We start from the raw sequence: 128,077 nt of genomic DNA, 5'->3' as shown, positions 1-128,077 counted from the left end.
AAAAAAAATGTGAAAATCAAATTGAAAATATAAAAAGCTGCAGATGCTGGAAATTCGAAATAAAGCCAGAAAATCCCAGAAACACTCATCAGTCGGGCAGCATCCGTGGGTCTGTGATGAAGACCCTTCATCCAAACTGGGAAATTGAGGAAACAAATCAGAGGGAAGGGACAGACAGACACAGGGAACGTCTGATTGGCTGAGGCCAGGGCCACTGTGATGATTCCGATGTTTATGGAGCTGTCTGATTACTATATTAATGAATGGAAAGAAAACAAATAAAGAGACACTTTAAAGCTGTGAAACTACACTGGAGATACCAAACAGAGATTTATGAAGCACCACTGTTCAAATCTACGAGGGCCACCCTAAGCTTTTTGTTGCCTGTCACTTTAATTCTCCATCTCACTCCCACTCTGACCTGTCAGACTATAACCTGCACTATTACTACAAGGCCACATACAAGCTTGAGGAAGTGCACCTCATCTGTCTGGACACGTTGCAGCTTTCAAGTCTCGATTTCAAATCCCACAATTTCACATAACTGACTTCTCCTGTTTGGATCAGAACTGGCCAGTTTTGCTCGAAGTCCCCCACCCACAATATCCACTGTCTCTCTCTCCACAGACACTGCCTGATCTGCTGGATATTACTGCTGGTTTCAGTTCTCAGCAACAGCTTCAACCTGTCTCTCAGGGCTTTACCACATCCCTTTGCCTTGTCTAATTGCCCTCATTCATCTATCAAGCTCTCTAAACATCAAGATCAACTGGACAACCTTGGCCTTATCCTGCCAGAGATATCCCCTCTGTCCTTTCCAATCCTCCCCACATTCACTGTACAAAATTCTCTTGTTTCCTCACTTTCCCAGTTCGTACGACAGGTCTTTGATCTGTAACGTTAAATGTTCCTCTCTCCACAGATGCTGCCTGACCTGTTGAGCATTTCCAGTGGTTTCTATATCCAATTTAATCTGGTGTCATGTTTGAAATTTCAGCTTTCTCCCATTTCCTCTCTGACTTTAAGGTATAAGTATCAAAATATTAGAAGTTTAGCTTGGTGGAGCAGAACTTCTGTCATGAGATCCATCAGCATTTCCCATACTGGAGACACGGACAAAGTGCAGGCAGGGACTGGCCCGGTGGTCTGGCCTGGAGACCCTGACCCATGAAGGTTAACCCGTTGGATGATCCTGTGAGTTAAACACAAAAAGAGAAATCTCTGGGGTGAAAAACTAAATTGTGTTTCCACTGCACACTTTCATTGATTCAGTATCTGCGAAGGAGGTGGTTGGTCTGACCAGCAAAATTAATACAGTGGGCAGCAAGAAGGCAGCTGTGGAATGTGTTTGGCTCGGAGAATAGGGCAGTGGTGGGTGTGGGGGCTGGCAGCAAGTAGCTGTGTGTGAAAGCTCCACCCAGCTAGGGTTGGCAGCCCCAATGAACGGCCAGAACATGGGTAGTGCAGTGGGATCTTCCTGGCTCTCTCATCCACGTGGAGGCTTTCTCTGTGCCCTGATTGTAGACCGCACGGTGTGCAATGTGCCGGTAGTCCACTTGCTTCAAAGCTGAAATAGAATGTGGGAAACAAAGGTGTTTTGCCGACAATGGAGGGTAATTGTTCAAAAGTTTCCTTTCTCAATGCACCAGCTGTGTTAGGGGTTGTTTTCCACAGGTGATTCACCCTCCAGTACATCCTCAAATTAATTCTATCACAGAATGGTTACAACAGGGAAAGAGGCCATTCAGCCCATCGTCTCTACTGGCTTAAGGTAAGCACAATTCAAATGGTGATTCTCCCCTACTCTCTCCCAAAGCTCTGCAAATTCTTTCCATTTAAATACTGACCCAGCTCCCTTTGAGCACCACAGTGGGCTCTACCTGCCAGTGGATTCCTGACTCCAAACACTCACTGTGCAAAAAAAATCCCTTGTGTCACTTTTGGTTCTCTTATTAAACATCTTCAATCCACTTCCCTTCATCCTTGACCCCTTTGCCAGTGGGGACAGTTTTCCTTTATCTATAAGCTTCACGATTTACGACACATCTTTCAAAGCTATCAAATTATCATTTAGACCCACCTGGTCCGACAGGGAGGAAATCTGCCACCCTTCCTGATCTGGCCCGTATGTGACCCCAGATCTCCTACTTGGTAATCCTTGCAATACACTATGAAACAGACCAGCAAACCAGTCAGTTGTTTCATTACGGCTGAAACAAGGAAGAATAAAACCTGACACATCACCAGTACAGATCTAAGGCACCCAACCCAAATATGGCAGAGCCTCTCCACAAAAATCTGAGTGTCTAAATCAGTGGAGCAACAGCCCAACACTGTTGTGCTGACAGAATCAGACTTTATGAGGTGCCAGACCCCTCCATCACAATCCCTGGGGACATCCTGTCCCACCGGCAGCACAGACCCAGCTGTGGGTATTCAGGTGAGGGGTAGCAGCCCTGAGTGTCCAAACCTCAAAGTTTCCGAGCATTGATTCAAACACGGCTAAAGGAACCTCCTCCTGATTCCCAGCTCCTGTCCTCCCTCAGTGGATGAATCAGCGCTCCGCCATGTTAAACCACACCTGGCAGAAGCCCACAGTCAGCCAGGATGCCGGGCGGATGCTCTACCTCAGCTTCGCCTGAGACCTGCACCACCACAGAATCCAGTCTTCAGCCAATTAAATTGGCTGGTAGTGGACAGAGCTGCTGCCTCACAGATCCAACAACCCAGGTTCCATCCTGCCCTCTGGTGGAGTTTACACATTCTCCATATGATTGTATGTATTTCTTCTGGGTGCTCAGATTTTCTCCCACATCCCAAAGACATGCAGGTGAAAGGTCAGTTGGCCGAGGTAAATTGCTCCCCATGCTTTGGTGAGTGATCAAATCTGGGAGGAGTTGACAACGTGGGGACAATAAAATGAAATTAATGTAAATGTGTGCTTGATGGTCAGCCCAGACCTGATGGGCTGAAGGGCCTGCTAGTGTGTGCTATGACTGTCTACAAATCACTCCACATATCAAGGAGACCACTGAATACAGCAAAGGCTCGAGACCTGACAGTGGTGCTGTTCTGAAACAGTTACAACACTGACATCTACCCAACAATGTGGGAAATTGCTCAGGTTCTCAAATCCAATTCAGCTACGTAGCCAGTCTACACTCAATCATCACAAAGCAATGGAACATGTTATTCAAGGGCTATTGAATAGCACACCAATATCCTGCTCACTGAGGCCCCTTTATCTGCCACCGACCTGCCCACTCCAGCAGACACCTCCCTCCAGTCCAAAAAAACCAACTGTTTCCTGTTACTTACCCAATTTTGTATCCATGGTGCTCTAGCCCCTATTATTCCATGGCCGCCGATCTCGATGGCCTTATTAAATAGCTTTTGGGAGTCCATATATACATCAAGCTCATTTTCTCTTATCAGGTCCTCTATTACTTGAACAGAACATTCTCTGGTTAGTTAGACAATTTGCCTTTAACAAAGGCATGTGCCTTTTCCTAATCAATCCACACTTCTCCAATTCCACGCCTGATTATCATTTCCAGAACTTTTCCAGGACTCAGTTACTGCTTGCGATACCTACATCCTTTCTCAAGTGTAGCATTTACAATTTTTCAGTCTGTGGGTACCACCCCTGAATCAGTGGGTGTTGGGACTATGCCCTGGGCCTCTGCATAGAGTCACACAGCATGGAAACAGGCCCTTCGGCCCAAATGGTCCATGCCGACCAAGATGCCCCTTCCAAGCTAGTCCCATTTGCCAGTGTTTGGCCTGTAACCTTATAAACGTTTCCATGTACCTGTCCAACTGTCCTTTAAAAGTCGTTATTGTACCTGCCTCACCCACTTCCTCTGGCAGCTGATTCCACACAGGTACCCTTTGTGTAAAAAAAAAGTTGCCCCTCAAGTTCCTCTTAAATCTTTCCCCTCTCACCTTAAACCTGTGCCCTCTAGTTCTTGATACTCCAAACCTGGGAAAAAGACTGAGTGCATTCACCGTCTATGCCCGTAATGATTTTATACAGCTCTACAAGATCACCTCTCAGTCTCCTGCACTTGAAGGAATAAAGTCCCAGCATGTCCAACCTCTCCCTATAACTCAGTCCCTCAAGTCCTGGCAGCATCCTGGTAAATCCTTTCTGCACTCTTTCCAGTTTAATAACATCTTTCCTATAGCAAGGTGACCAAAACTGAACACAATACTCCAAGTGCGGCCTCACCAGCATCCTGTACAACCGCACCATGACCTCCCAACTTTTATACTCAATGCCCTGACTTACAAAGGCCAGCATGCCAAAGCCTTCTTCACCACCCTGTCTACCTGTGACTCCACTTTCAATGAACCATGTACCTGTACTCCAAGATCCTACTGTTCTACAACACTCCCCAGGGCCCCGCCATTAACTGTGTAAGTCCTACCTGGACTGACTTTCCAAAATGCAACACCTCACTCTTATCTGAATTAAACTCCATTTGCCATTCCTCAGCCCACTTCCCCAGCTGATCAATACCCACCGCTCTGTAATTTTTGATAACCTTCTTCATTGGCCACCATACCATCTATTTTAGTGTCATCTGCAAACTTATGAACCATGCCTTGTACATTCTTATCCAGATCATTGATATCGATGGGCCCAGCACCAACCCCTGAGACACACCACTGGTCAAAGGCCTCCAGTCCAAAAGAAACAACCTTCCACCATTACCCTCTGCTTTCTACCATCAAGCCAATTGTGTATCCAGTTAGCCAGCTCTCCCTGGGCCTCCCGCAATTTCCTCCCTGATTTCCTTTAGCAACCTACGACACATCCAATCAGGACCAGCTGAAGTACACAACAGGAGGCCACTCAAACCTACTCTGTCATTCATTAAGGTCACGTTTGATCCAGTCTTGGACTCAACCCCACCTTCCCCCTCTCTCCCTGTACTCTGAACACCTTTGATCTCTACCTTGAATATATTTGATTACTTCACCTCCACAGATCTCTGGGGAAGAGAATGCCAGAACAATGACTCTCAGAGGAGAAACTCCTCATCTTATTTTTAAATGGGTGACCCCTTCCTTAACAATGCCCCAGGCTATAGATACCCCCAGCAACACACAAGATGCTGGAGGAACTTAAAAGGGTCAGGCAGCACCAAAGGACAGTCAATATTTAGGGTCAAGACCCGAAATTGGGACTGAAAGACAGAGGGGAGATGGCCGGTATCAAGAGGTGGAGGGAAGGGGTGGAGCAAGAGCTGGCAGGTGAGGAGGGGTGACGGACAGATGGGGGAGGGGAGAGTGGGATGGGATAGGTGGAAATGTCAAAGGGCTGAAGATGATGCAGCCTTGCCTCCCGATTCCAGGCTCCACTCCCCTCTATCACATTCCAGAACTACCATAGAACAGTACAGCACAATACAGGCCCTTCGGCCCACCATGTTGTGCCGACCTTTAAACCTCGCCTAACACTACCTGACCCCTTCCTCCCACATATCCCTCTATTTTAAATTCCTCCATATGCTTACCTAGTAATCTCTTGAATTTGACCAATGTACCTGCCTCCACCACCGCCCCAGGCAGCATGTTCCATGCCCCAACCACTATCTGGGTAAAAAAAACCTTCCTCTGATATCTCCCTTGAACTTCCCACCCATTACTTTAAAGCCATGCCCTCTTGTATTGAGCATTGGTGCCCTGGGAAAGAGGCGCTGGCTGTCCACTCTATCTATTCTCTTAATATTTTGTATACCTCTATCATGTCTCCTCTCATCCTCCTCCTCTCCAAAGAGTAAAGCCCTAGTTCCCTTAGACTCTCCTCATAATCCATACTCTCCAAACCAGGCAGCATCCCGGTAAATCTCCTCTGCACCATTTCCAACGCTTCCACATCCCTCCTATAATGAGGCGACCAGAACTGTACTCCAAGTGTGGTCTAACCAGAGTTTTGTAGAGCTGCATCATTACCTTGCAGCTCTTAAACTCGATCCCACGACTTATGAAAAGCCAACATCCTATAAGCCTTCTTAACTACCCTATCCACCTGAGGCAACTTTTAGTGATCTGTGGATATGAACCTCCAGATCCCTCTGCTCCTCCACACTACCCAGAATCCTGGCATTAACCTTGTACTCCGCCTTGGAGTCTGTCCTTCCAAAGTGTACCACCTCACACTTCTCCAGATTGAACTCCAACTGCTACTTCTCAGCCCAGCTCTGCATCCTATCAATATCCCTCTGCAATCTTCGACAGTCCCCCACACTATCCACAACACCACCGACCTTTGTGTCACCTGCAAACTTGCCAACCCACCCTTCTACCCCCTCATCCAAGTCATTAATAAATATCACGAAAAGTAGAGGTCCCAGAACTGATCCTTGTGGGACACCACTAGTCACAGCTCTCCAATCTGAATGCACTCCCTCCACCACAACCCTCTGCTTTCTACAGGCAAGCCAATTTTGAATCCACACGGCCAAGCCTCCCTGGATCCCACGCCCTCTGACCTTCTGAAGAACCTACCATGTGGAACCTTGTCAACGCCTTACTAAAATCCATGTAGACCACATCTACTGCACTACCCTCAATCTTCCTGGTCACCTCCTCAAAGAATCCTGTCAGGCTTGTGAGACATGATCTTCCCTTCACAAAGCTATGCTGGCTGTCCCTAATCAGTCCATAATTCTCTAAATGCTCATAGATCCTCTCTCTAAGAATCTTTTCTAACAGCTTGCCCACCACAGATGTAAGGCGCACTGGTCTGTAATTCCCTGGACTATCCCTACTACCTTTTTTGAATAAGGGGACAACATTTGCCACCCTCCAATCCTCCGGTACCATTCCCGTGGACAATGAGGACTCAAAGATTCTAGCCAACGGTTCAGCAATCTCCTCCCTCACCTTGCGGAGCAGCCTGAGGAATATTCTGTCAGGCCCCGGGGACTTATCTGTCCTACTATTTTCTAACAGCTCCAACACATCCTCTCTCTTGATATCAAGATGCTCTAGAACATTAACCTTACCAACACTGTCCTCTGCGTCATCAAGGCCCATCTGCTTGGTGAATACTGAAGAGAAGTATTCATCGAGAACCTCACCCACTTCCACAGCTTCCAGGCACATCTTCCCACCTTTCTCTCTAATTGGTCCTACCTTTACTCTCATCATCCTTCTGCTCTTCACATAAGTGGAAAAAAGCCTTGGGAATTTCCTTAACCCTACTCGCCAAGGCCTTTTCATGTCCCCTTCTTGCTCTCCTCAGCTCCTTCTTAAGTTCCTTCCTTGCTACCCTATATTCCTCATGAGCCCTATCTGATCCTTGCTGCCTACACCTTATATATGCTGCCTTCTTCCTCCTAACTAGTTGTTCCATCTCTCTCGTCACCCACGGTTCCTTCACCCTGCCATTCTTTCTCTGCCTCACTGGGACAAATTTATCCCTAACATCCTGCAAGAGATCCCTGAACAACAACCATATCCCCATAGTACATTTCCCTTCAAAAATGTCATCCAATTTACTCTTGCAAGTTCTAGCCTTATAGCCTCATAATTTGCCCTTCCCCAATTAAATATCTTCCTGCCCTCTCTGCTCCTATCCTCATCCATGACAATGCTAAAGGTTATGGGGCAGTGGTCACTGTCCCCCAAATGCTCACCCACCGATAGATCTGTCACCTGACCCGGTTCATTACCTAACACACGATCAGTCAGCTGACCCGGTTCATTACCTAACACACGATCAGTCAGCTGACCCGGTTCATTACCTAACACACGATCAGTCAGCTGACCCGGTTCATTACCTAACACACGATCAGTCAGCTGACCCGGTTCATTACCTAACACACGATCAGTCAGCTGACCCGGTTCATTACCTAACACACGATCAGTCAGCTGACCCGGTTCATTACCTAACACACGATCAGTCAGCTGACCCGGTTCATTATCTAACACACGATCAGTCAGCTGACCCGGTTCATTATCTAACACTAATAACAGCTGCAGCTGCTCCATGATATCCTTAACGCTGGCACCAGGGGGCAATGTACATCCTGGAATCAGATCTACAACCAAAGACAGCCTGTTGCAGCTGTGCTCTCTTGGCTTTTCTCTGTCCTTCCTGTACACTCGAGTCACCTATGGTGTCACAACTAGGGAAACCACTTCCCTCATCAGTGGTAAGCTATAGGTATCGATATGGGACTGGAGTTACATACTGACCCACACTGGAGAAGGGCAGCAAGGTTTGTTCCCTGAAAGTCAGTAGTGAACAAGATGAATTTCTTAAATGTCATCATTTCATAATCAGTTTTACAGGTCAACTTTTTATTCCCATTTTTTAAAAAGGTGAATTCCCTAAACTTGTATTGTTTCTCAGCAATCACTACACCTTATCTAAAAGGGAGATTACCTCATACAACATGCATTCATTTAGGCACAAGGTCTGAAAACTTTTTAAAAAAGGCAGTTTATTTCAACCATATTTTTAAAAATTAAAAATTCCTCATTAAAACATCAGCAATAGCAAAACAGGACACTATTTCCTTATGAAGTATTTTAGCAAGAATACTTTGCTAATCTCCAGACTTCATAGTTTAAATAATGTCTACAGTTGAAAAAATAATTGTAACCTTCCAGAAAATATGCCAACTGGGCATTCCATAAGGGACAGTCTGCAGAGAGAACAAAAATTCCACAGACTTGTGGTGCCAGATCAGTTTGTATCCCATTGAACACTTACATTTTATGGTACACATGCAAAATTTAGTAACACAAATGCATAGTGAAACTATTGCAGAAGGCTGCTGGGTATGGTGAATGCTGTAGAGTAACTGGTGTTGTTGAGCATGGGGGGGGGTGCGGGTTGGTGAAACAGGCGAGGGGGGGAGAGGGGAGTGGTTGGAAGGGAAAGAATGGAGATAAAGTGCCTACACACTTCTCAGAGGTGTTGAGAAAGAGCAAAGCACGTCCTTTCACAATATTGTTCATAATTTTCTTAATCTTAACATCCACAGAAAACATTTGTAAATCTCAAGCAGTATAGTAATGAAAAAGCAAAAAACTTCAAATGCTAGTCATCTTAAATAAAAACCAGGAACTACTGTAAATACTCAGCAGGTCAGGCAGTATCTACAGAGTAACAGAGTTACTGTTTCAAATCAAACAGCTCTCATCAGAACTGCTCCACAGATGTTGCCTGACTTGGTGAGCACGTCCAGCATTCTGTATATTTGTGCGTGTGTGCAGTAATGGAACTGTCCAGAGCTAACGGTGTACAGAGGGAGCAATTCTGTGCTTTCATGAATCCTGCCATTGAAACCTCCATGGGGGTCAGGTTCTGCTGATGGGGAGAGAAGAGGTTGTACTTTTACACTCCAAACTACTCAACAAACTACTTATATCAGACTGTTCGAGCCTAGGATGCTCACGGGCTCTGTCTCCAACAGACTGCATCATTACAAGCTGCATTGGGAACTGCAAGCTGGACCACCTGCCTCATATTCCCAATCCAAAATGCCTGGGAGTGACATTCTAATATAGTTCTGCTCAGGTACAGCTGTTCTCTCAAGTGTATGGCACTGAGTGAAACCCTTCTCCATTTGGTGGTACTTTTATTCCCCATTTTTCCAAGCTCCAGAGAACACAGTCACTGTTGCAATTTATAGTTTGGAATTTAGTGCGTTACTTGTTATTTAATCAGCGGCGTGGCATTTTTTTTTCCCCCACACTAAACATCAAACTCTCAAAGAACCGTTCTTCTGACATGGCAAGATTCCTACTCTACCTTTACAGTGACAGTGGTGGCCCTCCATTCTGCACAGAACTCCAACTATCCAATTAATGCATTGTCCATGAACACGTGAAGTCGTCCACTTGAGTTTCCACCAACCAAGATATTTTTTGTTGGGTGCATCACATTAATGGAGCACACAGACCCGAGCCATTCAGCATCCTTGAATTCATGTATCTTTGTCCCTGTACTGTGGAACACGTCGATCTGTCTGGGCTTGACCATACTACCCACAACAAAGCAATCTTCCTTTTTAGGATCCCACACAGCTCGGAATTTGGTCAGCCAAATTCCAGTGTTATTGTTATGGCTATTTAAAACAAAAATAAGAGGTTAATGATCCAATTATGAACAATTACAGTACAGAAAGAGACTACCTGCTTCAGTAGGCCTGGTGTTCATGCTCCACTCCATTATTCTCTCGCCCCACCACCATATCCTTTCACTCCTTTCTCCATACTCAGCTTACTCTGCTGTGCTCTAGCTAACTACCATAGAATCATAGAAAGTACAGCACAGTACAGGCCCTTCGGCCCACAATGTTGTGCTGACCTTTAAACCTCACCTAAAAACTATCTAACCCCTTCCTCCCACATATCCCTCTATTTTAAATTCCTCCATATTCTATTCTATTATCCAGCAATCTCTTAAATTTGACCAATGTACCTGCCTCCACCACCGCCCCAGGCAGTACATTCCACGCCCCAACCACTCTCTGGGTAAAAAACCTTCCTCTGATATCTCCCTTGAACTTCCCACCCATTACTTTAAAGCCATGCCCTCTTGTATCGAGCATTGGTGCCCTGGGAAAGAGGCACTGACTGTCCACTCTATCTATTCTCTTAATATTTTGTATACCTCTATCATGTCTCCTCTCATCCTCCTTCTCTCCAAAGAGTAAAGCCCTAGTTCCCTTAGACTCTCCTCATAATGCATACTATCTAAACCAGGCAGCATCCTGGTAAATCTCCTCTGTACCCTTTCCAATGCTTCCACATCCTTCCTATAATGAGGCGACTAGAACTGGACACGGTACTCCAAGTGTGGTCTAACTATTTGCATATGCAATCAAAATGCAATGACATTGAACAGGATCGAAAAGAAACTATCAGGAGTTTACTATTAGAACAGGATCCCTTCACCATCAGGCCTAGGTGCATTGCTCCAATCTCCACAGATGGGTAGATGGGTACACCCTTCCCCTGAAGTTTTGGAAGCTGGATAGATGGACTCCCAGTTCCTGACTCACCCCATCAATTTGCTCTGGGAGGAGACAGCATGAGCCTCCACCAAAGAATTTCACGCCCCTCCAGTGACACAGCCCATTTATCTAGCTCTCTGAGCTCCCACCTTGTCCACACCAGCTTCCCAGGAGAATTGTCCCTTGTTCTGATCCTGGTTAACTCTGTCCCTCTTTTCCCTCCCCCACAATTAGTTGTTTGCTTCCCTAGGATAACTCCAGTGCAGCCAGTTTTAAATAATAAAAAGAATGGCTTTAGCAAATTAGCCTTTGGCTTTTGAAACGCAAGGTACATGGAAGAGAGGGGGCAAGAGGAGGGGGGGGCACAGAGGTGAGCGGGCAAGAGCAAGTTGCAGAGCAAAGGATAGCGAGGAGAAAGAGCAACCAAAGGCTGCAGAGTGCAGAGGGATAGAAATCCAAGAGCTAACAGATGGTGGGAAGACATGGGGAAGATGCTCACCAGGAAGGGGATCAATGAAGAAAACAGGATAGAGAATACTGACATCCACCTAATTTGTAAAGCCCACTTAACAGAGTAAAACATCCCAAGGTCCTTCATGGCAGTGTCACCGGATAAGGCAGCGCAAAGGCACAGCTAATAGGGCCGCTGCCTCATGGCGCCAGAGACCCAGGTTCAATCCTGACCTCCAGTGCCGTCTGCGTGGCATTTGCATGTTCTCCCAGGTGCTCTGGTTTCATCCCACATCCCAAAGATGTGCAGCTTGGTGGGTTAATTGGCCACTGTAAATTGCCTCTAGTGTTTGGGTGAGTGGTAGAGGCTGGGGGGAGTTGAAGAGAATGTGATGAGAATAATACATGGAATTAATATAAATGGGTAGTTGATGGTCTGTGTGGACTTGATGGGCCAAAGGGCCTGTTTCCATGCAGTATCTTTCTATGACCCCAAGAAGATATCAGGGCAAGTGACTGAGGACTTGATCATAGAGGTAGTTATAAGAAATAGCTAAAATAAAGCGAGACGGGGGGGTGGGGTGAACAGGGGGGAGGTATTGCACTGTCAAAGATTGCATTACTTCAATATTCAGGCAGGATATCCTGGAAGGTCATATGGGTAAAGAATAGAAACAAAAAGGGTGTCATTACTTTGCTGGGGGTGTTTTACAGCCCTCCCAACAGTCGACAGGAGACAGAGGCACAGGTATCATACTGGGGGATTTCAACTTCTCACATATTAACTGGGATTACCTTAGCACGTGTTTGATGAAGTATATAGATAGGCCAATGAGGGAAGGAGCATTATGGACTTTACCGTGGGGAATGTAGCTGGTAAAGTGGAGGGAGTGTCAGTGGAGGAGCATTTTGGAGATACTGACCATAACTCCATATATTTTAAAGTGGTTATGGAAAAGGATACGGATGGACCAGTAATGAAGGTCTTAAAATTGGTGTGGCCGGTGGGGTTGGGGGGGGGGGGTGCAGCAGAGAAGGGGGTCAGCCAACTTCATTAATGTGAGAAGGAGCATCTACTTGTAGGCGAGTCCACATCTGCACAGCGAGAAGCATTCAAAGTGGAAGTAACAAGATTTCAGGACCAACATGATCCTGCAAGGGTAAAAGCCAAGGGTAGCAAGTACCTGGAACCCTGGATGTTGAGGCATAACAAGAGAAAATAAACATATGATAAGTATAGGTAACTAACAGGGGACGTCTGTCAAGAGTATAAGTGTAGGGAGGTGCTTAAAAAGGAAAAAAGGCAGCAAAGCAGGTTATGAGAAATCACTGGATTAAGCTAAACCCAAAGGTGTACTATGATTAAGAGCAAAAGAATAACCAGGGAGAAGAAGGGCCCATTAGGGACAACAGAAGTCACAGAGTAATACAGCACAGAAATAGGCCCTTCAGCCCAGCTTGTCCATGCCGACCAAAGGTCCAGAAAGTATAGGTGAGGTCCTAATTGAATACTTTTCATTGGTATTCATAAAGGTAGCTCCCTACTCCAACACTGTCAGTGTTGGAGTAGGGAGCTGAGGCTGTGGCTCAAGCGGTTTTGGTGTAAAAAGGTGGAGTAGGTGAGTGGAGGCTTTTGGTAGGTTCTCTTTCTTTCTTTGTATAGAACAGTGAGAGTGGCAGTCAGGACAGGAGTCTGCTCCTCCTGTAGGATGTGGAAAGTCAGGGAGACCTCCAGTGTCCCTGAGGACTACACCTGCAGGAAGTGTGTCCAGCTGCAGCTCCTTACAGACCACATTAGGAAGCTGGAGCTGCAGCTGGACGAACTCCGGATCATTCGGGAAACTGAAGAGATGATAGATAGGAGTTACCAGGAGGCAGTTACATCTAGGGTGCAGGATGTAGGTAGTTGGGTGACCACTGGGGGAGAGAAAAGGAATAGGCAGTTGGTACAAGATACCCTGGTGACAGTTTCTCTTGATAAAAAGTATATAGTTTTGGATGCTGTTGGGGCAACGAATCACTGTTGGAGAGCCAGAGCAGCTAGGTCTCTGGCACAGAGTCTGGCTCTGTGGTTCAGGAAGGGGGAGTGGGTAGGAGAAAGAGGAGTGCGATAGTGATAGGGGATTTGTTGGTTAGGGGAACAGACAGGAGGTTCTATGGACAAGAATGAGTTTTGTGGATGGGTTGTTGTCTCCCAGGTGCCAGGATCAGGGACATCCTGGATTGAGTGCACAGCGTTCTTGCAGGGGAGGGTGAGCAGCCAGAAGTCGTGGTGCACATCGGCACCAATGACATCAGTAAAATAAGGGATAAGGTCCTGAAGAGCCAGTTTTGGGAGTAAGGAAGGAGGCTAAAAAAGCAGGACCTGAAGGGTAGTGATCTCTGGATTGTTGCCTGTGCCATGTGACAGGGAGGGAAAGAATAGGAAGATACAGGAGACTAATGAGTGGGTGAGGAGTTGGTGCAGAGGGCAGGAGTTCAGATTGGTAGATCATTGGGATCACTTCTGGGGTAGGCATAACCTGTACAAAAGGGATGGGTTACATCTGAACTCGAGGGACCAATGTCCTCGTGGGCAGGTTTGCTAGAGCTGTTGGAGGGTTGAAAGGGAACTGGAGTGTTAAATTAGTTGATGGATCAGTTGGTGTAGAAGTAGATGCGACGTGTACAGAGGAGGTGAGGAAGAGTAGGCAGGGATGGGGCATAAATGCAATTTACTTTAATGCAAGAAGTGTTAAGAATAGGGGCAATTAACAGAGCACGGATCAGTACATGGAATTACAATGTTGTGGCCTTTAGAGACTTGGCTGTCACAAGGGCAGGAGTGGCTGCTTGAGCTTCCGGTGTTTAGATGTTTCGAAAGGGTTGGGGGGAGGGAGGTAGGAGGGGTGGGGAGGGAGGCATTGCTAATCAGGGATAGTATCACAGCTGTAGGAAGGGAGGACATCATAGAGGGATCGTCTATTGAGTCAGTGTGGGTGGAAGTCAGAAACGGGAAGGGAGCAATCAACCTATTGGGAGTATTCTATGGCCCCCTAATAGCCACCAGGAACAATGAGGAGCAGATAAGGGAGGCAGATTTTGGAAGGGTGCAAAAATAACAGGGTTGTTGTCATGGGTGACTTCAACTTCCCTAATTGATTGACACCTCCTTAGTGCAAAAGCTTTACATGGGGCAGAATTTGTTAGGCGTGTAGGCGTGTACGGGAAGAATTCCTGACACTGTATGTGGACAGGCTGACTAGAGGAGAGGCCATGCTGGATCTGGTACGAGGCAATGACCCTGGTCAGGTGACAGACCTCTCCATAGGCGAGCATTTCAGGGATAGTGACCACAACTCCCTGACCCTTGGCACATAGAAGCAGACATTATGGGAAAGTACTTAACTGGGGGAGGGCAAATTACAATGGTATTAGGCAGGAACTTGGGAATGTAAATTGGGAGTGGATGTTCTCTGGTAAATGCACTGCAGAAATGTGGAGGATGTTTAGGAACCACTTACTTGGGCTTCTAGATAGATCTGTCCTGCTGAGACAAGGAAAGGATGGTAGGGTGAAGGAACCATGGTTAACAAGAGAAGTGGAAGGTTTAGTAGAGAGGAAGGAGGAAGTATATTTAAGGTTTAGGAAGCAAAAATCAGACAGGGCTCTTGAGAATTATAAGGTAGCCAGGAAGGAGCTTAAGGGGGGACTTAGGAGAGCTAGAAGGGGACATGAGAAGGCCTTGGCAAGTAGGATTAAGGAAAACCCTAAGGTGTTCTACATGTATGTCAGGAACAAGAGGATGACTAGGATGAGGAATAAGGGGGGAAAATGTGTCTTAAGGCAAAGCATGTATGGGAAGGTCCTGAATGAATAGTTTGCTTCAGTGCTCACCAGGGAGAGGGACTTAGACGAATGTGAGGCTAGTGTAGAACAGGCAAATGTGTTGGAGCACAGAGGTTAAGAAAGCAGTGTTGGAGCTGCTAAAAAGCATTAGAATAAGTCCCCTGGGTCGGATAAGATATACCCCAGGTTACTATGAGAAGCAAGGGAAGAGATTGCTAGAGTGTTAACAATGATCTCTGAATCCTCCCTGGCCACAGGAGGGTACCAGAGGATTGGAGGGTGGCAAACATTGTTCCATTTTTCAAAAAAGGTGAAAGGGATAATTCTGGGAATTATAGAGCAGTGAGTCTTGTGTCAGTGGTGGGCAAACTTTGAGAGGATTCTTAGGGACAGGATTTGAGCATTTGGAAAGCATAGTCCTATTAGGGATAGCCAAAATGGCTTTGTGAAGGGCAGGTTGTGCCTCATGAGCCTAATGGAGTTTTTTTGAGGAAATGACAAGACAAATTGAAGAAGGTAGTGCAGTGGATGTGGTATATATGGATTTTAGCAAGGCATTTGACAAGGTTCCTCATGGTAGGCTCATCCAGAAAATTGAGGAATGGGATTCATGGAAAATTGGCTGGCCCACAGAAGGTGGCTGTAGAAGGGGAGTATTTGACGTGGAGGTGGTGTTCTGCAGGGATCTGTGCTGGGACCCCTGCTCTTTGTGATTTTTATAAATGACTTGGATGGAGAAACAGAAGGGTGGGTAGGCAAGTTTGCAGATGACACCAAGGTTGGTGGTGTAGTAGCTAGTGCAGAAGGTTGTCGTAGGTTGCAATGGAATTTAGACAGGACGTAGAGCTGGGCAAAGAAGTGGCAAATGGAGTTCAATCTGTTGAAATGATACACTTTGGAAGATTGAACTTGAAGGCTGAGTACATAGTTAATGGCAGGATTCTGAGCAGTGTGGAGGAACAGATCTTGGGGTCCAAGTCCATAGATCCCTCAAAGTTGCTAAGGTGGTTAAGGGGGCGTTTGGTGTGCTGGCCTTCATTAGTGGGGGATTGAGTTCAAGAGCAAAGAGGTAATGTTGCAGCTCTAAGACTCTGATTAGACCACACTTGGAATACTGTGTTCAGTTCTGGTTGTATCATGATAGGAAGAATGTGGAAGCTTGAGAGAGGGTGCAGAGGAGATTTACAAGGATGCTGCCTGGGCTGGAGAACATGTCTTACAAGGAAAGGTTGAGCAAGTTAGGGCTTTTCTCTTTGGAGCAACAGAGGACGAGAGGTGACTTGATGGAGGTGTACAAGATTGAGAGGCATAGACAGAGTGGACAGTCAGCATCTTTTCCCCAGGGTGGCAATGGCCAACACTAGAGGTCACCTGTTTAAGGTGCATGGAGGAAAGTTCAGGGGAGATGTCAGAGGTAGGTTTTTCTTTTACCACGAGTGGTGGGTGCCTGTAATGCAATGCTGGAGGTGGCGGTAGGGGCCAATACAATCGGGTCATTTAAGAGTCTCTTTAAAAAAATGAGAGATGAAGTAGAGCATGGGATAGGTTGAGTGTGGATAATGTTTATATAGGTTGGCACATCATGGGCTGAAGGGCCTGTTCTGTGCTGTTCTATGCCTCAGTAGGCTTAAAGGTAGACAAATCCCCAGGGCTGGATGGGATTTATCCCAGACTGCTACGGGAGGCAAAGGAAGAGATTGTCGGGGCTCTGGCTGAGATTTTTAAATCTTTGGTGGACACATGTTGAGGTACCAGATAACTGGAGGACAGCAAACATGGTCCATCTTTTCAAGAAAGGCAGCAGGGATAACGATGGGAACTATATACTTGAGCCTGTGAGCCTAACATTAGTGTAGGGAAGATGATTGAAAAAATTCTGAGGAAGAGGATTAATGATCAGTTGGAAAGGCTGGCACTAATCTGAGAAAGCCACCATGACAAATCTGGTTGAATTCTTTGATGCATATTGATGAGGACAAGGCAGCAGATGCGAGTTACAGACTCTAGTAAAGCCTTTGACAAGGTCCAACATCGGAGACTGGTTCAAAACGTTAGGGCCCCATAGGATCTGGTGCAAAGTGACAAACTGGATCCAAAATTGGTTTGGCAATAGGAGATGGAGGATGATGGTAGAGGGACATTGTTATGGTTGGATGCCTGTGACTAGTTGTGTCCTACGAAGATTGGGTGTTGGGATCCTTGCTGTACGTGAATGACTTGGACATGGGAGGCATGATCAGTAAGTTCAGAAATAATATGAACATTGGCAGAGTTGTTGATAGTGTGGAAGGTAATGTTAGGTTGCAGAGAAATGTCGATGTGTTGAAATGACTGAAAAATGGCAGATTTAATCCAGACAAATGTGAGGCATTGCACTTTGGGAGCACTAATGAGGCTGGGACATACACCATGAATGATAGGGTCTTAGGAGTACAGAGGAACAGAGAGAGTACCTCCACAGGTCCTTGAAGGTCACAATACAGGTAGATAACATGGTTAGGAAGGCATATGGGATACTAGTCATTAATCAAGGCATTACATACAGAAGTGGGGACTTTATAAAACATTGCTCAGACCTCAGCTGCAGTACTGCATGCAGTTCTGGTCACCAAAATATAGAAAGATTTGATCCCACTAGAGGGGGTGCAGAACAAATTCACTAGCCAGTGGCCTGGGATAGAGTATTTCAGTTATGGGGAGAGAATGGAGAAGCTGTCTGTTCTCCCTGGAGCAGAGGAGAGACATAATTGAGGTATATAAAATTAAGAGGGGCATAGAAAGAGTAGGCCACAGTGCTTACACTCGGGACACACAGGATGCTAGAATTTCAGGACCATGGTGAATTCAGAAAGACTAGCGAGATCTCAGACGTGGATAACTGAAGCTGTCAAACTGCAATTTAGGACTAATTTTACTTACGTTATTGACGTCACACAAGGGATCTCAGAAATTATGGCACTTGTATCAAATACTCTGCAACAAACCATTTAAAGTCAGTTATGAGGATCTGGCTAACTGCATCATTAAAACCTATACACCTAACTTAAAACCTATACACATAACTCATTCAACTTTCTTATTTAAAACAGCACATCACCATACTATCCTAGAATAACACAGGGTCAGTGGGCTGGGAATCATCTTCCAACAGAGAAACTGCCTGTGCTCAGTCACCTTCCTCAGGCTACACACCTTCTTGCTGGCTTCCATTAAAACTCTGCACCCCCACCTGACTGACTGACTGACTAGAGGGGCCCAGCACACCACAGGCCCTGGAATGGCTTTGAAGGGCATCAAGGCCCTGCTCCCTGCTTTGTGGATCATAAAGCCATAATTTAAAATTTAATGATTGAAGATCAAAGACTTCCACATCAGTCAAATCAACCCACAAGCACTTAAAAAAAATTGAAAAGGGAAGAAATTAAAATCACAGCATGGCAATGGCACACCTGCAAGGGGATGGGAGATAACGTTGATGTATTGGGTTGGTGGTGCTGGGTGACATTACACAAAACAAAACTGAATGAAGGGAACTTCATTATACTTATTCAATTCCAGAACTGGTCCACTGGGGCAGGCTGACAATTAGTAAAATCTCTCACATAAGCTACAAACTTTAGCTGTTGCAACTTTTTAAATAGTCTACTGCTTCTCCTGACTGCACAATTTAACTTTTGCACAACTCGTATGCAATTGTGAAGCTTGTTACCTGATCCTATCATCCATACTGGTGGTCACCACTCTGTTCCCAGTAACCGGTGAAAAGTAAGCTGAGTTTACACGCCTCATTTGGGTGTTCAGATACGCCAGAGGCTTGTTGGATGATGCTTTTAGATTTCGGATATCATAAATAGCTGCACACCTAGCAAAACCAAAAGAAGCAAGGTGGAAATTCTTACATCTGAGATATAGCGGCACAAATTTAAAGTTAGTGGCATTAGGAATATTGGAAAAGGACAGAGCTATTCAAATAAACCTCAGTTTAGTTGAAGCTAAACTGCATAAAGCTTCTTTTCTCCATTTTGATAAAGACTCCTACAAACAAAAACTTAGCATTCTCTATTTCTGATATTTTCAAATCACGGAGACCCAGTACATTTTTATTTGGGAGGGAATGTGGCTGGTATCAGTGACGGAAGAGAGCTCCAGATTTCCAGGACTTCTTGTGTGAAGAAGAGCATCTTGACTTTGCACCTGAACTGCCAGCTCCAAAGTTCTTGGGCAACATTTAGCTCACACATACCACATGGTTTGAACACACAACCAACAGCAATGACGCATGATCTTTAATATCTTTGTGAAATGTGATTGAAATTCCCAGTCTTTTATCACCTTCAGATTAAACCCCACTCATTAACAAAGACGCATATTTTCTCACTAATGAGATGCACACTTGGAAAAAAGACCCCCAGTACAACAGGTGCTCTTTGGGAATGATATAAAAGCTCCTATAAAAACAAATTAAATAGAATTTTGAGTTTAAGAACTTTTTGTAGGGGTTTATATGGTAATGCAATATGCAGAGAAAGCCTCAACACCAGTAATCTCTTCTGTGTGGAACTCACTGTGACGCTGCAGTTACAAAGTAATGCCGATTTACTGGGTGAACACTGACTGTCCGTAAATGCTTCAGGCCCATGCACACGTGCTGTTCTCCTGAAATGCTGTAGAAAAGATAAACGTTAGTCTCACTTCAAGAATGAGCAAAAGCTCAAATTGTTCACCTGACATTAACCACAATTTACCTACATCACCCATATGCCGTGTGTCAAAACCTGTTAGCTTCAAAATCTCCCGTACCATTATTCATTCTACATTCAATACAATTCTCTAATGGCTAACCATCCACTAACCAGAATTTTGAGTTCAGTCAAACTGGTGACCACCTCACCCTTTCCAATGTTCTTTTCTCCATGAACAAAATTTGAGACTTTATGGCTCAATATAAAATTTTATCTGACAATGCACCAAGTTTGGTAGCTATATTAAAAGCAGTATATAATTTCAAGTTGTTCTTGCAGAAAAGACTGCCCTGAAATTCAACGTCCAAAGCATAATCAAAAATCCCAGAGCACCATTTAATGCCAATGATTTATTCAATCCTTGTATCACTCCCAGGAGAAATGAACACAGTTTATAGCCAAGGTTAGCAAATGAAAAGTCACTGAAGCATTGTCCTCATTAGCCTACACTGTCGGTAACTGTGCTCACACCGCAGCCTTTATCGCTGGACCCTAAACATTGTGCACTCAAAAGACGGTACAAGGACTAGAGCAGTTCAGGAGAAAGCACCGGCTTCTCAACACTACCAGCGAGGCTTCGCTAGCAACAGCCACGACCCAGGAGCAAAGAGGTGGTAAAGAGTCACCGCCTTGAGGAAAAGGAAGTTAGCAATGAGCAAAAAGTGATAAAAAATTGGGAGCAACCAAAACTGCCAATAGAACAAAGCATTTACCCAAATATTTATGAAGTGTGAGACAAAGCATATTACTGATGCTCACCTTGGGGTTCGCCTGTCTACTACGGCCATTTTTCCATCCCAGTGACTGACAATCAAGGTGGACCCATCCTCAGCTAAGAAATCAAAAGAAGAGGTATTCCACTTTTCCGATACGTACACCTGGGAAAGTATCAAGAGCAAGGTCACTTCTACTTGCAGAGTAGAGAAATTAGAATGCAAATTTGCTCATCTTGAATTTGAACTTGAAAAATAATTTACCCAAAAAAGCATAGTGGGTAATGAAACAAAGTCCATTCATCCTTAAGTTTCACACAAATTACCACAGAATCCCAGGTCAGATTTGAACATGTGATCCCAAAGGAAACACAGTCCCATACTTGTGAAGACAGCACAACTGCTACAGCTGGGAAAGGGGAGGGGTAGGGTGGGCATTTGGTGTATAGCAACCGCTCGTATGGGGTGGAAGGTCTACAATTGATTCTAAATCACACTACTTGAATGCATTTCAAAAGTTAAACAAAGCTAAATGGATGACAGGAATATGATCCAGTGTGGAAGTGCAATAGTTTATACTCCAACAGGACATTTTCCTTGCATTGCTCACCTCCAATAAATAAATTATCTCCTAAAATATATGAAGTTGTGAATGAATGATAACTACAACTGCATGCAAACCTTCCTTTCAAGGCTGATGCCCTTAACTACACATTACCATGTCTTTTTGACTACTCCATGGAAGCCTTGCTCCCAGCCGGTGGGGCTGATCTCCGAGACCAGCTGCCATCGACAGAGCTATTTCATCTCACAGAAAACAACATTCTCCCCAAAATTAATAATTGGGTTTTCTGCCTTGTCCATTTCAAAATAAATTATTGTAATTTCTGCTCTTACTGGTACTACTTTCACTTGATATGCAATGCAGTCCTCACCACAGAGAGGCCAAGAGCTAACCGTTTCTCAGAATATCGCATTAATGACAAAGACATGGCCCTCAGATCTCCTGTCACTTGCTACTATAATTCTCTACCTCACATCCACATTCGCCCCTTTTCCCTCAGCCCCTATACTCTCCCAATAACAGTCAATGCAAACCCAAGGAACAGCATCTGACCATCCAGCCAGGCACATTACAAGCATTTGAACTCAACACAGAATTCAATCATTTCAGGCAAGGCCTCTTCCCCTTCTCACTTGCACCTCCTCTCGTCCACTCGTTTCTTCCCATTACCACACTTTGCCTTGCACCATCATTCCTTTTGTCTGCGCTCAAATCTTCAGCCCCCCACCCCATCACAGAACCCTTTGTTCTTGCTGCACCCCCATACCTCAATTTTCTTTCCTTATGTTCTTGTTTAAAACCTACCATTTCCAGTGATGGGCTGGAAGTATTAAATCAGTTTCTTACTCCGCAGATGCTGCCCGTTCCACCGAGTATTTCCAGGATCTTTTGTTTATATTTCGGAATTCCTGTTCTTTTATTTCTGTGCTAAAAGTGGCCAAAGCAGTAGGAACTCAAGGTGGCTAATTCTTAATGTTATATAATCACAGCCTGACCCTCCCTATAGAGGAGCTGTGGACTTTGTGTGTGAGACAGTTCAAAGATCTTTGGTGTATTTTACCTCATCGAAGACAGCAGCAGCAACATTCCCACAGCGAATGCTCCCTTCATTGCTCAGTGACAGGAGTTCAGCAGAGTTAGAAGGGGAAAAGTGCAAGCAGTTAACTGTACCACAGTGAGGTTTGAACTGACTAACAACTTCATCCTCAGCCTGAGAACTCTGCAAAAAAAAAACAGAGCAAAAGCATCCAATCAGAACCGGATCATGAAGTCAAACATTCTTATAGCATTGATACAGCTTCTAACCATTCATAAAAGCACTTTATAGCTTTTGGTACCTTTGAAAAACTTATCTTTATCAGTCACATGTACATCGAAACACACAGTGAAATGAATCTTTTTGCGTGGAGCGTTCTGAGGGCAGCCCACAAGTGTCGCCACGCTTCCTGCACCAGCATAGCACGCCCACAACTTCCTAACCCGTACGTCTTTGGAATGTGGGAGGAAACCGGAGCACCCGGAGGAAACCCACGCAGACACGGGGAGAATGTACACACAGACAGTGGCCGGAATTGAACTCAGGTTGCCAGCGCTATAAAGCGTTATGCTAACCACTACACTACTGTAGCATAGGAAATCCAGTTGCAATTTGGTCACAAGAGCCCAGAGACAGCAACATAATGACTGGATGATTTATTCAAGTGACACAGGCCAATGGATAAGTATCAACGACAGCACAGGAGAAACTTAGCCACTTTTCCTCAGAACAGTGCCGTAGGAACCTTCTGAGCAAGTTGGGGAATTACCCCACAGGACTGGCCAATTTTTAATTCTTCAAGCAGAGCATATGGTGATTTGCCATTTGTAAGACTTCCCTGTGCACAATGTAGGCAAATTAGAACAGCAACACCATTTCTCTGCCTTTCAAGTACTTGTGAATTTTCAAAGTCCAAGAAGGACGGTAACAATGCCTTTCCTCTAATGCGAACAGCAAAAACCAAGCACTCACTGACCAGATCCCAAAGTCCAACATATCCATAAGTGCTTGCTGCAGCCACCAGGAAGCTCTGCTGAGATGGATGAATAGCCAGTGAGCACACTCGTTTTGGTGTTACTTTCTCAACAAGGTTTTCTCGAATCGTCATCCTTTTCAAACTGGACTTGTAGCTGCTCAAACAAGTAATGAAGGAAACAGTTTATAGAAAAACATAAAAATCAGAAATAGCTATTATTTGAAATTGAGTAATAATTAAAAGAACTTACGTTTTTAAATCATCTGCTTGCTTTATTTTAACCTGTGATTCTCCCTGTGATGTCAGAGAAGCAAATGTTAGGTTACTAAAAAAACGACTATTCTTGTACTTAGGTTTAACTTACCTATACTTACACTATAAATCAAACACCAAAATTAAGCTCTGTGGTGGCAGGGATTATGGAAGAAAGGAAATGAAAAGAGACAGAAGTTAAAGTGCTGGCTAATCACGATTCCCCCAGTCAAGACATGACTGTATTCATGGGCTTTTGCCTTAAGATTGCATCTTCACATTTCATATTAGTGGCTGGCTTTATAAAGCTTTGGTAAATGTTTTGTTCAAGTATTTACCCAGCAGAACAGAATGGCCGAGTGCACAACTTGCAGACGGCTAACATACAGGTGCAGCAACTAATTCAGAATGGCAATTCTCCCAATTTAGTGTATTGCATTTCGTGCTCAAAGTGTGGTCTCCTCTACAGTACAGAGCCCAAGCAAGTATCGGCTGATCACTTTGCTGAACACCTCCATTCAGTCCGCAAAGGCAACACTGAGCTTCCAGTCTCCATTCATGATAACTGTCTGTCTCACTCTCGCTTTGACTGCTCCACCTTCAGCATTGCTCCAACAGCACCTAATGTAAGCTCAGGGATCAACCTCTCATCTTACCTCCTGGTTTGTTGCAGCCTTCAGGACTTAATATTGAATTTAACAATTTGTTTTCTCTTCTTTTTTCTCTCCACGGAGGTGCACCCATCATCTCCAGCTGCCAGCTTCTCAAGTAATTGTGACCTCGACAACTTTGGTCTGCAGCCTTTCACAGGTATTTCCCTCTGGTCTCGCTGCAACTTAAAACACGCTTGTCTTCTCCCTTTTCCAGCTTTGATGAAGGATCCTCATCTTGAAACGTTCTCCACCCTGCACCCATTGATGCTACTTGACCTGACTGTTTCGATATTTTTATTTCAGATTTTCAGCATCTGCAGTTCTTGCTCCAAATACTTATGAAAATTAGGCTTTTATCCACCGGAGTTAATACAAGTGAAGTGCAACTTGTTAAGAACATAAAAAGATGCTGAGGGACTCTGACAAGGTGGATGTGGAGAGGATGTTATCTCTTGTGGGAGAATCTGGAACTAGGGGTCAGTGTTTGAAAATAAGGAGTTACCTATCTAAAACAAGATGAGGCAACATTTTCTGTCTCTCTCTGAAGGTTGTGATATTTGGAGCTCTTCCCCAAAGGGTAGTGGAAGCAAAATCTTTGAATATTTTTAAGCAGAAACTGATTGCTACTTAATAAGCAAGGGGGTGAGAGGTTATCACAGGTACATGGGAGTGCAGAGTTGAGGTTATAATCATATCAGCCCTGATCGTATTACATGGCAGAGCAAGCTTGAGGAGCTGAGTGGTCTACTCTTGCTCCCAATCATATGCTTGAATGTTATCTTTGTGCTCTGCAGCTGCCAGGGATGCTGTTCCTGTGCCAGATTTAACCTAACACAGTTGTCATGGAATCCAGATTCCCAAGCACAAGTCCAGGGGAATTTCCACAATTCATAGCTTGACTGCAGGACTTCACATTGAAAACATTGTTGAAAAATACTGCAGACAGTAACAGCAACTTTAGACTTGTGTAAGTTCCAAAGTTGCAGTCAATATGAAGGGAAACATTGGGGCATGCAGGTAATCAATGGTGTTTTCCTCACAAAATCTGCACCCCCAAACCACACGAAACATTTCCATCTTCCAAGTTACAATAAGATTTATAAACTTGACTGAGTTAACCAAATCAGAACATCAAGTTAGTTACCCGTATCCCACTTCAGAGAAGAAAACATCCCAGTACAAATATAAATGGAATACCTGACTGATCTTCAGCCACGTGTTCATTAATTCCTCAGTTACTTTGTTGTTTTCTTCATCATTTGCAACCATTTTAAGGGGTCCAGAGAACTGAGGCAGAGGGAAAGCAACATTCAACGCCAGCATGTTATTTTCCTTCCTATGTCTACTTGAATCTGTTTGATTCAGCTGGTCATATAACAAACTGCTATTGCTCTCAAAATTTAGCTGCAATTATGTAACAGTTAAACAAATCTCAAACATTACACTGAAAATGTGTGACAGTCAAGGCTACGGTCTACTATTCAGGATGTTACAAAGTAGAGTAAAATGTGTTCTGAAGTCAAGTTGTCAGCAATGAAAGTGGAACTGTCATCTAGGCTTGGCTCAGGATGTTGTGTGAACTCCCAAAAGGACTAAAAACAAGGCCTGTCATATGGGCAGATAAACTCTCTTTAAACCAGCAGCCATCCTTATCTGGAGATGACACCACAAAGTTATTCTGCCTGAAGAGTCATCTATGATAAAAGCAACTCAACTAACTCAGACTACCCAACCTAATCACACCTTTTACCAGGTTCATACAGCAATAAGTGCTTTGTGCATAAAATTGGAAATCAAGGAGCGCACCCTTCAAGTACGAGGTGGGGAAGGTTGTTACAGCTACTAATAAGCTCAAAAGTCACAGTGGCTTCAGAACTGACTGTATACTGAAAACAGGTAATGTACAAACTTGTTCCCACCACTAGACCAGATCTCGCTGTGAAGATGAAGTTAATTAAAAATATTTTGAATCCTATCTACCAAGTCTCCATGGATCCCATGTGCCTTAATCTTCTAGATCAGCCTCCCGTGAACTACCAGAAAATTTCCTTTCCCAGTTAAATCACCAGGGTCACACTTGAAAACAAACAGTTCCTAGCAGGCTGCATCTGCAAGGACAAAAACGTTTGTGCACACACAAGAGTGAAGATGGTTAGAATATCTGAGAAGAGGGAGGAAGGGTTGAGTGAGGATGGGGCTGGGGGTGAAGAGAGATTGGAAAAGGAAGAGCATGAAGGAGGGACACAGGGGGAGAGGAAGAAAAATGGGAAATCCAAAACCAGAAGCATCACACGGAAGTGTTCATATTTCATTATGACTAGAAGCGATCATTTGACTCAAAGAACATGGCAGCTCTATAAGCAACCCTATTAATCCCACTCAGTTCCCTCCAATCCATTTTCTCACAAATTCCCATTAACATACCCCTTCCACACAATTCTCCGACCACCCACCGACAATAAAGGTAATTTACAGCGGCCAATTAACCTGATGTCCAGCAAATCTTTGGGATGTGGGAGGCAACTGGAGCACTCAGGGGAAACCCATGCAGTCACAGGGAGAATGCGCAAACTCCTCACAGACATCAGCCGAGGCCAGGATCAAATCCAGGCTGCTGGAGGTGTGAGACATCCATACTAACTGAAGCACCACTGTGCCACCCTTTCTAATGTACTGTAGCAAGACCCTGGGTAAATACACTGGAGCCAAGAGATCTCTACTCCCTATCTACCCAGTGTGTAATCTGTAACCCAGCACCAACACCCCCATCCTATCCAAACTGGACAACAGAAAAGCTGAACAGCTAGGATGGGACAAATCCCAGAATGAGATACATGGAGACTGTGACACCAACCCGTTCTATTGCTTCCGACTTCACAGACGTTTCTATCAGTAATTCTGGGACCTGGATGTCTCCAGATTTCAGCATTTGTAGCCGCGCTGACCGGCGAACCGCAGGCTGCTCTCCAGAACTTTTAGGCTTCCGTCTAAATGACAGACAAGGATAAAGTTCGTCATTATGCAGCAAATGTTATATATTATAAATAAACAAAACTAATGGTCATCCCCAAGATTTACCAGTGAAGCTCCCCAGCTACAAACATTCTTTCTTCTGTTTCAATAACTGTTTTGACCAGCTTTTACAGTACAGACACAACAGCAACACGAGTTGGTGTTCATGGAGTCTTGTTGGCGACATTTAGAAATACAGGTAGAACGAATCATTGTGACCTGGTCACAGGCAATTCATATGCCTCAAATAATCAAACATTGAAATATACTGATAACTAAATCTTTCCACATCCTTTTTAGAGCAGATGCGTACCTCTTAAGATTCTGTCTCTTCCGTTGTCGTTTTTTATCACCTCCCCAAAGTATTTTGGCAGTCTGCAAGGAAAGAGCAAATTGCATAATTTGGCAGATTGCATTTTCAAAGTACTTAAAAACGATCAACTCCTTGCTCTGAACAGACTAGCCAAAAGGACAACACCAAAGATCATTAAAAGCAACAGAATATATCCTTGAATTAAAGACACTTCTATTAGCCAAGTGCTGTCAGGTCAAGGCCAAGTCAAGTCTAGTAGCAGTTTTAACTATAAAACCCTGCTTTCTTGTTACATCTTGTGGAGCTGGAGAGGCTACATCTTGTAGTAATGCACACAGTTGTCAGGTATGCCAAGTCATGTTCTGGACCACTGAATTGTACAGCAGAGACTATCATACGACCCAACCATGCTTGTCCTGGCTCTTGCTGGACTCACCCACAGTACTACTTCCTTCTTCATTAGTCACGAAGTCAGAGTTGTACAGCACAGAAACAGCCCCTTGGCCCACTGCATCAATGCCAACCATCACGCCCATCTATACCAATCCCACTGCCTGCAGTAACTCCACATCCCTCTGTGCCCGTCTCATTCAAGTACCTGAACAGATGTCACTTAAATGTTGTTACTGTTCCTGCCTCCACCACCGCCTCTGGCAGCTCATTCCAGATACCAACTACCCTGTGTGAAAAATTTACCCCTCAGATCCCCTTTAAACCTCTCCCTCTCACCTTAAACCTATGCCCTCTAGTTTTAGACACCTATACCATGAGAAATAGACTCTGGCTACCTACCCTATCCACGCCCCTCATAAGTGTATAACACCTCTCAGCCTCCTTTGCTGCAGGGAAAACAGACCTAGCCTATCCAATCTCGCTTTTTAACTTAAGCCCTCTGATCCAGGCAACATCCTTGTGAATCCTTTCTGCACCCTCTCTAGCTTAATCACATCTTTCCTGTAGTGTGGCAATCAGAACTGTACACTATACTCCAATTATGGCCTAATTAATGTTTTGTACAACTGTAACATGACATCCCAAATCTTGTATTTAATGCCTCATTCATGGGCCTTCTTCACCACCTGTGTTGCCACTTTCAGGAACAATGTACTTGTTACCCAAGGGTCCCTCAGTTTAATAACACTGCCCCCAGGGTCCTGCCCTGGTTTAACTTCTCAAAATGCAGCACTTTGCACTTGTCCAAGTTAAATTCCATCTACCACTCCCATGCCCACTTTCCCAGTTGATCTGTTAATATCCTGTTATAACCTTAGACAAACGTCTTCACTGCCCACCATACCACCAACTTTGGTGTCATCTGCAAACTTACTAATCAGCCATTTACATTCTCATCCAAATCATTAATTTAGATGACAAACAAGTGGCCCCAGCACCGATCCCTGCTCACAGGCCTCCAATCTGAAAAACAACCCTCCATCACCAAGCCAATTTTGTATCCAATTTGCCAGCTCACCTTGGAGCTCGTGTCCTACCTGCCAGACCAGCCTACAACACAGGACCTGTCAAAGGCCTTGCTAAATTCCATACTGCCCTGCCCTCATCAACCCTCTTGGTCACCTCCTCAAAAAAAAACTCATTCAACTTTGTGCAACATGATTTTCCACGCAAAAAACCATGCTGACTATCCCCAAGCAGTCCTTGCCTTTCCAAATGCAAGGAAATCAAAAGAGAACAATCTCAGGTAACTGGGCTACAGTAGCACAGTGGATGTTACAGGACAATCAGCTGTAGTTCAGAAATCAGAATTCAAATCCTGTCAAATCAGCAATTTAAATTCAAATAATTAAAACTGGAATTTAAAACTAGTCTGAGTAATTATGAAACCACAAGATCGTCATAAAAACCCACTGATTCACTTCTGTCCCCAAGGGAAGGAAAGCTGTTGCTGTTACCAAGACTGGCCTTTACGTGACTCCAGAGCCACCAGTATGGTTGAGTCTCAGCAGACTCCTCCATTCTGTAACAGTTGCGGACGGTCAATAAATGCTGTCCCTGGCCTGTGATTGGATAAATAATCAGCCCATACCCTACCACGGATTTCCACATCAAATTCCAGAAAGCCCCTTGTTTACCCAACCATGGTTTTCATCAGTAAGGTGCAAATATTTGAAATTCATGGTCGGCTGACTTTCATTCTCAGCTGAAAACTAATGATTTGAGTTTGTTGCTCAGTGCTGCTGGTGCTTACCTCCAGTATATTTAATGATGCAAAGAACTCGGCATTTTGCTGAATGTTTTTCAGTCGCTTCCTTTCATACACCGACAACTCCTCAGACTGATGAAACAAATAAGATTAAGATTGAAAGGTGTCAGTTATTCCAGCGAACAGATGGCTGTATCCTGCTAACCCACTCTCATCCTTCAGTGCAGCCTCCTTCCCCCAACCCTCCAATACCAGAACCCACCACCACCCAGACACACTGCCCCTGCACCTAACCCCAAGAATCCAAACCACCACCAGCACCCAAATGTACCCTGACTCACCATCCCCTACTCTCCCCTTCACAGTAAAGACAGCTACGTTAGACTACTGTTTATTGACTACAGCTCCATCTTCAATACTATAATTCCAAGCAAACTTATCTCCAAACTCCTAGACCTGGGACTCAACATCTCCCTTTGCAACTAGATCCTTGACTTCCTGACCAACACACTGCAATCAGTGAGGATAGGCAGCAACATCTCTACCATGGTGTCCCACAAGCCTGCGTCTTCAGCCCCCTACTCCACTCCCTATACACCCATGACTGCGTGGCCAGATTCTGCTCTAACTCGTAGATGGAGTTAGCAGTTTGCAGATGACACCACCGTAGTGGGCCAAATTTCAAATAACGATGAGTCGGAGTAAAGAGATAGAGAGCTTAGTGACAAGGTGTCATGACAACAACCTTTCCCTCAATGTCAGCAAAACAGAAGAGCAGGTCATTGATTTCAGGAAGGGGGGGGGCGGTGCGGGGAGAAGGGGGTGATGCACACGCTCCTGTTTACATCAATGGTGCTGAGGTTGAATGGATTGAAAGCTTCAAGTTCCTAGGAGAGAACATCAGCAATAACCTGTCCTGGTCCAACCACATAGATGCCACGGCCAAGAAAGCTCACCAGTGCCTCTTACTTCCTCAGGAGGCTAGAGAAAATTGGCATGTCCCCTTTGACCCTCACCAATTTTTAATGGATGCACCACAGAAAGCATCTATCCAGATGCATCACAGCTTGGTACAGCAACTGCTCTGCCAGGGACAGCAAGAAACCACAGAGAATCGTGGACACAGCCCAGCACATCACGGAAACCAGCCTCCCCTCTGCAGACTCTGTCTACACCTCGCTGCCTTGGTAAAACAGCCAGCATAATCAAAGACCCCACCCACCTCGGACACTCTCCCCCCTCCCATTGGGCAAAAGATACAAAAGCCTGAAAGCACGTACCACCAGGCTCAAGGACAGCTTCTATCCACTGTTAGAAGTCTATTGAACAGTTCCCTAGATAAAACGGACTCGACCTCACATACTACCTCGTCATGGCTTTGCACCTTACTGTCTGCTGACACTTTCTCTGTAACTGTAACAGTTTATTCTGCATTCTGTTATTGTTTTCCCTCGATGTGCTCAAATGATCTCCATTTACTGCATGCAAAACGAAGTTTTGCTGTACCTCAGTGCATGACAATAAATCAATTCACCCCCAGCCTAACCCTCCCCATTCCCATCCTCACCCTCAAAGCCTCGCCAGCGCTCCCCCTCCCTCCCAGCCTCGCCAGCTCCTCCCTCCCTCACCAGCCTTCCCCCTCCCTCCCAAGCCCCTCCCTCCCTCCACCCCCAGCTCCTCCCTCCCCAGCCCTCCCCCTCCCTCCCATCCTCTCCAGCCCTCCCCCTCCCCCCCATCCTCTCCAGTCCTCCCCCAGCCCTCCCCCTCCCCAGTTCAAGTTACTTTATTGTCATTTATCCATGCTATAAAAACACATGGCGGAACAAAATGTCATTTCCCCCAGAGTCACACAACAGAGGACGTACATAAAACAGACGACATACAATAAACACAAACAAAAATAAAAAAATACTTCAAGTACAAATAGCGCAAAAGAAACGGTATATACAAAGTACAAATTTAGGGCAGAGTTAGTGCAAAACCGAGTTGGATACAAGCTCGGTGTGTTGTACTCATTGTATGAACATGTTCAGCAGCAGCCAAAGTTCTTATACGCCGTTGTGCAAACCAGAGCTTTTGACGCGGCATTTGTCTACCACAGTATTCAGGAGCCTGGGGGGAAAGTCTGTTGTGTAATCTAGTAGTTTTGGCCCGGATGCTCCGCTACTGCTTGCCAGAAGGCAGTGGGACAAATAGGTCGTGGGAGGGATGAGAAGGGTCGTCTATAATCCTATAGACCTTACGAGTGCATCGTAAATATCAGAGATGGAGGGAAGGGGTACTCCAATGATCTTTTTCGCTGTACTCGCAATTCTCTGCGAAGACTTACAGTCAGAGATGTTACAGTTACCAAACCAGGCAGAGCTGCAGCTGGTCAGGACACTCTCAATGGTACCCCTGTAGAATGTAGTGAGGGTGGGGAGGGCAGGTTTGCTCTTTTCAGCCGCCGTAAAAAGTGGAGACACTGCTGTGCCTTCTTGGCGAGGGAGGAGATGTTAGTTGACCAGGACAGGTCGTCTGCTATATGTATTCCCAAGAACTTATAACAGCTGACTCTCTGTACAATGATACTGCCCTCCCCCCTTCACCTCCTCCTTCACCAGCCCCCTCCCTCACCAGCCCCCCCTCCCTCACTCCCTCCCTCCCTCACCCCCACTCCCTCTCTCCCTCACCCCCACTCCCTCCCTCACCCCCACTCCCTCTCTCACCCCCACCCTCCCTCCCACCCCCACCCTCCCTCTCCCTCCCTCACCCCCACTCCCTCTCTCCCTCACCCCCACTCCCTCTCTCCCTCACCCCCACTCCCTCTCTCCCTCCCTCCCTCACCCCCACTCCCTCTCTCCCTCCCTCTCTCCCTCCCTCCCTCACCCCCACTCCCTCTCTCCCTCCCTCCCTCACCCCCACTCTCCCTCCCTCACCCCCACTCCCTCTCTCCTTCCCTCCCTCACCCCCACTCTCCCTCCCTCACCCCCACTCCCTCTCTCCCTCCCTCCCTCACCCCCACTCCCTCTCTCCCTCCCTCCCTCACCCCCACTCTCTCCCTCCCTCCCTCACCCCCACTCTCTCCCTCCCTCCCTCACCCCCACTCCCTCCCTCCCTCCCTCACCCCCACTCCCTCTCTCCCTCCCTCACCCCCACTCCCTCTCTCCCTCCCTCCCTCACCCCCACTCCCTCCCTCCCTCCCTCACCCCCACTCCCTCCCTCCCTCACCCCCCCTCCCTCCCTCCCTCACCCCCACTCCCTCTCTCCCTCCCCCCCTCCCTCCCTCCCTCACCCCCCCTCCCTCCCTCCCTCACCCCCCCTCCCTCCCTCCCTCACACCCACTCCCCCTCTCCCTCCCTCCCCCCCTCCCCCTCTCCCTCCCTCCCCCCCCTCCCCCTCTCCCTCCCCCCCCCTCCCCCCCCTCCCCCCCCTCCCCCCCTCCCCCTCTCCCTCCCTCCCCCCCTCCCCCTCTCCCTCCCTCCCCCCCCCTCCCCCTCTCCCTCCCCCTCCCCCCCTCCCCCTCTCCCTCCCTCCCCCCCCCTCCCCCTCTCCCTCCCCCCCCCTCCCCCCCCCTCCCCCCTCTCCCTCCCCCCCCTCCCCCCTCCCCTCCCCCCCCCCTCCCCCTCTCCCTCCCTCCCCCCCCTCCCCCTCTCCCTCCCTCCCCCCCCCTCCCCCCCCTCCCCCTCTCCCTCCCTCCCCCCCCCCTCCCCCTCTCCCTCCCTCCCTCCCCCTCCCCTCCCCCTCTCCCTCCCTCCCCCCCCCCTCCCCCTCTCCCTCCCTCCCTCCCCCCCCCTCCCCCTCTCCCTCCCTCCCTCCCCCCCCTCCCCCTCTCCCTCCCCCCCCCCCTCCCCCTCTCCCTCCCTCACCCTCCCTCCCTCCCTCCCTCCCTCACCCTCCCTCCCTCCCTCCCTCACCGCTGCAGGAAGGTCATCCCCGCTGCTGTAGCCGTCAGAGTCGGTGTCCGCTGCGGAGACGCCGGGCCCCGAGGTCCCGGGCCCGGCCGCTGGGCGCACACCCGCGCCGGCCCTCGCCCTCACCCTCTTCGCCCGAGGCTCGTTGCCCGCTGCCCCGGGCAGCCGCTTGTGGCCCGTCCGCCTGGTCCCGGCCGCCTTCATCTCCTGTCGGGGGAAGGGCGAGAGTCAGGCCCGGAGTCAGCGCGGCGGCAGCTTCCTCACCCCGCTGGAGCCCGCCCGGCGCCCGCCTCAGCCCGGCCCACCGCCCCGCCCCGCCCCGCCCCGCCCCCGCGGCCCGGCCCTTCCCGCCGCGCCGTTCAATCTGCGCGCCACCGCCGCCCCCGCTGATTTAATAGGGCTTATTCACGCCCGCCATCTTCCAGCTCGCACAGCACGGTGGGATAGCCGGAAGCGACCGCATCCCTCGCACTGCCGCTCCCCCGTCCACGCAGCTTGGATTTATGAACCCTCGCTCTGAGGCTCTCGATCCTCTCGGGACTGGAGCTTCCACTGAAGGAGCTTTTCTCTTAGCTACGCGCAAAAAGCAATCGTTCTTCACCCATTATACACTTCCTCCCACGCCATTTCGCTGTCCTGGAGATCGCAATATTGTGCGCGTAAATCTGATTTATCTCCGTTTCATTTCCTACAACCTCAACATGGCTTCTAAACGCCCCAGCAGCCCTGAAAATTGCATCTCCTGTAAGAAAGCACGGCAAGCTATAACCATCAATACTAAGATGAATATAATCAATAGGAATAAAAAGGGTGAATGTTTGGTGGATATTAGTCGTTCATTAAATCTTGCAGCATCAACAGTGCGAACCATCCTTAACGATGCGGACAAAATAAAACTAAGTGCCCAAAGTACTAGCCCTGGAAGGGCATTACGTGTCACAAAGGGTAGAAACGCTACAACGGAAAGAATGGAAAAAGAGTTAAGCGTCTGGTTCGAAGATCGGAATCGACAGCACGTGCCCTTAAGTTTGATGATGATCCAGAGAAAGGCGAGATCGTTATGGCAAGACTTGAAAGAACGTGAGGAGGGTAATGGATCTTCTAAAGGTGCCCGTACATTCAAGGCCAGCCATGGCTGGTTCGAACGCTTCAAGAAACGTGCAAACCTGCACAACATTCGTCTTGTGGGGGACACAGCAAGTACCGTGTTGGCAAAAAAAAATTCCCCAAAGAACCGGAACGAACCATCAAGGAAGGTGGCTGCTTCCCTAAACAAGCATTTAACAGCCATGTGTCATCAATGCCTCGGAAGAAGATGCCCTCACGTACATTCATTTTGAGGGATGAAAAATCTGTTCCAGGCTTCGAGGCACCCAGAGATCATCTTACTCTTCGAATTGACAGTGTCCTTGCCTCCAAGTTGACAAATAAGACTGCGTTTGATAAAGTAGACCAGGAATTTTTGGAAGCTTATTGTGAAGACCTTACAAAGGAGCATCTGTTAGAGCTTGCACAACAGAGGTCACACGAGGAGCAAGCAGCCAACAAAACATCACCACCAAAACAGCTCACCCTGATAAGACTTTCAGAGGCATTCTCCCACATCAATCAAAATCCTCAAAAACGATGATCCCAAAATGGAGTGTAGCATTAGATGTAGCCACATGATAGAAGATGCTATGCTTTGCTATAAGGAGCTTTATCACATGAAAAAAAGAGCTCTCCAGATTTCTATTGATACCTTCTTTCACCATTTATCAGCCACACAGGAAGTCACAGAAAGAAACCTCAAAGTCAACATTGCAAACACCATCAAACTCACATTCATCAGCAGCATCATCTGAGCGCTAGTGACAATTCTGCCTCTCACATACCCCACTGCCACTTTCACTACTTGCATCTGAACATACAAAAGGTACAAATTAGTAGGGTCCTCAACCCTGTTCTGCCATTCAGTAAAATCATGACTAATCTAATTGCAACCTCAATTTCACATTACCATCTATCTGCGGTAACGTTTCCAGCTTTTAAAAAGGCTCATGACTTTCAGAGAGAGAAAAAAAAACACCTTATGTCTTAAACAGGCAATTCCCAATTCTAGATTTTCCCACAAGATAACATATCTCTCCACATCCATCCATCAGAATCTTGTATGTTTCACTTGAGTACATGGAAAGGATATTATTTATGCTTTTATTTTAACTTGAAATTAAACATTAATAAAGTGACATTTTATTATTTCAGATACTTTTATTGATGTATATGTGTGTTTGGGTTATTTTAACTGAAATTATTGAGGACTGGAAGACAATCAGAATTTTTACACTAAACTAATGGAAAAAGTTTTTCATCTTATGAAGTTCTGTTCAATGAAACTTTCCAGGAATGTATCCCTTTTATAAGTAGATGAATCCTTATATTCAAGGCCTTTTATGGAAAAGGTTTCTATACTTTGTACATGAATAGATTTGTAAATCCTTAAAACATTATGGTTTAAAATCTTCCCAATCCTTTATTTGGAACATCCAGTTTTCTATAAGGATTCACTGTAAATGCAACTTAGATATTTTGAATGTTGGACGCCAAAAAATTGTAGCATATTACCTCAAATGGAATCAGTGGTGGATGCAGATTCAACGATAACCTTCCTCCACTGCGAGAAACAGTTCATCATGACTTTCCTTTGTCATAAAGTCACTTTGTTATCCGGACTGCCGTTTATTCCATGAGCTTCAACCTTGTTCATTGTGGCATTTTTTCAAGTGGCTTTTGATAGTCGCAATACACATTGCTCTGATTGATGTTCTCATTTACTTGGGAGATGAACAGATTTTATTGGACAATTTCAATCATACCGGAAAATCCAGGTCTAACCTAGAAGTAAATGACCTCAATGCTGTAATAATTGTGAATCAGCTCCAATCTATAAGAACTGGCTGACAAGTTCAATTATACTGTTACATTCACAGCAAAGACCATCTTCACCCTTCTGTAAATGTAAACTCCTTTCAAACATGATTTGTAAAATTTCTAATCCTTTATTGGATCATGCACTTTCTATAACAATTCATGTAAGTGCTATCTAATTCTTCGCATTTACCATTAGACTAATGTTAAAACTGAAACCCCAGTTTTGAGTACATGAAATGCAAAAATTCAGCTGGAAAGATCCATTTTGTGACCTTTGGACCTCACAGTGAATGAAACTCAAACTTGTGGAGATAAACTCGATTGACAGATTGGGGTTGCACAAATAAGCTGCTACAGCTAGAAATAGACCTTAAGTGAGCCCAAAGAATATCCTTGTTCTTCAGAATATACTATACAGTCCAGGATCCTTTTATTTTGCAGTTGAAATTATTCTTTTAAAATCCTGTGCATAATCAATGTACAGTTTGATCCCATTAAATACGGCATTAGGTTGTACACTTTTGGACTAATACCAGCAATATTATGCAAAGAAAGCAAGGGTCCAGGGGACCTCCTCTAAACAAAATTCAGAGAAAATTGAAGAAAATTACATTTGTTGCACAATATATGTATCCATCTAGACTGGTAGAGCACTGCAGCAGTGACAGACTTCCTCAATTTAATTGAAGATGAGCTGTCTGGGGAAGGTGAGCAGGGGATGAGGTAGAGGGATGGGATGAGGCAGGAGGAGGACGGCAAAATGGGATCAAAAACCTAACAGATACTTTTTCCCGTCTGAGTCTCAAAATGGAAACTCTGACACTATTTAAGTGAGTGAGGCAACAGAATATTCAGGATGAATAACAAGGGGAAGGCAAAAATAAATTACTGATTCCACTGAGCTTCATAGCATAAATACAATTTCCAAACTTGGTAACTAGGCTTCAAGAATTAAAATATAAATTGGATTTAATTTACATATCATGAGGAATACAGTCTTTAGGCGAGTTTAAAAGCAGCAAACATCTCAGAATTTTAAATTTAACCAACATTGCAATTCCACAGTTAGTCTGAGGAACTGGCCGGTTAAATATAGAAACTTTGAGGACCGGGCATTAAGTGAACACAACACAAGATTTCACTGCAGGAATTCCACCCCGGTCTCAAAACAAAACATTCTTCAGGTACAATGCACCTTAATTGGTTAAATGCTGCATCTTCACAGCCTGCTGATCATTGCTAGTGGCAGCATAACTCAGGCTACTGCCTCAAGCTGCCAGACAGGAGAGCCAGAATGTCTTTAGTCAGATGAGGTGGATTGGATTCAACAGAATAGCAGTTTAATTCAGCAGCTCTTGTCCAACTGTGGTAGACCTGGAACTTGAACAAGCAAGAAAATGTTTTGGATTTCATTTTCCTTGTAAATCTGGTCCTAGCACCATCCGTCTGATCATTTCACAGAAATATCAAGGATTGCACACAGCCAGGCAAAAACCAACGGTCAGCTTAAAGAGTACGAAGGCTTGAGGAAGGGTCGTTGGTTGGTGCTGCCACGAGGAACTGGCAGTGGCATTACCCCTGGCCGCCTGGCACCTGTGCCTGATCCGTGGCTGAAATGCTTGGAAGTTGTTGGAAACTTTGTGTTGGAGCTGTGTTAGGCAAAAACAAAATATTATTCAATACAGAAACCTCCACTAGTTCAGCACATGTAAATATACAGAGAGAATTATCCCTAGATTAACAACTAGTACACACCTTCTTTCAACAAGCTTCCTGCTAATTCAGGTGAATGTCCAAGAATCTTGGCTTCACCCTAAGAGGAGCTGCGAATTTCCCAACAACATTCCACCCTTAACCAACACCATTGTGCAAATTAACTGCCCAATCATCTCAGCATCTGTGGCACTTCATGGTGTGATAAATGGCTACCAACATAATGAGTAGGAACATGAAGAAGCTGCTGTTCAGTTATATAATGGGGGGTCTGTATCTCAACTCCACTTACCCCCTGAAGGACAAACGCTAACAGAGAAAAAATAATCCCATTGAATACCTTGATTAGTTCCCCATATTTTCTTTTTCTGTAAGACATTGGAGGAGGTGATTTGACCCATCAGATCTATGCCAGCTCTCAGAGCAACCCCATTCTCCTACTTATTTCCCTGTAACCTTTCTCATCATGCTCATCAACTCCCACCCACCCCTCCCAGTTCTCATATCAGGAGAGGAAGGGGAAGACACTCTTAAGCAGCAGAGGGGTGGTGTCAGTCTCACCTGCTCTCTCTCTCACACGCACACACACACACACACACACACACACAGTCATCTTGAAAATTACCTTCTTATTCCCACTCTATGCTTACTATACTATTATTAAATCTTCAACAATGCCAATCTCAGGAGTACACATTTTGATTAAGACCCTTTCGGATGACACCTTGTTAAATCTTTGTAAATCACTGCTCCACGTTTTTCTACCCAGCCTACTGCAGCCTCAAGATAGTCCAACAGATCTATCAAACACAATCTGCCTTTCTTCTATCTGTTTTCATTCTTTTCAATCATATTTCACAGTGTCCCAGCACTAGCATTTGACTCCAGCGTTTTCCTTGAAATGCAAAGGCTAATTAATTCACAGATAGGGGAGGAAGAGGGGAAAATACAAACATGCAGAGAAACAGAGAGGGAGAGAGGAAAGGGCTGAAAGAGAGAGCTAATGAAGAGGAAAGCGAAAGGAGGGAAAACAAATCAAGAGGGAGGTGGGGGAGGTGAAGAGGAGGCAAGGAGGGTGAAGATAGTGGGTAAAGAGCTGAAAAATGGGGTATAGTACAGGAACATTTTAAAATGTCATTTTGGAGTAATAAAAATGCATGTTATCTACATGGTGAGAGGTTGCAGAGCTGCAGAGGGATCTAACTGAATGAGCAGCAAAACACAGGTACTGCAAACAATTTGCTAAATCTAAAAGAATGTTATTGATGATGAAAATCAATAAAATGCAGATGCTGGAAATGTGAAGTAAAAACAAATTGCTGGAAGCCCTCAGGAGGTCAGGAAGCATCAGTAGAAAGAGAAAGAGTTCACATTTCAGGTCCAGGATCATCAGAAAAAGTTTGTTTCTTGCTGGGAAAATTAAGTATAAAAATAAGAAAGTGGGGTGGTTACACTTCGTTATATAGGGCGCTGGTGAGAACACATCTGGAGTACCGTACAGTACTGGTCCCTTTGAGGAAGGATGTTAATATGTTAGAAGCAATTCAGAGGTTTACAGGACTAACATGTGGAATGCAGGGGTGGGGAGTGGGGGTGGGTGGGTTGGAAGTGGAGGGACAGGCTGTCCTATTAGAAAGGTTGGACAGGCTAAATTTGTATCCACTGGAAGTTGCCAGATTGTTGATAAGGGAGTGAACGGTTACGTCAGATGGACAGGAATGTGTCGTTGAGGTTACAGTCAGATCAGCCTGGTCTTATTAAATGTTGGAGCGGGCTCAAGGAGTGAATAATCTACTCCTGTTAATTTGCTCGGGGCTGTGGGCTGGGGGAGGGTGGGGGGGGGGATGAGGAGAACACAAGAAAATGGGAGCAGGAGTGGGCCACCTGGCCCCTCATGCCTGCCCTGCCATTCAATGTAATCATGGCTGATCTGTCCCCAGATCTCAACTGTTCTTTAAATATCTAGCCTCCATAAACCTCAGGGCAGGGAGTTCCTGAGATACACCATCCTCTGCGAAAGAAATTCCTGCAAATTGCTATATACCTCAGTTTTAAATGACAGCTCCCCCCCATCCTCATCTTATAACCATATCTCCTCCTGCGAATTTCTCCTACTAGTCTCAACATCTACCCTGATATTCAAATACAAGATTCTAAGAGGGCATAAGATCACCCCTCTAAACTCAAAAGAATATCAACCTAACTTCTTCAGCCATTTGAGATTTAACAACCCTCTCATCCCAGGATTCTCTTCTGTACCGCCTCCAATGCTTTGTGAAACAGGGGGAACAAAACTGTACAGAGAACTTCAGGTGTGGCCTCACCAACAGTCTGCAGAATTGCAGCAATACTAATTCTAAACTCCAAACCCCCCCTACACTAAAGGCCAATGTGCTTTCCTAACTACATGCTGCACCTGCCTAACCCCTTGTGATCTGTATACCAGAACATCTAGAACCCTGTGTTCATCTAAAACCTTTCTCCATTTTGATAATAATCTGCCTTTTGATTCCTCTTACTGAAGTTCATAACCTTACACTTTCCCACATGATCTGCACCCACCCACTCCACCTATCTAGGTCCTGCTGCAGAGTGCCAGGGCTGAGACACGGGTGGGTGGGGTAGGTGGTCAGAACGGGGACAGGGAGGAGACAGTGGGAGTGGTGTGTGGGAACAGAGTGGGTCAGGGTGGTGAGAGTGGGAGCAGGGAATGGAAGGGCAAGGGAGGAGGGAGAGGGATACACTGAGAGAGAGGCAGGCACAGAATCAGGTAAAACATGATAAGTGTCTGAAAAGGTGAGAATGTAGTAAAGAGGAGAGCGAGAGAGAGCACGTCATTAGGGAGGTGTAAGAAAGTTTTAACTTAGTAACTAATCTGACCTCATACCAAAGATTTTGTCAGACTGTCTCTTGAAAACCGGTAAAGTCACGTGGAGTCATGACCTTCCCTCTGTCATCTTAAAATGTTGTGTAAGGGCTCCCTCCAGTGGCTCATTTGGAAGGGACTGATTAGCATGTAACCAAAAGAACAAGATCCCAAGTTCTCAGCACCCTTACACTGGGAAATGAAGAGGTAAATGTGACTGTGACCCTACTATTAGTTTTGTTAGATGAGTCTTGTTCCTGTTGTGTCACTCGTTAAATGATAGCCAACAAACAACTCTGCAAGTCAAACTGTCAAATGCAGCAAATAAAAGCAGGGAACATATTCAAGCCAGCAAAAGTATAGAGACCAAACTATTAACTTGTTGTTTAGTCATAACTGGCTTAATTAGACAGACTAGGTTCTCTCATCCTTAGAGGAACAGAGATACTGTGACACACACCATGCGATTTCCATCCCCATATACAAACTTAATTCCCAAACTTACCTAGATACTTTCAACTTTTAAAAGTCCTCAATCAGCAACTATGCCATATGTCATCAGCAAGCTTTAGTAACGTGACAGTGCTGACCAGTGGGATTGAAGATTTTTTAATTTGAGAAATATGGGTGAAGAGTCCGATGTCACCAACACTGTGCCAAGGTTTGAATTAGGAAGGGGCAAGGAAATGAATAAGCAAGGGGAGGGGGGCTTTGTACAACACGTCTGACTTTTACAGTCTGGGGACATTCCAGTTTTGGGGTAGAACGACCAGAAGTTGCTTTACAAAACCTTTGAGAGTTATAAAAGCTTGAATGGGCCACATAGGAATAAGCAGAATCATCCTCAAATACAGAAAGTACAAATAGAACTCTGGTTAGACTACACTTGGAGTATTGTGTTCAGTTCTGGTCGCCTCATTATAGAACGGATGTGGAAGCTTTAGAGAGGGTGCAGAGGAGATTTACCAGGATGTTGCCTGGATTAGATAGCATGTTTTATGAGGATAGGTTGAGTGAGGTAGGGTTTTCTCTTTGGAGAGGAGGAGGATGAGAGGTGACTTGATAGAGGTGTACAAGATGATAAGAGGCATAGATCGAGTGGATAGTCAGAGACTTTTTCCCAGGGCAACTATGGATAACGAGGGGACATAATTTTAAGGTGACTGAAGGAAGGTATAAGGGGGATGTCAGGGGTAAGTTTTTTTTTCACAGAAAGTGGTGGGTGCGTGGAACGAACTGCTGGCAGAGGTTGTGGGGGCAGATACATTAGGGACATTTAAGAGACTCTTAGATAGACACATGAATGATGGAAAAATAGGGGGCCATGTGGGAGGGAAGGGTTAGATAGATCTTAGAACAGGATAAAATGTTGGCACAACATTGTGGGCTGAAGGGCCTGTACTGTTCTATGTATAAATACTCCAGATTAAAAGAAATACTTACTTATATTCTCACTCCACCCTCCCAAAATAAAAACAAAATCAGCAAATTTGCAATAAATCCAATCACCCACCCTCCCAGTGTTTGGAATCTAACAACATACAAGGGCAACCACATTTACTATGGAAACAGTGAAGGAGTCCCAACATAGCTTATAATATGCTTTCTATAACTGAGGCCGTATTGTGGGCAGTAGTTAACCCTTTGCACCCACCTTTTTGAAGGTAGCTGGCTGTTGCATCCAGTTTTCCGTTTCTTTGCCCTCTTGTAATGTGGGACCCTTTTCCGCTTCCTCGTGGAGCCACCTTTGCTTTTGTTGAAGTACACCGAGGTTTCCTCTGACTCCTCATCCTGAGATCTCTGGCAGTCTATCCAGCCGCTGGAAGCACCGTCTTCCACAGCTTCCTCTTCTGTGAGCCCACAAAAGGCAACATTGTTAAGTGTGTGTGGAGAAGAAGTTTACCAAAGGGTAACTTACACCATCAACAACTCACAAACATACCTCAGAGGTGTTGGTCCCAAGTTAAGTCTTCAATCTCCCATCATTCATTATACATCAATTTGAGCTCATCCAAAATTCTGCTGCCTGACTCCTAATTCGCATTATCTAATCACCTTGCGCCCCAAGTCCCACCTCACACCAGAACACATGAAAACAGGAGCAGGAGTGGGCCATCAGACGCTTCAAGCCTGCCCCACCATTTCATAAGATCATGCCTGATCTATGCTGGCCTTGTGCGCTATTTCTCCACCCCTCTATTCCTTGATCGATCAAATATTTATCCACCCCCACTTTAAATACTTCTAACGATCCTGCCACCACCCACCGGGGCAGAGAATTCCGGAGATTCACCACCCTCTGCCAGAAGGAATTTCTACAGTCCTCAGTTTTAAATGACTGGCAGCTTTGAACTATGTCCACTTGTTTAAGACTCTCCCACTAGCGGAAACCTTCCAATACCTATCCTGGCAAGTGCCCTTAGGATTTTATATATTTGAATAAGGTCACCCCTCATTCTTCTAAACTCCAGGGAATACGGGTCCAAACTATTTAGTCTCTCTTGGTAGGACAACCCCCTCATCCCAGAATTAGCCTGGTGAGTCTCCTTTGTACTGCCTCCAATGTTACTATACCTTTTATTTTAGGTAAGGGGACCAAAATTGTGCGCAGTACTCCAGATAGGACCTCACCAACACACTGCACCAAAACCTCTCTATTTTTTAAACTCCAATCCCTTTGCAATGAAGGACAAAATGTTGTTTTCCTTCTTAGCTACTTGTTGGACCTGCCTGCTAGCTTTTTTTGTGATTCATACACTAGAACACCTTGCAGTCTCTCTCCATTTAGAAAATAATAGAATTTTGGATTTCTCTTACCAAAGTGCATGACCTCACACTTATTAAACATTAAACTTCGCCAGTTTTTTGCCCACTCACTCATTCATTCAATCTATCTATATCCCATTGCAGAATCACAATATTTTATCAAAACATGCCCCTCCACCTATCTCCATATCATTGGCAAATTTGGAAGCCTTACATACCTGTTCCTTCTTCCAGGTCATTAATGTAAATAGTGAACAATTGTGGGCAGCAACCGATCCCGGGCACTCCACTAGTTACCCTCTCCAACATTCACATCGCTGAATTTGCACTTCCCCAATTCTTGGATTCTGCACATTCCCAAACTTTAGTTATCTCACACAATGGCCATGCCATCAGCTTCCCAGGCCCAGAGCTCTGGAATTTTGTCCTTCAACCTCTCTCTTCTCCAAGACCTTCCTTGAAATCTTTCTTGCTTACCTAACTTTTGGACACCTTTCCTAAACTTCTTTTGTGCCTCACCAGCAAATTACTGTGTGTCCTTTATGCACCTTTGGGCAATTTACTATATTAAATGTGCTGGTTAAATGCAAGTTGCTGTTGACACTGGTGTTGGAAAGGGAGTTAAATGGGAACATATCCTAGTACCATATCACTCTCCCTCATGTTTACCCAACTTTAAATGTATTTCTTCTATTCACTGCACCTTTCCTGTGATAGTGAGTGTCACAGTCTTCCCACTCTAGTGACTTTTCACATTTATGCTCTCCTCCAGAACTGGGAACACCGCAGTCCACTGTTTAGTATTTCCCAATGGTAATAATATGCTGGTGTCACCCCAGTGGTTGATTTCCGCATTTCCGCCAGTGCTTCTAATCTTTGTTATAATATGAATATTGGTACTGCAAAAGTAGACCAACTACCCTTCAACAGAAGCTGAACAGAATTACCTGCTTTTCAATTCTATTTCTCCTGAAATGAATCCAAGCACTCATTCTTTGTAAGAAAAGGTCTCATTAACCTGTGTTATTACATTGTACATTCTCTAATCTTTGCTCCTTTACCCTATTTATTCATTATCGTAATTGAATGCGGCCTTTACATTCCACCTACAAAATGTATCAACATCTATCACTTAGCAATTATACACCCATTCTGCACTTACTCATGCACTATTCCTTGTCTCAATCTATATTAAATACAGCTCATAGCTAGGCTGACTGGATGAGCAATAGTTACTTGGGAAAAGGCTGACGGTGCTTATGGAACTGGTTCCCACAGCACCAGCAGCAGGGGCATCTCTGGGTGAGGGGTTAAAAGAGACTTTTCCTCTTGGATTACCTCGTCCTCCTTTGAGGTCCCAGCTAAATTAGAACACAGAACTAGAGGCTGACAACCATGCTGGGAATGCTCAGTGAAAGTGGTGCCCATTTTCGATGAGACATTACAACCAGCTTCAATGTACCCTCAGATGCCATGCCTCTATTTCAGAAAAGAGCAGGAAACAGTTCATCATTCAGCCAATATCATTTCAATAAAATTTGAATCTGCTTATTATCACGTTTTGGAATTGGCTGCTGCATAATTCACAGCTCTACAGTGACTACATTTCAAATTGATTGTAAAGAGCTTTGTAATGTCCTGAAAGGAACAAATCAAGGTGCAATGAAAATGCAAGTCATTCTCCTTCTTTCTAAACATTCTTTCTAACACAACTTGCTAGAGAGACATCCCTCACCTGGTAGCTGCCATTCAGAGTACTTTTGGAGAACTTCGATAAGTTCACCTCCGTATTTGTCCAGTTTGTCCTCAGTGACTCCGTCTATCTGCAGAAGGACCTCAGGGTCTGACGACAGTGTCTCTGCACAAAATATATATCACTCATCAACATTTTTTGAGGGACAAGCAAGGCATCAGTTCTGAGTGTTCTTCAGCAAGACCTTCCATATTCTCCATCACTGACTCTGGTTTTGCATTTTCTTTTGCTATTTTTAATCATTTTCTCATTTCCTTTTTTTTTGTATAATGGATTCGTATGAAGGTCAGCTGCAGCGTGAGGTACACAAGACCAGAGGAGTAGTTTAAACTTCTGTTAAGCAAAGCTGAATCTCCACCTACAACCTCAAAATCCTACAGCCAAAATCAAAATTCAATTTGCCTAGTAGACTGTGAACATTCAGCTACATACAAGCAATAGAAAGGTAAAACTGACAAGGTTTGTTTTTAAAACTCATAATTGTAAGACACCCACTATGCTCCCATTTAACTCATTACTCCTCACAACACTGAGTATTGTGGTTGAGAAAGTACTCAAAATATTTGAGACCCAAGCACAAAAGCCTAAGCTGAAACTCCAGTGCAGTACTGAGGCAATGCTGCACTGTTAGAGGTGCTCTCTCTGATTGGAATATAGCACAAGAAATAGGAGCAGGAGTTGGACATTTGGCTCCTCCTGCCTGCTCCATTATTTAATAAGATCACAGCTGATCTTTTATTCCAGGGTCACTTTCCTCCACGAATCCCATATGCCTTGATTCCAGACGAGGCACTAAACACCTAACCTGTGATTCACCTAAATTTAAATAATCCTATAACATTATTCATATTCCCTCAATCAACATCATAAACAAAACAACTACTCGTTATCACACTGCTGACTGTGGGAGCTTGCTGTGTGTAAACTGCTGGCACGTTTCTTGATTATGCAATAGCAAGCGCACTTCACTTATTGGTGTAAACAGTTTTGACACATCCTGAGGTTGTGAAAGGCATGATAATGATACAAAATGTTTTTTCTTTCACCAGAACTATGATCAGGAATCTCACTGCTTAATGAGAGCTGAACATGGTCTGTAGATGGCAGCAAAGTCAAGCTCCTGGTCTAGGTTAACACAAATCACATAAGCCAGGCTTAGTACAATGACTCAGACGACCTATCCTATCCGAAAGTACCTGCAATTCTTTTGATGGTGGCGGTGTTAAAAATGTTGAAGTAATGGACCCCATAGATTTTGCCCAGACGTTTGCAGAGTTCAGTCAGATCAGTGAGACACTTCTTAACCATCTCCTCCCGTTTGGAAACGTTCTTTGTCACTGAGCTCCTCTGCTTCCTGATGCTGCTGGCATTATCCGTCTCCTGAAAGTCCACCTTGGATCAAAAAATAAATACTTGCAGTTATACAGTGCCTCAAAAGATCAAGGCATCTAAAAACTTCCAGCAGCACGTTACTCACTGGTACATACTAGGGAGGACAAGCATGAACAATATTAGAAGTGCAGGGCCGGGGCTAGGAGTTCGATATGAGAATGAACTTACCTGTAGGAAACCCATCAGAACTTGCTGTGCTTTCTCGCCTACAGTTGCATAAGCAATTGCTTGATCGTTGGCCGTGATGTACAAATCTTCTCTCAGAATTTTGTCCAGCACCAATTTCCGAAACAGTCGTTCTACGTTGTGACGGGAGTATGCAGCACCTGCTCCGAATATACCTGACTGAATCCTGGCATTCTTACATCCTGAGGGGAAGTTAAGTTAGCTTTTAGGCTCGTTTACAATCAGGCAACATGTTCCCACAGATACTACGAAAAGGGATTTGCACCCGATCCCAGGGCTGCCCTGAAAGGACTGTGAAGAATTAGCTTTATGTGCTCATGAAATTTGTGCTCTACACAAGTAATTCAGATGCTAATTTTCTGCTTTGTAATTTTTGTCTGATATTGTCCTAGTTCTACTTTAAGAAAGGGATTTTTATAGCACTTTTCACATCCTCAAGATGGATCCAAGTGGTTCACAGACAAGGATGTACTGATGAAATGCAGTCACTGCTGTAACATAGGTGCACAGCAGACCTAATGGGAAAAGGTAGCTCCCATACACAGCAATGAGACAATCGGTCTCAGTGATGTTGGTTGATTGGTTGGATGGATGGTTGCTTTAGTAAATGAAATTTAACTAATTTTGCTTTCCCTATACCACAAGAAGAGAGACCAAGCATTGCCAGTCCCTCAGGATTATTTAAGTCAGACAGTCTATCAGTATCCTGGCCAACATGTCTCCTTAAAAATACCAATGAAAGTAAACTATTGGATCTTCATTACTGGTGGTCTGATCTTTGCGAGCAAAAACCCTGCATTAACCCACGTAACTCAAACATCAGCACTTCAATGTAATCTATCTGTTGTAAGTGTCTTTAGGATGCACAGAGGTGATTATGTGATAATAGTAGGTGTGTCAGCACTATGGTCAATGGAGGGAGGGGGAAGAACTTGGGTAGGGAGGAAGGGGAGGGGAGCGAGACCACCAGAGTGAGATGGGTGGAGTGAGGGTGTGAGACAGCAAGGATGAGGGGGGACTGGTGTGAAGAAAGCAAGAGATTTATGAGAATGAACAGGCATAAAAGAATAAATGCAAACAAGATGGAGAGCCACAGATGAAAGTATTTTTATAATGAAAACCTATCTGGGGCAACCCTTGCCCAGTTCTCCCCCCACATCCAACAACCTGGGAACAAGCAGGGCCCTGGAAGTAAGCTGCACTCACCGAGAAAGATATCGACCAACATGTTGAGGGTGAGCCTGCTAGAAGGCTGGCCTGTGCTGTACTTTCTTCCACTGCCAGTATCGCAATGCTCCTGAACAAAGCGCACAACTCTCTTCACTTCCTCCGTCACATTCCTGGTCCTATAATTCTACAATAAGGAGAGTTAGCAGTGATGGAGTTCAAAACAAAAGGGAAATTTGGTACATGGTGCTGGGCACCAATTTAAGAGATAATAGCTACTCAAAGAATCAAAGCTCTCATGCACTGAATGGTTGGAACTTGTAATCTGTTGCCTGAAAAATTGATTAATGCAGATTCAACAGCGGCAAAAGGGAAGAAGAGCAAAAGTGGATTGATTTTTGAAAGAGTCACTACAGATTTAATGGGCTGAATGGCCTCCTTCTGCACTGTGCTGTTGAGGATGGTGTGATGATCGATAACTTCAGGATAAATATTCCCTGAAGCAGATCACATTAGGAGACGGGAGTATAGTGGCTACAGTGCTGACCACCAACACAGAGATTGCAGCTTCAAGTCTCAAACTGGCAATATGTGGCAAAGGTGTGCAAAAAGACACATACGTACACACACCTGCACTTCCATGTATGGGCACTGTGTGTTCCTTTATGGGATACGGCAAGTCTAGCATTTATTGTCCATTCCTAGTCGTCCATCAGGATGTGCTGCTGGTGGTGGTGTTCCCACGCACCTGCTGCCCTTCTCCTTCATGGTGGCAAAGGTCATGGGTTTAGGAGGTACTCTCAAAGTAGCCTAGAAAAGTGAGTGTAGTGCATTTTATAGATGGTAGACAGTGCATCAGTGGTGGAGGGAGCGAATGTTTAGGGTGATACGTTGAGTGTCAATCAAAGAGGCTGCTTTATTCTGAATGGTGTTGAGTGCAGTGATGCACTCACCCAGGCAAGTGGAGAGCATTCCATCACAATCCTGAGGTGTTTTTTAGATAGTGGATGGCTCTAGAGTGTCAGAAGATGGTACTCATTATAGGACACCCAGCCTCTGACATGCTCCAGTAGCCACTGTATCTATGCTGCTGATCAAACTAATTTTCTGATAGTTACCCACTCTGATGTTGATGGTAGGGAACATGAGATGGTAGCACCATTGACTGACAAAGTGATAGGCCTCCCTTGTCAGAGATGGCAGTTGCCTGGTACTAGTGTCGTGCGAATGTTACTTACTAGTCATCATGTTGTAATGTTGCTGATGTCTTGCAGCATTGTCTGACCACAGAATTCCACCTCCGGATGCTGTGACACAGCATGTTGGAGCATTACCCTGTGGCCATCACACTTAACAGTGGCCATAAACATGAAGGTATGTGGAATGCGGTCTGCTGCACAGTGTATCACTAGTCTTTGCTCAGTCAATAGGTAATAATCTGATCCTGTAGACAGGCAGCCACTCATCGACCAGATGCAATTAACATTACCAGTGCATAGCCTTTCCTAAAATGGCAGGTGTTACATACACATACTGTGGCTTTATGGAACAGAAGCTGTCATTCCTGTATGCTGTATAAAATAGACACTTCCACATTAGTTTAGGTTTGCTTTATGATGTAGGAATTAACACATACAATCATACCATTCATCCCAGTACGACCTCAGTAGTGAACAATTACTCCACTAGTCCTTCCCCACAGTCCTGAAAATTTCTGCTTTCTATTTATTCAATTCAATTTTGAAAGCTCCCGGTGAATCTTTGTGCTCCCTTCGCTCTTTCAGGCAGCACAATCCAGGTCACAATCCAAGCCACACTAAACAATTGTCTTCCGTCTGCTTCTGGTGCTTTTGTCAGTGTTCTTAAATCCGTGTTCTCTGGTTACTGACCCTCCTGCCATTGGAAATAGTTTCCCTTATCCATTCTATCAAAACCCTTTTACTAGTACTTCAACACCAAAGGCCACTCATTAAGTAATAAGTATTTCAGTATTTGAAACAGTAAAACATATTTCAGTACTAGCACAAAAGGTTAGTGATTCAGTATTACCATTTTAGTATCAGTAAAAGTAACTAATAACAGTGGAACATACTTTCTTCCGGACACAGTTGTCACATGTTACTTCTGGGTGCTCCTTGCAGAACTGGGTGTTGAAGCCAATTTCCCCAAAGTAGGCGAGCAGCTGTATCCTGCGACACTCCACCACGTTCTCACAGTAATGGACCATATTGTACAAGTTGTTGAAATGAGTCTGCTTGGTGAACTGGTTCCCATCCTTCTCCACTGCGGAACACACAACACAGACACAATGGCCCAGAATCTAGCATTTGAGGGTGCTCTGTTTGTGAGATTTTCCCCGTTACCATTCAAGGCTGCACAACATTATACTCTAGAGTGCTGCAAGAGCTCACTGATAACAGGATTAGCTAAACCAGAGATCAAGGGGCTCCCTGTGAAAACCTGGAGTAACAATGCATCTTTTTCAAGGAGATGCAGAAAGAAACAGAGGAACAATGGAATAGAGGGTGCAAAAAAGAGACAAAGGGAAAAGCAAGATTGTTTTTGTATCTTAAGAGCCTAGGAGAACTATCAACCTGTAGGAATGAGTGTTCACAGTTTCAATTATTCTCTTTTTTTGAGTGACTATCCTGGGATGTCATTGGGAGGCATCAATCCTAAATACCAACCCTAACTTGCTGAAGTGTCCAATTTATCTTCTTGGTGAAAACCACTAGATTTATTGAAACCGAGGCTGGTTCAGACCAAGCTTCCACTTTAGCAGGTGACGCGTCTGAGGTGACCCTCACCCTGTGACCCGTAATGATTCACAATTCTCCCTTGCCACAAGTTGCTGTGCTTATCAAGGGCGAGCATGAAAATCCTGGGCTGTTCTGTTTCTGCCGAATCTTCTGTGTCACCCAGAGAACACTGGGGCTACAGTGTATAACCCTGGACATCAGATCATTCATCCATGGAAGGTGCCACAACCAAGCCCATACTTGTGCACTTACAGTGTATAATAAAGAACAAGACCTTAAATTTACATTAAGAGACACAAGAGACTGTAGATGCTGGAATCTGGAGCAACAAACAATCTGTTGGAAGAACTCCACAGGTCGAGCAGCATCTGTGGAGGGAAAGGAATGTGGACAATTCCTTTCCTCCCACAGAGGCTGCTCAACTCGCTGAGTACCTCCAGCAGATTATTTGCTGCTTCAAATTTACATTAAGCCTTTTCTGATCTTAAGAAATCCAAAAATGCATAAGCCAAGACCCTTGGATGACACTTACCTCACAAATGAGCAATTGGAATGTTTCCATTCACGTCCTGGATTACATCAACTACTATTGTATGTGCGAGTGGGTTGGTGTGATGTAACTCAGGGCTCTGACACGGCCTTCAATCTCAGGCCACTGGGTCAGGGAAAAATATGATACTCCTGTCAATCACCAGCTTGCACTTACTTGGATGGAGTTTAGTCAAAACAGCATCAACATACAACTTATTATGGTGAATGGGAATTCTAAAAAGGCATCTTCCCCCCCACAGCATCTCATTCCCCCCATAAGAAAACCAGTTTCACACATGCTCAAGAATAGCCAACATGACAGGTGTTAACCAGATGCCATAAGCGAGCTTACTGACTTGCTCTGATAAGTTTTTGGCAACAATTGGTGGCAGTTCCTTACTCACTCTGGATAATGCGCCGGATCCTGGTAACATCACTATAGCTGTAGAAAAGAACACAATGCGAAGTTTCCCCATCTCTTCCTGCACGGCCTGACTCCTGGTAATACCCTTCCATGGACTTGGGTAGTGTGGCGTGGATCACATAGCGAACATCCGGCTTATCAATCCCCATACCAAATGCAATTGTGGCACAAATCACCTAATGGAACACATAATTCAAGGATGAGGCTGTATCACCACAGGAGATTACCCTGACAGTCCTTAATCTCTGTACCACACAGACCATCACTTCCCTTCTACACCTTAAGATTCAGATTTCACGGCACTTTGCTATGAGAACAGTTGAGACAAGTTCTTCATCTAACTTCTGGAAAATTTCTACTGCACAATAACGATTGCTTTTTAAAATAATATTATCAATACTGGCAAACCTAGAGTTTTCTAGAATAATTTCAAGGTTGTAGGATTTCAGTTAGTAGATTGAATGAAAGTTTTTTAAACTCTTTCAGTATCTGGCCTCATTGGCAAGCCCAGCATTTATTGCCCATCCCCAATTGCATTTGAGGTAGTGGTGGTGATTTTTCTTCTTGAACCACCACAGTCCTTCTAGTTAAGGTGAGGAAGGAAGTCCAGATTTAGATCCAAACATACTGAGGACTGGAAACATTCCTAAGTCAGAATGCGTGCAGTGTGAAGGGGGACCTGCTCTCACGTACTTGCTACCCTTGTCCTTCTGGGTGGTAAAGGATACAAGTGGTGTCAGAGTAGAATGAGTGAGTATTTTGTAGATGGTACATCTTGCGGCCAGTGATGGAGGAAGTAAATGTTTACAGTGGTGGATGGGATACCAATCAAGTGGGCTGTTTTGTCCTTAATGGTGTTGAGCCTCATGAGAGTTGTTGAAGCTGCACTCATTCGGGCAAGTAGAGAGTACTTCATTACAATCATGACTTGTGCATTGTAGATGGTGGAAAGGCTTCAGATGTCAGATGAATCACCCAGCCCACGTGACACCAGCCTCTGACCAATTTTTGTAACCTCAGCTTTTATCTGTAACCTCCAGGATACTGATGGTGGGAGACTCAGCACTGGTAATGCCATTGACTGTGGTTAGGCTCTCTCTTGTTGGAGACAGTCAACTGTCTTTGTTCTTTATTCTTTTTAGGAAAGAATTTAATTAAGCTGCTCAAATTAGGGGAATTTTTGGTAGGGCAAATGGGGAAGATTGGTTGATGGTAAGGGTCAATGGAGAGAAACAGTTTTCAGCGATGGGAGGGTCAGGAATCAAAGGAGATAAATTAAAGGTGACTGGTGAAAGAATCAGAGGAGAGATAAAGGGAATTTGTTTTAAAAAAAAGTAACCAAATTGTAGTCTAGAATGTTTTGCTTTTAGGGGCAGTGGAAGCAGATTCAACAGGAACTGTCAAGGGGGATTGGGTGAAAGGGGAAAATTGAAGGACTAGGAGAAAACAGGGGCTAAAAGTGATGGCCAGGTGGGTTCCTTCCGCTCGGGATAATTCCATGTACTACCTGCACCTCTAACTACATTAAATTAATCATTTCCCTTCATGTGTTTCTTCCTGGTTGAAATACATCACTGGCTAACAGAGCAGGCTGCAGGTAGCTCTTGTATACCACTGGAACACATCATCAAACCAAACATCACGACCTGGTTTTAGGGGCCCCTTACCTGGCAGCCATCCTGGTTAATCCACTTGTTTTGCACCAGATCCCTGCAGGAGTCCTCCAGGCCAGCGTGGTAGGACAGACCAGCAATCCCATTCCTCTTCAGCTTTTCAGCCACAGTATCACACTCATGCCGAGACAGACAGTAAATAATTCCAGAATCATCTGTTAATGATGCAAATAAGGGAGTCAGTGCAGCACCAAACCATGCCAAGCACCAGTGTTGTTGAAGGAAGGACAAACTACCAGAGTTAAGTCAGGAACTGACCATTAGATGACAACAGGGATAGGTAATCACCTGGGATTTGATCAGGTGTCTCTCGCCAATGTGAACAATCCAGAAAAAACCATTGGAATATTGAATAAAGAAAAAGTATTTCTCTTTCCACTTTCTAGTTGCGTAATGACTTGGATATGGGGCAAAATGCCATTTGACTGAAATTCAAGACTCATTCTTCCATGTAACTGCGAGGATAGACATGTCAGTAGACCACTGGCAGAGTGTGGAAGGAGGAGATGGGGGGTCAGTGTGGCAGTGCACTAATGTGCAAGGAGGGTGATCAAAGACAGAAGTTCATGCAAGGATTACATAGCAGAGTTGGCAAAACTAGATCGACTTGTTTGGTATTAAAAGCCTGGTAATTGAGGAAATAAAATATGGAGTTCCACACCTTTGTCAGCTGTGGCTCACTTCTAAGTCAGTAGGGTTGAGTCCACTAATCTAAGCTGATGTTCCACAATAGGGTGTGCTGCATGATTGGTGATGCCATCTTACAGGTGAGACATTAAACCGTGGAACATAGAATCATACAGCAATGGAAGCAGGCCTTTCAGCCCAACTCACCCATGCTGACTGTGTTTCCCAGTGAGCTAGTTCCATCTGCCTGCATGTGCCCCATAGCCCTCTAAGCCTTTCCTATCCATGTACTTATCTAGATGGCTTTTAAATGTTGCTAATGTACCCGCCTCAACTGCTATTTCTGGCGACATTCCAAATACACACCACCCTTTGTGTGAAGAGGCTGCCCCTGATGTCCCTTTTAAATCTTTCGCCTCTGATCTTAAACCTGTGTCCTCTTGTTTTTAGCACCCCCTCCCTGGGAAAAAGACATGTGCTTTCACCCTGTCTATGCCCCTCATGATATTATACACCTCTATCAGGTCACCCCTCAATCTTCTACGTTCCAGGGAATAAAGTCCTAGTCTATGCAACCTCTCCTCAGGCCACCCCAAGTCCAGGCAACATCCCGGTAAATCTTTCCTGCACTCTTTCTAGTTTAATAGCATCTTTCCTACAACAGAGTGACTAAAACTGTACACAATACTCTAAGTGCGGCTTCACCGACATCTTATATAACTGCAACGTAACTTCCCAACTCCTGTCCTCAGTGCCCTGACTGATAAAGGCCAGCGTGACAAACACCTTCTTCACCACCCTATCTAGCTGTGACGGCGCTTTGTGAACTACGCATTTGCACTCTTAGTTCCCTCTGTTTCATAACACTCCCCAGGGCCCTGCTCTCGAGTGGAAAGTAGTGAAGTTTCCCATGAGCCAACCTATTTATATCCCAATATTTTTATATTTCAATCTTTATTTCCTCAATTACCAGGCCTTTAATACCAAACAAGTCGATCTAGTTTTGCCAACTCTGCTATGTAATCCTTGCATGAACTTCTGTCTTTGATCACCCTCCTTGCACATTGGTGCACTGCCACACTGCCACAATTTGGATGATGGAATAAATGGTTTCGTGGCGAAGTTTGCGGATGACACCAAGATAGGTGGAGGAGTAGGGAGTATTGAGGAGATAGGAAGGTTGCAGAGAGACCTAGACAGTTTAGGAGAATGGGCAAGGAAATGGCAGATGAGATTCAATGTTGAGAAATGTGCCGTTGTACACTTTGGAAGCAGAAATAAGCGGGCAGATTATTATCTAGAAGGAGAGAAAATTCAAAGTACGGAAGTACAAAGGGACTGGGGGGTACTCGTGTAGGATACCTTAAAGGTTAACCACCAGGTCGGATCGGTGGTAAAGAAAGCAAATGCTATGTTGGCATTCATTTCGAGAGGTATAGCGTATAAAAGTAAGCAAGTGTTGATGAGGCTCTACGGGGCACTAGTGAGGCCTCATTTGGAATATTGTGTGCAGTTTTGGGCCCCACATCTTAGGAAGGATGTGCTGACGTTGGAGAGGGTTCAGAGGAGATTTATGAGGATGATTCCAGGAATGAAAGGGCTTACGTATGAGGAGCATTTGTCAGCTCTTGGACTGTACTCACTGGAGTACAGAAGAATGAGAGGGGACCTCATAGCGACATTTAAAATGTTGATAGGAAAGGACAGAGTAGATGTGGCTAGGCTGTTTCCCTTGGTGGGTGAGTCCAGGACCAGAGGGCACAATCTTAGAATTAGAGGGAACAGTTTCAAAACAGAGACGAGGAGAAATTTCTTTAGCCAGAGGGTGGTGAATTTGTGGAACTCCTTGCCACTTACAGCAGTGGAGGCCAGATCAGTGGGGGCATTTAAGGAGGAGATAGATAGATATCTAAATAGTCAGGGTATCAAGGGATATGGGGATAAGGCCGGAAATTGGGATTAGAATAGGGTTTTTTTGTTTCCCCCCTCCATTCCCCATTTCTCATTTCTTTTTTCCCTTTTCCTTGGAGCAGACTCAATGGGCTGAATGGCTGGCTTCTGCTCCCTTGTCTTGTGATCTTGTGACCTTAACTAACATCACCAAAACATACCGTCTGATCATTTTCATGGAGTTGATTGTGGAAGCTTGATGAGAAATTGGTTCTGCATTTCCTCCCTTACACAAGTGACCAGACCAAGATTTATGTAATTGGCTATAAAGAGCTCTAGGACATCTTCAAGTTGTGAAATGGAATATTTTTCCTTTTGAGAGTGGAGATCAACCTCACTACACATTGGGAGGGAAAGCACACAACGATCATGAAATTTTTCTTTCATTACAACAGACATTGTACATCAGAGTCTTATTGTACACAAAGTTCTTCATGACATTTGGGCATTGTTAACATCCCCTATAGAAGCACCAACTGTGATGGGTGCTCCTTACAGGCAATTAGAATACCATTCAGGACTGATTTCACTTAATGGTCTTGGCTCAGTGGATTACAAAGATAATTGGTTATGTTGGAGAGCATTGGCAGTGAAAAATCGCCTTTAGGGATTTATCATCTAGACCCACATCCCTCTGCGTAATTTAATAAAATCCATTTGTTTACAAATAGTAATCAGAAGGAAATCAGGTGGCAGTATCTCTACAAGAGGTGGCATGTGATTCATGCTTCACTGCCTGTGGTTTCCATTTCAGTGATAGAGCAGAAGAATAAAAAGGGAAAACAGGGAACCACCGAACTGTTAGCCACACATCAGTAATTGGGAACATGCCAAAATCTGTATTTGATATCAAGATACTTAGGAAATAGTATGATTCAGCAGAGTCAACATGAATTTATGAGAGGGAAATCATATTTGACTAATCTATTGAAGTTCTTTCAGGATGTATCTAGTGGAGCAGATGAGGGGGAACCAGAGGATACGGCGTATTTGGATTTTCAGAAGTATATACGTAGGCTGATGAACAAGGAACTTCAATGAAGTTTGGTTGACGATTAAGTTGGTGAAGAAGCTCATGGAATTGGGGATAATACACAAGCATGGATTGAGAGTTGCTCAACTGAAAGAAAACAGTATTATTAGAAAGGATCTTCACAGATTTGCAAACCACAATTTGTCAGGTATGCTGGGATTGGTGTTTGGGCCCTAACTATTCACGATCTGGTTGAGGGGTCCAAATGTAAGATTTCCAAGTTTGTCGATGACACAAAACAAAGTGGAAATGAGAATAGTGAAGAGATGTTTCAAGGGAAGATAAACAAGCTGAGTGAATGGACAACAACATGGCAGATGGAGTACAATTTGGAAAAATGTGAGATTATCCTCTTGAGTAGAATGTTGAACATCAAAGGGACCTTGATATCTTTGATACACAAGTCACTGAAAGCTAATTTGGTGCAGCAGTGAATTAGAGAGGAAAATGGTACGTCAGTCGTTATTGCAAGAGGATTTGATACAGAAAGTGTCTTACTACAATTATATAGGGTATTGGCGAGTCCACAGAGCATTTTGTACAATTTTAGTCTCTTTATCCAAAAATGGATATACTTTCTATTGAAGGAATGCGGCAAAGATTCATCAGACTGGTTCCTGGAGGCTGAGCAGGTGAGGCCTCTTATTCTCTAGAGTTTAGAAGAATGAGAGGTGACCTCTTTGAAACACAAAATTCTTCGAGGACCTGATAGGGGAGATCTGGGGAGGACATTTCCTCAGCTGAAGAGGCTGGAACTGGGGGTCACAGCCCTAGTTAAGGATTAGGCCATTTAGGACAGAAATGAGGAGAAATTTCTTGCAGCAAAGTGGTACTGAGGTGGAGCAGGCTTGAGGGACTGAGTACCTCACTGCTAATGTCCTTATCATTCTTCTGTGTGCAGGTCAATTTCTAGTGTCTAATACCGGGAAGTAACCAAGCACATGAGGCAGCAAGTCAGTGTGCATGAACACATAATGAATTAATTTTAAGTGTAAGCACTAACTAGGTCAACAATATGCAGCAGTTATTTTGCATAAACAAGATCCTATAAGCAGAACTGGTCAGTTATGTAATTACTAAGAGATTGATGCTAAAGTTAAAGATAATAATCCTTTTTATAAAACAAATTCTGGAGATAATTGCTTGCATAAAGGTTGGCACAATCCCAGTTTTCTTATGTGTGTTATCATCGTCCTGTCTCTCCCTCTCTCAAAATGTGACTAGTCACAAACTTCAGTGATGATCTATTACATTTATGGGGTATCACAGCCCAAAATACATCAGTGAGTCATGGCGCCTGTATAAATACCTAGCTCTAAATATACAAAAGAAGATTAAACTGTCAAAAGTCATTGGGCTGTGTACAGAAATGATCAAAACTACATGCAGGCAGCCATGGGCACCAGCAGCATACAAGCCGAGCAACACTCACATGGGTAGTTCTTTTTGATCCATTCGATGCAATCTTCAGCAATCTTCTTGGGCTTTTTTGGCAGAACCTCATATTTCAGATTGTGTCTGTTGAAGCTCATGGTGAACCTGCAGAGATTCAATATGAAACCTCTGTATTTAGTCATAAAATAAGTGATGGCTGGGTCCCAGGGGCCCACGCCAGACTCCAGGCATACTGCAGATCAAGCAAAGTTGATTTTCCAAATTCAACTGCATCATTGTGAGAACTGCCAAATATAAAACTGAGGAAACTAGAGGTTTCGATCACCCTCTCATATTCTAATAGAAGAGAAACCAAGAAAGGGATGTAAATGGGCAACCTCAGGAAGTTGCAGTTAGAAAAAAATAAATTAAAAATACATTTCTGCTTGATTATTTAAGTACCAAAATAGTTGAAACTCCAGACTTTGGAGGCAAGGTGTGTTGTTGTTGAAGGCTGCTTTCTATTGTGTCCAACTGAAAGATTATAATGCATCTATAAATTTTTAGAATGTAATCGTTATTGTAGTTCTATGGCAGTTCTTGTGGTGAGTCAGAAGGCAGTGGTTTATAAAGAACAGTGGCATTATTCTGTGTTTGAGTGAAACTTGTGTATCTCTAGGGTCACAGATCACTGCTTTTAGATCAAAGGACCCTAACAACATTCTGAAGAAGTTATCAGGAAATAACTGGCACCGTTAAGGAAAAGATGTATAAAAGTGGGAGACATGTTTCGAATCGAATGGATAGATGTGTGTAGTAATTATTATTAATCTAAACATAAATCCTCATTATCCTCACACCACTTCCAAGAAAGGAGCCTACATACACTTGAGGCTTCAGCATCTTGAGCTGGTTGAGGATATCTTTCTGCACCCGCGGCGTGGCTGTAGCTGTCAGGGCCATCATTGGGATGGAAGGAAACTTCTGCCGGAGTTCATTCAACCTCTTGTAATCAGGACGGAAATCGTGGCCCCACTGCAGACAGAAACAGAAATGGTTAACGTGTGACCAAAAATATCAGGGATGGACACAAGAAGATGGGAGAGGAACAATCTGCTCACTGAATAATTTACTGTCCCTGAGGCATCAGAAATAAGGGCACAATGAGCAAAGAGCAGGAATATTTCAGCTCTAGTAAACTTATTTCACTAATAAGACCTCCTTCATGAACAACAACATTCAAAAGGGGGTAAAAAAAAACACAATTACAGATGATGGGAGAAAGATGACAAAACAAGGTTCCACTAGAATACAGTAAGGATATAAGTGAAAAATCCAGGTGCTTGAGAAAAGCAAAAGGAGTGGGTGGCCATGGGAGGGGAAGGTCCAGTTGTTAACTCGCAGAGAAGGCTGCAGTTCTGAGCATTCAACTGGTGTGATGATGAGCTGATCTTTCCAGGAAGACAATCACTCCCACCGTCAGGGTGTTTACAGCAAATTTCATATCCCTGCTCACTTTCTTCTAGCAAACCTCACCATATGAACAGCCAGCTTAGAATGACATCTTGCAAGACAGGATCCTCTTCAAACTGCTGCCACCAAGATCTCAATAGAAACATCTCCGAGGAGAGGATCTTTTGTTTGTACAAGCCACTGGGAGCTGTGATTTGCATCGTAAACTGCAGCCTACACTCATTTGGTACTAATTTACAAGATGAATCATGGCTTTGAGCAGCAGGTATAATATTGAAAAAGATATTGCTCTCTGCTATTTCCCAAGGTGTTTGTCAGCTGAGTGCATCCTCCCACTCAAAACAAATTCATCTGCTAACGGCAGAATGGGAGTGGGTTTTCGAAAACAACAAGCTGCTCTCTGCTAAGGGTGAGACAGCACACTGCATGCTCCATCCCGTTAGTGCATTGCAGCTTGGGTGTAACAACCACTTCTATCACCCCTGGTGACAGTGACAGCCATCCCTGATACCAGCTGGAAAATAACAACCAGCTCCCCGCTAGAGGGTGAGGCACCACATCACATGCTCCACAACCCCAGCCCTCCAGTCCGCTTCCTGAAAACGAGAAAGTGGCATTGGTTGTGGACTACAACACATCTGCTCAATGAGTTGTGGAAGGGCCAAGCACTTGCTTAGGGGTAAATAGGACAGAACACTTCACTCCACATCTCATCCTTCAGGTAACATCGGTGTCCAATCCTCATGGGCAATTCTGTTCATGGCTTTGTGACAATCCAAACTGCTTCACAGCCAATGAAGTGTGGCCAGACAGGAAGATCCCACAAATAAGATGGAAGGCACAGTAACAACAATGCTGAATCTTGGGCAGGATGCTCTCCAGGTTTACCCCAGTTATCTTAGGGAGTTTACCCATTCCCCAAGGGATCTTATCCATCTAGCCGAGACTGCAGGCAGAGCTTTGTTTGACACCTGTTGATTGTCTCCGACAGTAGAATACTCTTCAGTTCTATCCAGGAGTGTCCATCTGTGCACACAAGTCTCTGGAATAGGGTTTGAACAGAACACTTTCTGATCTACTGAGCCAAGACTGAGATCTAGAATAAGAAACAAATAAATGAAGTAGATACCTGGCTGACGCAGTGAGCCTCATCGATAACAAAACGAGCCAAAAGCTTCCTCTCGTATAAATTTACCAGAGCCGAGATCAATCGGTTGCTGGCACTAACCTGCATGAAAGGCAATAATTAAGGTTACCAGGCTCAGTAAATTTTAATAAAATATCATTTTTGAGGCAATGGTATCACAGATATTTAGTCCCAAGACAGTGTTTGCGGGATGCCTTCTACAACAAATGCGGTGGCGTCTGATATCACCAGGTAGCTGTTTAATCTGATAACTGTTCTTCTCTTTCTCCCAACCCAACCAACCCCTGGTCACCCAAAGACCACTCACGTCTTGACGTCCTGTGGGTGACACCACAGAAAATCCACTAGCAAATGTATAATTGCATCATACAGACTCTGCAACTCCTTGGGAATACAATGTGAATGAAGGCTTGGGTTTTGAGAAGTACCTGCAGTTCAAACACTGCAAGATAGATGGCCACAGTGACTAGTAGACTTCAAGAATACGAAAAATAAATTAAAAGCAAATAGCAAAGGAAAATTACTTATTTTAATAGAGATTAAAAGTGGGACTCCTCGTAAATGAGGAAAGTTCTTCCAACAATTTCCAATGGTTTCATTTCATGTTTTGGAAGGGTTACATTGCCATAAAAGAGCAAGTACTACAGGCAATAGTACACTGAGTGATATCAGCAAGAATAAACCACAGGTGGTGGTCAAACAGATTCAGGCATTGCTCATATTCACTCAAGGAATATAGTCTCACACCTTTCTCAATGTATAACTACACTGAGACGTGCAATAAGCAGATTTATTTAGGAACAATTTCACAGAGGTCACAATCCCAGACCTACTGAGGGAAAGTGGACAACTTCAGTTTGTTAAGCAAAAGAAAATCCTCTTCGGCAGTCTCTTGGGATGGAGGATGACTTGCTCCCATTCCAGTTTTGTGGGATCAGAGGTGGCGAATGAGGCCAGTGCTAGATTTTAAGTCGTCACTTCCCCCTCCTGTATTTCTTTTGCTCACTTCCCACCCAGTCACGAGCTTGCAAGCACAGAGGCACGCCAGGCTGTGTTCCCGGACCCCAACTCTGGCCTCACACCTACCTACAGTCCCAACCCCTGGCTCAGATTTAAGACCCTGGTTTCAGATTAAAATTCCATCATATCATAGTCACTCTGCCCCAAAATTCCCCTCAGCTTTTAGGTCATGAATCTCTTCTCTCTGCACAATAAGAGATTGAAATCACTTTGTTCCCTCATTAATTCCTCAAAATACTTATCTGGAAAAGCATCTCTCATATACTCGATGAATTCATCCACCACACTATTACTACTGACCCATAATTACTGTATTACCCTCGTAACTCAGGCCTCTCATTTTCTGACTTTTGTCTTATATTATCACCTTCTCAGGAGTGCAGTAAAGCAGCTTCACTACAGGATCCTTCTTGGACAGTTGCATGTAGGTACTAGCAGCAGCTGAATCACTCTTATTCCCAGTTAGGTGTGTTGCTGGGATCTGTGAAAGGCAAACAAAGAGCATAATTAAGGCCAGCTTCCTACTACTTACTCAACAGAAGTTCCTTGGTAACTTCCCCTTGCTCACTGGATCTATTTCTGCCCCTCGGGGTTCCAGCCATTTGGTCCATTTCCAGGCTGGTTAGTTCCGCACATTTGGCCTCTGAGTTGGTGACTGCCCTCTTTGGGTTAGTGGGGTGAGCTAGTCCACTATCAACGTGACTATCGGGGATGAGCTTTGACCAGGAATCCATGAAGCAGGTTCAAACCAAGACCAGACAACTCATTGCAAATGTGCTAAGGGACCTCTTCCCTTTCACCTGTGCAATGTCCATTAAATAATGTAATTCCTTGGTCTCTCTCCATTGGTTGATGTCACTGAAGAATCATTCCTCACAAGCACCATATTCCAACTCCAATTTGCTGCCTGTTCCCAATAATTATAACTCAGTGACTCACTACACAGGAGGCTGTAATTCAGCCCATCGCAAAAACGCTGACACTTTAAAAGTCATAATTATCGAGTCACACAACAGGTCCTTTGGCCCAACTTGTCCATGCCAACCAAGTTGCCTACCCGAGTTAGTCCCATTTGCCTATGTTTGGCCCATATCCCTCTAAACCTTTCCTATCCAAAAGAAATCTCCAATTACTCCCATGTCTCTTCCTATTGCCCCATAACCCCTGCAATTTTTTCCTTCAAATATTTATCCAATTCCTCTTTGAAAATTCCTATTGAAGCTGCTTTCAATGCCACCAGGCAAATACACTTGTCTCTCCTCTCGTTCTTTTGCCACTCACATTCATTCAGTGATCCTTTTGCCATTGGAAGCAGTATCTCATTATTCTCCCCATTAAAATATGTCATAACATCTATCACATATCCCTCTCTGCTCCAGCCCAAGAACCATCCCAGTATTAAGATTAGCTTTGAAAGATTCCTGGTGATTCTGTCGTCACTACACTCCCAAGAATTAGGAGATTAATACTAACAACTCAGGTAGAAACAAGCATGCTTTAACTCACATCAAATAGGTTCAGTTTCTGCACCTGGTCCATGATCAGTGACTTGAGTGGGGAAATCACAACAGTGACTCCTGGGGTCAGACAGGATGGCAGCTGGTAACACAGACTCTTCCCTCCGCCTGAAACAGAGGCACAGCATAAGTTTCTGCAAAGAAACACAAGCCAACCAGCCAAAATAGAGAATCTACAACACACTGGATACTGTTACTGTGTTGTATTTCCTTTCACGCTTCCCCTTGTGACACTAAATCGAAGTAGAGGAACTGCATTCCTCGACAGTTCTAAAAACAGACGTTACCTTGCTGTTTCCCTCATCTGTTGTTCATGGGTTGTTGCCAAGTGCAATTGGACTGTCACAGGTGGCTACATAAATTCAACTGAACTTCAAGGGAGCAAGTGAAAGGTCAGAGCCAAGGCATTGTTTATTCCTTTCTCCACAAGTGATGCCAAACAGCCTCCCTCCCCCCACCCCCTCCACTGTCATTTCCAGCAATTACTGCCAGGTTTTCACAGGTGTTCACAGTCTGTAGGATTTCAATTGATTGTGAGTAGCTCAATGAACAAAGAAACAGGAAAGGCAGTGATGAGCTGGGCTGTGGTGGGGGATGGAAAGAAGGATGGTGGTATGCAAGAGTGGACAGAGCGAGAGCGAGAGCAAAAACTGGCAATAATACTGAAGTGCTCCAGAACTTGGCCAAGCTGTTCCATTACAGCTACAAGAGAATCAGATTTATTATCACTGACATATGACGTGAAATTTGTTGTTTTGCGGCAGCAGTAGTGCAAAGACATAAAATCTATACATTCCAAAAATAAATAAATAGTGCAAAAAAAGGGAATAAGGTAGTGTTCATGGACCGGTCGAAAATCTGATGGCGGGGGGAAGCAGCTGTTCCTGAATCGTTGAGTGTGGGTCTTCAGGCTCCTGTACCTCCTCCCTGATGGTAATAATGAGAAGAGGGCATGTCCCGGACAGTGGGGTCCCTAATGACAGATGCCACCTTCTTGAGGCACCACCTCTTGAAGATGTCCTCAATGGTGGGAAGGTTTGTGTCCGTGATGGAACTGGCTGACTCTATAACCTTCTGCAGCCTCTTGCGATCCTGTGCATTGGTGGCTCCATACCAGGCTGTGACGCAACCAGTCAGGATGCTTTCCACCGTACATTTAGAGAAATTTGTAAGAGCCTTTGGTGACATACCAAACCTCCTCAAACTCCTAACAAAGTAGAGACAATGGTGTGCCTTCTTCGTGATTGCATCAATGTGTTGGACCCAGGATAGATCCTCCGAGATGTTGACGCCCAGGAACTTGAAGCTGCTCACCCTTTCCACTGCTGACCCCTCAATGAGGACTGGTGTGTGTTCTCCCGAGTTCCTCTTCCTGAAGTCCTCAGTCAATTCCTTGGTCTTGCTGATGGCGATGGCGAGGTTGTCGCCTAAGTGCTCCAAAGCAGAGTGGAGAGCCAGTGAGATTGCATCCACTGTAGACCTGTTGTGGCGGTAGGCGAATTGCAGCAGATCCAGGTCCTTGCTCAGGCAGGAGTTAATTCTAACCATAACCAACCTCTCGAAGCACTTCATCACAGTAGATGTGAGTGCTACCGGGCGATAGTTGTTGAGGCAGCTCACCCTGCTCTTCTTGGGCACTGAAATGATTGCTGCTCTTTTGAAGCAGATGGAAACCTCAGACCACAGAAGTGAGAGGTTGAAGATGTCATTGAATACTCCACCCAGTTGGTTGGCACAGGTTTTCAGTACTTGGCCAGGTACACCGCCGGGGCCTGACGCCTTGCAAGGATTCACCCTCTTGAAGGACGTTCATCCATCAGCCTCTGAGATGGAGATCACAGTGTTGTCGGATGCTTGGGAATTCACACAGGTGTAGTGTTCTACCTTTCAAAGCATGCATAAAAGGTGTTGAGCTCATTGAGGAGTGAAGCATCACTGCCATTTATGCTGTTAGGTTTCAAAGTAATGGAAGTAACCCTGCCACACCTGTCACGCATCTGGTTGTGTGTCTAGCTTCAATCGGAATTGCCTTTTCGCCGTTGCCATGGCCTTCTGTAGGTCATACCTGGACTTCTTGTAAGGCTCTGGATCGCCAGTCTTGAATGCCACAGATCTAGCCCTCAGCAGACTGCAAATCTCTTGGTTCATCCAGAGCTTTTGGTTTGGGAAAACTTGTTATATTCTCGAAGGCACACACTCATCCACACAGGTCTTGATGAAGTCAGCAATGGCTGTAGCATATTTGTTCAGATCCGAGGATGAATCTCTGAATATGGTCCAGTCCACCGATTCAAAGCAGTCTTGTAAACGGTCCTCCGCCTCCCTTGACCAGACCTTCACACCCCTCACCACTGGTGCTGCCGTCCTCAGTCTTTGCCCACGTGCTGGGAGAAGTACAGCCAGGTGATCGGACTTGCCAAAGTGTGGGCGTGGGATGTCATGGTAGGCATTCTTGATGGCTGTGTAACAGTGATTGAGTGTGTTGGCTCCTCTGGTTCTGCAGGTGATGTATTGATGGTCGTTGGTCAAAGACTTCAAGCTAGCCTGGTTGAAAGCCCCCGCGATGATCGGAAAGGCATCAGGGTGAGCCATCTCATGACTGTTGATCACTGACATCTCAGATATGGACAATTGCCCAGATACACATGAAGCAGGACAAATCCACCCACCCCCAGTAGCTGACTCCCAATCATCAGCAAAGTGAAGGAAGTGATAAACAAAAGTGCCATCATGCAGCACTCGCTTGGCAACAACCTGCTCAGTTTGGGTTCTTTCACCCGGCTCCTGACCTCATCACAGTCCAAACACGGACAAAAGAGCTGAACTCCAGAGGTGGTGAGAATAAATGCTCTGGATATCAAGGTAGCATTTGATCAGTATGGCACCAAGGAGCCCTGGCTAAGCTGGAGTCAATGGGAATCAGTGGGAAAACCTTCGCTGGTTTAACATAAAACATAGAACAGCACAGCACAGTACGGGCCCTTCAGACCACCATGTTGTGCCGACCTATATAAACACCTACTCCTCGATCAATCTTAACTCTTCCCTCCTACACAGCCCATAACCTTCCATTTTTCTTATATCCATGTGCCTATCAAAGAGCCTTTTAAATTTCTCTATTGCATCAGCCTCTACAACCACCCCCGGCAGTGTGTTCCAGACACCCACCACTCTCCGTGTAAAAAACCTACGTCTGACATCTCCCCTCAACTTTCCTCCTCTGACAAACAGATGTCCTCCGGTATTGGCCATTGCTGCCCTGGGGAAAAGGTGCTGGCTGTCCACTCAATCTATGCCTCTCATAATCTTATACACCTTTATCAAGTCGCCTGTCATCCTCCTACACTCCAAAGAGAAAAGCCCTAGCTCGCTCAGCTTTTCATCATAAGACATGTTGTCTATTCCAGGCAGCATCCTGGTAAGTCTCCTCTGCACCCTCTCTAAAGCTTCCACATCCTTCCTATAATGAGGTGACCAGTACTTCAAGTATGATCTAACCAGAGTTCCACAGAGCTGCAGCATCACCTCGTGGCTGTTGAACTCAATCCTACGACTAATGAAGTCCAGCAGACCATACGCCTTCTTAACCCCCCTATCAACTTGTGCGGCAACTTTGAGTGATCTACCAACATGCACCCCAAGATCCCTCTGTTCCTCCACACTGCTAAGAGTCCTGCCATTAACCTTGTACTCCGCCTTCAAGTTCATTCTTCCAAAGTGTATCACTTCACACTTTTCCGGATTGAACTTCATCTGCCAATTCTCCACCCAACTCTGCATCCTGTCTGTATCCCGTTGTAACCTACAACAACCTTCTACACTATCCACAACACCTCCAACCTGCGTGTCATCCGCAAACTTACTAACCCATCCCTCCACTTCCTCATCCAAGTCACTTATAAAAATTACACAGAGCAGGGGTCCCAGAACAGATCCCTGCGGAACACCACTAGTGACTGACCTCCAGGCAGAATACTCTCCATCTACCACCACCCTCTGTCTTCTGTGGCCAAGCCAATTCTGAATCCACGCAACCAAGTCTCCACTGATCCCATGCCTCCTGACTTTCTGGATGAGCCTACCATGGGGACCCTTGTCAAACACCTTACCAAAGTCCATATACACCATATCCACTGCTCTACCTTCATCAATTTGTTTTGTCACCACTTAACCTGGGGTATATTGCGTCCGGCCCCAGGGACTTCTCTATCCGAATGTTTTTCAGAAGCTTCAACATTACCTCTTTCTTAACCGCAACGTTCCAGCGCATTAGCCTGTTCTACGCTGACCTCACATTTGTCAAAGTTTGAATCATACAACACAAAGGAAGATGGCTGTGGTGGTAGGAGTTCAATCACTTTAGCCACAGCACATCTCTGCAGGGTAGTGTTTTAGGCCCAACCATCTTCAGCCGCTTCAACAATGACCTTCCTTCACTGGTAAGGTTGGAAGTAGGGATGCTCATTGATGATTGCAGAATGTTCAGCAGCATTCACAACTCCTCAGATAATGAAGCAGTCCACTTCCAAAAACAGCAAGATCTCAACAATATCCAGGCCTGGGCTAAGAGGTGGCAAGTAACATTTGTGCTTACAAGTGCCAGGCAATGACAATATCTAACAAGAAAATATCCAGTTATTGCCCCTGAATGGCATTACCGTCCCTGATTCCCTCACTATCAGTCACCTGGGGGTTTACACTAACCAGAAACTGAACTGGAGTAGCCATGTACACAACGTGGCTACAAGAGCAGGTCAGAGGCTGGGAATCCTGTGGCGAGTAACTCACCTCCTAACTCCCCAAAGCCCACCATCCATAAGGCTCGTCAGGAGTGTGATGAAACACTCTCCACTTGCCTGGGTGGGTGCAGCTTCAACAACACTCGAGGAGCTCAACACCATATAGGACATAGCAGCCCACTGGATAGGCATCCCATCCACAACCATTCACTCACTCCACCACTGACACACAGTAACAGCAGTTTGTACCATCTACAGGATGCTCTGCAGTAACTCACTAAGACTCCTTAGACAGCACCTCCCAAACCCACGACATCTACCAGCTAGAAGGACAAGGCAGCAAAAGCATGGGGAACACCATCCCCTGGAAGTTGCCCTCCAATCCACACACAACCAACTCGGAAATATATCACTGTTCCCTCACAGTCACTGTCAATATCGTGGAACTCTCTCCCTAACATCATTGCAGGTTTACCCCGAGGACTGGAGTGGTTCAAGACATCGGCTCACCAATTATCTTGTCAAGGGAAATTAAGGATGGGCAATTAAATGCTGGCTCAGCCTGCGAAGCCCACATCCCTTGAATGAATAATAAAAAAAGAAAAAGAGCAAGACTCAAAAACAAAAATAGTTAACATTTCTGTCTTGTGAAATTAGTAATTATAAGCAAAATGCAATAATTGTGATTTATGTCAGTTAACAAAAGGAAGGGTCCCAAACTGTCATGAAGTGAACTACTTGAGGCACTTGCTCAAGCTACCTCAACAACATACCAGTGGGCATCAGAATGAAGCAGTCTTCATTCAACAGCGCTGCATTAATTGCTTCCAGCTGGTTGGTTCGGAACTGGTGCAGCCCAAACTTTTTGTGAAAGATCCGCATCATCTCTTTGGAGTGTGGAAAGTGGTAGCCACGGAAACGTTCCAGAGCTGGGTCTTTGGAGACTCCCCTTTCACTGGAAGACCCTGATGGAAGAAAGTAAACTCAGTCACTCTATTCATTCCAAAAAGGCACCTTACAATTTGCTCTCTCTCCTGCACCTGCCGGTATCCCTAACGAAGGTCTATAGCAGACAGCTTCGTAAATAAATGAAAAACCAACAAGATGCTGGAGGAACTCAGCAGGCCAGGCAGCATCTAGATTTCAGCATCTGCAGTCCATTGTTTCTCTAGCTCAGTAAATAATAAGCAGGGTAGTAACAGACTGCAGGGGGTCATCAACGAATTGGCAAATCAGCAAATGTCATTTAATGCAGGTAAGTGCAAAACTGCACATTGGGAAAAGGAATCTATCTGGGACTATTACGGCTAGAGTGAAAGAATAAAGGGACATGGAACAAATACAAATCATTAAAGGCTGTAGGACAAATCGTTATGAAACCATGTGGAATACCTGACTTTGAAACACAAAGCTGGATCACTGTACACCATTCAGATCACCTCACTTGGGAAAGAATGTCAAAGCTCTGGAGAGCATGCAGTGGTTGTTACTAGGGATAAGTTTGGAGATTTAACAAAAATATCAGCAAAGAAGTTTGAGACCCAACAGAGATGTGCAAAATTCTAAAGATTTGAATGAAACAAATAGGGAGAAACTGTTTCCTCTGACAAGAGTTGTAGCCAGAGGTCATAAAGGCCAGAGGAATGAAGAAAAATCTCTTCACCAAGGGGCTGCAAAGATTTGAAACTCATTACCTGAAAAGGTGGGGAAAAAAAAATCAGATTCAGAGGAACATTCAACAGACAATTTGATACATATTTGAAGTGGATTAATTATCAGCAATACAGAGGTAAAAAGCTGGAATTTGACATGAAATGAGATCGGAATCAGCCAGCACAGGTACAACTGGCCTCCTGTGCAGTAAGGTACTATGATTTGACACCATAGAGATCTATTTGAACGGTACTATATGAAAGCCAAATAATAAGTGAAGATCAGGAGTGATTTCACTTGTTTAGCTAACGCCATACAGCACAATTCTTTGACACGCTCTCACAGAATATCACAATGCTCAGAGAAAAGAACACTTTCAAATTATAAATTACTGGAAGCTTTTACAGAACTAGAGATGGCTTTCCTTTCAAAGTAATTTGAAGCTTAAATCTATCAACGTCAGCTGACAATTCAACACACATACATTGCACTCATGCCACAGTCTGTTTACATCTCATTCTCTGACAGGAGCCACTGGCTGCCCCACTGCACCTGCCAACACTTTCCTCTGGCCTCTTGTTCGGAGTCCTGAGGCTGACTTCAGCAGCTACAGTTGAGCCAACTAGTTCTGCACAGACCATACCAACACACCAAACCTGGAATCTCCGAGGACTATTCCAGTTAAAAATCAAACCAACACCTGGATGGCTTAATAGGCAAAGGGGCCTACTGCTGAACTACAGAGTGAAAGGAATGAAAGATCCCACTTCAATTTATGGTTTGTAGAGAAAGCTGACCCGTCAATCACTGCAATTGGCATCAGAGCCTGAGCAGGGCATTGGAAAAGTCAGATCAGAATTTTGGAATCTACCAATATCGACCTCAAAAGAATATGGTACAGCAGCATAGTAGTTATGTGACTGCAGTTGTAAATGCAACTCAAATCCCAATATGGCAGTTTGAGATTTGAAATACAATTAAAGAAAGATTAAAATCTACTGGCAAAGAGGGCCCTGAAGTTGATGGATTTTCTGTAAAAGCCTGATTTACTACTCCTCTTTCATCAGGGATGAAAGCTTTCTACCCTTACCCATTCTGGTCTATACCGGACACCAGTCAAACACCAAATGGATTTGATGTTCACTTGTATTAAATTCTTAATGTGATTTTAAGCAGGGTAGCAGGAAACAGATTACCACCAACACCTTCACACTGAGGACAAGTTAAAATGTGCACATCACGCAGAGCTCTGGTTTAGTTGCAGAGACACTTGGACAAGATAACAGATGTCTGCTGGCACCATTGGGTCTTCCCTCAGCATGAGCAAACCCCGACAGAAAGGAAAGTGAGATAATTAGGAAGATGTAGGTCCCAAACTTAGTTACAGAAGTATTTAGCAGATTACGGTCATGGATTCTATTAACCACACTAATGTAAAGCTCACTGATTACCTGCAGAGCATAGCGTGGTTTGAGGTTTGACACTGGCAGTTGCAGAGGAAGGAGCCGAGTATTCACTGCCGCCTTGTGCTGAAGTTCTCTTCTCCCAGGACTTCCTGGACCCTCCCTCCCGGATGGGGAGAGTACCTGCATGCGATGGAACTCTGGAGGTGGGATGACTTGGCGAATGGACAAAACACTCTGTTTCTTCATCTAAGTCATCAATGTCAAAGTTATCAATATCAAAGCTATCATCCAGCACCAACTCCTCATCAACACTGCAGTTCTGGCCCTGTATGTTGGGTAGCCTCTGATTCTGAGCAGTACCTGTGCTTTCAGTAGACACTGGCAGGTGTCTGCCTGCCTCACTTCTGACATCTCCATTAGAGGATCTGTTCAAGATATGACCATATGGAGAATACTTGGGCTGACTGGCACTCGATGAGGAAGCCTTGTTCTCCCCTACTGAATGATCAAGCTTGCTTCTTTGGAGACATGGCCTGTTCTGCCTGCAGCTAGTTGCAGGAGTCGAGAGCACACTTGTCCTGCCAGTTTGTGTCAAAGTTTCATCCACTGCAAAGAAATCTGCCTCACTAAGAAAATTATCCACTGGCAAGGTCGAGGTGTTCGGGCAAGATTTCTTGAATGTAAATGTTTTAGAAGAACACTGTCCTTGGTCTGAATTGACATGAACAGGAGGAGGAAATGAATTGGTAGAATAACCATTCTTTAAAGAGTTCTGCACCGGCTGGAAAGCAGCCCTCACAGTATCTTCGTTCAGTGTTTTCTGCGCTTCATTCTGATCAGCCAAAAGCTTCTTCCTAGAAGAAAGATAACAAGTTAGTCACCAATAAATGATGCAGAAATGAGGTGTCCTTAGTTGTTGCGGGGGAGGGAGGGGTGTGGTGGGAGGAACAGTTCAGCTACCAGTTAATCTGAGGCAATGCCATTCTCTGCAGTGCCCCTTTCTACAACAGAAGCATACTCCAGTCACTGAGCACTCCCAATAGCAGGTCCTAAGAGGGTTGCTCTCTCAGAATTTCCATCCTGGGCATGGGTGGTCTTCAGCACATTTATTTTTGAAGACACAAGAGACTGCAGATGCTGGGACCTGGAGCAAAAAAAAAACAAACTGCTGGAGGAACTCAGCCAGTCAGGCAGCATCTGCAGAGTCAGAGGGACAGTCAACATTTTGAGTCGAGACCCTGCATCAGGACAGAGCGTGGAGGGGAGATAGCGAGCAATAAAGAGGTGAGGGGGAAGGGTGGGGCAGGAGCTGACAGGTGATAGGTGGAACCGGGTGAGGAGGGGGTGATGGGTAGATTTTTGAAGTTTAATCACTACAAGTGCAGGAAGCACAGCAGTCAATTGGCATTCAGCACGATGGCTAGGATATTGGATTATGCTCCAAATTATCCATTAAATATTGCCTGAAATTTCACATTAACGAAGAAAGCAGAAGAGGCATTGTTCAGCACGTCAACTGACAGTGTACCATTCCTTTAGTGACAGGCTAGATTTTTTTTGTTCACGTCTTTGGAATGAGACTTGAACATGAGCATCTTGTGAATCAGAAGCAGGAATACTAACCATTGCCGATATGCTGTGTTAACAAAATACTTGGGTGGAAGTGCACAAGGATGAGGTTCCAAAGGCAGCTAAGAAAGTTGGATCTGTATTCTTTGATGTTTAGAATTACAAGAGGTAATCTTATTGAAAAATATAAGATTCTGAGGGGATGTGACAGGATGGATGTCGAGACACTTCCACAGGGAGAGGCTCTAACAAGGGGACTTATTTACAAAATAAGGAGGCAGTGATTTAAAACTAACTGTAGGAACTTTTTCTCGCAGAAGATGGTGCATCTATGGAATTCTGTGCCCTGGAGGGCTGTGAAGGCTCTGTCATTGGGGGTATTTAAAGAGAAAGTGGATAAGTTTTTGAAATATTTGGGAAAATTAAAGGTTATGAAGAACTGACACAGAGGAAGAAGCAAGACCCATGGCAGATCAGCCATGAGCATGGCTGGCAGGCTTAAAGTGCCAGGTGACCTGCTCCCGGTAATTCCTTTTGTTCTTGCAATCTCCTACTAGCAAAAGATAAGAATTGATACCAATTTCCATTTCCAAAGCAGAAATAACATAAGAGAATGTCAAAACAGCAAGATGTTGGAGGGACTCAGCAGGCCTGGCCTGCTGAGTTCCTCCAGCACGTTGTTGTCTTTTCATGTAGATTCCAGCATCCGCAGTCCTTTGTTTCTTTCTTTTCTGTAAGAAAATGTCATAAAGTGCTTCACAAGAATGTTATCAAACTGAGATAGGAGGCATTAAAACAAAATTGCAGCATAAAAGGCCACCATTTGGCACACTGAGTCCATACCAGCTCTTTGCAAGAGCAATCTAGTTAGTCCCAATTCTCCATAAACTTAAAAATTTTTTCCTTTCAGATATTATTCCAGCTCCTTTCGATGGCTATAACAGAATTTGCCTTTGTTGCTACCACTGGCAGTACATTCCAGACTCTAGCCACTCACTGGGGGGGGGAAGCAATCTTCATATCACTTTTGGTTGTTTGACCAATCAGCTTCATTCTATATCCCCAAGCTCCTGACGTTACTATAATTGAGAACGGTTTATCTCCGTCTATATTCCTCTCAATCTGAAATACCAATGTCATATCCCTCACAACTTCCTCTTTTCTGAGGAAAACAATCCCAGCCTCTCCAGACTATCCAAGTATTTGAAATTCCTCATTCCTGGAACCATTCAGGTGAACCTCTTCTGCACTCTAAAACCTTGTTATTTTTCCTAAAAGACTCGCTATGGCGAAACCAGTGTTTTAAGAAGGTTCAAGGCTTCTTTAATCTTCTACTCTGTGCCTCTTATTTCTGAAGCTCAGGATCCCATGTATTTTTTAAACCACTTTCAACAAACTGAGCACATACATTCCCAGATCACCCTGTTCTTGTACCCTGCTTGGAATTATGCCCTCCAGTTTCTATCATCTCCTCTCATTCTTCCTACCAAAACGTTACACTTTGCATTTCTCTATATTAAATGACATCTGCCACCTATCTGCCAATCCACCAACCAGTTTATATCTCCTTGAAGTCCATTACTATCTTCCTCACACCATGCTCCAAGTTTTGTGTCACCTGAAAATTTGGAAATAGTGCCCTGAAAATCCAATACATAATACGAAAAGCAGTGGTCCTTCTGACCTCTGGGAACTTCATCATACACTTCCCTCCAGCTTATTACTAATATCTGTTCCTTAGCCAGATTACTGCCCATGGTTGTACAGCCCCTTTTATTCCATGTCCTTCCATTCTATCACAAACCTATCACGTGGCATCTTATCCAATGCCTTTCAGAAGGCCATGTATATGTTACCACATAAACCCTCCCTGTTACTTCACCAAGATAAAAAAAACTATTGCAATAGATGGACACAATAAGCCAATCTGAGGTTCTTTAATCAATCCACTCTTGCCCACAGTCCTTTAATCAAGTTAACCAGTGTTTCTGAAACTCTCCCCACTGCAAAGATTCAACTGATTTGCCTGTTGTTATTGGGTTTAATCCCCAAAACCTTTTGTGAACAATGGTATAACACTTGCAATTTTCCAGTCCCCTTGCACTACCCCTGAACCTATTGATGTTCATAAGATTACGTCAGAGGTTCTGCAATCTCTCCCTTGCTTACCTCTGCAACTTAATATACATCTAATCAGGACCCAGGTGATTTACCCACTTTAAGCGCAGATAGCCTTTCTAGTACCTCCTCTATCAATTTTTAGCCCATCCAGAATCTCAATTACATCAACCACAGCATATTCCCTCTTGATGAAGATGTAACGTACTCATTTAGTACCTCAACCATGCCCTCTGCTCCTATGAATAAATTTCCTTTTAGGTCTCTGTGTCCCCACCTCTCTTGTTATAACTCTCTGTAAAAATATCTTGGATTCTCTTTCACGTTTGCTGCCTTGCTCTTGTTTTGCCTCTCTTATTTCCATTTTACTTCTAACTTTGAACTTACTGTACGCAGCTTGATTTTGATCTATGAAAATCATAAAACTGCAGTCGCTGGAAAGCTGAAATAAAAACAGAGAATGTTGGTAACATTCATCATGTTGGGCGGCATCCTGATGGTCTTCAACCTGAAACATTGACTCCGATTTTCTTTTCAGATGCTGCTTAATTCTGACACATTAAGAATCTGGCATCTGTCATTTGTTGTGTTTTTCTGTTCTATTTTCCTCTCTATCCGTCTGGTCACCTATGGAGTGCTCTTTAATTTCCCTACCCTTCTCCCTCATGGATTATTAGACTGCACGACCAAAAGTCTGGTCAAAGAGGTGGATTTTAAGGAGGACAGCGTGGAGTTTATACAGGAAAACTAGACTGAAAACATAAATGCAATGGAGGGGTTAAGATGTGGAAGGAAAAAAAGGGACAGACTGAATTAGTAGAGGAACCTTGGAAGGCTATAGGAATTTAAGGAGAAAGGGTGGTAATAAGGCCAGGAAGGGACGTGAACTTGAGACATGAGAACTTGAAACTGAACCAATGCAAGTTAATAAATATAGGAGCGGTGAGTGCACAAAGACTAGACAAGCAATAGTTCTGATTGGGCTTAATTGTGGAAGAAGATGGAAAGAGGGCCAGAGGTGTCTTGTAATGTTCAAATGTGAAAATAACAGGGGAATGCATCATGAACTAAACAGCTCACTATGGTGGTCCAACGACTTCAATACATGGAGTCAGCACTTACCGGAACTCTCTCTGCTGAAGCAGCTGGCTTGCACAAGACAAAACCTGCAGTTCACTCACTGGGATCTGGTCAACCAAGGTACAGATATCTTCCATTACTTGGATCAGTTGGTCGCTGTACCCCATTGAACTACCTGTAAAATAGATAAAGTCAGCATCTCTCTCTCTCTCTCTCTATATACATATATATATATATAGACAACTTTGCAGTTTACATGTTTAGAAATACACCTAATGCACACAAATCACTAGAGCTTCTCTAACTTCCTAAGCAAGTTTGAAGAATATCTACAACATCGTAATGATGACAGGATCCCACAAGAGGTCACCATGCACACATCTTTTAGCTGTTGGTTCTCTTGCCAGTGAAGTTTTATTTCTCATTTGCTGTACATTGAATAAACAAAACAAAAGCAGACCATACAGGCCAACACATTTATTCCAGGGTTAATGCTCCTCACAAGCATCCTCCCATCCTCCTCCATCAAATCTCATCAACATATCCTTCCATAGCACTTACCACCACAAAGAGAAATTGGGATGAAAAACATGGTTAAAGGAAGGTATAATGGAGTTAGGTGAGGTAAGATGAGATGAAGTTTATATGGAGCATGGGCACTAGGATAGAGTAGTTCTGCCAAACTGCCTGTTTCTCTGTGATTCTCATTACTCTCCAACAATACAGCAGTTGTTTCACTTGAATTCTTATTGGATTTGTTAGTAGCAGTCATTAACAGTCATAAATTGCGCACTGTAGTCAAGACCTGGTGCAGTCTCACTGATCCTAGTAAGATGGACTCTCTGTAGCTGTGACACTTTACTCTGCATTCTGTAGGTTTACCTTGTGCTACCTCAGTGCACAGTGTAATGAATTGATCTGCATGAATGGTATGCAAGACAAGTTTTTCACTGTACTTTGGTATAAGTGACAATAATAAACCAATTCAATTTAATGCGATAAAGGAAACAGAATGAGCAAATTTAATCTAGCCTTTTATTCTTATATTATAAATCCTCATGTCCACATTTACAATGGGCAAAGTCTGGGTAAACTGGTTACTGCTCCAGTGACAGGATCAATTAAATACATGTACATAGGAAATCAAGATTGAGAAGGTCTGCAGCAGATATATGCAGACACAAGAGATTCTGCAGATGCTGGAGTCTGGAGCAACACACACAAAATACTAGAGGAATTCAGCAGGTCAGGCAGCATCTATGGAGGGAAATAAACGGTCGACGTTTCGGGTCATCTCGACCTGAAACATCAACAGCAGATATACAGATATTTAATACATTCGTAATTTATATTTATTATTGATAATATGATTACAATTTAAAATGTTTTACTGCTTTAGTGAAACTTACGAGAGAGTTCCAATGGACCAGCAATAGGGTACAACTCTTACCTTTAGCCACTCTATTGTTTGATGGTCCTTTGGTAGGATCCTCACCTTGTGGCTGTGGATTTGTTGGGGAGACAAATCGCTCTCGAGAACACACAGTTTCTGCTGAATCACTGTGGATAGAGATTATCTTAGTAAAAGGATTATATTCAAAGATAAAATCCCTCAGGAAGTGTGCTGCTAACTTGACCAAAGCAGTAAGCTGTCTGTCATGGTTTAATGGTAGCACTCTCACCTCTGAGTCATTGGGTTGTGGGTTCATGCCCCTCTCCAGAGAAATGAATGCATTATTCATGTTGATTGTCCAGGACAGAATGAGAGTTCCATATTTTGCAAAAGGATCAAACCAAGGCCCTGACCGCTCTCCAAAGTGAATTTTAGATATCCCATAATATTGAATGTGAATGATGCTGTATAAATGCAAGTCTCTTTCTTTCTTGCATCCTCCCAAAACCTTCCTAGTTCTATATCACTCATGCAGGAGATCAGGCAGCTAGCCATTAATTACAAGATGGTAGCATTTCCCCTGGGATCCAGCAACATCTCAGAACTTTGCAACATTGAACCAGTTGGAGATTAATCAACACAGTCATGTAAGGGTGCGGTTAAGAGGTATGATAAGGGCTTTATCTTTTGCCTCTGCAATGCCTACCAGCAACACACTGTTGGGGAATTTGTAATCTTGCCATCAGCAGCAGTGCCAATGCTATACCTTGCTCTTACTATCAATGTTAAAATGTTTTTGGTCATGTTGAGTGTTACTGATGGACCATCTACCCAGTAGAAAGCCAATTCCACAATATATTGATGGAACAAGTGCAGTGAGATTTGGCACTCAAACATTGTCCCTCATTTTTCAGTTTTTAAAAATATTTCAGTGCCTGTCCCCTTGTCCTGATCTCATTTATTGTGTCTGGCTCATTTCCCTCTCACTACCACATTGCCCCAACTTCATCCTGTACGTTGCACTCCATAATCCATGCAATCTGGAATTTCCTCTCCGCGTCCTTCCAGCTCCTCAACTTCCAAGAAATTCAGCTCCAATCAATCAATAACTAAACAATATGCTACCTTTGATCTTGAATGCATTTGGTTGCCGTTACAGAGTATTGTTACATTGGATGCTCAGTGGTATTGAACAGGAATCAATTTCAGAAATTTAAGTAAGATTTTGGACTACTGGCCTAAAACTCCCATCTGGGATTCATGGTTAATATTTAGCCCCTTAAACACCCTGGCACACTAGAATAGTAGGCTTGGTTGTTAGCCAAGCAATTTCAGATTTTTAACCTGTGAATCAGTTTAGGATCTAAGAATACCTCAGCACTGAATTAATTCCCAAGATGACAATTGCTCTCTGGGAAATCTCCTGCCCATGTAGTTTACCTGCCAGGGTTTCAAAATATTGCTTGGTATACTGCTAAGCCACAGCTACTGGCAAACCCAGGTAACATTCCCAGTCTGTGGTTTGTTAACTGATCTCAAGCAGCATAGAGCAGACAGAGAACCAATATCTGCTCCAGTAATGCTGAGCTACTGGGGCTCAACATGGGGATGAAGGGGTCAAGGATCAATGTTGGGAGTGGGGGAGAGATGGGGTAATTGAGAAGAACGTGGGGATGTGGGGATAGGGTTAGGTTAGGATTAGTGTAAATTGGTGTTTGTGATGGACAGCACAGATTTAGAAGGCCAAAGGGCCTGTTTCATGGTATAAGCATACACACAGTACTCCATTGTGGCGTAACCAATATTACATAGTTGTACAATAACCTTGCTCTTTTATTCTATTGTACCTACCTCTACTAATTCCTCTGGCAGCTCATTCCATATACCCACTGCCCATGGGTGAAAAACTTGCCCCTCAGGCTGTCTTTGAATCTTTCCTCTCTCACCTATGCCTTCTAGTTTTAGATTCCCCTACCCTGGGAAAAAGACCCTCATGATTTTATATATTTCTAATAAGGTCACATCTCAGCCTCCTGCACTCCAGGGGGGAAAAAAAACAGCCTATTCAGTGTCTCCTTATAACATCCAGTTCCAGTAAAATCCTCGTGAATCTTTTCTGCACCTTTTCCAGCTTAATCACATCCTTCGTACAGGAATTGCACATAATATTCCAAGTGCAGTCTCATCAACATGTTGTACAGCTGCAACATGTCATCCCAACTGTTGTACTCAATGCCCGGACCAATGAAGGTAACATGCCAAATGTCTTCTTCCCCACCAATCTACCTGTGTCTCCACTTTCAGGGAACTAGGTATGTGTATCCCTAGGTCACTCTGATCTACAACACCCTGCAGGGCCCTGCCATTTACTAGGCAAGTCCGGCCCTGGTTTAACTTCCCAAAATGTAACACTTTGCACTTCTGCAAGTTAAATTCCATCTGCCATTCCTTGGCCCACTTTCCCAGTTGATCAAGATCCTGTTGTAATGTGTCCACTATATCACCAATTTTAGCGTCATCCATAAACTTACTATCCATGCCAACTACATTCTTATCCAAATCGTTAATATAGATGACAATCAACAGTGAACCCAGCATCGATCCCTGTGGCACATGACTGGTCACAGATCTCCAATCTGAAAACAACCCTCCACTACCACCCTCTGACTCCTACCACCAAGCCAATTCTGTATCCAATTGGCGTGCTCACCTTGGACATAATACAATCCACCCTCCTAGATCAGCCTACTACGTGTCAAAGGCCTTGCTGAAGTCCGTGTAGACAACTTCTATCGATCAGCCCTTGTCAATACTCTTGTTCCTCTCTTAAAAAAACTCATTCAAATTTGCGAGACATGATTTTCTACCCACAAAGCTATGCTGGCTATCCTAATCAGTCCTTGCCTTTCCAAATGCAGGTAGATTCTGCTTCTCAGAATCCCTTCTGGTAACATTCCCACCACTGAAGTCTTTCCTTACTCTTTTCCAGACCTATTTGAAGCTTATAGAGTTATAGTCTCCATCTCCAAAATGCTCTCCTACTGATATTCCCTAAAATAGGTTCAGAACTACCCCTACACCTCCTCCCTCACCACCATTTAGGGCCCTAAACAGTCCTTCCAGGTAAGGCAGTTCTTCACACACGAATCCATCGGTGTCACTTATTGCATCCAGTGTGGCATCCTCTACATCATGAGACCTGACGCAGATTGGGGGAATCGCTTCATCAAGTGTCTTCACTCCATCCGCTGTACCAGCCATGATCTCCCAGTAGCCAGCTATTTTAATTCTACTTCCTATTCCCACACTGACATGTCTGTCCACAGCTTTCTCTACTGCCAAGTGGAGGCTAGACGCAGATTAGACAAACAGCACCTTATATTCCGACTCTCCAACCTGACAGCGTGAACATCAATTTCTCTAACTTCCAGTAATCACTCCCCTCCATCCCCTTATCCCACCAGCCGCATCACCCCATCTCTTTTCCCTCCCCTGCCCTCTCGATCTGCCCATCACCCACACATTCCTCCCTCCGGTTTCCCTCCTCACCTCCTTCCCTTTATTCCTTGGTCCACTGTACTCTCCCATCAGATTCTATTTTCTTCAGCCCTTTGTCACTTCCATCAATCAACTCTGAGCTTCTTACATCATTCCCACTCTCCCCCTCCCTCACTGCCTATCACGCAGTGATAGTGGGAATGGGAATGATGTAAGATCCCTCTCCTGGATCCACCTATCACCCACCAGCTCTTGCTCCACCCCTTCCCTTCACACTAATGCAATTCCAGTTAATATTGGGGAAGTTGAAATCCCCATCAAGTATAACCCTATTATTCTTACTCCTCTCTGTAATTTGCCTGTATAATTGAACTTGTAGGACTAAGCAAGACTGAGAGTGTGCCAGGAAGCTAAATTAACAACCACAGTTCACACAAGGTGTGTCCAATGCACCAGACCCAGCAGCAGCTTGGGAATATGCACAATATTTGCTGAGTCAGTGCTGTGAGTTCAATGTCAGTGTCAGTGCCCTGAGACTGAGCTCCTCATCAACACTCTACAGCAAAACTGAAAGGAAAAGGGAGCCACCGAATCCTGGAGCTTATTCCTCCATTCAAAGAGATGATGGCAGAGATGCTAAATTGCTGGGAGTTACTCCCAGTGCCCTACCCAGCATTCCTTCCTCAAATGGCATTGCTGCTCGTGGAATCTTGCTGTGTGCTGGTTATACGGCTCTACTTCGTTAGGAGTTTGAGGAGATTTGGTATGTCACCAAAGACTCTTACAAATTTCTACAGATGTACAGTGGAGAGCATTCTGACTGGTTGCATCACCACCTGATAAGGAGGCTCCAATGTGCAGGATCAAAAGAGGCTGCAGAGGGTTACAGACTCAGCCAACTCCCATCATTGACACAACCCTCCTGCCATCGAGGACGTCTTCAAGAGACAATGCCTTAAGGTGAGAGTATCCATCATTAAGGACCCTCATCATTCGGGACATGCCCTCTTCATGGTACTATCAGAGTACCATGAAGAGGATGTACAGGAGCCTGAAGACCCACACTCAACGTTTCAGGAACAGTTCTTCCCCTCCGCCATCAGATTTCTGAATGGTCCATGAACCCATGAACACTACCTTGTTATTACTCTCTTGCACTATTTATTTAATTTTGTATGTTTTGTTTTAATGTCTTGCACTGTACTGCTGCTGCAAAACAATAAATTCCATGACATATGTCAGTGATAATAAATCTGATTCTGATAACAATTACCAGCAAGTCCAGGAGACGTGGAGGAGGCTCCATTTATTCCTGCCCTAAGAGATGCATGGACCCCTGCCCTAAATTACCGCAGTCTGGGTGACTATGTTCATAAAACAATTCGTTGTACAATGCAGCACTTTTATACTGCAATTCAAAATAACAATTAATTTTTTTATGTTGTCAGCACTGCTTCCTAACAACATAATTCCTCAGTGAGCAGTGACAGTAAACCAAGTTCACCAGAAATGAAAGATGGGATAAACGGGAATGACAAATTCATAATTTTTAGGAAGACTTGATTATGAAATTCATAACAACAAGTGATAATGTAGATTAGAAAATTAAAATCGGAGATAAATATTGGCAGTGGTTTCACTGAAGTGGAACATTCCACGGGATGTCCAATGACTGAACTCCAACTTCAGCTCAAATATCATTCGCTATACACACAGTAGGCGTTGAACTCAAACTACACTGGAGGACAACTGGGGCCTCCGTGAATGGCAAGGCCTACAGTGCATCATCTTAAAGAGTGAGAGGAAGACAGAGAAAGAAATCAGATTAATTTGAGTTAAATCGGAATAGATTAAGAGAAAAAAAAGACATCAAAAAGCAAAAGTTTAAAAAAAACTCTCAGTAACAATTTAATACCCGCAGGAAAGACAGTCTGCAATTTCAATTGTTCCTTTTTCAGATTGGTTCACAGGTGCATTAGATTTACAACTAATATTAAAATATTAGCAACATTTTAAGATTCAAGGGGAAGGGTAGAACAAAGCCTTGACTTTCAAAAGACTAATTGTAGGCCATCAAGAAACTTGTGCGAGAAAGCAGTGAAGTGTGAATTGTCACAAGTTACTGAATACAAGTGAGTGCTCTTATGCATTAGAGTCAAATTCTGGCCTATTAAATTTCTATCTTTTGTTACTCAAGAACATCTTGCCATGGAAAGTGATGGCGTTAAACACTCCCCTTACAATCTGCACTGTAAAATAGAATTGTTTATACAGGCAAACCTGAGACACTTGAAGAAGTATGGCAAAGACGTCTGATCACTTTCAGGGGATGGTGGAATACAATCAACTTCACAATCCTCACTCTCCAGGTGATCTACGTTTCCACTCTCTGTGTAGATGGTATCAAGTTGTGGCTGGCTGCTCAGAAGGCTGTCAGCATCTGTAAGGTCAACTACATGAATCACAAAAAATTACCGTTAAAGCCAAGCAATTAGGAAGATGGATGGCCTTATTGCAAGAGGGCTAGAGTGGAGGAGCAAAGTGATTGCAAAGGGCTTTAAGACCACACCTGGAGAACTGTGTGCAGTTCTGAGCTCCAAGGGAAGGATACATTTGCTTTGGAGAAGGTGCGATGTGAATTCCATAGACTGATTCCTGGGATAATAGGGTTGTTCTGTAAATGAGAACTTGGGCATGATGGACTGACAATTGTTGGATTTTAGGAGATGCAAGGTACTGGTGAGAACTGAAAAAAAAATTCTTCACTCAAAGAGTTGTAAATCTTTACGCCAGAAGGCTGTGGACACTCAGTTATTGAGCCTACTCAAGGCTAAGATGAATAGGTGTTGGATACGGAGATCAGGCAGGAAATGAATGGGCAATCACTATGTTTGTTACCAGGGTAGGCTCAAGGGAGTGGTATTGTTGCAGATGGGGGTGTCATGTGCCTCGTCGTCTTATTTCTTTCAGCCCTGAGTCACAATTGATCAATAAAAAAAGTAATGTGGAATTCCAGAGGTGTGGTGAGAGTGACTGTCCTCAACATCAGTGCAGCATTCCACCGTGTGGTATCAAGGCACCCTAGTAAAAATCAAGTCAATGGGCATCAATAGGGTAAACACTCCAATGGCTGGAATATCACACAAAGGAGATGGTTGTGGTCAATATCCCAGCCCCAGGGCATCATTACAGGAGTTCCTCAGGGTTGTGTCCTAGGCTCAACCATATTCAATGACCTTGATTTCATCATGAGATCAGAGGTAGGGATGCTCACTGACGACTGCACAATGCTCAATTCCACTTGCTTCGCCTCAGCAAATGAAGCAGCCATTGCCTGCATGCAGCAAAATCTAGACAATAATCAGACTTGGCCTGATAAATGACAAGTAACATTCATACCACCAAAGTGCCAGACCACTTCTATCAAGAGAGCATTTAACCATGTACCCTTGACATTTAATGACATTACTATTACCAAGAACTCACCATCAATATCCTGGAGTCACCACTGACAAGCCACATCATACCATAGTTACAAGAGAAGGTCAGAATCTGAGTTCCTGTGGCAAGTCATTCACCTCCTCCTGATATCCTAGGGCCTCTAACCCTTCACTACAGCCTCCTTGAACACATTCATTAATTTCAGACAAATCATAACAAAACTAATGCTCCTTACTTTTTACTTCTGCATCCTCCTTCCCATTGCCAACTGAGTCATCATCACTCAAGATGATGCTTGGAACTGAAGAACTTTTCTTCTCTAGAGCAAAAGACCTAATGGAATCTTCACCCTCACAGTGGGGAACATCCTGTGAACTGACCAGGCAAATTTCAAGGTCGTTAACTTGATTTGACTTTGTACAGCATTGACTTGGAGATTGGACAGTTGTACTGCTCTTGGCCAGAGAAGTCACATTCTGTTCCCCATTGACATGCTTCACATTAAAATCACCTCCACTTAGGGCTTTGGACGAAGTAAATCCACTTGTGTTTAAACGCTTCACTTTATTAGGTTCATGTGCTGGCAGCTCAGTGCCAGAAGACGAACTCAGTTTCAAACCACTTTTTTCTTTCTTCGGGGTTTCAAAGTCATCCAGATCATCCCAGTCCTCCAGGCTGATAATGGAGCCAAATGACTGATCTGGATCAAGCTTCTTGGAAATAGGGCCAGCTGTTGCAGTTTGCCTCAGAGATGGTGATCCAACCAAAGGAGCAGCAAATTGTGGTGTTGAATCCAATTGCTTGGCAGCATGTTCAAGAAGATTATTGACTTTGAGCAGCTTATCACTAGGTTTTGGTGAGTGTGGAGTCAATTCAAGTTTATTCAGGGTTGCTTGCTTGAAAACATTCACATCCCTGTCTTTCAGAGCACCAGTACAGGTTAATCTCTGCAGACTGGGAGTTCCAACGGTGCCTGGAGGAACCTTCTTGAACGTGAATGCCCTGTTAATGAAGAATTAGATTTAAATGTTAGTATGTTTGGAGACATGGTCCTGTTTTATGGCAAGTTAGGAAAGAATACTTGTGAAGGATAAATCAGGAATTTCATAGAGGATAGTCAAATGTAAATACTGCTTCAAAATAAATACTGATATTTTTTAACTACATACCCTTGTTTGCTTTTCCCCAGTGAAAGTTTATTTTGGACTCCTTTCTCTGAGTGTAGCTCCAGCTGTTTCTGGAGGTTGTTCTGTGGTAAGCAAGTCATTCTGCAGAACAAACCAAAATACAATAAGTATAACTCTTGTGTTATATTTTTAGAGGTTGGCTTAGTTTACATTCAGGTAATCACTAACAGGTATCTGTCGCTGTTGCTAACCGATGATCTACAACAGGATGCACCAACTTGATCCACGCAATTGGCTTTCTACCACTTTCCAAACACTGTGCTTGCTTAGTTTGATTGACACTGTGAATTCCATAGGTTCAGCTCTATACAGCTACATGTGTTTTGAGTTCAAGGCCCACTCCAGTGGTTGGATCACATAACTCGGGATGACACGAGTAGTACTGAGGAAGTGCATCATTTAAAATTGTGAATTAACTGTCACGTATCTTATATACAGCAAGAGATCCCTTAGCAGTTTTTCCAAGGACGATGGACTGCCCCAGTGCCTGCAATAATACTACCATTTCAGGAGTTCTCTGTGTGAAAATTCTAATGTTTATTACAGTACAACTGAATCTCCACTTAAAAAAAAATCCATAAAGCACTTGAGGATTCTTAATGTATGAGGAGTGCTTGTGGCTCTGGCCTGTACTTGATGAAGTACAGAAGGACGAGGGGGGATCTCATTGAAGTGTACCGAATATGGAAAGGCCTAAATAAAGTGGATGTGGAGAGGATATTTCCATTAGTAGGAGAGTCTAGGATCCGAGGACACAGCCTCGAAATAAAGGGACGTCCCTTTAAAACAGAGGAGGAGGAATTTCTTCAGCCGGAGGGTGGTGAATCTGTGGAATTTGCTACCACAGAGGGCTGTGGAGGCCAAGTCATTGGGTGTATTTAAGGCAGAGATTGATAGGTTCTTGGTTGGTTAAGGGTTATGGGGAGAAGGCAGGAGAATGGGGTTGAGGAAAAAATAAATCAGCCATGATTGAATGGTGGAACAGACTCAGTGGGCCAAATTGCCTAATTCTGCTTCTATATCTTATATCCTGAGGTGATGTAAAGGACTTAAAAGTAAATGGGGAGGTTTTGGGGATAATCTGCATTATAGTAGAGGTGGTGCCGGATATCTTAAAATGTATGAAGGCAGACAAATCTCCAGGGCCTGACCAGCTTCATCCAAGAACACTGTGGGAGGTTTAAGAAGAAATTGCAGGATCCCTGGGTGAGATATTTGCATCGTAGAACTCTGGCTAGACCACAATTGGAGTATTGTGTTCAGTTCTGCTCGCCTCATTATAGGAAGGACACTGAAGCTTTAAGAGGGCGCAGAGGAGATTTACCAGGATGCTGCCCGGATTGGAGAACATGCCTTATGAGGATAGGTTGAGTGAGAGAGGGCTTTTCTCTTTGGAGAGATGGAGGATGAAAGGTGACTTGATAGAGGTGTACAAGATGATAAGAGGCATAGATTGAGTGGACAGTAAGATGGCTAACACAAGGGGACATAATTTTGTGATTGGAGGGAAGTATAAGGGTGATGTCAGAGATAACTTTTTTTTTTACAGAGAGTGGTGGGTGTGTGGAACCCACTGCCGGCAGAGGTTGTGGGGGCAGATACATTAGGGGCAGTTAAGAAACTCTTAGATAGCCACATGAATGATAGAGAAATGGAGGGCTACGTAGGAGGGAAGGGTTAGATAGATATTAGAGCAGGATAAAATGTCAGCACAACATCGTGGGCCGAAGGGCCTGTACCGTGCTGTAATGTCCTATCATCATTAGCCGCAGGTGAGGTGACAGTAGACTGGAGGATAGCAAATGCTGTGCCTTTATTTAAGAATGGCAGCAAAGAAAAACCTGGGAACCATAGACCAGTAAGCCTAACATCTGCGGTAGGGAAGTTACTGGAGAGGATTCTAAGGGATAAGATATGCACGCATCTGGAAAGACAAGGGTTGATTAGGGATAATCAGCATGGCTTTATGTGCAGGAGATCACGTCTTATGAACTTGATTGAATTTTTTGATGATGTGACCAAGAAAGGTGATGTGGGCAGGGTGGTAGACTGGTTTAATACGGACTTCAGTAAGGCCTCTGATAAGGTTCCACATGGTGGGCTGCTCTGGAAGGTTAGATCGCATGGAATCCAGGGAGAGCTGGCTAACCGGATACACAATTGGCTTGAAGAAAGAAAGCAGAGGGTAATGGTGGAAGGTTGTTTCTTGGACTGGAGGCCTTTGACTAGTGGTGTGCCTCAGGGGTCAGTGCTGGGCCCATTGCTGTTTGTCATCTAAATCAATGATCTGGATAAGAATGTACAAGGCATGGTTCGTAAGTTTGCAGATGACACTAAAATAGATAGTATGGTGGACAATGAAGAAGGTTATCAAAAATTACAGGGGGATCTCGATCAGTTGAGTGAGTGGGCCGAGGAATGGCAAATGGAGTTTAATTCAGATAAGTGCGAGGTGTTGCATTTTGGAAAGTCAAATCCACTCTTTGGAAAGGGTGCAGAAAAGATTTACAAGGATGTTGCCAGGATTTGAGGGACTGAGTTATAGGGAGAGGTTAGACAGGCTAGGACTTTATTCCTTAAAGCGTAGCAAATAGAAGTGTATAAAATCATAAGGGGCATAGATAGGGTGAATGCACTTAGACTTTTTCCCAGGGTTGGGGTATCAAGAACTATAGGGCATAGGTTTAAGGTGAGAGGGGAGAGATTTAATAGGAACTTGAGAGGCAACTTTTTTTTTACACCAAGGGTGGTATCTATGTGGAATGAGCTGCCAGAGGAACTGGTTGAGGCAAGTGCAATAACAACTTTTAAAAGACAGTTGGACAGGAACATGGACTGGAAACGTTCAGAAGGTTATGGGACAAACACTGGCAAATAGGACGAGCTTGGATCGGGCACCTTGGTCAGCAAGGACCAGTTGGGCCGAAGGGCCTGCTTCCATGCTGTATGACTCTATGAACATTATAGAAATACAAGTGCTTTTTTTTCCTCCACATAAGACAGAATGTAGCCCTGAAAATTATTCTCTCCTGCCTATTCAATTCCCTTTCAAAAGTTACGACTGACTCAGCTTTTCTTCACATCACCCGTTTCTTTTGCTTATCACTTTAAACCTCTGCTAGCCCCATCCTTGAACCATCTGTTAAAACGACAGCTTGTCTCTAGTTTCCCTCTTTAAACCTGTCATGATCTTATACACCTTTGTTATATTTCGTCTCGACCTTTGCTCCAGGGAAAGGAAGCCAAAAACTAGAGGCATATGTTTAAGATGAGAGGGGAAAGATTTAAAAGGGGCCTGAGGGGCAATTTCCTCACGCATAGGGTGGTGGGTATATGGAGCGAGTTGCCAGAGGAAGTACTTGAGGCAAGTACAATTACAACAGTTAAGAGACAATTGGAAAGGGTTAGAGGGATATGGGTATTGAATGGTTCCCTTATACAATGAGAGGGACTATGACTTCACGATCTACCTTGTTGTGACCTTGCACCTTATTGCACTGCACTTTCTCTGGAGCTGTGACACTTTACTCTGTACTGTTATTGTTTTTACCTGTACTACCTCAATGCACTCTGTACTAACCCAACATAACTGCACTGTGTAATGAATTGACCTGTACGATCGGTATGCAAGACAAGTTTTTCACTGTACCTCGGTACAAGTGACAATAATAAACCAATACCAAATGTTCACCAAGATCAGCATGGACGAGTTGGGCCGAATGGAGTTTCCGTGCTGTATGACTCTAACAATCCTTGCTTCATATATTAATCTATCAGGACGTTTCTATCATTTATCTCTGTGGCAATATAGTGGGAGGAAGTGTCAATGGCCGGTTCCCCTCGCCTTAAGATGGCTTCAGGAGGTTTGCGCTCTTCCTCTGCTGAATGAGGACAGGCTGCAGCCGGCCGTCGCGGCAGGAGCTGACTGACCGGCCAAGGCCTGCTTCTGTTAACCGTACAGAGTGCAGTCACCCTCCCTGCTCGCCCAGGCCCTATGGGGAGCCTCGGCCTCGGCCGACGCCGTCCGCAGGCTGAAGGGAGCGGCCGGGATCAGACCCTGCCTCCACTCCTCATCCCGACCCGGCCGGGGCCGCCTTAAGCGCCCCACACACACCCTCCCGAGCCGTCGGCAGCCCCGCTCACCTGCTCCCGGGCTAGGGCTAAGCCCGAGGCCGGGTTCTCGGTGCCCGCCACCCTGCGGGGTGCCCGCTCCCGGCTTCAAATTCCCGCGCCCGCCGCCGTCTCCAGGAAGTGCGTCACTCCCGGGCCGGGCTGGGCCGGGCCGGGCTGGGTCGGGCCGGCGGCGCCACGGTCGGGAGAAGCCGCGCAAAGCTCGGACAACCTGCCGCTGATGTAAGTTGTGAAGTCGGCAGCTCCAGGAAGACGTTTGCCAAAGTGCTGCCACTGTTGTGACGGTAGCAGTGGGTTGCTTTCGCCAGTTTGTGCACGGCGAGCTCCCACAAACGCCACGTCCCAGTCCAGGTGAAGGGTCTGGGTCCTCTCCCTCCCTGGAGGCTGCCTGACCGACCTGCTGAGTCCCTCCAGCACTGTTTGTGCATTGATCCCAGATAATGTGTCCCAGGGATGTTGATGGAGGGATAAGTATTAGCCTGGCCACAGAGAGACTCCCTACATGTTTCAAGTCTACTATTGAGGGCAGCTTAATTTGAATTAATCTCTTTGTATAACATCAAAAAAACAAAGTTACCTCGGTACGTGTGACAATAATAATCCAATTTAATATATCGTCTGAAAGACAGCATCTCTCCCCCAGTACTTCACTGATGGTGTCAGCCAGGATTGTTATGGCTAGTGCTTTGAAGTAGGGGCTAGACAATTTTTACAACTCCCAGTTATATACCAAGTCATGGCTGACACTGGGGGGTGGATAAAAACAATTCAAGTTAAAGTTATTAACTAAAGATTGAATGCTGTTGTAGTTTTTCAATAAAAGTTTCATACATAGGCAAAATGCAGTTTCTAGAAATGCATCCTCATAAAAGCTCATTTTAAATCTTTCTGGACAAAAGTAGGAACTTAATTGTGATTTTTTTTGATATACTGAAGTGCAGATTGTTAGACTTATGGAGTCATACAGCACAAAAACAGACCCTTCGGCCCAACTCATTCATGCCGACCAAGATGCCCATCTAAGCTAGTCCCATTTGCCTGCATTTGACCCATATCCCATTAAACTATTCCTATCCTTGTACTTATCCAAATGTCTTTTAAATGTTGTTACTGTACCTGCCGCCATCACTTCCACTGACAGCTCGTTCCACATATGCACCAAAAAGTTGCTCCTGGTAGTTAGCTGCATCGAGAAAATCCATTGTAAACTGATGAAACATTTGAAGTTCAATAGAAAGTAAATGTGATTGGAGAATCCCAAGAAATGGAAGAAAAGTCAATAAAGTAATGGAAAGAAAACATTTGCATTGATCTAATATTTTTCAAATCAGGATGGGAAAAGGCACTTCACTAATAAACAACTTTTTCTTGAAATGTGCTCATTGTTCTTATGCAACAAAACCTGATAGTCACACAGATCATATATAAACAGATCAAAGTCCAGTTAATCGGTTCCGATGGTGTCAGTTAAAGGATAAATGTTGGTTCAAACGGCAGAACTTCTCTCTTCTTCAGATACTACCCCTTTAAATAGTTTGCCTCCTTAAGTAGGTATACAGATGCTTAATTAATGTTTCTTTCAAAAATTAGCAACTCTACCAAATCAGCACTCCCAAAGTACTGCACTGAAGTCTAAGTGCACAATATGTGTCCAGAGACATAAGACTGGGAATGAAATGACCCTCTGAAGCAAAGGCAAGAGAGTTCCCACTGAGGTAAGATTGGTAACTGACCAAGTTGATGCCTTTCAGTGACTCAGGCGGTCATAGAGCACTACAGCACAGAAACAGGCCCTTTGGCCCAACTAGTCTATGCTGGCCTCGTCCCATCTACCTGCACCCGGACCATAGCCCTCCATACCTCCCCCATCCATGTACCTATCCAAACTTCTCTTAAATGTTACAATTGAACCCACATCCACCACAGCTGCTGGCAGCTCGTTCCACACTCTCACCACCCTGAGTGAAGTAGTTCCCCCTCAGATTCCCCTTAAATATTTCACCTTTCACCCTAAACCTATGACCTCTAGTTCTAGTCTCACCCAACCTGAGGGGAAAAAGCCTGCAATGCACCCACCCTATCTATACTCCTCATAATATTATATACCTCTATAAGATCTCCCCTCATTCTCCTGCGCTGCAGGGAATAAAGTCCTAACCTATTCAACCTATCCCTGTAACTCAGGTCCTCAAGTCCCAGCAATATCTGTGTAAATTTCCTCTGCACTTTCAAGCTTATTGATTTCCTGTAAGTAGGTGACCAGAACTTCACACAATACTCCAAATTTGGCCTTACCAACATCTTATACAACTTCAACATAACATCCCAACTCCCATACTCAGTGCCCTGATTTATGAAAGCCAATGTGCCAAAAGCTCTCTTTATGACCCTATCTACCTGTGATGCCACTTTCAAGGAATTATGGAGCTATATTCCCAGGTCCCTTTGTTCTACTGCACACCTCAGCGCCCTAACATTCACTGTGTAAGTCTACCCTCGTTTGTCTTCCCAAAGTGCATCTCCTGACACTTGTCTGCATTAAGTTCCATCTGCCATTTTTCAGCCCAGAACGTGGGCAGTCCCCACATTACAACAGGGTTCCATTCCTGAGAATTGTTTGTAGGGTGGGAATAAACAAAAACTCTGATGTGGCAGAGGGTCACAGAAACAGCTGTGATGGGAGATTGAGCAGGTAGGGAAGAGTGGCCCCCCAGCCAACCTCTGATTCAGTGAGTGAACGAGTGAGTCTGCTCAGTACTCCCAGCTCTGCTCGGCTCAACCCAGCCCCCAATTGTTGTGGCTCAGGGATGGGGAGAGAAGGCATGGGGAAATGCCCCATTCCCACCCAAAAGAAGATGCCTGCAGCACCACAGCAGCCAGCAAATCCATCCTGCTAGTCTCTCAAATGCTCGTTTGTATGTACGGGGTATCCATGTCTGGTTTTTGTAACCCAGGAGGTATTGGTTTAAAATAGTTCAGAGCTGGAAGTCAGGACTTTCAGGTCAATTAGTTATTTTCAGCAGCATCAACAAATCTTTTTCTGTATCTCAGTACATGTGACAATAATAAACCAATACCAACAATAGCAAATGATACAAATCACAATAGTGGTCTGAGATTGCAATTAACATAAATTGTTGGTACAAATTAGGGAGAATTTGTCTGCATGAAACTTGTGGCAGTATTGAAATAGAAAATGCTTTCCATTTGTTGGAACTGTAACTATAAAAATATAAGCATCAAAATAACTTGCTGGAAATAAAGAGTTTAACACAACACAATGATAATGTCACCTCGTGTGAGAAAGAAACCTGGACACTTGTTTGCAAAAGGCTACAAACTGTATGGCCTTGAAAGAAACATGATTCATATACAAATGCTTAACAATTAATTCAAACTCTGCTTGTGTGAGGATAACAGTGAGGGTGTTAGGGAGGTGAGAGAAATCTGGATCTCTCTCCCCTTAGAAGATATAGAGCATGGAAGTCAATCAAAAATGTTAATCTGAAATTGATTTTTATTGAAGGGTATTGTGTCATTGAAGCAAGTTGGGGCTGATACAGATCAAGCATGAATGAATTGAAAGACTCAGGGTTGAACAGATTCATCTAGTCATTATTCTTGAGCATTTCAATTAAAGCAATTCTGATTTAAGATTCTAGCCTCTAGTCTTTCAACTAATAGCACAAAAAAACTAACAAACAGCAAATGTTAAGGTATCCTGCCTGACTGATGGAGGCTGTAATTGAAACAGAACAGCAAATTTGCTTTATGATCAAATTACAGCAACTGTAAATCTACACTCGCATTGCCACACACAGCAAGGGTGCTTCACAACATAACTGTGTTTCACATTTTGTAATCAAAATAAAAGCAGAAAATGCCTGAAATCTTCAACAAGTTAGAAACTGATGAAACTGATATTCATACACCCAGCTAGTGGTTCCATTCACAGACTTCTGGTTGCTGAGACACTCTGACTGTCCACCCCTCTTTCATGGCTAATAAACCTGGAGAGAGACAACATGAAGTCCATCATGAGGCTTGAATCCATTGGGATTAGAGTATGGTCAACGGGGGCACAAAATTCTGATGGTTCTGACAAAAGACACCAACCCGAGACATTAATTTTGTTCGTCTCTCCAGTTGACTGACCTGCTGAGTATTTCCACCAATTTCTGCTTTTATTTCATATTTTTAACACGAAGTATTTTGCTTTTTGATTTTAAAAAAAGTGATTGTTTAAGTTTGCATAGTTTTCTTCCTTTTAAGGTTAAGATTTTTTTAAATGGATTATTGAATGTTTTGGGGCATAGAGTTTTTATTTTGGGTTTTAGTTGCTGAGTGTTTCTAAGTGGTTATTTTAGAGAAGGCATTGACAGCAACAGTTAAAGTTGCTTCTTATATGTTATCGTGATTTCTGTGTGTACTTTCTCTTTGTTTCTCTTCATAGCTGATAATTAATTCTTTCATTCAACCAGCCAATCAGGATTTAGATTAAAGGAAAAAAACAACATTCATTTGTCAGGTTAGATTCATTTTGTAAAATGTGCATTTGCTCCAGTTTCACTGTATTCTGTGCAAAGAAAATTTAAAATTAAGATGTTAGAGATCATTTTGTGTTCACAAACACATTATATGAACACCAATTTTTACTTGTGTAAATTATACAAAAGTGATTTGTAAAAAGATACATTTTTAATATTTTGCTAAGCAGTAATCAGCACTCCAGTTCGAGATTCCATGTCTCTACTTGGGATTCGACTGTAGCTGAATCATTCATCATGTCAGAGCTTGGGAATGGGGTAGGATGCACATGCAGCCAATCCACACATGTTCTTCCCTTGTTCAATGTAGAAATAGCTAAACAAAACACAGAAAGAAAGATTTAGGATGTCCTCAAATACCTGACAGCAAATGAAGTGTGGTTACAGTTGTAGTGGAGTAAATCATGATCTACTGTTCCTAGTTGATGTGTTCATATATACAACTGCCAGTTTTGTATTCACCAAGCTTCCATAAACATCAGGATGTAGACACATTGGTCTTTAAGTACATTTTAGCATCCACGTTCCAGTGACCAAGCAGATGAACAGCTTTAGTTTTTTTATGACTGATCAAGAATATCACCATTTTGCATTTTCTAAACCAGCCCATAAAAGATAGTTCAACTCCTGCCCATTTTTATCATTCTCCAAAGAAAATACTGTTGTGCATCATTGTCTTGAGAGTGTTATGCTGAGAAACCCCAATAAGGAACCAAGACACTTCGTGGACTGGTTGTCCATGTTTCATCTTTATGTGGAGTTTGACAGGTCACAGCCCCATTCCACAATGTCACAGGGCTGCAGCTCAAATCCTCTTTATTCATTACATGCTCCTGATTTCTGACTCTGCTGTGGTGGGGAGGATGTAGAGCTAGGAATCCTCTAGGTGAAGGGGCAGGGAGGCTTCCTGTCTGCACTAGGTGTTGAGCCACAGATCCAGATATGTTGCAGTAGCCTTCTGTCTGCCTCTTATCTCTGATTTTGACCACGTTCACATGGCTTTGGACCTATATTTCTGCCATCAGTGGCACTACTGAGACTACAGAGTGTAGTGGCATAGGATGTAACTTTATTTGTTAAGTTCCCTTTTTTGCTTTGATTATGTTTTACTCTAAAAGGGGGAAACTGTACTTTGGTTTGGGTTGATCACTATCACTGCAGCCCAATGACTTAGCTTGAGCCCAATACTTTGATGCATAACCATTCCCTTTACTTAATCAGAGATTCCTGTGGCCCTCACTTGGAATGACTGCTATGGTCTAAAGGGCCATCACCAAGTATGGATGTGCAGTTCATCACACTCTACACCCATCAATTCTCACTGTAATCATGAGGAATCCTGCTTTACTGTGAAATGTTACTCATAGGGTAGTGTTACACTTTTCATAGTACTCTTGTCATACTGAAGATTGACTAGTGATGTGAAAGCCATTACATATTTAAAATATTTCTTTGAAAATCACATGGGTCTTGGACATTTCTGAAAAGTTCTAAAAGGGCATGAGTCAGCAGAAGGGTGGCTAAATAGAGGTCACAGATTTAACACAATTGACAGAAGAACAAGTGGAGAGATGAGAAAATGTTTTTTTTACACTGTGGATTAGTCAAGAACCTGCTGCTGAGAGCGAGAGAGCAAATCCAACAGTAACTTTCAAAAAGGAATAAAAGATATCATACTGCTGTGGGAGAGGAGCACACTGAGAGCCAGCAAAAGCATGATGGGCTGATTGGCCTCTTGTGTTGTACCATTCTTTTAAGAAGAATCTTATCTTTGGTGGACAGGCTGTAATGTGATCTTTGTCTCACAGCCACACACAAAAAGCTGGAGGAACTCAGCAGGTCAGACAGCTGAATTCCTCCAGCCTACAATGGATAGTCAACACTTCGGGTCGAGACCCTTTATCTGGACCGAGAAGTGGAGGGGAGATGGGCAGTATAAGGTGATGGGAAGGGTTGGAGCAAGAGCTGGCAGGTGATAGGTGGATCCAGGTGAAGGGGGTTGTTTGGCATGTGGAGGTTTATGATTAGTCCAGATGAAGGGTCTCAACCCAAAAGGTCAACTATCCTTTTCCCTCCACAGATGCTGCTTGACCCACTGAGTACCTCCAGCTTTTGTGTGTTGCTACAGATTCCAGCATCTTATTTCTCCATTTTGTCTTCCTTTTTTCTTGTCCACCTTGACTTCTGTTGAACTGTGCTAGGATACATTCCACAAATGAATCTGTCTCCTTCACAGGTAAGTCCTTAAACCCCATTCTTCCAGAATCCCCATTACACTCAGCATTTCAGTGCTCTGACTTTAAACACCAAGATCCTTCTGTCCCGTCTCATGAACCTATGTCTAAACATGGCTTGCACTTGAACCTAGTGGCCTCCTGTCCTGGATTTATTTTCTCTTATTACCTCTTACTGATGTTCACCTCAGAAATACATAGGTGAAGAAAGGAGCATTCAACAAAGGTACAAGCATATCTTTTCGAAGACTAAGGAAATATTTTTAAAATGGGGATTGGGCAAGAGAGGAACAGCCATGATCTTATTGAATGGCAGAGTCTGCATGAAGGATTGAGCCTTCTCCTGCACTTACTACTTGTGTGGCTACTAAGCAGACTACAAAAAAAATTACCTTTAAATCACTACAGTGTACTGTTTGTACATAATAATCAACCCACAGGGCTGGGAAATGAAAAGTTAACGCAAAATGTAAGCTACAAGCCAGTAACCTTCCTATAGAAACAAAGGACTGCATATGTTGGAATCCAGATGAAAAACACAATGATGCTGGAGGAACTCAGCAGGACAGGCAGCATCCGTGGAGAAAAGCAGGCAGCCAATGTTTCAGGTCAGGACCCTCCTTCAGGACTGAAGATAGGAAAAGGGGAAGCCCAATATATAGGAAGGAAAAGCAGAGCAGTGATAGGTGGACAAAAGAGGGGAGGCAGGGTGGGCACAAAAGATAGGAAGATGCAGATAAGAGATGGTGATAGGCAGGTGTGGGGGAGAGCAGATCCACCAGGGGATGGGTCAAAGGCAAGGAAGAACTAAAGGGGGTAGAAAAAAAAGAGATAGGCTAGGAAAGGGAAGAAAAAAAAGGCATGGTGGGGGGGGGGGGGTGTGTGTGTGGGGATTACTTAAAGTGGGAGAATTCAATGTTCATGCCGTTAGGCTGCAAGGTTCCAAGACAGAAAATGAGGTGCTGTTCCTCCAGTTTATGCTTGGAATTCTCCTGGCAGTGGAGGAGGCCGAGGACTGACATGTCAGTGATGGAGTGGGAGGGGGATTTGAAGTGACTGGCAACAGGAAGATGCAGGTCGCGGTTACGGACAGAGGAAGGTATGCTGCGAAACGGTCACCTAGTCTGCATTTGGTCTTACCAGTGTAGAGGAGGCCACACTTGGAGCACCGAATGCAGTAGATGATATTAGAAGAGGTGCGGGTGAATCTGTCTCACCTGAAAGGACTGTTTGGGTCAACACATCATTTTCCGCCACTTCTGCCATCTTCAACAGGACCCCATCACCAAGCACATCTTCCCCTCCCCATCACTTTCTGCCCTTCGCAGGGACCACTCTCTCTGTGACTCCCTAGTTCACTCCTCCCTCCCCACCCATCCCACTCCCACCTCAGGGACTTCCCACCACCCCTGCCATAGGTGCAACACCTGCACCACACTATCTCCATTACAGGACCCGAACATTCCTCTCAGGTAAGAGAGAGATTTATCTGCACCTCTCTTAATATCTACTGCATTCGGTGCTCAAAGTGTAGCCTCCGCTACATTGGCAAGACCAAACGCAGACTAGGTGACCGTTTCACAGAACACCTGCGCTCTGTCCATAACCACAACCTGCATCTCCCCGTTGCCTGTCATTTCAAATCCCCCTCCCACACTATCACAGGTATGTCAGTCCTCAGCCTCCTCCACTGCCAAGAGAAGTCCAAATGCAAACTGGAGGAACAGCACCTCATTTTTCACCTTGGAACATTAAATTCTCCCACCTTAAGTAATCCCCATAACCCCCCCAACCATGCCTCTTTTTTTCCCTTTCCTAGCCTCTCTCTTTTTTCTACCACCTTTTTTTCCTCTCCCCTTACCTTTGACCCATCCCCCAGTGGATCTGCTCTCCCCTCCTCCCCCGCACCTGCCTATCACCATCTCTTACCTGCATCTACCTATCACCACCCTGTGCCCACCGCACCGCTCCTCTTTTGTACACCTATCACTGCTCTGTTTTTCCCTCCTGTATATTGGGCTTCCCCTTTTCCTATCTTCAGTCCTGAAGAAGGGTCCTGACCTGAAACATTGACCACCTGCTTTTCTCTATGGATGCTGCCTGGCCTGCTGAGTTCCTCCAGCATCAGAGTGTTTTTCAGTAACCTTCCTATCTTGATTGCTCAGCTATTAAACCAGTTTAATCAGCTGTATTACTGGTGCAGGTCATTGCCAATTAACCGTATTCTCCCAGATACACATGTGGTTGTTAGAAAAAAAAGTCTAATTTTTATGACATTGAAGAAATTTACAGACCCGTTGATTCCCCAGCGAGGGCCCCAGGAGTTCTTCACAATCCAGTACTTGGTCCCATTGGTCACTCCATAGCCCACTGCTAACACAGCATGGTTCACTTTATCTGGGGTTGAAGCGCAGTTTTTGCTGTCAAAAAATTAAATAACATAGGTTTCAGTAGTCAATCATTATAATGGGAATTGCATACAAAATCTTGCACGCTGAAATTACAGCAGCACCAGTGACAGATGTATAACCGCAGAGTGACAGGTTTATATGGGCATTTTTCATTATAAATGCAGAAACAAAATTCATATCGGGATCTTAAACTGAAATTTAATTCCATTTTGGTTCAAACCTTTCTAATCCCTCACTCCTCGTGTACAATACCATGAGAACTCAGCTAAATATTTTTTTTTAAAAAGGTAAGTCTTTTAGAAAAGTAAACCTACTAGAAGTGATCTCAAACATTAAAAAAAATTCAGAAGCCATGGCTTAGAATGCTGGAGTAGCATCTTTTCATCTGAAGAGTGGTAGGACTATGATTGGTTAATAGGACATTAACTTAATTGAATGCTTCAGAGAACAAGTGAAGAACCTCGAGAGCAGGATTGAAAGATCAGTTCATGGAGTTTATTGCTGCAAATAAATGGGCTTATTGGATGTTTGTACTCTGTCAAAATCCTGTGACGGGATTCCAGACCTATCTCTCAAAAACAGAAGGTTAAAGGGTGACTTTATGGAGTTTAGGAAAGATTTGATAGGGTAGCCATGGAGAAAATGTTTCCATTATGGAGAAGCCTAAAACTAGGAATCAAAAATATAAGAGCGTTACTAAAAAATCTAATCAAGAAATTCAAGAGAAACTTCTATACCCAGTGGATAATGAGAATATGGAGCTCACCTCCACAAGTTATAGCTCAGAAGTGTTTAAGGAGAATCTAAGTATCTGAGGGTCAAAGGAATAGAAGGATATTCTGCTAAGATGAGATCACTTACAGTAAGTTGATTGGGGTGAGCTTTGTGCAGAGCATATATTAATGCTGGCATTTTCAAACAGAACAGAAACACGCATTCAGCTGTTTCTGTTGTTATCGGTATCATTTTGCGTAGCCAAATAAATGCAATAAATGGAACCTGCTGATTACAAATAGAGCCCAAGATTCTACTCTTTTAATGGATACACAAGTCATGATTGTACCTGTTGTAGCCAAGGCTGTAAAGTTTTAGTGCACCCAAAGGGATGGGTTGGGGGGGGAGGGGGAGGTGGGATTGGCCTGATCATGACAAAGGGGTATGGCAGGGAGAGGGCAAGGGATGGGGGAAACTCTCCAAGGTGTTCAGTAATTCATGAGAGGTTCTACCCATAGACCTCCTGATTGGTTCATTGGGACCTGAACTTGCTGAGAGTTAAGCAACTCAGCGTCAGCAAGACCAAGGAATTGATTGTGGATGCACACCAGTCATCATTGAGGGGTCAATGGTGGAAAGGGTGAGCAGCTTCAAGTTCCTGGGTGTCAACAGAGGATCTATCCTGGGCCCAACACATTGATGCAATCACAAAGGCGGCATGCCAGTGACTACTTTGTTAGGAGTTTGAGGAGATTTGGTATGTCAAAGACACTTGCATGTTTCTATAGCTGTTCAGTGGAAAGCATTCTGACTAGTTACATCACCGCCTGGTATGGAGGCTCCAATGCACAGGACTGCAAGAGGCTGCAGAGGGTTGTAGACTTAGCCAGCTCCATCACGGGCACAACCCTTCCTGCCATCAACGACATCTTCAAGACGTAGTGCCTCAAGAAGGTGGCATCCATCACTAAGGACCCTCACCATCCGGGACATGCCCCCTTTTCATTACTACCATTGGGGAGGAGATACAGGAGCCTGAAGACCCACACTCAATGATTTAGGAATAGCTTCTTCCCCTCCACCAGATTTCTGAACAGTCCATGAACCCATGACACTACTTCATTATTCCTTTTTTGCACTATTTATTTTATTATTTATAATAATTTTATGTCTTTGCACTGTACTGCTGCCGCAAAATAACAAATTTCACGACATACAAGTCAGTGATAATAAACCTGATTCTGAGAGTACAGAACAGATGTGAACTCTTTCTCAAATTCAGCAATGGGCCCAGATCACTGGAGAGACCACGGTCCGCAACCTGAGAGAGAAACTACTGGGCAGCCACACTGGATCTACTGCAGAGATGTACTTTCCCGTCCTCTGACCAATAATTTTCCTTCCACCAACTTTATTAGAAAAATGCATTAGCCTGCAACTTGCAGGGATTGCCAAGAGATCCCTGCAGATCTCCCAGCATTTGCACTCAGATGTACCAGCAAGTTCAGACAACCCTTGAATGGGATGAGGAAATCTTCTTTGCTATGGCATACAAGCCATTTTTAAACTGTATTTTTTGGATTCAAGAAACTTACTTGGAATAAATACCACCACTGTAACCTAAAAAATCATCAGTCACTTGAAAAGCAAAACTGACAGGATTCACTCTTGCCACAGCATCCACCATGCCATTTTCATCGTACTGTAAAACAAAAAGAATTAGACTGATGTACTTCCTCAAGTATTATAATAACACACTAGACACAGAATCATAATTAAGGCATTCAACTCCTTGCGTTTGTTTGGCAAACTAATTTTTCCGTGATCTAACAGTATAGGGGCGGCACGGTAGCGTAGCGGTTAGCGTGACACTATTGCAGTGCCAGCGATCGGGGTTTGATTCCCGTCGCTGTCTGTAAGGAGTTTGTACGTTCTCCCGTGTCTGCGTGGGTTTCCTCCGGGTGCTCCGGTTTCCTCCCACATACCAAAGACGTATGGGTAGGTTAACATGGGGGTTTAAAATGGGCAGCATGGACTCATTGGGCCGGAAGGGTCTGTTACCACGCTGTAAATAAAGTTCAAAAATTAAAAAAAAATTTTTTTTAAATATCCTTAAATAGTTTTGATTAACAATAAGCTAAAGTTCAGGTTTCAAATTAATAAAAGAGCATCAATTTCTGTTTGCAGAAGATAGTCTCAAAGTTGTGTCATTCCTTGAGTGTTTATTAACCACTTCTAAAAGGCTTGTCTCTTAATTTTCATACTGAAACTCTTAACCAGCAGAAGTTGTTCCCCTCAGCCTATCTTATCATTATAGCTACTGTGAAACCACCCTTTAGCAGTTTAGATTCCATGGGATTCGATAAAGGACCATCTTGAGAGTTGTTTTTTCTTTTAATTTGTTTATGGGATGTATGAAATACTGGAAAGTCCAGCATTTATTGCCCGTCTATAGCTTGGGAAGGTGGCGATGAGCCACCGCCTTGAACCATTGCAATCCTTTTGCGGATGGTATTCCCACAAAATTGTTGGTAGAGCATTCCAGGCTCTAGATTCAAACATTTCTCTTTATTTTAAATCATTTAGGTGTCATTTTGGTAAAATGATTCTCGACTCCTTTCAAGACCTGGTTTGACCAGACCAGAAATGTTCCCAGTACAACTGAAACATACTTCTTTTCCCCTTATGGTCTTTATATCCAGGGTTTTTAAGATTTTTAATTATTTACTGAATTACATACATGAACCCACAAGACTTGTTGGACTTCCAGTGCTTCTAGCTTTTCACCATTTAGAAAACTTTGTTTTTTTAAGTCAAAAATGGATGACCTCATACATGCCTATGTTGAAATTCTATCCCTGAAGCTCTCCCATTCACAAATTTAATCAGCAGCAGAGCTAGAAGAGACAGATAGATTATTTGTCTCTACCTTGCTGCTAACTAATTTTGCAACACAGCTTTGTGCGACACCTCCAGTCACATTCTGCCAATGTGAGTATTGGTATTCCATGACTGACTTACACTAGGGAACTCAGCTGTGGCTATCGTGAAATTTATAAAATTTTTTTAGGGGGTTTGACAAGGGTAGATACCCCTAGGCTGGCATGTCTACAACCAGGGGTCACAGTCTCAAAATAACCTATGAGCCATTCAGGACAAAGATGAGAAGAGAGTTCTTCACCCAGAAGGTACTGAGTCTTTGGAATTCTGTACTCATGCAGCTGTGGAGGCTCAGATTCTATATTCAAGATCAATAGATTTTTAGATATTAAAAGAGTTAATGCAGAAAGGTGGCACTGAGGCATAAGATCATTTGTGATCTTATTGAATGGTGGAGCAGGCAAGAGGGGCTGTCTGACCCACTGTTGCTTCTCCTTCTATGTTCTTCTGAATTCTGAGAGTCAGCCACACTTCAAGAAAGGGAAATCTGTATTTGTAACTTTTAACGTTACATCTCTGTGCCGCATTTCACATGCAGCTTAGAGACTGTTTTGTCAATCACATTTGAAACTATTGCAAGGACTGCCTGTGCATCCTGTCCTGGGTCACCTGCAGATGGACAAGGACGGCCACCACTATCACCTTCACAAGCAGTTAGGGATGGACAATAGATGCTGGTCTTGCCAGCACCACTCACATCCTAATAAATTCATAAATAAATAAAATCTCTTAAGGGATACTACCAAATGTCTTGTAGAAATCTATATGAAAAGATCCGTAATCATTCCCCTGTCCACAACTTCAAAGAATTTAATCATATTTGACAAGCATAGTTCACCCTTTCCAAATCTATGCTGGCTCTCTCTGATCAACAGAAAATATACAAGGTATTTAGCTATCATCTCCTTCCTCTTCAAATTAATTAACAAATAAAGGAGTTTTGGTCCTATTGAATTTGGTTGTGTTTAGAAAAAAATTGATTCTGTGTAGTTCAGTGAGGCACAGAAATTGCTGTGGTGTGTGTGCACGCACGTGCCAGTGTTATAGTAACTGGAAGATTTGCAACCAACCTCTGTTATGTTGACCACATCTTTGACAAATGCAGCAGCTTTGCTGGGCTGGAACTTGCAAGATCCATTCTGATAGAAACAGAAGGAGGAAAAGAAAATCACAATGGGAATATTAATAAGTTTGGTAGATTTTTTTTGCTCAGTAAGGTATCTCTGCTGAAGTTATGCAGACTTTTGTTTACAAGATTTTGGGTCTGAGTTTTAGTTTCAAAATTTTGAAGGAAAATATATTATGCTTTATTACTGTGAGATTAGTAGATCTCCATTGTACTCCGTCAAAAACATGCTTTATCTTTCCCAACACGAGGAGATTAATGCAATACAAAGTACTCCAGGGATGGGCTTACCAAAGTACAAACTGTTGGAGGAACTCAGCAGGTGAGGCAGCATCTGTGGAGGCAGAAGGATGGTCAACATTTTGGATCGAGACCCTTCATCTAGTCCTGATGCAGGGTCCCGACCCACAAGTTCAAACATCCCTCTGCCTCCACAGACGCTGCCCAACTTGCTGAGTTCCTCCAACAGTTTTTTGCTCCAGGTTATAGTATCTGCAGTCTCGTCTCCATAGGCTTACCAAAACTCTGTACAACTACAGCCAGCCTTCCTTACTCTCACACCCAAACCCACTACATACCAGTTAACTCTTTTGCTGAATCTGGGTGTTAGTTTTGGATGATTTGTATACAAGGGCACAGACATCCCTCTAAATTGCATTTACCAGTCTCTTATTTTTTTGTTTTCAATTTCTAGATATCCATATATCCTGCTTTAGCAGATAATTTCACACCTCCACCTGCTACATTTTTGTCCACTCAAAACCTACCTGTATCCCTTTGTAAACTCCTCACAGCTGATAATTTTATCGAGCATTTTATCATCAATAATGTATTATTTAGATACATTACATTCAGTCTTCTCATTGAAGTTATTAACGTAGATTACAAATAGATGTGGCCCATGCAGTGGCGTGCAGCTATTTTAATCTATGCTCCCCCAAGGATGAGCTGTTTATTCATACTCCATCCTCGTACACTTCAATCTTGTTCAATAGCCTACCGCATGATACCCGATCAAAGGCCTTCTGAAAATCCAAAATGATACGTCCACTACCTCTCCCTTATACTCCCTGCTAGTTACATCTTTGGAAGTTCTAATGGGTTAGCGAAACATGTTTTCTTTTTTCAACCATGCTGATTCTGCCTAGTCATGTTGTGATTTTCTGAGTGCCCTGATACTGTGCCTTTAGAAATAGATTTCAATAAGTCAGAGTTGTACAGCACAGAAACGGGCCCTTTGGCCCACCATGTCCATGCCGACCCTTCTGCCCAACTACACCGGATTAGTGTAGTTGCTCCCATTAGGCCATATTCTTCTATGCATTGCTTATTTAAGTGCCTGTAAATACTTATTGAATATAGTGATTGTATCTGATTGTACCACCTCCTCTGGCAGTGAGTTCCAAATATCAACCACTTCCTGTGTAAAAGAAAGTTTCCCCTCTAATCTCCTTTAAAACTCCTTCCTCTCACCTGAAACCTATGCCCTCTTGTTTTTGATACCTCTACCATGGAGTAAATATTCCGACTATTTACCCTATCTATGCCTTTTACAAATTTGTACACCTCCATCAGGTCATTCCTCAGCTCCTTTGCTCTAAGGAAAGCAAGCCCAGCCTATCCAATCTCTCCCCATACCTAAAGTCCTCCTATCCAGGCAAGATCCTGGTGAATCTCCTCTGCACTTTGTCCAGCCCAAGCACATCCTTCTTATAGTGTGACAACCAGAACTGTACACAGTTCTCCAAGTGCAGTCTAACCAGTGTTTTGTAAAGTTGCAACATAATGTTCCAACTTTTATATTTTATACCATGTCCTATGAAGGCAAGCACTCCATGTGCATTCTTCACCACCCTATTGACCCATTTTGCTACTTTCAGGGAACTATGGACATGCTGCTGAAGGCCCCCCTATTCATCAACATTCCTCAGCACCCTACCATTTACCATACATGTCCTACACCTATTTGACTTCCCAAATGCAACAGGCTGCACTTGTCCAGATTAAATTCCATCTGCCATTGCTCTAGCCAACTTTCCATCTGATCTATATCTTGCGTTTCTTCTCTCTCTCTCCTACCAAAGTCTAGGAAGTTCTGGAGGACCAAAACCATTGCACCCACTATCTTTGCAGCTGTTTCTTTAGGAACCATAGGATTTAGGTCATCAGATCTGGGTTTAGTTCCATCAGTTTCTGCAATTCAAAATATTTGTTTAGATTCTCTGTCGCTTCCTTTTTGCCTGGTTATAATTTACTAACTGTGACTGTAAGAATCCCACATTTACTTAAACTAATCTCGTCCTCCTTCCCCCCCCCCCCCCACACACACACAGTTTTATAGTTCAATTTGGTTTACTCCCATAATAAATACTGTCTCTCTATCACTTCTTTGCTCTTAATTTATTGATTTTTAAAACCCTAACAGTCTTCAAGATTTTTGGCAACATTACAAGCCCCTTTTAATCTAAAACCATCCTTAACACTCTGTAGTTAAGATTGGTTACCTCCTTCCTACCAGTGGAGATTGAAAATTACTCAAGGAAATGCAAGTGAATTGAGAATTTCTCTTCAGTAAATCCATTATTCATTTCCTCCTCTTTATTTCATTTTCTGGACACAATTTGACATTGCATTAACTCATCTGAATTTCTAGTTCAGAATTTGCACGTTGCAGCAGGATTCTTCAAGCTGATTGGCTTCTGTCCTACTCGCACAAGACCTGGACCCCATATTGATGCTGAGCCCGGGGTATTTCTATCAATGCACCAACACACAGAGGCTTAGACTAATGGGATCAAATCCCACCACAGCAGATGGGGAAGTTAAAATCCATTAATTACATTCATAATTGAGGGGTTAGTTTCTGTAACCAGCTTGAACTATAAAAACTGTGTGTATTTGTCTGCAACTCCTGGTTGTTCTAATTACCCATCTATTTCAATCAAGAAGGAAATGTATCATCTTAATCCAGTCTGTGATACTTGTGACTTCAGAACCACAAGCAATGTGATTGACTCTGACTCTGACTCTTGATAATGTCTGAAAAAGGCCAAGCAAGCCAATCATTCAAGGGCATTTATTGATGGGCATGGATGCTGGCCTTGCCAATGGTGTTTACATCCTATGAGAGTTTTTAAAAGCATAGCCAAGCTCAAACCTTGCCTTCTCTTATCATTCACATGGTGTCTGTCTGCAGTCCTTGGGGTAAAAGTAGCTGACTTCTAGACCCTGTCCAAGGTCAGCCAAGTGAGCACAGGTCTAGGTCAAATCTGGATCTAACATTGAATTATAGGCCTATTCTCCTGCCTTCCCTTATGCTGCTACTGCCTCATTTACTGGAAAAACAATGGTAACAGTTCTGTTATATGACCACATTTATGCGGGACTTGCTTGGTGATATAAAAGTGCACTCATGCTCAGGAGCATCGGAGTCAAGTAATTAGTTACTTAAACTTCTGATATACATATTATTTTTAGTCTTTTGAATTTTATTTGCACATTTATCAGCTTCCAATTAGTTTGCAGGTATATGTCGGTGTGGCACTTTATACGATTTGTCCAGCATTTTATCTGTTCATTTGCAATAATTAAGTGATTAAACAAAGACTGTAACTGTATTGTTACAAATGTAAATTCTCACCTCTCCTTTGTAAGGATAATCCTTTTCCGTTTCTAACCCATTGTTGTACTTAATGTATTCAAAGGCTTGACTTGGTAGTCCCCTGGTGAAATATTAAAAGCAATAGTGTAAAGCAGGAGCCACAGGGAGTTGTGTACAGTGAATCCCTGTTTCATGGGGTCAAAAGCATTACAACCATAAAGTACAGGATTCATTACTTTGGATTGACTTTGCATGGAATTGAAATTGACTGGCCATAATGAGTAGTTGGATTCTTCACAAAGAGGAGAGCGATTACCCCACCCTCAAGAGAAGTGAGGGAGGGACTCTATGGAGCAGAGATTGTGTGAAGGTCAACTTCTCAGTTAGAAAAGTTTTGTGGTAAGGATGGCATGTTAAAAAGAACCAGACGGTCAACTCTTAGTCTCACATTCAAAAAAGACCAATTTGGAAATGTGTAACATACATCATTGATTCACTCACCCAGAGCATCCATGGTTGTTAAAGTTCTGAGCACAGTCTACAAGTTGTTGTTCTGCCTGTGAGAATTTTTAAAATATCTTAGCCTTATGCAGATTTAGCAATATTGTCCAATAATAACTTAAGTCAGATGAGCAAAGTTTAGGAACTACACTTACCAGTGAAAGAAGTTTATTGGACTTTATTGCAATTGCAGATTCCAAGCACCCTGTAGTGGAAAAGGTCCAACAGCTTCCACACACACCCTGTGGAGAGTGCAATCTGTAAATAACTTTCAGACTGGAACCAGAAAACAGGCATGATTCTAAGCCTAAAGTACCTTAGTTGTTCAGACAGTGGAGCTCTGCTTAAGCCTCACTTAGATGTTCCTTAGAGGGCCAAGGCCCTAAATTCCACAGTAGAAAGCCCTGGAATTCTCTTCCTAAGGCAATCTCCTTCTCTTTCATCATAGAGCATGGAACAGTACAGCACACCAACAGGCCTTTCAGCTCACAATGTTGTGCCGAACTAATAAAATTAGTAATCAGATGCCCAACTAAACGAATCCCTTCTGCCTACATGATGTCCATATCCCTCCACTTCCTGCACATTTATTTGCCTAAGAGCCTCTTGAACGCCTCTATCATATCTGCCTCCACCACCACCCCTGGCAGTGCATTCCAGGCACCCACCACTCTCGTAAAAAAAAACTTGCCCCGCACATCTTTGAATTTACCCCCTCTCACCATAAATGCATGCCCTCTGGTATTAGACATTTCAAAACTGGAAAAAAGATACCGGCTACCTACTCTATCTCTGCCTCTCATAATTTTATAAACCTTGATCAGATCGCCCCTCAGCCTCCGTCGCTCCAGAGAAAACAACCCAAGTTTGTAAGATCTTTATTAGTCACATGTACATCGAAACACACAGCGAAATATATCTTTTTGTGTAGTGTTCTGGGGGCAGCCCACAAGTGTCGCCATGCTTCTGGCGCCAACATAGCATGCCCACAACTTCCTAACCTGTACATCTTTGGAATGTGGGTGGAAACCAGAGCACCCGGAGGAAACCCACTCAGACACGGGGAGAACGTACAAACTCCTTACAGACAGTGGCCGGATTTGAACCCAGGTCGCTAGTGCTGTAAAGCATAACCTCTCCTTATAGCACATGCCCTCTAATCCAGGCAGCGTCCTGGTAAACCTCTTCTGCACCCTCTCCAAAGCCTCCACATCCTTCCTGTAATGGAGTGACCAAAATTGAATGCAGTACTCCAGATGCAGTCTAACAGGAGTTTTATAAAGCTGCAACACAACTTCCCAATTCTTGAACTCAATTCCTTGACTAATAAAGACAAGCATGCCATACGCTTTCTTTACCACCCTATCAACCGATGTAGCCATTTTCAGGGACTTAGACCCCAAGATCCTTCTGCACATCAACATTTAAGGGTCTTGCCATTAACAGAGTACTGTTCCTTTACATTTGATCTCCCAAAGTGCAGTACTTCACAGTTCACCAAGTTAAACTCCATCTGCTATTTCTCTGCCCATATCTGCAATTGATCCCATATCCCACTCGATCCTTTAGCAGTCTTCTGTGCTATCCATAACACCACCACCAATCTTTGTATTGTCTGCAAACTTACTAATCCACCCATCTATATTTTCATTCAGGTCATTTATATATTATCATAAACAGCAGAGGTCCCAGTACAGATCCCTGTGGAACACCACTAGTCACAGAACTCCAGCCAGAATAAGTCCCATCGACCACTACCCTCTGTCTTCTATAAGCAAGCCAATTCTGAATCCAAATGGCCAGTTCACCGTGGATCTCATGCATCCTAATCTTCTGGATGAGCCTCCCATGAGGTACCTTGTCAAACATCCTTTAAGGTCTAACTCATTTACTAACTTGCCCCAGTGTTCCCTTAAGCGAGACATTTTCTTTGATAGCAATTGTGAAACAATTTAGGATGCTTTATTTTATAGGCACGGGATAAATACAAATTAAAGTTAGACTGCTGGAGTTTTGTAAAAGAATCGTGGATTATTTTTGTTTAACAAATTGGGAGGAGACAGATTTTAAATTCCATTGGTGCAAGAGTAGTGAGATATTGGCTGGTTGTTTGTTTCTCAGAGAGAAATGAAGCCTTGAACTGTGTTGGCACCTGATGCTGTGGATACTGATTCCCCGTCTTCAAGAAGCAGCTGGAACAATTTCTGATTAGGGCCACAGACAGGGTTGGATTGAAGAGGAGTTTTCCCAAAGTATTTTCAACGTTTTGTTTTTAAACTCTATTACAGAAGATGTGTGTGGACAGGCGGTCTATGACTAGTGTGTTCCACAAAGATCAGTGCTGAGACCTCTGTTATTTAAACGATTTGTATAAGAATTTTGCTGGGCTGATAAGTTTGCAGACCACACAAGAATTGGCAGAACTGTGGACAGTGAGGAAGGTTGTCAAAGGATTCATCAGGATAGAGAGCAGTTGGAAATGTGAGCAGAGAAGTGACAGACAGAGTTTAATCCAGATAAGTGTGAGGTGTTGCACTTTGGAAGGTTAAATGTAAGAGGAAAGTGTACAGTAAATGGCAGGACCCTTAGGAGCATCAGTGTACAGAGGAATCTTGGAGTACAAGTCAATAGCTCCCTGAAAGTGGCAACACAAGTAGATAGGATGATAAAGGCGGCATACAGTATATTTGCATTATTCAGTCGGGGTGTTAAATATAAAAGTTGGGAAGTCATTTTGCAGCTGTATAAAACTTTGGTTAGGCCACATTTGAAGTATTGTGTGTAGTTCTGGTCACCACATTACAAGAAATACATGTACGCTTTAGAGAGTGCAGAAGAGGTTCACCAGGATGTTGCCTTGATTGGAGAGTATTTGCTATTAGGAGAGGTTGGACAGGTCACTCCTCAATCTCTGGAGCACTGGAGACTGAGGGGTGACCTGATAAAATTATGAGAGACATAGATAGGGTAGGTAATCAGATTCTTTTTCCCAGGATGGAAATGTCAAATACTAGAGGGCATAGTTTTAAGGTGAGAGAGGGAAAGTTTAAAAAAAGATTGGAGAGGCAAGTTTTTGTTTTAAAAAGACAGAGTGGTAGGTGCCTAGAATGTGCTGCCAGGGGAAATGGTGGAAGCAGATACAATAGCAATGTTTAAGAGGCACATGAACAGGCAGGGAATTGAGGGAATATTGACCACATGCAGGCAGATGGCATCATGGTGCCAGACATCGTGGGCCAAACGGCCCGTCCCTGTACTGTACAGTTCTATGTTCTCATCACCGTGTTCTGGTCACCAGCTCAGTCTATGTTTTGGGTACGTAATGCTTGAAATTCAACTTCAACTTGCTCATGGACAATAGTTACCCCATTATTTATGATCAGCCTTAAGTTGGTGCAACAGGCTTGAGGGGATGAATGACATCAGATAAAAGCCACACAAATTCATTACATTTCTGGTAAGAATGGAGGTATTTGAGAACTTCTTCTATCAACCTCACCTGCTGAAACTGCACGTTACGTCCATCACTTATATTGTTTATCCATCCTCCTAGCACTGCAGTTTGCTGGGAAAATAGGGTACTTTTCTGCAGTTTTGGCTGGACACTCTTTTCAAGTAAACTCTGGCTGTTTGCTGAGGAAATAGGCAGCTGTAAAACAGACCACTTTCTGTGCACACTGCTTCAAGGCCTGATCCAGCTCATTGGCTAATGACGTGATGCTGATAGACACTCCACACTTTGCCCTTACTCTGCACTCATTTAAAAAGGTACATTATTTCTGTTTCTCCTGCCACACAAGCTATCTGATCACTGGAGTATCTTCAGCATTTTCTGTTTCTATTTCAACTTTCCAGCATTTGTTTTTTGTTTGATTGTTGTTCTTTCTGTGCCTGATTTAGTGATCATGAATCATTCGGCTTTACCTGATTTTTCACAGGCGTGACAAAATTTCCTTTCTTTCTCCAATCTATGAAGTCAGGTAACGGCCCGTCTTTTGTGTAATGGTTCCCTCGTGTGGCTGAGCAATTCTATTAGACAAAGAAACAATTTTTAAAAAAAAAGTAAACTTAGAAGTCTGAGGATTTTTATTCACCAGACAGGAACCTAGCTCTTTATTTCAGATTACATGTGGCTGCAGTATTTTGTTCTTGTATTCTGGGAGATTTACAGCAAAACTTCCAACAGTGATAAACGTTAGCAACCTCAGGATTTCTGTACCCATGTGCTAATGGAAGGGCTGATGCCATTTTCAGGGATTCGTCACTGGACAGCCCACAGCTCCGACTCTGGACTCCTTATAAAGTCAGCATAGCAATGCAAATGAACCAAGTACCCTGACTCTGGAGAACATTAAGAGGAATCACAGTAGTCTGAAATGGAGGAGCCTTCATCATGTGTTTGATAATATAAAAAGACTTTCACAATGCTATTTGTATAAAATCATATAATCTTTTTAATTTTAAAATCTAATGACTTTAGATTTTTTTGTTTAAAAATGTTCAGAAGTTTAAGTGTTTTAGAATTTTAACTTCTGCTTTTTAATTCCTTTGTTTTGTTAACAGTTTTAAAATGTTTCTGAATATCTTGGGAACATTTTGAAATGTTCAACATTTTAAGCATTTGACAGTCTTGACAATTCAAGCTAAATTAGATGGCATGGCTTAGCCCACTGCCAACTTTTCTTGTGAGTGGGACTTGTGATCACATTACAGGTGGAAGCCCCTCTTGTTGTTCAAGATCTTGCCATTGGGGATTCCTCCCAGATTTCCCCCCATCCCCGAGAAGTACCCACAGGGCAGATCACTTCAGGTGTATATCCAACTTTCTTGTCTGTACGTCATCTGCAAGTGTTGGTTCCTGGTATTTTTGAGAGTTCAACATCAGCATCAAATGACCAATATTGTCTCTATAGGAACCTGCTGCAAATAGTGCTCTGGAATCTTTTGTCTGCAACTGAGAGGATGGGTGGAGTAACAGTTTAATATTTCATCTGAAAGACAATACCTCTGATAATGCAGCACACCTCCAGCATTACACTTTTCTTTCTAGCAAAGCACTTGGATGATTCACATGGTGGAATGTGTTGAATCATCAACAGTTAGGTTCTCCAGATAATTCTGCTGGTTTTAAAATGGGCTTCTCCACCGTGATTAGAAACTGAAGTACAAGGATTTCCTCAATAGCACAATTATGAAGACATTAACTATACAATTGCCAAGCTTCCTGCTTTGTATAGCCTGCTTAGTTGGTTATTATGGGGACAACTCAAGCTACTGTAGTAATCAGTCCACAGGAAACAAAAATCAAGAGTAACTCTTATTGTCTATACAATAAGATGGCAGAGTGTTTGTGTAGGAATAAGCCATGAAACATTGAAAACCAACTGTACGACAAGAGGAGAAATAGTATTTGCAAAGCACCTTTCACAAGGGGATGTCTCATGCTTTGCAGCCAATGAAGTAGTCTTGAAATATAGTTACTTTGTAAGGAAGGCAGCAGCCAATATGCTGACAAACTACAACAAACAATTATGTGACAATGTTGAGAATAACGTTCTCAACATTAGGATCCCCCAGCTTTTTTGAAATGATGCCGTTTCATCTTCTATGGCCATGTGTAGAGGAAAACCAGTTTGAGTAAGATATCCAAATGATGGCACTTCTAATGCTGCTGCTTTTCATTATGCTGGCATTGGGACCATTGACAATGCAGTGTATACATAGTTAGAATGTAGTGAAGTCACGATCATCTAAGCCAGAGATGAGAATGCTGCCCACCAAACAAAATTGTAAGAATTAAATGAGAAAACATAGGACACAAAGTCCATATGAGGTTAAACACATTAAGACCCATTGATCTGTTTGTTCCTTCCTAAATATTACTTTTGTTCTGTGTTTTATCCATGGGCATCCAATTACTATATTGGCCTCATCCTTTCACAATGGTGTCTGTTTGAAGGAAAACCACCAATAATGGGCAGCAAAGCTTGAAGGCATGAAAGCTAGCATAAAACTTGGGGAAATAGTTAGCAGCAAAGACAGCTGAAGGAAGCTGGTACCTGTGGTTCTTTCATCAAGTACAGTGTCTTAAACTCACTGAAGGTCATGTCAGAAAATTGGTTGAGACCCACTGTAGAAAAGGAATTAAAAACACAATCTTTAGTCGTTGCAATACCATTTCTGTTGAATACTGTCAATGTAAATTATGTCAACTTGCATGCTGCAAAGCACAACATTTATAGTGAATGTATTACTTCACAACCATAATCGACTGCGCTGTTTTCCTCCATTGTTTTACCAAGTCTGTGAAGTACCTTCAGCTGTTGTACATTGAGAATATAAATTGCATGACAATAGTTAAACGAAGCAACTTCAATCCATAATGTTTTATCGAACTCTAAATGAAAATAACTAGAAGCTTTTACTTCTAATCTGTTGATGTTCACATCATGACCTTGCTTTCCACCTTTTTGCTCTCCTTTCCATTTAGAATCAGAATCAGGTTTATTATCACTGGCATATGTTGTGAAATTTGTTGTTTTGTGGCAGCAGTACAGTGTAAAGACATAAAATTACTACAAACAAACAAACGAACGAACAATGTGAAAAAAAGGAATAACAAAGTAGTGTTCATGGACCGTTCAGCAATCTGATGGCGGAGGGGAAAGAAGCTGTTCCTCTATCTTAATGGTGTCAAGGGTATTTAGGAACCTGAAGTGGAGGAACTTGAGTTAGGGTCAGATTTGCTTGTCAAACCCATTCGGCCATAGTTATATCTTGACTAATTTGTACCCTGTCGCCATATATCTGTTAACATAGTTTCCCAAGAATCCATTGTTTGAAATTTTCATTTGCCTTTGTCCCCCCCCCCCACCCTCAAACCATGTTTTTTGGGTAGATGGAATGAGATGACCACCATTTTGCGTGAAGAAGAGCTTCTTGTCATAACTCCCTGAACAGTCTCAACTTAATTTTAAAGTTGTGCCCCCTTGTTCTGCTCTGGACACATTTTCATTGATAGACATGCAGGTCTTTGTCAAGTTGAAGGGAGATGGTCTAGAAATCCAGCTGTAAACATATTTGAGTGAACTCACTGTGAAAGGAATGTCTGCCATTGTTGTGAGCATCAATTTTTCTCTTGTTCTGGATGAAGGTGTGCATCCTATGGCTGTACTCCTCTGAGCTGTAGTCTTTGTTGTGCTGCTCACAAGAAATGGAATCAAGTAAAACATTATCTTGAATCAATAACAACAAACATTTGCATTCACATATCAACTTTTAATGCAGTAAAACATCCCAGGAAACTTAATCAAATACAATGTGTCATTAAACCCCATGTTAAGTTACTATTAAGAATGTCTTAGAAGAGAGGTTGCAAGATTTCTACACCTTAGAAACTTACATCAAGAAAGGAGGTCCATTGAGCCAATCAGCATGCCAAGGACTTTGAATGGCCTTTTTAACTAACAACCCCACTCCCCAACTGTCTTCTGTCTCCCCACAGACCTGCAGTTCCTTTTCAAGTATCTATCCCTTTGTATGCAATTGACTCTGTTTCTACTGCCCTTTCACATAGCACAATCCAGATTGCAACAAATCAAATCCTCGTCCAACCTCTGATCTTTTGCCATTTACCTCAAATCTGTTGTCCAGTTATTGATCATTTCACTCTTTGGAAATTGATTCCCTCTCAATACAGAAATGGGACATTCACATGTAATATAGATTTACATAGAACATACAGTAGAGAAACAAGCCAATTGGCCTAATTAGTTTGTGCTTGTGCTTATAAGACTATGGAATTTTCTATTCAATCCATCTCACCAGAGCCTTTCAGCATTCCTTTTCTCCCAAGTACTCATCTGGTTTCCATTAGAAAGCATTTGAAGTATACATGTTAATTGTTCCACGTTAGTGAGTTCCAACTGAGTAATCACACTGAGTAAAGAAATTTCTTCTGAAGTCCCATTGTATTTATTAGCAATGATCTTGCATTGATGGAGCTGAGTTTTGGGTTCTCCAACAAATGGAAGCATTCTCTCTTTAACAACCTTGTCTAACCATTCTTAATTTTAGACTTCTACTGGGTCACCTTGAAGCCTCTTCTAAAAGGTACAAAGCCCAATCTGCTCACTGTTTCCCTGACAGCAATAATTTCTCAGCTCTGCTACCTTCCTCCAACCTTTTATGCACTTTCTCCACAGCTTCCATTCCTTTCTATAATAGAGATGGAACTATATTTACTACAAAACAGAAGAGGCCATCAGCCCATTGGGTCCGTGGTGCTCTCCACAAAGCAATCCCCTCACACCCATTCTCCATCTCCTGATTTCCCTATAACCCTCCAACTAATTTTCTTTCAAATGTCTATCAAATCTTCTTCGATTCTTTCTGCCATTTACAGCAGCCAGTTAACCTACCTGCACACCTTTGGGAGTTGGTAGGAAATTGGAGAACCTGGCAGTCCACATAGACTAAACCCAGGGGCAGGTTTGAACCCAGGTGTGTGGAGGTGCGAGACTGCTGCGACACTATGCCATGTGTACTTGGTGGTCTAATTGCAGCCTAACCAGTGTCCTTCTTAAGTTTTATAGTACTTCACTACATTTGACGTCTATTGTCCTAGAAATAAATCTCAGTGTTTTGTTAGCAGTTCTTGTAAAAATAACATAATGTTTATGTTACTGGACTAAAATGCAGAGGTCTTGGCTAATCATTATAAGTCTAAGCAATGTGGTTGATTCGAAACTGAACTCTGACATGGCACAGATTCGGTACAAGGTCAGTGAAGGATGGGGAATAACGGCTGATCTAGCCATCAATAAATCTTAGCCAAGCCAGCTCACCATTCTGTGAAATTCATCAAGAATTCCTTTGGTAACTTGCGATGATACATTTCATAATCAGACACAGATGAGCTGGCAAATTTATGGAATAGCCCCTTTCGTGCCTAATTGTGACCGAGCTTCTGATAACTTCAGTTTTCTCTCCCAGTTCTACTCTGACCTCCCTGTCCTCGGCCTTGTGTTGCTATTAAACTTCTCTTGTTTAGACATTTTACAGCCTACTGAACTGATCAGCAAATTCAACAGTTTCAGATATTCCATTTATATTTATATTTGCTGTAGAGCTGTCTTATTTCTTTTCCCATTACCAAACAGTCTTGTCCCGCACCACCACTGTTGTCATTACGTAGGTTTTCATGCCTACAACGTACCAACAAACAATCTGCTGGAGGAACTGAGTCAAGCAGCATTTGTGGGGGTGGGTGGGGAAGGAACAGTCAGTGTTTTGGGTTGAAATTCTGCATCAGGACTGAGATTGGAGAGGGAAGGCAATCAGTATCACCCTCCAGCAACCATCTCCAACCCTTCACCCTCCTCTCCTCCCATCTTGCTCCATCTGCCTCCACCCATCATCCACTTCCAGACCCAACTCCAACTGCCCCCCCCCCCCCACCAAAACCATCTTTCACATCTCTTCATCCACCAATCACCTCGGGCTCCTGTCTCACCCCTTCCCCTCACCTCTTTATATTGGCCATCTCCCCTCTGCCCCCTCAGTCCCGATGCAGGGTTTCAACTCGAAACATCAACAATTTCTCTCCCCGCACAGATGCTGCTCGACCCGCTGAGTTCCTCCAGCAGATTGTCTGTTGCTCCAGATTCCAGCATCCTTGCATCACTCCATTATGGACCTTCACTTTTGTTCTATATTCCTACTTTCTTTCCCCTACATCTTGAAATCTAATTTTATATTTAGCACTTTCCAGTTGCAACATTTGATTGTTGGCTTATGTCCCCAACTCCCTTTGCTCTTAGACAGGATTCAGTTTGTTTTTTTTCTCCCAAGGTGCAGATGATGTTTTATCTCACTATTAATAATGTACATAAAATGCACCCAAATCTACTGACAGGATAGACAGAGCCTGGGGATAGATAGGGTCCTGGAGAGACCAGAATGGATAATTGAACTAGAAGGCGGCTACTGAGGAGTTTGCGAAAGCAGTGGCCAGGCAGCAGGTGCTGGTAATAAAACTCAGAGCAATGTAAGTGAAGCCCGGTCTCCGAGAATGGAGAGGGTATGGGAAAGGCACAAGACCAAGGAGGACTGAAGGGAAGGAACAGGCACATCTGTGGAGAGTTTCACTGCCGCAGGATATCTCAAAGTGATTGACAGTTAATGAAGTACTTTAGAATTAAAGTCGTCTTGTAATGTAGAGCATTCAACAGCCATTTTGGCGATAGTGAGTTCCCAAAGACTGAAGTGATAATGACCAGATAATTATCTTGGTAATGTTGCAAAACTCAGGTAGGGTAGTGGACAGATCTGAACATCACACAAAATGCTGGAGGAACTCACAGGTCAGGCAGCATCTATGGAGGGAAATAAACAGTCAACATTTCGGGTTGAGACCCTTCATCAGGACTGGAAAGGAAGAGGGCAGAAGCCAGAATAAAGAGGGAGGGGGAGGACACAAGCTGGCACGTGATGGGTGAGTCTAGTTGAGGGGGGAGGTAGGCAGTTGGGGGAGGGAGGATGAAAGAAAGTGACGCAAGAAGGTGATAGGTGGATGAGGCAAAGGGCAGATCTGAAAGAAACTAGGTTTACTAATCAACACCATGAGCCGATGTAGTAAGCATAACTGATAAGAGACAGTTTGCACATATGTGCAAGAGGACGTCTTACACAATGTCTTACCACAGAGGTGATGACTGTTGGCATTTGCAGGAATTGCAACCCATGAGTGTTTATACGAGAGCTGACAGTAGGAAAGCATTGGACAAGGCAGGTCTTCAATTGCAGACCAGAAGAATGGCAGAAATGGGCAATGTTGAGGGGGTGTAGAGAAGGAGGTGGAGTTCTGGGGTTGGTTAGCACAACTTTCCAGAGGCTAACTTTGAGATGGCAGCTGAAGACAATGACGGAGTTACTGATGCAAGCCAAAAGATGGCCTCAAAAGTGCAAATATTCAACTGACGAGGGGAAGCTATGGGCTACTTACCAATTTATTACAACACAGGAGGCCATTCAGCCCATCGTCCATGCCACACCCAGCATACTAATTGCTCTCTTATTTCCTACCCCCCCCCCCCCGGATTCTCCTGTACCCCTGCAACTTATTCACTCTCACATGCTCATCAAACTCCCCTTTGATTCTTTTGCCACTCATCTACACTAAGGAATAATTTACAGCAGCTATTTAACCTCCCAGTTCATCCTTGGGGTGTGGGACAGTCCCAAATACCCAGAGAAAACCTGCACAGTCACAGGGAGAACATGCAAATGTCACAAGACAACACCCAAAGGTCAGGATCAAACGCAGATCCCTGAAGCTGTGAGGTAGCAGCACTAATTGCTGTGCCTTTGCCACCCTTGGGCTAAAACTGATATTGTTCAGGTCTCATAATAACCACATCAAAGCAGGGAAGAATAGGAGTAGAATGCAAGTGGGTAGAGACTGGAGGTATTGGAGGAACACGAGGTGGTCAGCGGTGATCTGTATAGAGAAATAAAACATTTCCATTTGTTTATCACCACTTCTAAAAACATACTTTAGTAGTTTGTCTTTTTTATTCATATAGTTGTCACTGGCAAGGAAAGCATTTATTGTCCCAAGATGGCAGATATGGGAGTTACTGTGTGCACAGCAAGATCCATGATACAATAATCTATTTTGTTTTGTTGTTGGAGGAGTTGTTTGAAGGAGGAGTAATGCCCAGGACATTGAGAACTCCCCTGCTCTTCCAAAAGTGGCTATGGAATATTTAACATCCACCTTAACAGAGAGCAGTAAGATAGGCTTCATTTTTAATTCCTTCAGGAAAAGGATTAACCATCAAGAAGAGTACTTGAATCCACTGAGTTCCTTTAGTTGCTTTGTCTATTTCCAGTCTTCACATGACAAAGGAACCATCTAATTTTTTCTGATGGAAAGTCCCCTCAATCCTGCCCAGCAGAAGAGGAATCAAGAAAAGAATTCTACATTCCTGCTTTCCTGTTCCCATTCTGAGAAATCCCCTTCCTTTTTAAATGTCTGATTCCCACGTGTGGTCTTTCCTTGAAACATGACAGAGGGATCTTGCCTAGGCTCAGGGTCACATGAGCGGCCCACTGCAGTAAAAACTCTGACTCAGAATCAGCTGCGAGTAGAGGGAGCAAGCTATAAAATATGAACAGCAATAGGGCACGCGTGTCTGATGCTGAGGGAAAGATAGAAAAGATCTGGCAAAAACAACCCAGCACAAATAATTACCATCATCATCCATTCCTTGAAAGAATTTATTTCTGTAAAACAAAACAAAGAAAATTATCTCTTGTGAAGGCATTTGAATCATTGTGTTCTGACCATTACTAAGATTGCTGACACTCACTATGGTACATATACTGTTTACATCAATAAAATCCCATTCTTTTTAGTTCTTCCCTAATCATGATCAGCTTATCCCAGTCAATACCATCCCCATTGTCACAATAAGATCATTGCACTCGAACCCTGGACTAATGACTCAGAAGCACAAGTTCATGTCCCAACAAGACTTCCGAATGGATTTAAATTGAGTTAATTAAATACTCTGGAATTAAAAAGCCAGTGATGGTGACCATGAATATTGCAAAAGCCCTTCTGTTGACTCTAGACTTGCTGTTGTCACTTACCTCTCTGAAAGGTCCAACTCACCACTCATTTCAAGGACAACTTGTTTGGCCAGTAAATGTTAGCTTTGCTCATGATTTTCACACCCCATGAATGAATTAATAAAAAATAAAAATTTAGAGCTATAGAGAATCAGAGTTATACAGCATGGAAACAGGCCCTTCGGCCCAACTCGTCCATGGCGACCAAGGTGCCCACCTAAGCTAGTCATATTTTCCTGCATTTGGCCAATATCCCTCCAAACCTTTCCGTCCCATCCCAATTTATAACATCATGAAGTGTTACCTACCAGCAACAACAGAAACACAACAAGCCATGTATAAGTGTTAGAATCTATTTATTAATAGCCACTTGTAATAATCAGAGAAATAAAAATGTTAGATATTAAACATTGACCCCAAAAATATAAACTCGAAGTGTGTGTGGCAAATTCCCAAACCCCAAGTCTAGGAATAGTTCTCAAAGTTCAGTTCAGCAAGTCATAAGGTAGAAAGGTGAGCAAAAACTTCTGAAAACCACAGTAGATTGTAGAAAGAACGCAGAGAAAATTTACGAAATCCACAAGTTCCACAATAGAACCCATACGACACCTCAATCACGGAAGATCTCCATTGCTTTGTTCTGAAGTGTCTGCCACACTGAGGACATTCAATACGTGGCCGCCCACAGATATACCTGCTTTCCAGTACAGGTTAATGACAAAGTGGACACCACAGATTGCTCCAAAGATCCATACATGGATTGTATAGTGACAGCTATTGTTCTTCATCTGTAGATACAGAGACCGGCAGTCAGTCTCTCTCTGTCTCTCTATGCCACAGCCAGTACACTCCAGATATAGTCTTGCAGTTGTCAGATAACACCACACACACACACAACTACACTACTGTCCAGGTGCCTTAAAGGGACATTCGCCAAGTAGCAAACTGGCTCATAACAATAGTACTGTCCAAAGAGGCCACTACAAATGTATGGAACTAGGTATAAGTGGAGGCTATTGGACCACGAGTCCTTCACAACATGGTCTGGTCATATTCTACCCAACTCAAAAGGCTAACTCTTGTCTCTGTAATGGTGCCTCAGCTGACACAGGTTAACAGCAGTGACTGACAGTTATTGACTGTTTTATTTGGAACCTTCGGTAATCGCATGGATGTTTAACACCAGGCACAAACTACCAACTGCCTAGATTATGAAAGAAGCCATTTGATCCATCAGGCCTGTAGTGGCTGTATGCAAGAACAATCCAGATAGTCCCACTCCCTCCTCCTCCTCATCATCATCATCATCCTCATCATCATCATCCTCCTCCACACCTCCGCAAATTCTCCACTTTCAGCTACTGCCCATAGAAACATAGAAAAATAAGACCAGGAACAGGCCATTCGAGTCTGCTCCACCATCCAATACGATTGTGGCTAATCCTCTACCTCACTACCACGTTCCCTTGCTCCCACCATATCCCCTGATAGATTTTGAGACAAAAGTTATCTACCTACTTGTTGAATATATTCAGCAACTTGGCCTCCACCACCTTCTGTAGTAGAAAATTGCACAGGTTCACCACTGGGTAAAGAAATTGCTCCTTATCTGAACACCTCATTGTTTCCTGAGATTGCAAGCCTTGGTTTGAATGTCCCAGCCAGGGGAAACATCCAGCCTATTGATCCAGCTCAATTTAGAATGCTACGGTTGAACTGCATCCTCCACTCCCTGGTAGTGCATTCCAGGCCCGAACCACATACGGCAGTTAAAAAGAAAAAACATGTCACTTTTGACTCTTTTGCCCTCAGCTTTATCCCTGGTTCTTAATCCCTCTGCCAAATGGGAACAGTTTCTCCATATCCGCTCTGTCCGTACCCTGAAATATCATGTCCAATTTCCTCTATTCCAAGGAGAACAATGCCAGCTTCTACAGCCCATCCACATAACAAAAGTCTCCAACCCCAGGAATCATTTTAGAAAATCTCTTCTGCATCCCCTCTAAAGCCTTCACCTCTTTCCTGATCTGTGGAGCCCAAAACTGAACACAAGTTGTGGCTCAGTGTTTTTGAAAAGGTTCATCATTCCGTTGCTCTATTTAGAGACCACAGGACTCTGTATGGGTCTAACCACTTTCTCAACCTGCTCTGCCACTTATAACACACTATGTACAAATACTCCCAGTTCTTATACCCCTTTCAGAATTATGCCCTCTGAATAATATGGCCTGTCCTCTTTTTTTTCCAACCAAAATACAAGACTTTGCATTTCTCAGTATTAAGTTTCACTTGCTGCCCGTCTGCCCATTCCCTAAGTCTGACTATATCTCCTTGAGGTCTGTTGCTATCCTTTGCACAGCTCCTCGTGCCTCCATACGTTGTGTCACACAGCACGGAAATGTGTCCTTCGGCCAACTCATTTATGCTGACCAATTGCCCATCTACACTCATTTCTTTGCATTTGACCCCATATCCCTCTATATCTTTCCTATCCACATCCGAATCTCTTTTAAATACTGTAATTGGGCCCGCCTCCACCACCTCCTCGTTCCATATACCCACCACCTTCTGTGTGAAAAAATTCACAAGATCACAAGACAAGGGAGCAGAAGCAGGCCATTCGGCCCATCGAGTCTGCTGCAAGGAAAAGGGAAAAAAGAAATGAGAAATGGGGAATGGGGGGGGGGGGAACAAAAACAAACAAAAACTACTCTAATCCCAATTTCCGGCCTTATCCCCATATCCCTTGATACCCTGACTATTTAGATATCTATCTATCTCCTCCTTGAACGCCCCCACTGATCTGGCCTCCACTGCTGTACGTGGCAAGGAGTTCCACAAATTCACCACCCTCTGGCTAAAGAAATTTCTCCTCATCTCTGTTTTGAAACTGTACCCTCTAATTCTAAGATTGTGCCCTCTGGTCCTGGACTCACCCACCAAGGGAAACAGCCTAGCCACATCTACTCTGTCCTTTCCTATCAACATTTTAAATGTCGTTATGACGTCCCCTCTCATTCTTCTGTACTCCAGTGAGTACAGTCCAAGAGCTGACAAACGCTCCTCATACATAAGCCCTTTCATTCCTGGAATCATCCTCATAAATCTCCTCTGAACCCTCTCCAACGTCAGCACATCCTTCCTAAGATGTGGGGCCCAAAACTGCACACAATATTCCAGATGAGGCCTCACTAGTGCCCCGTAGAGCCTCATCAACACTTCCTTACTTTTATACGCTATACCTCTCGAAATGAATGCCAACATAGCATTCGCTTTCTTTACCACCAATCCGACCTGGTGGTTAACCTTTAAGGTATCCTGCACGAGTACCCCCCAGTCCCTTTGTACTTCCGTACTTTGAATTTTCTCTCCTTCTAGATAATAATCTGCCCGCTTATTTCTGCTTCCAAAGTGTACAACGGCACATTTCTCAACATTGAATCTCATCCGCCATCTCCTTGCCCATTCTCCTAAACTTGCCCCTCAGATCCCCTCTAAATCTTTCCCCTCTCACCTTAACCTATGCCCTTTATTTTTATTTATCTGGGAACAAGACTGCAACTATCTATGCCCTTCATAATTTTATAAACCTCAATACAGTCACCCTTCAGCCTTCTCCTCTCCAGTCCCAGCCGACCCTCTCTCTCCCCTAATCTCAAGCCTTCCAGTTCAGACAACCTTCCTGTGAACCTTTTCTGCACCCTCTCTAGTTTAATCACATCCTTCCTATTGCATGGTGAGCAGAACTTCACACAATACGCCGAGTGCGGTCCAATCAATGACTTGTTCAACTGTAACATGAATGTGCAAACTTTCATGCTTTGAGCACCCAAGTCATTAATCTACTTTAAGAAAAGCAGTAGTTTTAGCATGTAATCCTGGGAGAATTCTCTGTACACTTCCTTCTAGTCGAATAAAACAACTGGCTACTTCTGCTTCTTGCGACTTTGCTAATTTTCTAACCTTGCTTTGTTCAGCCCCTTTTATTCCAAGGCCTTAACGCTCGGTGGCAAGCTTATTACACGGCACTTTATCAAATGCTTTCTTAGAAGCCCACATACACCAAACATCAACTGCATTTTTCTCATCAACCTGTTATTTCATCAGAACACTCTGTTAAGTTAGACATGATTTGCCTTCAATACACCAAGCTGGCTTTTTCTAATCATCACTCAAAGGCAGCACAGTGGCACAGCTAGTAGAGCAGCTGCCTCACTGCTTGCATGACCAGGGCTCAATCCTGCCTTCAGTGTTGTCCGTGTGGAGTTTGCACAGTTCCCGAGTGGTCCATTTTCCCGCCTTATCACAAAGATGAGCAGATTGGTAGTTTGATTGGTCACTGTAAATTGCCTAAATTCCCAAGGTGTTGATTGGAATGTGGGGAGAATCAAATACTGTTCATATAATTCAATGTTTGAAGGTTGGCAATGGACTCAATGCACCGAAGGGCTTGAATCCGTGTTGTAAGACTATGACTTGTCCATATGTCTGGTAATTCTATCCCTAATCATTGTTTCTGAAACTTTATCCACTATCAGTCTTAAACTAATTGGTCTGTAGTGTCTGGCTTTATCCCTACACTAATATTTGTAATTTTCCAGTCCACTCACACCACCCCTGAATCTGTGTGATTGGAAGACCAAGGTTAAAGCCTCTGCATCTTCCTCCCCACTGCCCTCAGCAATATAGGATGCATTCCACCTGGAGCAGGTTGTTCATCCACTTTAAGTGCAGCTAGAGCATAGAACAGTACAGCACAGGAACAGGCCCTTCAGCCCATCAGGATACCCTCATCGTGGTGAACCTCTTCTGCACCCTTTTCAAAGCCTCCACATCCTTCCTGCAATGGAGCAACCAGAATTGCACACAATACTCCAAGTGCAGTACTCAAAGTTTTATACAGCTGCAACATGACTTGCTTACTCTTATACACAATGCCCTGACCAGTGAAGGCAAGCATGCCGTACACAACCTTTACCATCCTATCTACTTACATGGCCACTTTCAGGGAGCTACGGACCAGGACCTTTTAATCGATTTTTAGCCCATCCATAACCTCAAATACATCTAACCTGAGACTCCAGCAACAACCCTGTTTAAAGTATTAACCTTCAACTGGCAGCGTCAGCCTAGGTTTTGTGCCCTAGTCTCTGAAGTGAGATTTGAACCTTCTGGTTCAGATGAAAAGTGCTCCTCTCAAGAATTCCAACAACCGCAGGCCCTGACAATAAAAAAAAGTGATTACACCTTAAAAATACTTCTTTGGTGATAAGGCACTTTGGCCTATTCTGAAAGGGATTTAAACAGAGCAATAGGAATGCAAATCTTTCCTCTATACGGCCATTAGAAACATTAGCAAAAGAGAGGGTGATTAAATAGACGAGAGAGGAAGCCTGCGATTAACGCTCTTAAAATATCTGAGAGGCTGGTTGGAAGTCCTGATGCAGGTGTCGACCTGAAACGTCGACAATTCCTTCTTAACTTGCTGAGTTCTCCAGCAGTTTGTTTTTGCCGTTGGAATTTGCATCAGTAACACTCACAAAGTTTGGGCTACGAGCCTTGAGTTAATGCCAACTGATCTGAGCAGATACAGCAGTTTGAGTTTAAAATCGTGAGAAGAGGGGGTAATTCGGCACATTGTGCCGGCCCCGGCATTTTGAAAGCGCTTTCCATTTAATCATACTCATCTGCTCTACACCACCCCCCTCCCCCTTCAGCTCCGCAAGTATTTCCTTTTCAGATGCACATCTACTTCCCTTCTTGAAAATTCCTGTTTGCACTACGCTCTCAGACTGTGATTTCTAAACCATGACTTGCAGTGTTAAAGAGTTTTCCCAATCAAAACCTCTCACAACACAAATGTCTGCACAATGAGCTCTCTCTACACAAAAGCTCCAGCTGCATTTACCAGAAAAGTCGTGCCGGCTTCCCAGAGGCTCTGGAATAAACAAATCGCATTCTTGTCTCTGAGCTTCCAAAGAAATTTCTTACCTTTAAAAGAATACTCGGGCAGGCTGCAGACAGAATGGAAAACCAGGAGTATCGGGATAAGCGCCCCTGACTTTTCCATTTTCAATGGTTTCCTTGACTAAGCAGAACTGGGACTGGTATTCCCCTCCCTCTGCCGAACCCTGCTGGTTGCACTTCCTCTTACTGTGCGGCAGCTGCCAAACAGCAGTCAAATGTGAATCCGGAGAAAGAAGTCACTGCATTGACTGCTGCTGAGCTGTGAACAAAATGATGGAGTCTTGGAATTGTTCTACTTCTAATTGGTGGTTGTCAGTGAAAAGGTGGGAGGAGGTTGTGAAACAAGTTAAAGAAAACATGATGTAACTGGAGGATTTTACAACCCTGGGGTTGTGCTGAGAAAGAGATAAAGTTGCAAATTGTATGTGTTTTGAATTAGTGCGGTACCAAGATTGAGATTAGTGCCATCATGTGGTCTGAAGGATGTATTGCTCAATGATAATTTGCTTTCTATTGCAAAATAAATCACCTTTAACCATGTCATTTACCGGAAAAGTATGTAGGGCGGTGCTATATACAACTTGACAGTAACCACTGTACAAAGCACCAAAACAGACGGCTAAAATTCTCACGACCCAATTGAATAAATGATTCAAAATTTTTAAAGAAGGTTAGTTTCACAGCCCATGTAGTCCAACTGATCAGTGTTTATGCAACATACCGAGCCCCTCGCACTTCCCCGTCAGCATTCCCCGCAGTTCCTTTCTTCCTACAGATGCTTATTCGGCATCCCATCAAAATTCGAGATGAGAGGTGAATTGAAACAAAATGGTTTGTATCAGTATGTGCAAACACCTTGGTAGAAGATCTTCAAAGAACATAAGGGACATGCATGTTTTTTCTAAAATCTTTTTTGGCTCTACAGAAGCAAGAGGATTGTCAAAGAGGTGGGAACATAAGAAGGTGCAAATACCATATTCTCAGAATTATACAATGATTATATCGAATGGCAGGGCAAGTTTGAGGGACCAGATGGCCTAATCCGAATCCTATTTTCTTGTGTTCACTCTTTATGTCACTCTGAGAGTGAAAGATATTTTGTCAACAGGTAACCAGGACATGTTTATTGATACAAAATGGGTAGACTTCAACAAAGTCACAGAAGTATTCAGACTTAAAGTGTTGTCACCATGTCACAAGATATCAACTAGTAAGGCAGTAACTTTGGAGAGAGAAACAGGATTAACATTTCAGGTCTGTGAACTTTCAATCAGGATGGGCAAATGGGGCTAGCTTAGGTGGGCATCTTGGTCGGCATAGACAAGTTG

The 128,077-nt window shown here is 43.7% G+C and overlaps 3 protein-coding genes across 4 annotated transcripts; all 3 read right to left on the bottom strand.

The window, feature by feature from the left end:
• Window positions 1–8,447: 8,447 nt before the first annotated feature.
• On the bottom strand, window positions 8,448–33,859 carry wdr76 (WD repeat domain 76). Its single transcript, XM_052040490.1, has 13 exons — window positions 33,580–33,859; window positions 29,729–29,815; window positions 27,523–27,584; window positions 27,052–27,184; window positions 25,395–25,484; window positions 23,543–23,586; window positions 23,293–23,446; window positions 22,341–22,499; window positions 20,762–20,880; window positions 19,826–19,924; window positions 18,970–19,122; window positions 18,180–18,233; window positions 8,448–10,091 (listed from the first exon to the last, which is right to left on the bottom strand). Exons 1-13 carry the CDS (start codon window positions 33,778–33,780, stop codon window positions 9,821–9,823), a joined length of 1,626 nt encoding a protein of 541 aa, XP_051896450.1. The 5' UTR covers window positions 33,781–33,859; the 3' UTR covers window positions 8,448–9,820.
• A 2,739-nt stretch (window positions 33,860–36,598) lies between these two features.
• Window positions 36,599–90,516, bottom strand: blm (BLM RecQ like helicase). Of its 2 annotated transcripts, none has more exons than XM_052040448.1 (22): window positions 90,085–90,516; window positions 85,924–86,022; window positions 84,990–85,756; window positions 83,594–83,765; window positions 77,873–77,982; window positions 76,465–76,597; window positions 71,701–72,509; window positions 69,370–69,561; window positions 63,847–63,965; window positions 62,708–62,821; window positions 61,303–61,401; window positions 59,587–59,735; window positions 58,759–58,865; window positions 53,711–53,871; window positions 52,024–52,219; window positions 50,422–50,612; window positions 48,369–48,516; window positions 47,145–47,344; window positions 46,781–46,976; window positions 45,567–45,689; window positions 42,720–42,915; window positions 36,599–38,135 (listed from the first exon to the last, which is right to left on the bottom strand). In XM_052040448.1, exons 2-22 carry the CDS (start codon window positions 86,019–86,021, stop codon window positions 37,988–37,990), a joined length of 4,428 nt encoding a protein of 1,475 aa, XP_051896408.1. In that variant the 5' UTR covers window position 86,022; window positions 90,085–90,516; the 3' UTR covers window positions 36,599–37,987. The 2 variants fall into 2 exon arrangements, with proteins under 2 accessions (XP_051896408.1, XP_051896410.1); XM_052040450.1 differs by having other exon boundaries at window positions 63,871–63,965; window positions 90,085–90,404.
• Window positions 90,517–93,571: 3,055 nt separating this feature from the next.
• On the bottom strand, window positions 93,572–127,056 carry ctsh (cathepsin H). The gene is made up of 12 exons (XM_052040444.1): window positions 126,774–127,056; window positions 120,403–120,434; window positions 115,241–115,346; window positions 114,206–114,276; window positions 112,071–112,175; window positions 108,302–108,388; window positions 108,147–108,202; window positions 107,685–107,766; window positions 103,989–104,057; window positions 101,574–101,680; window positions 99,148–99,273; window positions 93,572–94,935 (listed from the first exon to the last, which is right to left on the bottom strand). The coding sequence occupies exons 1-12, from the start codon at window positions 126,850–126,852 to the stop codon at window positions 94,860–94,862; spliced, it is 996 nt and encodes a 331-aa protein (XP_051896404.1). The 5' UTR covers window positions 126,853–127,056; the 3' UTR covers window positions 93,572–94,859.
• Window positions 127,057–128,077: the final 1,021 nt, after the last annotated feature.

The sequence above is a fragment of the Pristis pectinata genome, chromosome 28, assembly GCF_009764475.1.
Source record: "Pristis pectinata isolate sPriPec2 chromosome 28, sPriPec2.1.pri, whole genome shotgun sequence".
Classification (NCBI taxonomy): domain Eukaryota; kingdom Metazoa; phylum Chordata; class Chondrichthyes; order Rhinopristiformes; family Pristidae; genus Pristis; species Pristis pectinata.
Note: the sequence above shows the minus strand (reverse complement) of the source record. Positions and strands in the feature narration are given on the sequence as shown.

Excerpts from the sequence above, each read along its gene's own strand:
- wdr76 (XM_052040490.1), bottom strand. The coding sequence starts at position 33,780 with ATGAAGGCGGCCGGGACCAGGCGGACGGGCCACAAGCGGCTGCCCGGG. Across the intron at positions 27,185-27,522 it reads AAGAGACAGAATCTTAAGAG|ACGGAAGCCTAAAAGTTCTG; the intron begins GTACGCATCTGC and ends TCTGTCATTTAG. Across the intron at positions 23,447-23,542 it reads CAAGCAGATGATTTAAAAAC|CTACAAGTCCAGTTTGAAAA; the intron begins GTAAGTTCTTTT and ends TTGTTTGAGCAG.
- blm (XM_052040448.1), bottom strand. The coding sequence starts at position 86,021 with ATGACTTGCTTACCACAGAACAACCTCCAGAAACAGCTGGAGCTACAC. Across the intron at positions 63,966-69,369 it reads CTTCATTCTGATGCCCACTG|GCGGAGGGAAGAGTCTGTGT; the intron begins GTATGTTGTTGA and ends CCTCTGTTTCAG. Across the intron at positions 47,345-48,368 it reads GTTGGTCGATATCTTTCTCG|GATGTAAGAATGCCAGGATT; the intron begins GTGAGTGCAGCT and ends ACTTCCCCTCAG.
- ctsh (XM_052040444.1), bottom strand. The coding sequence starts at position 126,852 with ATGGAAAAGTCAGGGGCGCTTATCCCGATACTCCTGGTTTTCCATTCT. Across the intron at positions 120,435-126,773 it reads GCCCGAGTATTCTTTTAAAG|AAATAAATTCTTTCAAGGAA; the intron begins GTAAGAAATTTC and ends TTTGTTTTACAG. Across the intron at positions 108,203-108,301 it reads CCAATAAACTTCTTTCACTG|GCAGAACAACAACTTGTAGA; the intron begins GTAAGTGTAGTT and ends AAATTCTCACAG.